The following is a 144,179-nucleotide window of genomic DNA, read 5'->3' on the forward strand; positions in this document are numbered from 1 at the left end:
CCAGAGACCGGTCTCATTTATTACAACTTCAATACACATTAGAATCGTGACACAAACCTTCAATAGGCCTACATAAATTGAACCTAAGCGTGCCAGACTTTTGTGTTGGTACGTACACGTGCTAGGCCCTGTTTACTAACACCAATAACAATCACTGAAGCTTTCATTTTTGGTCATTTAGGACCATCAATAAGTGACAGACTTAAATCATTTAATGGTTATGAAATGAAACAAAAGCAGTAGCAAAAAATTAATTGAGTTTGGGAGAAAAAAAAAAAACAGAGATGGTCATAGATATATGTTTTAATTATAAAGACATATAAACAATAGGCTATACAGTATGAAACTCATGTCGCAACGAGACCAGATGCTTTGTAGGCTTGATCAAGTAGTTCTTCACAGTTGTACAATACAATCAAGTGAATTGTGCAAAAACAAAAACAAAATGTTTTTAGGCCAAACATCTGAGAATGTTACACCGTTTTAATACACTGATGGAGGCGAGACTTCATCTTCCGTTTATTAATTTCTGACAAGCAGGTTAAGAAATTATCGTAGTGTGGGAAATTGCAGTAAATTGCATAGTTCACCAACAACGGAAGAGAAAAGGTTTGAATTAAGAAATAAATCCTCCGCAAGCTGTGAGCAAGTAACATAGAATTTCTTTATGTTTGTTTGTTTTTCACACAAATAATCATTTTTAATCCTTGGGGGGAAAAGCAGAAAGGCTTTAGAAACTGAGGGGTTTAAAAGCTTATTTCAGTAATACTGTGTGCCTCAGTTAGTTAACATTTTTTGTATTATCTAATAAATCAGGATGACACATCGTAGTTATTTAGACACGTAGGGCTTTTGAATCAGACCTAAGCTCATTCCCAACAAAACCGTTCCAATTCAGACCAACATAAGGATGAAGCAGGAAGAGTTCAGCCCGTGGAAGTCAAGGCTTGTCGTTGCAGTGTTTGAACAGACTGGACGGGGTCCCGGAGAAAGAGCTGCATTTCTCCGCGCAGGTGGCCAGTGCCGTGCTCGAAAACGGATACACGGCCGCCTGTCCGAAAGGCGCGAGCGAGGTGGGAATCGGCGAAGTTATAGTCTGTCCTTGGTTTAGATAAGCCACCAACCGGCGCATTTCCTCCAGCGCCTGCGCCTGCATTAGGATGTAGTTTTTTGCAAGAAGCAAAGTTGCGATTTTAGAGAGTTTTCTCACGGACGGACTGTGCGCGTAGGGAATCACAGACCTCAGGCCGTCCAGCGCGTCATTGAGGTCGTGCATGCGTCTGCGCTCGCGCGCGTTGATGCTCAGCCGGAGAGATCTCTGCTCCTTCGGCTTCTTGGCGAGAGCGCCCGGGTGCTTATCGTCGTCGAAGCCCGCGCCTCTCTTTCGAGACTCGAGGTGGTCGAAGCCGTCGTCTTCGTCGCTGGTCTGCTCTCCGCCACTTTCGTTTGACTTTCCCGTTTGACCGGAGAGGAAATCCGCGGCAGGTGTGAGGGAGAAGCGGGCAGGACTCCCAGCACCGTGGCCAGCGCCGAAGCCGAAGGCGGACTGTCCGTAGCGCTGCGTCAGGTCCAGCAGGGTGTCGTTGCTGATCGATTTCAGCAAGTTTTCTTCGCCGGCATTCATTTTGGAGAAAAGAAATAAAACGAAAACAAAAAACGGACCGGATGGAAAACTTTCGAGCGCGCTCTTGAAAGCTTCCTCGCGCTGTCTTCTTTCTTTTCTTTCGTTGGTGTCCTCCAAAGGGCTGTTGCTGAAAATGAAGTCACTTTTTGATAGAGATCTTTCTTCTCCTATCACGTCGAGCACTCGCGTTACGCTCTTCCGCGCAGACAGTGATGTTGTGTGCACTTTAGACGCCTCGTCTGAACTTGCGCGCGTTCTTGCAGTGCGTCTTGCCCTCGCCCTGGGCAGATTGAGACTGGCTCGCAGTTCTACACGCCAGTGAGTAAAAGCGCGAGGCCCCGCGGGATTATCACTCTGTCCAATCAGGAGGGCGTTTTAATTAAGAAGATTAGAAACTGCCATGCTCCTAAATTCAACTATAGCAATGATAACTGCTGAACAAATGATGGCATAATGTAATACAGGGCAGGCGCATTGTAGTGAACAGCCATTGTATTGTTCTGTAATCTATCAGTTATACACCAAATTAACGCAGTATTGCCACAACATATCTTAACTAATGATCAAAACAACTTGTTTTATAGTGTAATTTTTTTTCTTCTGCCACGTTAAACCTTTTTGGTGACCCTAATTGGGTGACAAATTTAGGCTATCTTTTAAGGAATAGGCCTATTGTATCACTGAATATATATATATATATATATATATATTTATTGTACCATGGCTACAAAAAGTTTTCCAATACAAATTTTAGAGAGGTTCAGTTAGAAATCCTACAACTGGATCAATATTAGCATATTTCTGATTTAAAAAAAAAAAGTTTTGGTCTTCATAGTAAAAATAAAATATCTGTGGTTAACATTAGCTACTATAAGAGACACACATTTACGCACACAGTCAAACTGAGAATTCAATATTTACTGTAGTATTTATCTGTACTATTGAATAGATCTTTAAGTAATTTTAACCACAGACCTTATTTTACTCATATAGGCCTACAGCTAAAACCCATACCAAATACCTGAGGGAACCAATAGAAGTTCCGGATTAGCCAAAAATGGACGCGATGTTAATTTGAATATAGACAACAAATTTTAAGCAATGCAAATGGCAACGTTTTCTCTAGCTCAAAAATCATCACACTAATATTTTTCTTTTTACCGTGCAGGCAAAATTATGTTAATTGCATCTGACCTGACGTGCGTCTCTTGTTGAACACGGAGGAAGTGAATGAGAGAGAACACGTGCTGTGAGGGATTAATCTCATCGCCAAAATTCAGCTTCAGCACCTATAGCCAAAATCCAAGGATAGGTTACTTACAACAAATGTGAAGATGGCAAAAAATCTTTGCAGGTTGGTAAAATCTCAACTTTGATTCTTTAACGATGAGGTGGCCTTGGGAATCTGTGTTACAGAAACAAAAATATAGCCTAATTTTAAACCTATTAATCAAACTGCAACTATCATTTAACAGTTGTTTTAATTTAAACTCTTCCTAGAAAAAAATAAAACATTCAAAGAGCCAATCAAAGGAAGAAATTGATCCCTTTATTAAACAATTAATGCAAAGATGATGCACCGCCATCTTGTGTTCATTTTAGAGAAGTACAATTCCAAAACAAAGAAAACATAAAGTATTAGAGTTATTAATACACAATTAAAATCAATAAAACACCATTTAATGTTGATAATCCATTCAAATGTTGTATTTCTATGTGGTGTTTTTAATATGCTTAAAGACAAACCATGTGCAAATTCATCAGTCAACACTATATTCTCCTTAAAACTGCAGTTTACTAAAGACTCTCAAAAACGCGGTTTGAAATCGCCCCTGTTCTCCAAGTCACAAACATGTTGTATACAATCCTGCCAACTTGCGGGCGGGCTTTAACATATCATTATACTATTATACACTGCCCGGTTACTAGGTTACCAATACCACCACCATCCGCTGAGCAACTTGAAGAAAACGCACCTAATTCGCATTTGTTTTTTTGCGAACTTTGAAAAGATTCGCTTCATGTTTGGATGGAAACTCAGCCATTGTCATTCTGGAATATGGCCATGCTATGTCTTCCTATATGGTTGTTTAAGAAATGAAAACTACACATCTATCAATTAGGGTTAGAAGAACTGTTGTCAATCATACAGTATAACATGCTTGAAACATAATAATCACTGCAATAATGATCCAATCATAGACTTTTATTAAGCATATAATTCACCCGCTATATTGCTAAATCAAACACATTTTTTTATATCAACATAAAAATATACCTGGTAACCTGGCTTCTCTCGAGACACCCTGCATGCAGTTAATGTTATACACCGCCCGGCCAAAAAAAGTCGCTGTTTGGATTTAAATGGACAATATTACGATGTTATGATGAACAATACTGCCGTGCAAAGGCAAAAGACCGTAACTTCGTTTTTGGTCGAAAATGAGTTATTTATATTTTTGGCACATTCAAGACCTTCTTTATCATGTGGATAAGTATCTTGAATCAATTCCGTTTTTTTTTCGAGAAAATAATGATTTGTCTTAACAGTAACTTCCAAAAGCCCATGAGAAACCAAGGCAGAACACCGTAACATCAGTTACCGCTCTTTGGCTTTGTTTTGGAACGCTCAAATTAGAGTTACGGTACTCTGCCTTTGTTTAGCCGCGCGTCAATATGAAGTTACTGTGCCGGTGTTCAATCAAATAATGCTACCTACCAGATTGTACGGTTATCTGCCTTTGTTTTAATGTCCATTAAAATTAAAATTACGGTGTAGCCTGTGTACTTTGTACAGCTGCCATCAGTCGCTGTAACTTCTGATGTCCTCAGAGCGGTCAGAACATTTAGTATGGTCTGAAACCGCGCTCCATCGACAAACGTGCGATATCGATCGCGAAGGATTATGCAGAGTTGACAGAAAAACGATACACATTGCCGTATCAGATGAATACAACCAATAATTAAAGCTCGGCAAACTAGCTGGCAGAGTGCCAAAACTTCGCTTCAGCCCCGCCCTAAACGCGGTCGAGTCAACACTGGACTAATAGGAGGTATTTTGTCATGTCAAATGTATTAATAATGCCATCAGAATGCAACCAAAGCACAGGATAGCAATAAGTAGATGGCTATAAATAATTTCAAATCATACAAAATAAATGCCATGATCACTAGATTTTATACAGGTGTGTACTATAATGATTTTGTTAATGGTGATCAGCAACTAAATATTGATAATGTGGAAGTTACTGCCTTTTGCCTTGGCATGACTTCTCACTTTTTGCTGACAATACAAAGGCAGAGTACAGTAACTTTAAAATAGTGGTCAAAAGTCAAGTTTGAGCTCAAGATTTTTTTATGTATATAATTTCCATTACTAAAACATCTATTTGCCAGATTTCCAGTGTCCTACCTATAATTAATTTTGCGGGACAACTAAAAATCTTTAAAGTCATTTTTCTCAGTTCCACACTCTAGCGACTTAAGGTCTTTTGCCTTTGTAGGGCAGAATATGCCTTTGAGTTGTTCTGTGTTTCTGAAGTGTTTCTGCTGATTTTTACAAGGCAGCTGTCTAACTCTGTGATGGCAAACATGATCATGGTTTGATTCGTTGAATTTAATAAAAAAAAATATGGTAAGTGGTTGCACACAATTGATTTTAGCTACATTTAAACAAATGCATTAAGTTGAACTAAAATTGCTTAAGTTCAACTTAATGCATTTGTTTAAATGTAGCTAAAATTGTGTGAAAATTAGCTCAAATGTATTGTGTGATTGTGTGAATTCACTTACCATAAATTTTTTAATTAAATTCAACCAATCATTTTTTTTCAGTGTATTAGCTATTTGATAACGTAGTCAAGAAAAAGGCTGATCATATTAATTACCGTTATGTGTCTGACGTTGTAGAGCAATGCATAAAACACATTACCATTCTGATACATGGACTTGTAGACGAGCCTGTATAATTCACTCTTCCACTTCTTTTTAATCGGTTCCAATCACTTCCATGGCCACAGTTGTATAAAATCAAGCACATAGGCATGCAGACTGCTTCTACAAACATCTGTGAAAGATTGCATCGCTCTCAGTAGCTCAGTGAATTCAAGCGTGGTACCTTGATAGTTTGCCATCTGTGCATTTTTCAATTTGTGATTGAATTTGTCAATTTGTGAAATTTCCTCACTAATAAATATTCCACGGTCAACTGTTAGTGGAATTATAACAAAGTGAAAGCAGCAACTCAGCCACGAAGTGATAGGCCACGTAAAATCCCAGAGCGGGGTCAGCGCATGCTGAGGCGCACAGTGCGCAGAAGTCGCCGACTTTCTGCAGAGTCAATAGATACAGACCTCCAAACTTCATGTGACCTTCAGATTTGCTCAAGAACAGTGCGTAGAGAGCTTCATGGAATGGGTTTCCTTGGCCAATAGCTGCACCCAAGCCAAGTGCAGTGCAATGCAAAGCGTTGGATGCAGTGGTGTAAAGCACGCCGGCACTGGACTCTAGAGCAGTGGAGACGTGTTCTCTGGAGTGCCAAGTGTAAAGTTTGCTGGAGGAGGGATTATGGTGTGGGGTTGTTTTTCAGGGATTGGGCTTGGTCCCTTAGTTCCAGTGAAAGGAACTCTTAATGCTTCAGCATACCAAGAAAAGTTGGACAATTTCATGATCCCAACTTTGTGGGAACAGTTTGGGGATGGCCCCTTCCTGTTCCAACATGACTGCGCACCAGTGCACAAAGCAAGGTCCATAAAGACATGGATGAGCGAGTTTGGTGTAGAGGAACTTGACTGGCCTGCACAGAGTCCTGACCTCAACCCGACAGAACACCTTTGGGATGAATTAGAGCGGAGACGGCAAGCCAGGCCTTCTCGTCTAACATCAGTGCCTGACCTCACAAATGCGCTTCTAGAAGAATGGTAAAAAATTCCCATCAACACACTCCTAAACCTTGTGGAAAGCCTTCCCAGAAGAGTTGAAGCTGTTATAGCTGCAAAGGGTGGGCCAACTCCATATTAAACCCTACGGATTAAGAATGGGATGTCATTAAAGTTCATGTGGATGTAAAGGCAGATGTCTCAAAACTTTTGCCAATATAGTGTATATGGCTGAATTAAACCATTATTTACACATGCCATTGTGCAGTAAAGTTGACAGAGTGGATCAGGTATTCTGAGCTGGTGTGAGTGAGTGGAGGCGGGGCTGATTTGCATTTTCATGGTTCCTTGTATACTAAATAAATCAAGGGTGTATTTGGTGTATTTTAAGGTATGAAGAAATCATTTTCACAGTAATGAACGTTTAAATATGTTATCTTGGTGATCAAAGATGAGTTTTAAAGGATAAAATTATTGACTACCGGGGGACTATAAAGCTTCAAACCTTAAATTCTGTTTACAAAAAGCGTCTTCGATATTAAAATATGTTAATTCAGCTTATAGCAATGCTGAAGATTAGATTTTAAAAGGGTTACATAATTCATCTTTTAATCCTAATCTGTGTTATTTCAATGTTATTCAATTGTTATTTTAGTTTTTTGACATTTCAAATGTTTCAGATTTTGAGATAGGCTACTGTTATAGATTTTATTATATAGATTTATATTAAATTAAATTTAGTTTTATATATATATATATATATATATAATTCACATTTTTATATAATTTTATATTATGATATAATCTTTTAAAGATTACTATATAGTTTATTATTATTTTACTATTCTATATATTAATATTTTTATTATTTTATTTTATTTCAGTTATGTTATTTTTAACATAAAAATAAATCAAATCTAAGATTTTGTCCTAGACTGAGTCTAACTGAACTGTTTGTGCATTACTCAGACTTAAACACGAGCTACCGCTGCTGTTGGAGGGAGAATATTCTCTCTGCTTATCTATTTCAGATTTGCCATTTCTGTTCAAAATTCAGTATTGATTTGAAAGCCAAACAACAATATATCCATGGAGAGGACAATCTGTGCTTTCTCATATAATACACAAGGGGGTGCTGCTGTAAAACAATTCTGAACTGTGTTGTGAAAACACTAGCTATTCAAAATGCATCCTCACACTACAAAGAGAACTATCATTAAAATATAATAATACTAATTGCAACAAAACCCCTATACACAGACTGTCTACATGTGCGCACTGCACTGGGGATGCGGAATATCCAAAAATACAAAACTATACCTACCTGGGGGGTAAAATGTGTAAATACGTGTGATTTTATATAAAAAACAAGATTGTTTGATGTTTCTTCATAGCACACACAGCAGTTGTGCTTAGTGCTTTGAAAAGACAGATAAACAGATGGATGGATGTGTGGACAAAGAGACTGACCTCTTTTATCTCTCTTGTTCCAGGCTATTCCCTTTGCCGAGGCGGCAGCAGCGTGTGATCAGCAGGAGATTTTTTTTTTTTTTTTTTTTTGGAGCAGAGGCGAGCATTTCTCTGAGAGTTATCATTCGGCGTGTGATATCAGGCTCCGGGGCCCTCCAGCCAAACACCCGCCAGAGACGTCTCCTGCCTCTGCCCTAACACGCCGTGAAATTATAGGGCTCCCTGGCTATTGTGAAAGAGGTGGCACATTTCAGAGCGTTCCCATTTTTGTCTGTGTCTTCAAACCATTTTTCACATCAAAAAGTAGTCATGTGTAGTCATTTCGGGTATGATGTTATATCTAAGTGTGTGCATGATTCCAACGGAGCGAAAGAGATAGGCTAACAAAAGCTGCACAAACCCTCCGGCTTTGAACATCACAACCACAGAGCATGGGAAAAATAGGCCTGAGAGTAAAAAGCAAATGGAATATAATCTCTCGGCCATATAATAGCCGCTGACCTTCCGTCCACATTTCCATAATGATGGCAAACACAGGTTTATGAGCGTGAGGGGATGTCTCGGCTCAGTAATGCAAGAAACCACGTACGGCACAAGCAACAGAATGCTCGCGCTTTTATTTGGTGGTTGCTAGGTGACTACTGGTGCACGGACCAAGAAGTCTGACAAAAGGATCTTATAAGCATTAATTCATCATTCATACATGACAAATGCCAGCATAAACAACAAAAGCAATAAAGCAAAAACGCTCGGTTGAGAAGTAGTATTAGGATGATTTAGAAGACAACATAATTCATCTAAATGGACATTCTCAAAGTATAGGTCACATGATCACAGTTAGTGGAGAATGGTAAACACAACATTTTCTGCTCTTCCACCACGAACACAGAGATAAATAAGACAGTTGGTCTTGAAAATGAGTTGTTGAAGCTAAAGTACACTTTAAAAAAAGGTTCTTTACACGTAGTAAGAGTTCTATTTAGAACCATATTGTCCTGAAGAACCTTTAATATGCTGAAATGGTTCTTTGTGTTGGAATTTAGGGTTCTTTACTGCTGCTTTTTTGTTTTTCAAATCTGAAACTGTTAAAGCCTCCTCATTACTGATTTTCTGGAGCTCAGCTATACAACTACACAATGTCAACACACTCTCAACAGGTAAATGATTTCTTTCTTAAAAATGACCGTAACTGGTTTTACTGTAACTGGTTTCATGACTTTTTCTTTTTTTAGTTTGAAAAAAGAGGCAACGAGATACAAAATCAGGCAGATAGAGGACTAAAAAAACAATATTAATAAATAATATATAAAAATAATATTAATAATATTAAGTTGCTAATATACTAATATTAATGAAAAGAAATATTTTTGAAAAGGTCATTACACTTTCATTATGAAACCTTATAAAAAGGGTTCTATTTAGCACCAAAAAGGGTTCTGCTATTGTTACAAGCCGAAGAAACATAATTTGGTCAAATTAAAATGAAAAGCGATTTTCATGGAGCTTGTAAAGACAACGTTAACACTACGACCTCCGTAGAGGAAAATATATTTAGCAGTACAAAACAATACATGACTCGGTTATGTACTGGCACGCTCGCGGTGCAATTGATCCGCTGCTCCCTGTTGCCACAGCAACCGCAGGCTAGACGACTCCAAGGTGACATGCCACTTGAGGAGGACTGTGAATCCCACTGAAGATCCCTCAGTGCGGTCCAGGGACCTCAAGGGGGCAGCAGCTGCCAAGAGCTGCATTAACTCCCAGAAAATGAGTGTCAAATGATCTCTGTGACACTGACACTGAGACTGTTCAATCGGTTTCGGTGTGAATTATCAAGTTTTTAAATATATGTGTTTAGGCAGGTGTAGGCTGAAGGAAGCGAGAGATGCGTAAGATGTGGGAATGCTTCATCAAATTCACTTGAGGTTGTTGCTCATCACTCTTTGAACCTCTTGGATCATTGTAAGGCTTCCATTAGCAGCACAATCTCCCTCATGTGAATTCTCATTGGAATTTTAATTTTGGTCATTAGAGCGAAGCTTCTAACTGCAGTTTGCTATTTCGCAAACACGAAAATACAATAAGCTGCATAAATGTGATTATTTCTCTAATGTGGGACTGCGAGGATTGGAAATGAACCCGGGCTCAGAGACAAAAACACCCTAAATGTTAAAAAGAGAGGGTGCGAATATACCATCGTAGTGAATTCCTTGGTTGTTTTTATGGTAACTAACATGTAACACACACTTTTTCATGATACTCTATTCTATTCAGTGACCTGTAGATGTCAAATATCTGTCTCAGAGGCAAGCAGAGTGTTTCTGAATGTGTTGCTTATATGAAGTGAATCCCTGCAACATCAGAATCTGACATGGTCGGTAGATCGTACATGGATATCAACCATTTATTCGAAATATATTCTAAAAAAGCATCTGTCTTGTGCATTACATACAGCTTTTCTTTTTCATAACAGTCCTCATTTTTAGATTTCAGATTCAGATATTTTTCAGATGATTGAATATTTTGTGTTTATTTTTGTTTTATTTTACTGTCCTGTGCATTAATGAAAAATTCATCAGTTACATAAAAAAAATGCTGCATTCAAAATATTAAATACATTTTATGTAGAAAAAAAGGATGACATACAATTATTATACTAATATAATCAATATTATTAATATATCAATTATTTTTTCTTAAACCCTATTGTTTTATTGAAGAACATTAGGTTAAACTATTTGAATGTGTTACAGTTAAAGTGTAATTATACATTTAAGTACTGTTCTTGACACTTCTGGAACAACAAAATGAATGTGATTTATTCATATATTTATAAATGTGGTTAACCTATATCAACATTCCCAGTTTCTCTTAATAATATATACTGTCCAACGCAACCTTCAAAGGCCCACTATATAATATAATATTAAAAGAGCTATATCTTTTGCTTTCTATTTTTGCTCTTTAAAAGCATGCCTATAAATATATTTCTTTACATTTATACATTTAGCTGAATTACAAGTGAGAATAATACAAGTACCACACTGTATTTAGGGCAGATAGTAGTTGACAAGTTTCTCTTTACAGGAGGTACAAAATAATTAAATGGCTGAAATCATAACAAAAAGAAACCAAGTAATTAATGAATTCCAGAGAATAAAATCTGTGCAAGAATGAACATGAACACACACACACACACATACACGTGATCAAAAAGAAACTCTCTCACCTCTCAGAAACACACTCATGAGATTTCACTCATTTCCATACCAGCACACCATCCCATCTCATCCCTTCTCTCTGGCTCTCTTTCCCTCTCACGTACTCACACATACACACAGGAGAGGGAGGAGGAAGTTCAAAGCCTTCCTCTCGATGAGGATGGCGAGGGCTGCTTTGATCTCTCTCTGACTAATTTGAAGATGTTCAGTTTAAACCTACAGGGAGCAGAGAGACAGACTCACATATGCTGCAGTGCTGTACCATTCACTCCGGCACTAATCACATGCTTAGCCGCTCTTGAACGCACAGCCCCGCGCCGACTGAGCATGCTCGACGCCGTCCACCTGAACGTGGCAGAAACATGGTACACAATTGGCCGAGGGGCACGTCATTTGGGTCATATCTCAAAGCTGTGCCCAATGTGGACAGAACACACTATTACAGTCTCAGCATCAAAACAGTGGATGGTAAAAACAACAACTGCTCGCACAGAAGGCGGGATGTGGGCAAGATGGCAATCGCAGGATGAGTGCAGACATTTACTGCAAAAGAAACAGTTTGTTTCACCAATATTTCATCAGATCCGCCTGTGACAAAACAAAAGAGTCATCTCTCCAGCTTCTCAACTCCGGCACTGCAGCACCATGCAGATTTTAAAGAGGAGTCGAGGAGGTATAGAAAAAGAGGGAGGGCTGCATGAATAATTGTTGAAGATATTTTTACTGTGACCCACTTTAAAGTCAAATTCAAACCTCTTAAAGGAGCAGCGCCCCGCTCCTCTCCCAACCGGAGACTGCGGAAAACCGCATCAGGTCAGGATCAGCCGGGAGATTCCTGGTGAAATTCACAATTTGTTCGAAAACAAAACAATAATTCAGTGGTGTGACGTGTGACCTTCTCTTGAATCGCTCCCTTTTTATTTCGTTTTTTTTTTAAGATAATAAACAAAGCAGAAGTCAAATGGTTTTGTGACTGATGTCAGAGCTGTAATTTATTTGTTTAGGCTGCTGTGCAATTTCTGCCCATTTAAATTGTAGGTGTACAGTACTACTGCTAAACCATAATCAGAGAACCTCCATGGCAGTTGTGATTGAAATACACAAATAATCTGAATATGGAAAAACTAAAACCATTATAATTTGTCTTGCATTGAGCCCTTGAACACTATTACGACCGTGTCAACTCCTATTCCTGAACGTACGTACCATTGATCGGAGGAGCCATTTCTCCTGACGCACAAACATCTGGCTGGAGGCCCTGGTGAGTGCGCTGCCGGGGACAGATGAGCTGTCACTGCGTCTGATTGATGAGGCGCTCGCTACAGGACGGTCACCATGGTGACAACAGGTCAAAGAGGCCAGAGAGGTCACACTGAATTCATCCCAAAATCTACTGGAGCAAAAAAACAAACATATTCGGGGAGTGAACAAGCACTCCAGGTAATGGAAATGGTAAACAGACATTTTTTACTATTGTGTATGCAAGCATTTTTTTCATTGCATATCTGAGATATAAAATATTATGGATGATATTAAAATAAATATAATATAGGTTTTATAAAATAAACACTGATAAGACACGGTAGAGCCAAACAGGTTTTAAACTATAGCAACATTTGATCAGATTATCATTTCAATGTGCTTAACCAACGCTATCTCACGACCAATTCGTACGAGTGATCAAAAAGTGGCTAATTCGTACGAATTCGTACGACTTCACTCGTACGAATTTGTACGATTTGTCTAAACCCACGTGATGGGTAGGTTTAGGGGCGGGGTCAGGGGTAGGTCATTCGTACGAATTAGCCACCTCGTAGAATTCGTACAAATTGCCGTGAGATCAGGCTGGCTTAACATGGATGTATCTTTTCATTCATTTTTTTCTTTGTTTTACCAAAACCTCAATATCTTTAAAGAAATATTACTTCAATGTCAGGATATTCCTTAATATTCCTTCCTGTGTCCTGATGTTTTGCTAACACCATCTCATATTTATAAAAACATGCAGAATTAAAGTCTTCATCCTGAACTACTTTCCAAATTTCCTCTATGTAACCTATCCAAAATATGGTAGTTGTGACAAGATTTGTCAGGAATTGTGGTGGCAACTCAATAAAATAAAAATATTAAATAAAATAGTTTGAAACCATCCTGTAGTCATGTACTTTACAAAGATAGTAAAGATATCATTAAAATAGTCCATGGGACGTAATAGTGGTTCAACCTTAATGTTATGAAGTGACGAGAATACATTTTGTGCGCAAAAACACATAAATAACTACTTTATCAACAATTTATTCTCTGTGTTATTCTCCGACGCTGTTCACATTGTAAATTGTGATGCTCCCGCGCCAGCATCACACACATGCGTTGTGGTGCACACGTGAACAAAAAGTATTCTCGTCACTTCATAAAATTAAGGTTGCACCACTGTCAGAAAGCTTTCCACACACCAGCTTATTGGTGGAGAGGAGATCAATATATCAATATCAGTATATATGGGGATGAGGCCATGATGATGCATAGAGGCCAATGGCCAAAATTTGCCCATGGGCAAATAACAATAACAATAATAATAATAAAAGTCTTAATATTGTATTATTATTATTGTAGCAGTAATAATAATAATAGTAAATAGCTTTAGTAAAAAGTAAATATCTGCCGTACAGACACCTGCACTACCCCACATGTGCCTCATACACACATACGAAGATTATGACTGACTGTGAGTGTGTCTTTATACGATGACTGACTTTCATCCTGGCTACCATCCGTCTGTTTGTAACTCTGGTTCTCTCTTTACTTTATTTTACTTTCCTCATCTCTTTTTCTCTCTGTCCTCTAGTCATAGTGAGGCATCACAGTGTTCCTGCAGAGAGTTTTTAGACAGGAGGTCAATATTTAATGAAGTGACACTCTTGTTAAAAAGCTTAAAGTGCTCCTGTTCAGCACTAGAGGTTGGTTATGGCTTTTATTTATTCATTTAGGACCCCCACTCTCTTTCTCTCACTCTTTTCATACTCTCTAGCCCGTTCTCTCAGGTTTGAAAGAAGAGCCTTGTTGTTTCCCCCAAGGAACGCCGCTGCATCATTCCATCAAACACACTCTCTCTCCCTTGGAAACACACACATCAAAAGACACCTGAACACACACTTCTTACACCTTGCTTTATATGATTTGGTGTATTATTAAATAGCTTCACTATTGTGAACATGCCAGCACACACTAATCGACATCTCAACCTGGAAAACAGTGGGATGACTTTGCAAATGTTGTGTGTTGGAAGTTGCCATGATTATTATTCTACAACAGACGGGTTGTGTATGTGCGCACACGAGTCTGTGCGGGAGATCGGACAGCATATTTAAAGAAGTCATGCTCATCAGCTCAAAGTCTCTATAACACCCAGCACATCAATATTATCAGAAACTAAAAAGCTAAGGGCCAACTCTAGGAGATGTTCAAAAAGCTCTGTTTTGCCAATAACTATTAATTAAACATCATCACTTACATCTAAAGGGTTTTCATCAAATATTTATGCTGGGAATGTTGAAACATGCAGAAAAGTATGTGTTAAATATGCCATAAACCCATGAGAAACCGGTTTGTGAGCACACACTCACATATATGCGAGTTAACATAAGAGTGTAATTTGAAAGGACAGTTTCTCTCCTGTGTGTGCATGTGTGTATATGCCTGTGTGTGTATCTGATCTGAATATGTAGGTCAAACAACCATATATGGAAAGCCTGAAAATTGCCAACTTGCGTACGCTTGAGTAGACACACTCACACACAGCAGCGCTAAACCCATTCAACTAACAGATCAGATCTTTAAGTGTGGAAGTGTGTACCATTTTTGTCCTGCATTAAAACTTTGGCTGTTAGACTCCACAATGTTTTGCACTTGAAGAAAGCTTTGAAACAATCTTCAAATCTTCAAGACAGTAAGAAGCAGGGCTGATGTTGTCAACTGCTTCTTCACTTTAAAAAAAATCTTCCCCCGTATTTCTCTCTCTCAGTTATCACTGAAATATTTAAATGAAATTCCTTTTTTTCCTGCTGGTTTTTGGAACATCAAATGAAGTTTTAATTGGATTTTTTTTCTGTCATGGTTCGTGTTTAGAGATTTTATTCATCAGTTTTTTCATTTGTTAAATCTCAACCTCTGCTGATGAACCGCACACATTTGTCCTCACAAGTCAGCCTTATCAGACAGAGGAAGAGAGGGAGGGATATGGAGACAGAGAAAAAGGAACAGATTGAGCCAAAACAGAACATGTCAAATAGAACATCTTGGAACAGTGTATCGAAGACTAAATTGTTTGAGCTGTTTGACACACACATAAACACTTGAGACGAGTCCTGCATGCTTAAATCTAACTGTAAATTGTTGGGGGGGGTGCTCATTAGCATAGAGACAGGTTTAATCAAATCAGCTGTGGGTACAAATTAGTCAGTGAGAGCATAATGAGTTAGGAATTAATTAGAAACATAATGAGAATACGAAAATATGGGAATCCTGGCATCTGCACATTATCTTCTGGTCACTAGATTCCCAAAAGACCCTCTGCCTCAACCCTTTCTTTCTTTTCTTTCTTTTTTTCTTTCCTTTATTTCCTTCGCCAGTGAGAACAGGAGTTGGATCAGAGTATTGGACCAGAATGAAGTTAAACATGGTTGGAACGTGAATATGACTTACAACATTTTAGAAAAAGACCCTCAAATGTTCCTTTTAATCCCTCACCAATGTTACAATTACATCTCAATAAAAAAAAAGTAATTAACATGACATAATACCCATTATATAGTGTAAGGTCATGACACAGCTATTTGCGTTTTACACTGTGACAGAACATTCTTGCCAGAAACTTCTGTGCATCAGCAGAAACTTCTGCATGTGTCACGACACCTCTTTCTCTCACCCATTACAACACGACTCATTTGAGGTGTAATCATGCAGGCTCTTACTTCTACTGAATTCTAGCAAGGCTCTGCAAATTATGAGTAAAAGGGAGCGAAAATAATGTAGCTATAGTCTTATGTCTCATCACAGTGCTCATCATCACAATCACATTAATCCTGACATTTTTTCACATCACTACTTACATTTTATCACAGTGCTCATCACATCATATTACTCACATTTTATCACAGTACTCATCACATAATCACATTACTCCTCACATTTTATCACAGTACTAATCACATCATCACAGTACTCCTCACACCATCACAGTACTCCTCACACCATCACATTACTCCTCACATTTTATCACAGTACTCATCACATCATCACATTACTCCTCACATCACGTTACTCACAATTTATCACAGTACTCATCACATCACATTACTCCTCACATTTTATCACAGTACTCATCACATCATCACAGTACTCCTCACACCATCACATTACTTCTCACATTTTATCACAGTACTAATCACATCATCACATTACTCCTCACATCACGTTACTCACAATTTATCACAGTACTCCTCACATTTTATCACAGTACTCCTCACACCATCACATTACTCCTCACATTTTATCACAGTACTCCTCACACCATCACATTACTCCTCACATTTTATCACAGTACTCATTACACCATCACATTACTCCACACATTTTATCACAGTACTCCTCACACCATCACATTACTCCTCACATTTTATCACAGTACTCATCACACCATCACATTACTCCTCACATTTTATCACAGTACTCATCATATCATCACAGTACTCCTCACATCACATTACTCCTCACATTTTATCACAGTACTCCTCACACCATCACATTACTCCTCACATTTTATCACATTACTAATCACATCATCACAGTACTCCTCACATCACGTTACTCACAATTTATCACAGTACTCATCACATCACATTACTCCTCACATTTTATCACATTACTCCTCACATTTTATCACAGTACTCCTCACATCACATTACTCCTCACATTTTATCACAGTACTCATTACACCATCACATTACTCCACACATTTTATCACAGTACTCATCACATCATCACAGTACTCATCACATTACTTCTTAAATTTACATTTTATAACAATACTCATCACATCACCACAGTAAGTTTATTTATATAGCACATATCATACACAATGGTAATTCAAAGTGCTTTTCATAGAAGCAATTAAAATAATCAAAAGAAATAATAATAATTAAAACAGTTTAAAATAAAAAGGAAATAAAATACAGTGCAAACAGTCGGACAAACAATGGCACAGTGCTTATTCAGTACAATACACATTTTATTATAGTAAGGAAGCCGTCACTAGATGGAGTCAGGCTAGTACTGGACGGATTGTGTTTGTGAGTGAGATAAACTAGGTTAGCATTAGTGATGCCGTATAGCAGTAAAACATCTGCCTCTGATGTTATGGAGGGGAGGTGGTACTGTTATAGTATCTGCACAGTGCTAGTTTTAGACTTTTTTTAATAACCTTGTTTTTAATCATGCTCTTAAAACACTTCTTTATTTGCTTATCCTGTTTTTGTATAAACATTATTTGCAATGACCCTTTAGCTGCTTTCTGGTGTGATTATACTAGTGACTATCACAATACTCATACTCACTCTACTCACATAATTCCTCACATTTTTCACAATACTCGTCCCATCATTTTATGCACACAGTGCACATCACTGCATTACTTGCATTTGATCACAGTACTCATCACATTCATTTTCACATTTTATCAATACTCATCACATCTTGACATTAAAATGTGATAAGTAATCACAAAACATTTGATCACAGTACTCATCACATCATTACATTACTCCTCACATCTTATCAAAAACTTTACATCGTATCACAACTTTCCTTACAACACCTTACAATTACTCCTCCCATCTTTTCATAATACTCATCACATCAATATTTTACTCCTCAGATCTTATCGCAGTACTCATCACATTCCTTCACACATATCTCAGTTCTGATGTACTGGAAGTACTGACTCATCACCTCATCACAATACACGTCATATCACAATGCTCTTTACATCTCATCACTCTTTTCTTTTTGTTACGATACTCTTCTGATCACTGTATTTCATATAATCACAATGTTCTTTATATTCGTATCAAAATACTCTTGACAGTTCATCTTTCTCCTCGCATCACATTACTTCTTACATCTCCTAATATAGTAGGGATAAAACCAGACACCAAACGAGATCAATTAATTAAACCTCAATTGTAAATGCAAAATGAGCCGTGCTGAATAATAGGCCGTGATTGTTACCGAGCTGGTCCCTCAAACAGGAGCGGGTGATCAGGCAGGTGGCTCAGCTGTGGCACTAACGAGCCACTAACGCCTTAACGAGGCTGCTGCCCTCATTTGTTTATGCTAATGAGTTAAAATAATATTTGTTCTTTTCTCAGCAATAGTGAACCAATGTGCCAGTTTCCCTCCTTCCCCTTGTGTTTGGAATCATGGCACAACAAAAGAACCAGGGGTTCAGAGGGGAGGCTTTTGTTTTCTAATTGAGCTAATTAGTTTAATAAGGTCAACTGGTTTGATATCAAGTTGTAGAGGAATCTGTAGCCTTTTGATATATTTAGATTAGCAGTGATTGTTCTTGGATTGGTGCAGTGTTTTAAAAGAAAACCTCTGGCTGTGTAAATTGGCCAACTAAGATGAGGCACCTTCACAATAAGAAGAGTGTTTTAGAAATCCTTTAAATTGGAATTCCTACCCGTTATAAGAAATAATCACCCTTCTGTGTTTAAGGCAGCACGTGTGTGTGTGTGTGTGTGTGTGTGTGTGTGTGTGTGTGTGTGTGTGTGTGTGAGAGAGAGAGAGACTTCACCCTCATACAGGAGGTTATTTCTTTATTCAGACAGAGTGGTCCTGGCTATGGTGTATGTTCACCATTGAGTGAGCATTCAGCGATGTGAAACCAGCTTGCGCCTGCTCCGCGCTGATAACTTCACAGCAAAGAGATGGCAGCCGACTCAGACTTCTTCTTTTCACCACTGCTATTATTAATAAAGAAGGGGGGTGCTCTTTAATTGGACGCACTGTCCCTCAAAGAAAAATCCGTAAGAATAATTTCCTGCAATATTCCACAGCAGGCAGAATTAATAATAATACAATTATACAGAGAGACACAAGCCAGATTCGCATACACACAAACACACTCAGCACTCAGTGATGTGCTACACTGGACACTAAACACTGAGTAAAGCAGCTTAATATGCCTCCTTTTTGAAATAGAGAGAATGCGTCTCATAGGCTTTGGAGAGAGTTGAGTCCCTCAGGAGAAGGGGAGTTTAGGTGGACTGAGTAAAAACTACTTATCTAAAAGGAACAAAATGAAGACCAGCAGATTCTGCACTGTAAAATAAATGAAACTGAAAAAAAATTAAACTCAAATGTAATTTATTAAAATCACACAAGTCAAAGTGGTGCCAGAGTAGCAACTTGTACTCATAACATCTAGCAGAAAAATTACAGAAATTATTGACATGTGCAGTGGATGAAAATAATGGGAATTGATGAAACTTTTTACAGGGTGTATTCTTACTTACCCCTGTAATGCAACATTACCTCATAGTTATGCAATTTGTTAACAATATTTTCTTTTCTACAAAACTAGAAAGGTCCATGACTGTGCCATGAAGTTTTCTAAATAAAAAACCTTGCATATAAAAATAAATTAATCACAATACGAGGAGGAAGATAATACATCACTGTGATTGGCTGATCATCTATTTATCATGTTCACAATATGTCACAAACATACCATCAAACCCACAAATATGATTCAAACTACTGGAAATGTACAGACTAATTACAAACTTGGGTAACACATTTTCTTTTTAAATATATCCCTGTTACTGTGTAATTATACATTTGGGTAATATTAAAAAAACTACATGTACTTACTACAGGGTTAGGGTAGGATTAGGGTTTGGTTTAGGTTTTGTTGCATGTAATTATGCATAATTTATAGTTATTACTATAGTAAATTCATGTAACGTGTAATAAGGACACATTAATTTAAAGTGTTACCCAAACTTGTTTTTCATTCTTAGTTTCATCTAAATCATAAAAAAAAAAAAAAAACTTGACTTAAATGAGTGAGTATGATTTTAGTGACCATTCAGCTTTTTTATTAAAGGCATACCTCCGTTCCTGCCACCATATTTACCTTTACTGTGTATACTGCTCTCTAAAAAAAGAAATCAGTAAAAACAGGATCCATTGTACTGTTAATATGCTGGAATTTTCCATTTTGATTTTTCACAGGTGTTTTCCCCATATTTTGAATTTATGTATAGTGTTGTATTTTAGGATGAAACGAAAATGTCCAGGCAGAAAATCACCAGTTCCCTTTTTTGTTTTTCTACAGATTTTCTTTTCTTATAGCAGTGTGAGCATTTGATATTTTGTTTTAAAAAAAAGGTGACAATTAAAAAGCAGTTGAACAGTAGATACACCATTATTGCAGTTAAATTAAAGCAATGTTAAAAAATGAGAGATTCTGATGCAACTTGGTTTTAATAATGATGATATAAAATAATATATAATATATACATACATGCACACGTTCATTTTTAGCCTTCTCTTTTAACTGTCATGCAGAGCCTGAAGAGACAAAGCACATTTCCAGCACAGAGCACATCACCTACATGCATGATAGTTCTGTCTCTTACAGTCATCAGTGCTGACGAGCTGTATTTGACAGCAGTCCCACCTCTCTCTTCTGGGCCGTGTAGATTTAATGTGTGCCTGAGCTAGTGTGTGATGTTTGGGTGAGAATGTTAATATATGTATGTGTGTGAGTGGTGGGTAATCTGCAGGGTGGGGTGGCGGGGGGTTGTTGTCACACTTGTCCTGCGTGAAGAGGCGCTGTAGCGTGCAGTACTGCAGCGATAGGCCGAGCTCATTAAAATACAGACAGAAACAAAAGCATGGATACACTCACTGTGGCGTGTTCCTGTGTGATAAACGGCATAGTTTCTCATCTGAATTAGCCAGCCTTTGTAGTCACACACACACACACACACACACACACACAAACGTATACATGCAAACACTTAAACAAAAGTACACACTCTCGCACATGCACTTTAAGACACATTATGGAGAGTAATATATTTAAACAAGCAAAATGATATAAAATGCTACCACCCTTTTTTACAGGGCAAAATATGTTATAGAAATAAAAAAACATAGGCTGAGCATTCAATGTGTTCAATAACATCACTCACTAAGAATATATATTAAAAAAAAAACTTTTATAATTTATTAAAAATAATCCGCTTTATCCAATAAACATCTTTAAAAATATATTTATTTGAGAAGCTATTACAAACTAATGATCTTGAATTTAATATCGTTGGCAAAAAATGAAATAAATTTAAATATTATTTTAAGCCTAAACCTCACCTGTATATTGTTTGGTATATTAAAAACTAATTACAGTCTTAAATTCTAATAAAATTCATCTTCTTCAATAATATATATATATATATATTAAATAAATTAATAATAAATACTGAAAATAGTTCATATGAATAGTAAATATACAATATAAATACATAAGTGTAAATGTATAAAATAAATATTTTTACTGTAAAAAGTATATTTTTTAGTTCTGGCCATCCCAATCATGTAAAACCTTTCACTAGCTTTCTAGTGTGTTTTTTATACTGTAATGAAGCTTAAATGGGTGTCGAGACCAACTAAGCAGACAAATATTTGGAATATAAGGTAATATTATTTGAGGAAAAAATAACGTCAGCTAAATAAATCAATGATATGAACATATAAAGCTTCTGGACCTTGCAACTGACTCAAGCTTTCTCACTTGCACCCACATATGGCAAACTCAAGCTCCACCACAGTCTGTATGTGCCGTGTATTATTAGACAACAGAATAAAGCAAGCACCTTTGCCTCTTCTCATTAATGTGCCAGCAAAATATGGTCAGGGTACATTTCTTCCAGTCTTTTACTAGCAGGTTAACAGAGAAACCAATACAATCCTTAATGAATGCACAACTGCTTTACAGCACAGTAACAAAAAGCCTTTCCTGTCCTCTGTTCATACTGTGTGGCCAGTATATCTTATATGACCACTGAAAGAGCGAGAGAGAGAGAAGGCTTGTCTTCGGCACAATAAATATAGGAGGGTGAGGGGGTGGGGGGAACCTGACCCCCCTCACCACCACCAGCCCCCTACCCAAGGCTGGCCCCCAAGGACAAGCTGTGTGATTGGCCACCATTGGGACAGGAAATCGAAGAAGAGCGGAGAGAAAGAAAAGGTGTGATTTCACTAGCTAAATTACCCACGGGACTGATGAGAGAAACAAATCAGCGAGTGAGAGTCCAGCATCAAGAAGCCAATATCACAGCACATCTCTTAGACTGAAATATGAGGCGATCCTGGAACAAAATACAGCGTTTCTGTACATTGTCATAACTTACACGGCCAAAAAATAAAGCATCATTGAGCAGGCATAAAATAACTATCTGGAAGGGGTTTTTTCCACCCTGTCGCTTTGAGCAAATCACGAGTGCTCAGGCTATCAGAGATAAACACTGGTGCGCCCTGAAACATGCCCCAATGTCAAACAACCAACCGGGATTTGAAGCAAGGTCACTCCAGCTCTCCTTTCAGCTCCCTCTCTCTCTCTCTTTCACACCCTCCTTCACTCTGTCACTTAAATGCTTTGCAGTAATTTCACTGTATCAGAGCATCTTTCTGTAAACAGATAAATGATAACCTATCTGGCTCTGTTCAGAGAGATAAGACTTTCATCTGTCTCCTCTCTCTCTTCAACTCTAACCTATCTTGCCACAAAACATTGGTGGTGGTTGAGGAGATTCCCCCCTTCCATATGTGAAGCGCTTTGAGTACCCAGAAAAGTGCTATATAAATGTAACGAATTATTATTATTACTAAAACTGACATTTCTGTCATCTCGTTGTCTAGTCTACTAACAATGTCCACATCCAGTCTTGAAAATTCCCACTGCAGATTCATTTCCACCACATCTCAAATTATGATATTTTGTGGTGGAAATGTCAGTGATTTTTACATTTTTGGAAAGAAATGGCATACTTTGTGAGGCTACTTTCATGGTATTGTTGTACCTTAAATATTCACAATTAAATAATATTTGCACACTTATCAGCTCGACTGAAAAAGATTAACAAAAACATTGTTCAAATGGTATCACTTGATATTTCTTTATTATATTCACACTTCACAACTCATTTAATCTCAAACTCTGATTTACATGGTTGTTTCACTGGTAAACAAATTTTGAAGAATAATAAATAAATAAATAAATAAATATGTTTTTAATATGTGGTTAAAATGATGGCATAACTGACACCCATAATAATAAAAGAATTATAGAAATTATTTGAACACAATAAATATTAAAGTCTTTATTTCACTATTTGTTTAGATCAGTTAATGCAAAATATCTACTTGATTTAAGACATTTGCATATTTTTTTTATTGGTCACATGACATGCAGATGAACAATCAAAATATTTCAGCTTTTTTAGTATAGGCTAAGCGTTTTGATTTAATTTAATTTGTTTTAATATTAATTTATTTTTTTATGGTTTAATTATTCGCTTTTTACAACCCCTTTGATGTTCCCGCACAAATCCTAGTTTGGAAAACCCTGGTTTAGATAATTATAGTTTATTTCATATTTTAAAATTCAAAGCCTGGGATAAGAGGAAAACAATACAATGTATTCATAAATGGAATGAGCAAATATAAATAATGAAGGCATGATAGTAAAAATCAACCACTGGGACATAAAAGTCTCCAAGAGATTAAGTAGCACCCTTAGAGGGGTCTGAAACGACACAAGTGTGAGAGAATCATCCCAGAATTTCTATTTGGGAGTACTATCCCTTTAAGGGTGGCTTTTCAAAAAAAATATTAAAGGCAATCGCGCTCTCCACAAAGCTCCTTTTCTTAGAAAAGCAGCTTTGCAGGGTTGTCAAAGCAGTGCGCATCTGCAGTGCAACCCAGTTAAAATCTGATGCTTCAAACCAGCAAAGGTCTCAAAATAGTTTGCAACGATGAGACAATACAGCAAGATTTTCACTCAACCTCCCACTGTTCTTCCCTATTGTTCTTAAAGCTGCAGTCTGTAACTTTTTTGGGGTAAAAAATTACCAAAATAAATTTTTGAGCAAGTACATAACCAGCCAGTGTTCAAAACTATCTGCTTGCCTTAGTTCGATTCAAAACGGTAAGCTTGTAATAATGCTTTTAATTCCAGTGGTACTGGTGGATTTCCGCGGGAAATTTGAGCATGTCTTTGTGTCATTACGTCACATCTGTACACATAAAGAATGAGTCTCGGCTAGTAGGCTATATTGCCTGTGAGGATGTTAGAGGTGGAGATTTATAGCCTTTTCTCACAGCACTTGATATAATTAAACTTATCAATTTGATGGCGGATCCAGAAAGGTTCAAACGACAATCATCAGTGACAACTGGAGATTCACCCGCTGAAAAAAAATGCAAAAGACTTCATTCGGACTTTGGAGTGGCTAGAGAAAAAAAGAGACTGCAACCGGGCCCATGCGAAAACAAGGTTAAATATAGGAAGGGCTTTTGAAAGGTGGCGCGAACTCTGTGTTTTGAAGGGGTTCAAAACGGACGCAGAGACGGCTTTTTTTTCTGCTGGACAGGTAAGACATTTCAATGGTTCAATTATGTAACAGTAGCGCACTTGTTCGCTTAATTCATACAGTTACGGAGTACTGAACTACAGGTAGTCCTAATACACATTAAATGTAGTCACGCAATGCTGATGTTGTTAACAATAACAATTTGAGAACAAAGTATAATTTTGCACGGTTTGGCGTGATATGATAAGCGATCGTTAGATTTAATCAGCGCGATTTACTGCAATGCTTTTTTCCCTTAGTTGTCAGAACAAAAGTGGATGTTACTTACTTGTTCAGATGACATTTTCCGGTGAAAATTCTTATGTTGGTCATACTTCCAAAAAGTAGAATCTGTGATTCCGAATGACAGGATCCACACCGGCGCCGCGACTGACAGCCGCACATTCTCCTCAAAACATTGGATTCATAACTGCAATTGCAGATTTTGAACAGAGATGGCGACAAAGAGGAAAAACTACGGACTGCAGCTTTAACAAATGCTCTCCAACTTGATCTCGGTTTCTCTATGTTCACCCCACTCTCTTTTCCCCTCTCCCTATCACAGACACACACAATCACACACATGCTTTTCATATGTAAATCTCCTCGTGAAGCATCCAGTCTGAGCGCTGGTGCTAGCGTGCTAAATCATTAGCTCCACAGTGACAGAGAGTGCCTCGTATCATTACATCTAATTAGAGCCTTTCTGTTTCCTATCAATTAACAGAGCAATTAAAACCACTGTGGCATGATTACCAACTAACTGCTGACTCAGGGGCAGACATGGTAAACAATAGAATCTGTGGATACACGTGCAAAACAAACAAACAAACACACACAGTGTTGATGTTAGCATGATAAACAACTTAGCGTACCTACTCAAATGCAGCAGCACATTAAGGAAGCCATTTGTATTATTAATAAACTCTGATTCCACAGTGTGAGTGGATAATGTGCAGGGTGACCATTTGCATTAGAGCTCAGTCTGAAATAAAGATGGAAACGTGGAGTTAACACATTTAGAGAGAATCATTTTCGCTCGTTCACATCAATAACAAGCACGAGAACAAATTTACGTGTGCAGGGCTGCCAACTCTCATGCAGTTGCGCAATTGACACTCTTCTCACGCATTATTACTACTAGTTACAGCACAAGACATGCATGAACATCAGGGTATGTTGAAAGAACCAGTACGACTTACTGAAATGTATCATGTCTCTTGCAATCACACAATCGGTTTCAGCCGCAGATAAAACATCTTGTAAACAATGTCACCTAACATTATTTACATCAGAAAAATGAGCATAAACAGTTAGCGAGAGAAAAATACTCTAGTAGACTTTTGCACAAAAAAGCACATTATTACTAATTCAATATATTTTTACTCTAATACCATTATAAATTCATTATTATAAAAACGGCCTTATAAACAATTGTGTACAAATCAGTTGTTAATACTGAGCGGCCTGGCCTCTCTCATAGTTTACAAATATCCAAGTATATATATCAAAGTGAATCGATATTGAATCAAAATGATGATTGTTATTTTACAATTGATGATTATAAAATATAAGTACAATATTGTCAAATGAAATATGTAAAAACAATGTAATATTTTTTTTAGGCCAGTATTGTCAAAAAAACCAATTCTTATATCGATATGAATTAACATTACATTTGAATTATGAAAAATATAGTTAATTTATATAAATGCATATAAATATAATTAAAAATGTGCTTTATAATTTAAATTATATATATATTTGTGAGTGTGTGATTAATATTGACAAAAATATTAATTATAAATAAAAATGTCCTGTATATAATTAAAATTGTGTTAATGTGTGTATTGTAATATTATATAGATGTGTAATTATATACTATTGTATTTAATTGTGTATTTTAATATGAATAATATTATACAATATCATCTATTTCAAACACCAATATTGTGTAATAAGAATGTCAATATTTATGATTGACAGGGATATATTGTTACATGTCTGTTTGTTTTTGGACTCTATTCTTTGTTTCTTTTGTTCAGTTTCCCGCCATTCATTTGTTCCCATGGTAACCCTCCTCATTAGTTCTTTTGGTTCAGCTGTGTGTCAATTATCTTGTCAATCAGTTCCTCCCTGTCACCTGTGTATATAAGTCTTAGTCTTGTATTGTCTAGTAGTCTGTCGTCGTCTTTGTTGGATGGTTGTTTTTGAGTTTCTCTTCCTGTTCCTTGAGGGTTTTGATTAAAAGACTATTTCCTGGAATCATCCTTCGCCGTGTGCTTCAATTGACACAGTCATTCTGTAACATATGTAATATTAGCAAGTATTAAATAGACATTTTCCATGAGGAACCAAACCTACATATATTTTCTAGTTTCCATGACTACTGGCTATACTGCTTGTGGACCATGATGCTGTGCAACACCATATTGACAGGAGTGTGCTGATTTTTTTCCCTTATTTATTTATTATCAAAGAGAGTTTCTGTAAATCCAGGCCATATTTATACAATTCAAACACAATTCAAAACCTCCTAATATGAACTGCACTGAACTGTCTACATTGGACACTACAACATACAAACTTGACAGAGTTGTTAAAAAACACTGTTAAATGTACAGAGCTGTGAATGTGTGAGTGTCTTAGTGTTAATAACTGGGTATGCTGTGAAACTATACTGAGTGTGTGTGCTCATACGAGTGTGTTTGTGTGTCAGTGTTGTGTGCAAATTCGATGTGGCCTCGGGGTAGGGGGGGTATGATTCAGCACCAGACACTTGGCACGTGCCTTTCCCCCTCACACACACGCACACACTAGTGCGTGCACAATAAATCCTCTTCCCCCTGAGGAGTCGTCCGAGGGAGTGATGTGGAGGAGGGTTGAGTCAGGTGGGGATGAACATCCCTCCCCCACCTCTCCCCTCACCACATGACCCACAAAATGAGACAAATAGAGCCGCTTCCCTCACTCACTCTCTCTAATTATGTTGGGGAGGTCAGAGATCACGTGTGGGGGGTTGAATCTGAATTTTCGGGTGTCTGGGGTGAGATTTGGGGTGGTATTACATTTGGTATGCAGATCAACATAAGCGTGGCAGTTCTGTGTGCATCTGCGTGTGCTTTCTGCAGGGGTCACCGGCTGTAACGTCTACGTGCGCCAGCAGGCCTGGGGAGGGACTAAAGGTTAAAAAGGTCAAGCTCCTCATGGGACTAAGACTGCACCTCATCATGCAAACATGAATATATATATACAAACTAATACAGACAAATGCGTCTCTGCTATTGACCTTCGCCCTTAACCAACCTTGAACCCAACAGAAGGAAGGCAATCATCCGAGTTTTCGGGGTGGACGGTTTGGACTCCATTTGGTCCGTTCAGATCTGTGAATGAATGTTAGGAAGTGGTTTCGATCTCTTCATGGATGCCGTGCTCTACGCTGGAGTACACTGTCACCAGCAATAACACTCTCAGTGGTGCTGCGGTAGAGCTTCACAGGTTCATCTGCTCGTGACACACTTCCACAGAAGCACCGCAGAGAGGAGGCACTGCCGAGCCTCTTTCAGGACAGATCCAGAATCAGATCGTCTCAAATCTGCAGTATGGGAGGAATATATAGATGTTAGGACTTCCTACTGTTAATCACCTGAACCTGATCGGGATGTGAACACGTTTTTGTGTCGGTCCATAAAGAATTCTTTATCCATTAGAATAATCTTATGGATGTGGCACATCAGTTCATGCACATCTCAAATCAAAATTATTATTTTTCATTGTAACATAATCTGGTTAGAGTGCTGCCACAATGCTAGGGTATTTAAGGGGGCTGCCAGGGTGTCACTAAGTGGTTTTTATTGGGTTGCTATGTGGTTGTTTAATGCAAAAGTCAAGAGATCACCTCCAAGTACTAGATATTGCTTCAATTGCTGCATCAATGTAACCGTATGGGATTTTTTCCACTTGTTTCGTTGTCCACCAGGCAAAAAACATGAATCAGATTAATTAGTAATATTAAGAAATTAAGTAATATTGCACCATGTGTTATTATACTTTATATAAAACACACACAATGTTCTGTACTTCAGTACCAAATTGGCATCAGATTTTGAAACACTTATGAGAGATATCACAACCTTGTCTTCACCTCACAGCAATAGGCTGCCGCTTTGCATTTTTCACCTCTCATTTCCATAAACTTCAGCATTTTCTTCAACTTTCACCACATACTCCGCACTGTTGTCAATCCCCCAATCCATTGCACAAGCTAGTCACCCAGATCCCACAGACCATGTAAAGAAAATGTCCAACTCCACTCACCCCACGCCAATGGACACATACGGTTGGGTTAGGGGTTTGATCAAATCCTTAATTTAGAGTATGAGTAATAGTACTGATGCTTAACATATTAAGGAATACTAATTAAAGTAAAACCAATCAGTGGAGAACTAAATTAAACTCAGGTCAGTGAATTGGCATGCCTGTGCTAATTTAAAGTAATCAAGAGATTTGTGCTGCTCAAGCTGGAACGAGTCCAGGGAGTCAGCAAGAATATTACTGATGACATACATCTCTCTACAGCAAGCTGAGAATATCCTTGATTTGGTGTTTAAGGGAGTGTAGTATACACACAGTGAGAGAAGATGAGTGTGTGACAGATGGTCAGAGCTTTTGGCAGCACAGCGAAGCGAGTGCGCGAGTACGTACCAGCACAGCAACCACCAAAAGTATTCTTTAGGCTGAAATTCCCCTTATCTGCTCATAATCATATTATACGCATCAATGATTGCTCCTCTTTATTTACTGTAAAATGCATTATAGCCTACAGTTAGTTCCATTCCTCAGATTTGATTGGTGGCGAATTACACAGTATAACAGCACTGGGATGTTTAACTGTTTTTAATACACAGTTTCGTTTTAATATACATCTAAATACCTGTTTCGCCCCATACTGTTGTGATGGGGGGCGGGGGGTGTTTGTCACCACCTATACGAAACTGCTTGCTTGCACTCACACTTTGCACTTTGACTCTGAGTGGAAAAGTTCCGGTCTGCACTACACCAGCAACGCTAAAAATTTAAATGCGAACCGGCCCACTTTGAACATTGATAACATATATATTACCTTTGTCTGTCTCTAAATCTGCACTAGATTATATTAAGAGAAAGAAACATTGTAAATACACAAACCATTTGGAATTCATGAGCTTTCTCTTAAAAACCACACAGATAATTTACATCATAAAAAGAGAAAAAAAGAGAAATCCATCCCACTCCCAGTCTTCTGGATTGACACATTGACATATACAATTGTAGAATACACTGGCACAATTACAACAGAGCTAAAAACCAAAGAAACCCCCAAAGACTGGTGCATAGCACAGCTGCTAGATAACAGCCAGAGAATGCATTTCCAACTATAGTTGCAATTCCTCAGCAGCATTTTTGGGATATTTCTCAAAACCTGCATGGAGTCTCTTTAGTGAACCTATAATAGTATTTTGAAGGGTCACAGGTTCCTCCATTTAGTAACATTAGTGATTTATAGACACAAAATTGCTACATCAGTCACTTGAAGCAGTGCCCCTAAAATCAGCAGTAGCTTATAAAACAGCCTTGAACTGTGCTGACAGAAAGAAGGGCAGAAGAAGACTTTCACATCACCCGCGAGTTAAATTATTAGTACTGCCAGAAATACAGGTTGATCTCTCATCTTGCCCTGCTCCTCTGTTTATTCACTTTCAAACCATCCACCATTTTTTCCTCTCACTCTTCCTCTCACTGTATTAATGAGTGTGTTGTGGGTGCATGTGAGATGCAGATATAGTCTACCAGACAGGCTAGTTGTCATCTAAGAGTAAGAGACACTGGGGGACATTGACAATTTCTTTCACTATTGGGAAATACACGTCTTTTTCCTTTTTCCTGAAAATAAAATCAGCAAGGATGCATTCATTTGGTTAAAGTGACAGTAAAGACATTTAAAATGTTATTAAAGATTTCTATTTCAAACTTCATACGTCACACGGTTTTTGACACAAATGTTAAGCAGCACAACAGTTTTCAACATTGATAATAATAAGAAATGTTTCTCGAGAAGAATGATTTCTGAAGGATCATGTGACACTGAAGATTGGAGTAATGATGCTGAAATTGTAGCTTTGCATCACAGAATTAAAGTACGTTTTAAAATAGATTCAAATAGAAAATGTTGTTTTAAATTGTAATAATATTTCACAATATTACTGTTTATACTGTATTTTTAATCAAATAAATGCATGTCAGCTCCCGTTGACTGTTAGAATAGGGAAAATAGTTTCAATTTAAAGTCACTTTCGACAGCAGAAGAAAAGTAGTGAATAAGCGCAAAAAACTAAATAAATAAAAAGAAAATAAATGAAAGAAAACAGTCAATTTTAAAATATAAATAAAAAATAGATCAGCAGATTGACTGTGTCCTCACACCTCTACTCTCGCCTTAAAGAGGCCAGCTCACTCACATCTATCAATGAACATTAACATATGCACACGTTATGATTCTCTGCTTCTGTCCATCAGGTAAACCTGAACAAATCAGCAGTAACTGAGAAAATGCCCTTCTGCATGTGATCTATTAGGGAGGTATACTGTAGATCTCCAAGCGAACGTTAAAGCAAATTGGAAGCGTTTCAGGTCTCTCTGGCAGTCGTATATTAAGGGGGGAACAGGGGGCGGGGTGTGCGGCCCTGGGTTCTCCCTAACAACATTACAATGAAAAGAACAGGCGGCGAGGAACGACATTGTCATTAACCTCTGCCGCGAATGTAAATCAACGCCCGTTCACGCAAATTACCCCAATTCCACACAACCCTTCTCCAAAGACCCAGCCAGAAATCTCCCGGATAAATGACGAGGGGCCGTGGAGGGAGTGTACGTGCTGGCCTGTAAATGTCTCCATTGCTAATACGTGTTTATTATTCTCTTGTTTCTTTTTAGATTTGTCCTCCAGCACTGTTTTACGCTTGAATTTACGATTGAAATGCATCACTATGCAGTACGCCTTATCAAAATCGAGGCTGAAACAATCGCATAAGGCAATTTTATATCATTACCCTCATCATCATCACCCAGAACACAAACATTATATCATCAGATTCATTATGCTCAGAGTGTCTCAAGCCACATTAGCGGCGAGAGAAGCGTTTATTCCGCATTGACAGTCGTGATGGATGGACAGCTGCTGTCTCTGCGCGCGCTCGGTCGGGACGTCGACATATTGCACGTCATACGGAAAGGTAACAAATTCGCCAGGACGGCTTGAACCATCTGTCTGTGTGTCCTCGCCTGAACAAAGGGGGTCACCATGAGTCAGGACGCTCTGCACCCTCCTATTGTCCTAAATAACTACAGCTGAAAACAATATTAAAGCTACATTTTTACAACAGTTGTACATTAGTTCTGACAATACGCAAATTCAAAGCAGAAAGTTTGCAAACGCTGTATGAAAAATTGGTCATTTGGGGATGTAGACAGAACACAAGCATACTTTGAAACACTGTGAGCTTTATAATTGGACAACACGCGTAGAAAATGGAGGCAGTTGTGTGGGCCCGTGCGCACAAAAGCAAATCAAAATTTTCCAGCGAGCACGATAATCCCTGCACTGTCCTGAGGGAGAATGTCTCTCTCTCTCTCTCTCCTTCTCTGTCTTTTGAATTCATGTGAGACTCATAACCATCTGGCTGCCGAACAGATTAATTTTTGTTTGAATTAAATATGATCGTTTTTGAATCATTTTGTAGCTCGAAGAAGGCTACCTCCTGAGAACGAAAGCGTACAGAGCCAAAATGATGACAGGATTTAATTCTTTATTCTCTTTTAGTGGATAAATGTCACTGAATTGGAGCACTGGACATTTACAGTAAGTCCTCAGTGGCGAGGACATACATTGAACCGGTTTATTTAAATATAGGACAAAAAATAGCCAATGCATTTAAAAATGTTAGTCCAATAATTTGAATATGAAGCTTGATAAAGGAACACACACACAAATATAGGCCTAGTGTAAAATAAATGAAAAACCATCTTTGTTATTGGCAATATTTTGGAAGCACGCCTCCAAATCTCAAATACTGGAGCCATGGGTCGATATTCAATTATGGTTTCCGATAATAAAGATAAACCAGCAGTCAAAGCTCGGCTTAAAGCAGCCAAACTCGCTCTCACACCACCCCACTGTTCCCAAAATATAGCTCTCCTGTAGTTCTTTCTATCTCTCTATTCATTTCTTTTGCAGTGAAAACCAAAGAAAAGAAGAGGAAGGTCAAATACCTGAGAGAGAGAGAGAGAGAGAGAGAGAGAGAGAGAGAGAGAGAGTTGATCAATAGTGAATTTGGTGATGTTTTTTTTCCTGTGATAGCAGCAAACGGTCGGCTGCAAGAACGCTGTTATTCTTATACTATACAGTACGAGTACGTTGTGTGAGGGTTAATTTGTGTAGGATAAATCACAGGTGTGTGTGTGCGTATGTGTGCTGATACTTAGATTGTGGGACATGAGTGTTTGGAATGGATGTATGTGTACTCACTTCTTTTTTCTCTCTCGGTCTCTTGGTTCTTCCACCATTTTAGAGTTGAGCGCTGCTCTCTGCATACAGTATCACTGCTTCCTTATTCAGGACCAATCAGAGTGTGTGTCAGATTAGGATGTTTAATCCTGGTGTAATCCCTCGTCTGGTCCACCGGGTGCAGATAGCAGTGACTGTACAGACACACAGATGATCACAGAATGTGAAGAAAGAAATTACTAAATCATTCAGTCCAGTCAAATAAATGTTAGTGCATTTTAACTTGCACTTAAAAAAATGCACAACATACAACTGTGTCATGCCACATTGTGAGATGGATTTAATCAACTTTTTTTTTTTGGTTACATTTTTTGTGAATTAAAATAGGTAAAGCTCCATATATTGGCAATGTTGCACTGTTGAGACTGCTAGAGACTTCTAATTGGTTCCCTAAAATGGACTCATTAAATTGATAAAAAAAAAGACAGTAAAGAATTAAATGTTACAAAAGATTTCTTAAAATAAATGCTGTACTTGAACCATCTGATGAACTTTCTATTCATTAAAAAATCCTTAAAATGAATGACATTTTCCACAAAAATATTAAGCAGCACAAATGTTTCAACATTGATAATAAGAAATGTTTCTTGAGCAGCAAATCAGCATATTAGAATGATTTCTGAAGGATCATGTGACACTAAAGACTGTATGAAATTAAAACATTTAAAAAAAATCTTACCAACAGTGCATATATATACAGCAAATAAATAAGAAATATACAGCATACATAAAAAAATACAGATACAATATAATAATATTTATAAATAAATATATAAACATAAACAAAGTTGCAGTGAGCATGGCATATCAAATTACAAAAGTGCAAAATATGGTTGGGAAAAATGAGAGAAATAGAAAAAAACTAAAAAGTGCCTTAGCTGGCATTGTGGAACTCATCTTCTCTCTTATAAAAATAAACACCTATAAAAAGTGTTGAAAATGCTAAAAGAAAAAAACCTTCCAGTCCTTTCCATAGCATAATATTATGTTTTTTTTTCTTTTCTTTTTTTGGAGAAAATGTTATTGCTTTAATTCCCTGCTCTTTTAAAGACTCAGGGTCACAAATATATGGCTTTTTACAAATGTATCATTACAAACAAAGAGACTTAATGACCGCCTGCACCACAGAATAGACCCTCTGCAGGGGGGGCAGGTGTCTCTTCGCTGGGGTGAAATGTGACATTTGGAAACTTAAGGGGGGAGGCGAGAACAGGGAAACGCAGATGGCAGTTGTGCCCTGACCTCTGACCTCTATGTCCAGCCGAGGCTTCGACAAACGCATGTGCGTGTGTGTGTGTGAGTGGATAATTAAGTCTGAGTTTTCCGATCAGCAAGATTACGTCTCGCTCTGAGGAGGCAGTGAGGGACACTGGAGATCATGTCACCTCAGCATTTATATGGTGAAGGACGTCACTAGCGTTTATACTGAGTGACACACACGTATGCTACTTCTATAAAACAGGAAGAGTCTTTTGTTCATAAAGAAATTACCTTCTTTCTGTCTTTGGGTGTGTTTCAATGTGTTTTATTCACAGCTCATATGCTACTGTATAAATACACATGAACCAATCAATGAGTAACTGTTCTGTGACCTGCTTACTCACACAGACATCATGAGTGGAGTTTGGAGACCAGAAAAAAAAAACATGAATTGAGAGAGACAGACATACCAATAAGATTACAAGCGTGTGAGGGCATAGAGATGAACAGCAGAGTAAAGATGAGATAAAATGAGCAGGCGAACACAATCACCTCATACAGCAACAGCATATCCTGTATTTATAACTCACTTATTTTTACATTTAACTGTTCACTAAACTAAATTTGAACCAGTAAATGTCTGGAGATCTGCTTAGTGGCGTTTGGCAAAGCAAGGAACACTTTAGCTATTGCCTATACTTAGGATTAGGGATTTTAACCAATAAGTGATGACCTAGCGACACCCTAGTAACCATCCAGTGCATCCTAGCAGTCTGTTTGAACACAGCATCCACATAAGGACATAAGCCTACTTTCAACTACTCAGAACACATTAGCTAGCACAAAACAACCCGCTAACCACCCAGAATACATTACCATCCTCTCAGAACACCTTAGCAATGCCATGGCAAGCACCCAAAACAGTAGCGAGTATTAGACAGGCCAGCAGCACTTGTAAAAAATGTAAAAGAGTTGACTATTTTGGGCAGCCATGTTCTGGACTCTGGAGGGACATCTGACTCACTCACTCCCCCACAGGTGGATGTATTTATAACACAACGGTGCAAAGAGCACAATAAAGCAAACAGACAGAACTGACGCCCCGCTTTGAACTGCTGAGACCAAACCCTGTACTCTAATCTTCCCAAGACGGCTTGAAACCAGTGTTTTACCTGACTTTAATATGGCGGATGGGGCGAGAGGGGGAAAGAGATTGAGCCGGTGGAAGGAGAAACAGACACACCTCTCTTCAGCGCTCTCAGAACAGATCCTATTATAGAAGGCCAGGAGGATTTCCCCCCTTCTGCAGAGAGAAGTGAGGATGAGCTCAAGAGATTACCCCAACATTGACCTAAACACACACACACACACACACACACACACACACACACCTGGACACTATCAAACACGCACACACACATTTACTAGAGCAGCAGGTTTCAAACTTTTTTGTATGTCGTTACAGTGACTTTGGCAGAATCATTTCATCACAACCTCTCCACACAATTCAGAGAGAAAGTGAAGTGAGAGAGAGGAGCCATCTATTATGTCAGCCTGGCAATAAAATAAGCACAGAGTTTTCCAGTGAGACTGACCTCTACGCTTAAAGAGAGACACATACTGAGCAGGTAAGTAGGCAGTCATTTCCATATGAATGTGTTTCTAAAGTAAAGAAGGAAAAAACACAGGGAAACTGGCCCGTTCAGCTAAATCAAACAGGAGTGCTCTTAAAGACATGAATAAACATGAGCTCTTCAGCCCAACAGAGAGAGCCGAAAGCACATCGCACCTTAAAGTGAAAAGCTGCCTGTTATTAGGACTTAATGTGGCAAAGTGAGTGGCCATTTCAGACACTGCATTGAAACACACTAACACACACACACACACACACACCGACACAGATTCACACAATCTGAAACTAATAAGAAAAGTAATAACTGCTGCTCGGCTATTATAATAATAATAAAAATAAAAACAACAACAAATGAAATTCTAAATGTAATTATGTAACTATTGTAAAAATAATGTAAAAATGCAACTATTAATGCTTTAATTAATAAAGTCATAACAATATAATTTTTATTTTATTTTATTTTATATATATATATATATATAGAGAGAGAGAGAGTTTTTTTATTATATTTTGTTAACCGAAATGAAATAAAATAAAATATGAAAAAAAGGAAAATTAGAAGTTGAAGCACTAAAATGATTAACTGGAAATATATATATATAAAAAAAAAAAAAAAAAAATTAATTAAACCTAAAAAGCAATATTTTAAAAAAAGAAAAGAATAAAATGACAAAAGCACAAAGAAATTACAACTATTTTTACTAACAACAACCAAATATAAATTTGTTCAAAATATTATTAAAACTACAGTAAAAGTAAAATAAAAACTAAAATAGCATGCACACACACACACACACACACACACACACACACACACACACACACACACACACACACACACACACACACACACACACACACACACACACATATACAGTTGTAATAATTAAATAATTTTGAGACTGCAGAAGTCATTCAGTCATTTTCAGTTGATTTTGGGGGAAATGAATCATTTTTTGTGTTGAGCTACTTCAATTACTTTTGTTTGATTTGTTCATTGCAAACATCTTAAAGTCTGTAAATTTAGCCAATAAACCTGATTTGCAATGGGCATTGAATAACTTAGATTACAACTGTATATGCAGACTTACTTGTGAGTTTTGTCAGTTTCTTTTGTCAGATATATCCTGCATTTTCCTTACTACTTCATAATGACTAGGCCATGTATCTAAACACCAAACAGGCATTGCTTCATATAAATGTGATGATGTATTCATCTGTCTTGTGTTTTTGCAGCTTTTGCTCCTTATACAGTATATTCTCTACTTGTACTGGGGAAGGAATTATGAAAGTTAGAGTAAGTGTGGATGAGTTTCTTCTAATTACAACTGTATATATACACACACAGACACATTCTTAGTGTTTATTATTATTAATATTATTATTAATAAATGCTAATAACAATATTATTAATAATTAATTAATTAACTATTAACTATAATTGCTGAGCAACAGTATGCAACAATACAAGCAGAATGCAATATTGGATTGTTTCTTTCAGTCTGGTGATTTCATAGTATCATTATTGATGATGATAATGATGATGATGATAAAAAATTGTATTATCTTAGTTTATTAAAGATGTAAAATAAGTGTCTGATGTCCACAAGTTTTAGCTCAAAATACCCCACAGATATTTTTATATAGCATGTTCAAGTTGTCACTTTTTGGGGTCGAGCAAAAACACACCGTTTTTGTGTCTGTCCCTTTAAATGCAAAAGGGCTGCTACTCCCAGGACAGAAGGCGGAGCTTCGTGTCCTTTTACCTCACGCAGACATGCACTGAAAATGTCAAAAAATGTTAGCCTTTTATGTTCAAACCGGAGTCAGACAATGATGGAGACTCAAGAAGAAATGACAACATGTAGACAACATGTAACCATTTCTGAGTTGATGAATTTATACAGCTTATGTGTAGTTATCTTCTAGTCATTGATTAGCATATTCTGTCTTGATAATCTATAAATTGCTTTCCGGGGGCGGGGTTCATGTAAATTTTAGGGTTAGTGATGTCACTAACTCGGGAGGAATGTCGTGTAGTCCCAACCAGCCGTTTGTTGTAGCAATTTCTTTAAAAGCAAATATCTCCCTTTGCTTTGAACTTTGAGCGTCGTAACTTTGCAGATGTTGTTTATCCTCAAACAGCAACATTACACACTAACTAAAGTTAGAAAAGTGAAATCATAATCAACCACCCCTTTAAGTATTGAGTGGCACTTGGCAGCTCCTGGAAAGAGTATCCTCAGATTATACTAACTTTCAGCACCTCGGAGAATGTTCTTATGCACCTGTCAGGAATGGGCTGGGATCAGGTGAGCGAGGTGAGACTCAGGTGGGATCTGAGGGAAAGACCATTAGCACTAAGCAGCGCGTAAGCTGCTCCACTTTAACATGTTAGATAATACACAGCTCAAGAGGATCCTTAGCTCAGAATAGCACTGAAAGAGAGAGAGATCTACAGTGTAACACAAGCACTACATGCCACTGGAAAGTTGTCACTATGCCACAATATTTGTGTGGTACATTTTCTTTGCAGTTATTACATGATATACTCTGATTGCAGCAAGAATGGAATTTTAGATTTGTTTTTCTTTCAGATCGGTGGTTTAATTGCATCATCTTGCCCATGAAGACGCACAGTAGTGAATTGACTGGTGCAAAATAAGTAAGGAATCGGTGTTGAATTAATCCAAATAAAATAAAAAAACAGGTGAATACAGGTAAAGTGGGACTCTTTCTGATTTGTCATTGTTGCTAAATGATGCCAAATCATATTATCCACTTACAAAGTTCAACTTTAAATAGCTTAAGATCTCCATAAAAAAGAAAATATAGAATACAAAATACATCCACAAAAACCCAAGATGTCCCACTTTACCTATTGTCCTTTTTTTTTTTTTTTTGACATTGAAACATTATGATCCTGATACAACATTATGATCCTCTCCATGAATACTGTTAAAACAATATATATATATATATGTACGCAAATATATCAAAATAAATCCAAAGGAATTTTCACATCCCCCTCCCTCCCCTCTTTCTCTCTCTCACTCTCTCTTCCTGTGGAGAGCTCGGAGAGATGGGTATGGTTGCTAGGTGACCGGTTGTGGTTGCCATGGCAACTTTAAGTGGAACAGCTGGTCCAATCAGCATAAATTGCGGGCAAGCAAAGGCAGAGAGAGAGAGAGAGAGAGAGAGAGAGAGAGAGAGAGAGAGGCTGCTGAAGCATGCAGGATAGAGCGAAAGAGAGAAGAGAAATAAGGATGAGTGAGAGGGATGAGAGAGGAGAGGAGTAGAAAAGGAGAGGCGGGAAGAGGATGTGAGATAGAGAAAAGAAGCTGAAGATGAATAAAAAGCCAGCTTGGAGAAATGGATAAGCGAGAGAAGAGGAAAGGATATGAGGAGACCAGCGTGAAATTCAGGAAAGGATAGAGAAGGAAGTCAAACTTCAGGCCACCATCTTCACACCAAAGAATATTCATCTAAAAAACACATCCGAGTTTCAAATAACCTCGTAACATAGCATTTTACTTGCCATTCTTAAAGAGACAGTCCACTCCAAAATGAACTCGCCTTCATGTGGTTCCAGACCTGTACGAGTTTTCTTCTGAAAAATATTTAAACTGTTTTCATCTGTACATTGAAAGTCAGTGGGGTCTAAAACAACATCAGACTCCATTGACTTTTTCAGAAAAGACCTGTCTCTTTAAGATTATGAAGAGATCTCAAATACTAAATCATACTATAACAAGAGTTTTATCAAACAAGCTCCATACAAAATCATTCCAAGTCAACTTCACACTATTCACACACGACACACCTATTTTTGCGGTGTGTGTGTTCATACACCATGAAGAGTCACCGGAGTGTGTCCTCTCCCTCTCTCGGCCAACTCGTGATTCTGAGGATTGACATATGATTCATATTTTACAAAACAAGAATATATAAACATACCTTCATGACAGCAGATGATGTTTTCAGATTTTTAATGCAATCGTGAACCATATTTACCCATATAACTGTGTTAAAAACACTTTTATAGAAAATGGTATTAAAACCATTTTTTTAAATGTTCGATTCTAGTCATTAGATTTGAGCAAGTCAGACTGAAAGATATTACTCCTGATCTGACCGTATCAGTACATCTTGGGCAATCAAGGTTTCCACGGAGACAAACGAGCAGCTCTCCATGACAACAGAGTTGGGTAATGGGTTCAGCCATTAGAATGACAGGGAACTGGAGGCTATATGAACTGTTTTAAGTTTACATTACTCTCTAGCCAGGGCTTTAATAGGCCTGAAGTGGAAGAATGAACCATATTAAACACTACAACTAGGATCCAAAACTAACAAAGCTGACAGGTTCGTAGAGACCCCGGTGCCAGAAGGCCACAGCCAAAGCCAGCCCCTAACATCTTCCACTAATTCTTTTCCTCTTCGCACCCCCCGCCGACCCTCTGACCGGGTTCCTGCCAGTAAGACCGCCTGTATTGGAGCTCATTGTGTTTGGTTACTCAAGCACACGCGGTAGCAGTTTATAGCACAATAAAACGGCACAACAGCACTCACAAGCTTTAATTGGATATAATAGCCGTAAATAATTCTGATCATTTCACACCTTCTCCCAGATACAGTGGAAATTATCTATCAGCCTGTTTTGCCAACTATCACTATTCCCGTCCACACGCTCGTGAACACGTGCACATTATATCTCGCTGTCGACGGAGCTCTTGTCTTATTCTGTTCCTTGCGCGAGTAGTGAGCGAGCGAGAGTGAGAATAGAGGTGACTCTGAGAGCGGTGTTTTACAGAAGCACGCGTGGCCCGCTGTCACCACAACAACATTTCATGCGGTGCGGACCAAAGAGCTCCATCAAACACAGAATTTAATGCCAGGTCAGCTGACACAAGACTGATTTATTTTCTGAGAGGCATGTAAGACAAGCGACTCGCCTCTTCATATTTTATTCATTGTAAAACAAAAAAACAGGACATACTCTTCGAGATGGGAGAAAAACTACTATTCAAAAGTTTGGAGTTGGTAAGATTTTATTGAATGTTTTTAAAAGTAGTCTATTATGCTCACCAGCATGCATTTGATCAAAAATACAGTAAAAACAGTAACATTGTGAAATATTATTACAATTTACTGTTACAATAACATTTTTCTATTGAAACTACTTTAAAATGTCATTTATTCCTTTGATGGCAAAGCTGAATTTAGTTCTAATATGCTGATCTGTTGCTCAAGAAACATTTCTTATTGTTATTAATGTTGAAAACAGGTGTACTGCTTAATATTTTTGTTTTTTCAGGATTCTTTTCAGGGATAGAACGTTAAATAAAAGGTAATCTTTTGTAACATTATCCCCTTTGATCATTTTAATGCATTTAATGCTAAAAAAGAATCTAATTTAAGTACAGTTACATCAATGACACATTTTGACATTTAAGAGGAAATGTCAGGTTTTTGTACATATGTTCAACAATAGACCAAATGAATATACTAAATGTTCTAGAGCAGATCAGCGCCATGGCAGGTATGAAAGCGAGGCTGAGGGATAGACTTGCAGTGTTTCCAATGGAATCCGCTGTAAAAAGCTGCATAAAGCTCCTAGATCACTTATCATTTTCCACAGCTCATGTTGTCTGGAGTTTTTTGTCTACTGAAATTTCTTAAAACTATATTTTTGTAGTGTTTCATCAGCAGAACAATCCAAAAACACCTTAAATAACAGTACAACCCACTGAAGAGATGCATGTCTCTCCCTCATAGCCTCGCTTTTATTCCCGTTAAAAATCAAAGATGGCGCTGCTGTAAATAAGGTCTACAAGCCCCTATATTCTCGCAGCAAAGTTCTTTTTCATTCTTCGTATACTGTTAGCGAACATCTCAACGTTTAGATGAATATGTAAATGTGTGCTGCATGCTTTCCTCGCAAAAAATACAGCGGTGAGAAAACAGCAGTTAAGAAAGCATCTGATCATAGTGACCTGGATATGTTTGCACCAGCTCTGCAATTCAGCACTCCAGTCAAGTCACATCACTTTATTTAAATAGCACTTTATACAACAGATTGCTAAAAACCAATCAAGCAGTTTTACGGTATTAAACATGAAAAAGCAATGTCTCTTTCAAGTAGAATTACAACCTCTATTTCTACTATAAAGCAGCTCTCCAGTGTGTTCATGTTTTTACTAGCGTACGTCTGATCTTGACGGACTGAACAAAATAAATAAACCAGAGATGATTTCTACGTCAAAGAAAGAAGGCGGAGCCTCAGAGCCACACCTAACTAGTACGTAATCGCCATAGACCAAAGGTAGCAGGGAACTTTTATAGAAAAAATGCTTTGTCAAGCCATTTAGAGCTCCCAAAATGAACGTTTTGGTCTGATTTAGTTTGAAATAATTCGATTTCTCTTGAATTATATCAGGATGTAATATTTGGATCTCGCCGGGTGCATGAGGTGACTTTTTAGTTTAACATATGTCTGGGGCCAATCAGGTTGAGATTACCTACTGATTAAGTTCTTTCTGATAAGACCATGTTGGAATTAAAGGGATAGTTCAACCAAAAATTTAAATTGTCGTAAATTACTCACCCTCATGTTGTCCCAAACTTGTACGACTTTTTCTTCTGTGAATGAAACATTCTGTGGAAAAAAAATCCCATCCATACAATGGAAGTCAATGGTAATTAAAACGGTTTGGTTATTAAAGTCATACAGGTTTGGAATGACATGAGTGTGAGTGAACAACAACTGATTTTTTTTCATTATTTAGTGAACTATTCCTTTAAGAGTGAAAAGATAAACGTCGTATTGAATGACATGCCTTTGCAAATGTAAAACGATAGATTACAAAAGACTTAAGTCTTAATCCCTCTGTAAATAACAGCAGCAGGGGGATGTTGAAGCAGGTTATACATCGTGTTGTCAGGTGACCTGTTAAAGAGACATTCAGAAGTCATTCATATACATCACAAAGAGGATGCTGTATTTACATACATATATGTTCATTGTCTGATGGGAGCGCCATGTTTAACAATAACTGTGCTCTGAATGGGAAGAAGAAAATCATTCTCTTTATCTCATCCTTCCTTCTTCCTCTCCCAGGTGAAAGGAAGCAGATATTCTACTCGCTGTACATAATTGCCCTTTTATTGTCACATCAGATTCATATCGGCCCTCCGTTACACCGACTAGAGTGCATGGAGAGGGCCCATAAATACTGGAGAGACAGTCAATGAAACCAATAAAATCACTAAGACCAATCACATCCAATAAAGACAGCCACTCTTAATGTGCTCAGAGTGTCCAACTGGGCCCGCAGACCCCCTCCCCAGGCCTGTGCTATAATAGTGGCCAACAGGCCAGTAACGTGGGGTGATGTCCAAGGCACTGCTGAGCTAGACTTTGACGTGTTAAAAACCAAAACCAAATCATATGATCCTGTTCTTTTACTTTACGAATCATTAAACTAATGATTATATACTTTTGATTTAAATTCGAGTAAATATTTTTTTGTGGTCAGAAATGAGAAAATAATTCAGTTGTTTTTTTGTGGTTTAATTTGCCTTTGTGATGATTTAGGCTCTCAGTTCCCGGTCTTATTTAATCTACACATTTATTTGAGCTTGGAAATCAAGGCATTAATTAAATCACACAATTAAAGCAAAATTCTACATTACATTAAATATTTGGATATCTCTTACCACTGCAAAATAACAAATAAATTAAAATATATATATATTTCTATATCAGTGTCACAAGATCCTTCAGAAATCATTTTAATATGCTGATTTGGTGCTCAAGAAACATTTCTTAGGATTACCAATGATGAGAGCAGTTGTGGTGCATTATTATATATATATATATATATATATATATATATATATATATATATATATATATATATATATATATATAAATAATGTCTTATATGGAATATATATTTCCAGGATTGTTTAATGAATAGAAAGTTCAAAAGAACAGCATTTATTTGAAATATAAATCTGTCCCTGCATCCTTTAACGCGTCCTTGCTGAATAAAATTATTTCTTTCTTTCAAAAAAAAATATACAGGGTGTATATCGCATAATTAAGGCAATGATACAAAGTAATGTAAACAAAACAGCACAAAAATAAGAAATAAGACATTTTTCTTTTTTTAAATAATGTAGCCTATATGTGGCCCATGGAAGGGTACATTCTTTAACAGTGATTTTATTGTTATTTTTTGGATAAACTTGCTTGTTGCACATATATGGGTAGTAGATGCTAATGCAAATACATCAAAGGTCAATTCACATCAACATTTTTAAGAATTGCATTGTATTGCTGTGACAGCAGAGACACAGAGATGCAATGACATGCATTTAATTTATTATGATGTACATCAGCAATTTTACTGTAAATGTAAAAGGCAGATGACAGATATTTTTTTCCGATATCAGTCATTTCTGTGATGGGTATCTGCTTGAATATGTCTGCGCAGGGCAGGACTAAAGGAGCTGACCTGGAAAAAAGATCACGGCAAAACCTGACCTTTCAGAAGATGTCTGTTTTCATCACTTCACCGCCTCCCCCCCACCCTCACCCTGAGACCTTGGGAATAAAACAGACAGAGAGAGAGATGACAACACTGCTATTTGAAAGCCTGCAACATTTTAGCTTCAGATGGATGGGGAGCTTACGCTGGGATTTCTACCAGTCAGATAATGAGTGTGAGGAGAAAGGTTAGGAATTTAAAAAGTGAAATAATCCTTCGGATCTTTGATTTCCTTATGTGGGACAACCGGGAAAGATTAAGACAGTGAGCATGATATGAAATAATTGGGTGAGTGAGATGGCAAAATGTATGTTTGTAATAGACATGGTCCATGAACACTCCTCCTCTCCCTGCCTTACTTTATCATATTCATAATTCATCGCTCCTCAAACAGAAAGGCGACCTTTCTTAACCCATTCACAGAAGTGTAACACTCTTCAATGTTTGGAACCGCACATGATAAAACTATAACAAGCACTACACGTCTGAAATGCAGGTGACCGGCCGGCAAACAACGCGTCCTTAATGAGCCCGTAGGGTGGATGTGGGATGGATGCCGGGCAGCGTGATTCAAGACGACAGACCTTAAAGCAGAGAGGAGAGGAGAGGCGAAGCTCAAACAGCTGTATGCTAAACCCTCTCTCACACACACGGCAAAGACAAGCAGCGATGGGGGTCGCGGAAAATGTATCTGTTTTGTGAGCATCTGCTGGCTCATTTCTCTTCATATGAGTTATGAATTAAGAAAACTGCTAATAAAACAGCACATAATTGTCACATTTAATAATAACCATTGCAACAAATACAGATTTCTTAAAATGTTATAATTTAGCAAAAATATTTTCCCCTTAACCTTAATAAATCCATTACAGTTTTTAAAGAGGCTGTTTTTGAACAAATTAATAATGGGTATAAAGCAAATAAAATGTAAAAAAAAAAAAAAATAGTAATAAATGTTTCAAAATATAGACTACACAATATTTTAAAATGCTTGTTATTTCGCTGTTTTTTATTATTTCCTTAGACTCTTCTCTTTAAAGGCTGTATCTCTTTGTCTATATACACGCATAGTATATATATATATATATATATATATATATATATATATATATATATATATATATATCATCTCTTTCATTTTACCATTACATTTATATAGAAGATATGTTGAAGATATATTATATAATAGACATATATATTATATACATATATTTTACACACATAAACGTATATTTCTTATACTAAATATTATTAATATAATATTATTCATCACTCCACTGATGAAAAGCAAGCAAAATACAAATGCTTTCACATACATAACACAAACTAACACACACACACGCAAATACATATAGCTTGCTTTTAACTTTTACAGAAAAAAACAAACAGTTATTTCAGTCTGTACCACAACATGGTTTCCAAATCCAGGCCTGCGGTAGTGTTGACTTTCCCTCTACTGCTGGCTTCTGTGGATGGACTCAATGAGAACATGAAAGAAGAGTCAAGAGCGCTGGTGAATTATTCCAGTCATCTCTGGACACTAGACCGAATGGCTGTAGTTGGGAATGGATCAGTAAATCTAGAATTATCGTGCATCTTCATCTTGTTGAAGATGCACAAAGACTTGAATACGGGACCTGACATTATTTAGACTGATTTGCCCAATAAATCGCATACAGCTTCCTGATGGGAGGGCTTTTAAAATGTGTGTAGTTGGTATCAATTCATTGTGGCCTGGCAGGGTTACATGTGCAGAAATTATGATAAATAAACAGTGGGCAGTGGCAACATTATTAGAATATAATTGTCCATGTGAACATTAGAATGATCAGACTATTTGATTATAGCACAGCATCCTCAGCCTCAACACCAACACATGCTATTAAAATATCCTGCAAGACAGTATAGGTGCCATGAATACCAGATTAGACCGCAAAGACTTCCATACCATCCCAACTGTGGTGCAAACGGATCAATGCTGCTGATGTTGACATTTATTAGACTGTACTGAAGTTCCTGCATTGATATCGACACTCAGATGCATCACCCAAGTACCTCAAGAGGCAAGGTGTCAATAATTCTGAAGAGCATCATGACTGAATGCAGCACACTGGATCACATGTCTCATGTCTGTGTTTTTTTTTCTGTTTTTTTTTTTTTCTTTGCACACTTACTAACTCACTGGGATTCTGTTTCATCACGAAACACATGCAGAGTTCAAATCATCCAGCTTTTGATTCCAGACGCTATCGTTTGTTATAAAAGGTCTTTAACACTTTCCTTTGAGACATGGTTATGGCCCCTTTCTCGTGTCATATTCTATGTCATGGAGTCGGCTCTGGTCAGAGGCATGTTTTAACAAAAGAGCCAGAGGGGAAGCAGGGAAGAGAAGTGCATGGAATATGTTTTGTGTTTTTATGGAGATGATAAAACAGCTGTGGAACAATGTTTAGGCTAAAAGGTCAGCCAAATATGTGTATTGTACTAAACTGCTTATGCTCAAACTGAGGAAGTTTATTTGGATTGTCCAGTTCTGAATTAATACAGATGTTTGTGCACATAACACTCCTCTGTAAAGGCTGTTTAATACAATAAGCAACAATGTCTGGTTATGCATTAAAGAAAATAGGACAACATTACATTTTACATAAAATCTAATAAACAATGCATTAACGTCCCCAGCGAGGTTTCCTAGCGTTATAGAAAAGTAGCGTTTGACGCTACTACAGCGTCAAAAATAAATTCCCTGTTTTAAAAAGTTAATCTGAATGGACTTTAAATTCTTTATAGCATTTAAAACAATTTAAAAAAAATGTATAACTGTTGAGACTCTTTCTACCAATATTCGTATTTGGAATATTATTGCAATGTTTTTGCTGTTTTATTTATTCGCTGTTGTGACGTTACCTGACCTAATTCTTGGCAAAACTCTTTAACAGGGATAAATTTGTGCAAACGATTTTTTTCTTTTTTTCACATTTATCTCACAAAATCCGTTTTGTTTTTGATGGTTGTGTGTTTGCGGCAATAAATCGCTGCTAGACATCGCACTCTCTTTCTCCTCCTTTACCTATGAATTTACCTAATTTGCCACTCAGGACAGTTTTAAGGTGAGTAAATATAGCCTATGCTCCAGAAGCAATACATTTCCCTTTTGACTTTTTAAACTCGACTTTTTCGAGTTCCATATACTGACATTATCTGAAATTGCCAACAACGCAGTGGACACTTCGCGCGTGAGCGTTTGACAGGACGGTTATCCTCTCGGCGAATACCATTCGGTAGATACGAAAGTGCAGGCCCCTCTCGCATTCAAATCATTGCCCACCATCTTGATTGTGGAGGACAGCTTATGAGGCCCCGCAGATTGTTCGGGCTTGACAATGGATTCTTTTGTGAGGGTGTTTCTCTTTATTTCTTCAGACAATGCTTGAGGGTCCTTCTGGTTCTGCTCTCAGGAACTGTTTGCAAAGTTACACCTTACTATACCTCTCTAAACAAGTAGGCAGTATTAAACTTCTTTCCACTCGCAAGTGGCCACTAAATGGGAGCATTTTTAAATGACGTTACCGTAATGGTAGAAGCGCACTAGATATTTAGTCGTAGACAATGTCTTCATAGCTATATGGCATTCTATATGTCTATACCCATCACTGAGAAAACGCGCTCAAAATGACACCAGATGTGCATATGGGTATTTCTCTTTAAATCTATAAGCGTGTGCATCAGGACAGGGCAAATGAGTGTGTGTGTGTGTGTGTGTGTGTGTGTGTTTAGGTTAGAATTGAGCGGCCATACAGGCGCCATGTTTAGCGGGTTCCCAGGCGCACCGGGCCGTAGAGATGACCTTTCCGTCCTCTGCTTGAATGGCCGCATAAGTAAAGCGCCCAGCTGGGCCTGTCTAAGCCTTCAACGTCATTTCGAAAATCGGTATGATTTCCCTGGGAAAAATCAAAAAAAAAATCTTGAAATGTTCCGTTTTTGTGCTATAGGTCTACAAAAGAAGGGCACTAATAATGCAACGGAGTATGCAATAATTAGAATAATTATAATAACTACATTTATTATTATTATTATTATTATTTTGACAATAGTATTAATAAAAATATATATACCTTAATTTTATTATTGCATTATATAAATAAGTAGGCGAGTCCTAACATTTTATTATTTTACTACGAGAGAGAAAATACAGTCATTTTTTTAGATAAAACATTGCATCACCCATCAGTTCAGCGTCAATAATTTTGGTTTCTCAAATTTGTGCTGTCTTTTATGACTCGTTGCCTTAAAAGATAGCAAACACAAACAAAAAAATATATAAACTGCAACAATGAATAATACACTATAACAAGGGTGGTAATTACAAAAATAGAAAATTAATTCTATTTATAGTTGTCAACCATGCCAACGTGGTTAAGTCATAAAGAGAAGATATAAGATATAGTACTTTTTATAAGTGTGGTACTTTGGCGGAAACCAAATCATATTTCTATCATCATTTATTTAAAGGCGTCTTTATGAGTTATTATTAAATTAGATGGACGCTGAGCTGCATTCGGTTTCAGGGAAAGGGAAGTGCATTCAGCTCGAACCTGGCCTTGACCCCTCAAGAGTCTTATGAATTTGTGGTGACACGTCTATTCGCGCGCGTTATTATGCTCCAAGGCACAAGCGCCATCACCACAATACCATCACGAACAACGAGTCAGACTTGGCCATATCCCCTATGTCTCCACTGTAAACTGGTGGATGCTTTAATCCCGTCCATACAGTCAGTATGTCACATTCAAACATGTGTAGAAACACAACGTGCAACTATAACCAAAGGCTGCCCGTGCAATAGCTGTATTCACCTTTAATGCCCTTTATAAAATTAACGCGTGAGACGTCTCTTTTTTACTCCAAACCGTTTGAGAACGGACCCTTCTAAATAACAAAACACTTTAACACGTTGCTTGCAACACCGACACTGAAGAGCATTTTTCTCACTGGAGCGCAGAGTTCAGCGCCCGGGCCGCGCAGCGCTGAGGCCCACTCCCCTGGCTCTTTGTTGGGTCTATTGTAGTGAGTCTGTGTTGGGATTGGGGGCGTAATGAGAGGGCTGCGACCCCCCGATGGGGTGGATTTGCTATCCAAAGACCGTTAGACAGCGCCTGAATGAATTGGGACTGAATGTCATTGTAATGCAACTGAACAGCTCCTCCTTCACGCAGTTTAAGACGAGGAGGCCGCTCAACTGAGTCGGGAGGAATTGCCAACTGACGGCGTTCAGGGCACTATTTCTGTCCTTTTCTCCGCCGTCCGGTTCTCATCTTCTCCAGCTATGGACAAGTGGCCGTCGTTATCCTTCGGATTCAGGAAGGTGTTTCCCCCACTGATAAAATCCTCTAAGGGCCTTCCCTTCAGTCAGAGCCGGGATTTGCGTGGCAAGAGATCTAAACCCACTGAACAAAAAACGAGGCGAATATGTGTTCAAAAATGACCCCAAATACTTCGACTGAAGAAAACGGGTCTTGCTTTTTGAAGCGGAGATCATTCTGACCGGACCACATTTCTGTTCTGGAATCTCAGTTTTCGTTTCGATTAGCCTATAGGCCTATGCATAGGCGCGTTAGCTTACAAAAAATAATTTAGCTGTAAGATAGCATTACTCAAACGTGGGCGACAACAACAGAAAACGAGGTAGGGTAATATATATATATATATATATATATATATATATATATATATAAAGCATATTGTCTTAAAGTAAAACGTATCTTTGAAAAAAAAAAAAAAAAAAAAAAATCGGATATACCTGGAAAATTTGGGACTGTTACCGATACCCTTTGTTCCATCCACAGGGGAGGTGTGGGGAAAATCCAGTCATGCCAACAATGCTCATGATACATCACAACCGTGATATAGGCTATCAACAAATATTTAAGAGAAATATAATTTATGCAATCTGAAAAATGACATTAATAATAATTTAGCGTCAATGTCACCGAGGTCAAAGAGAGCATCATTAAAGGAGTCATTAATCGTGTGTTGTTTAGGAAACATTAGAATTACGGGGGAAATGCACATTTTAGTAATTCATCACATACATCTCGATACGAAAATCATTCATTAAGGCTACAAAATTGTGCTAATATTTAACCCATGCACCACATAACATGGACGAAACAAAGTTACGCGTCATCGGTTAATGCAGTGTTCAATGCATTGATGAGAAAATAATAGAAAATGAATAGAATTGTAATAAAAAGCCACACACACGTGACAATAATAAACACGAGCGGTGTGTCTATGCAGTAATGCAATATATAGAATAAGTTTCTAACACCGTGTAATTAAATTTGACCACCTTCATTTTGGAACTGTAACCTTTCTACTATAATGAGCTTAAAGACGAAAATATACAACCATTAAAAAATTAAAATTAAAATAAAATGAAAATGAATTATGAATAGTAGTACAAAATGAATGAAAAAAAAAGAAAGAAAGAAAGAAAGAAAGAAAGAAAGAAAGAACGAATAGTTGTTTCCTACTTATAAACTCATGACAAATGTAAAATAGAAATGTTAATTATTACTTTTTTTTTAAATGTATAAACAAAAAATATCTGCATCAGTGAATTTGGCGGAGCAGTGATGTCCATGGTGCAGTCTAAAACAGGATTTCTCAGGGGACATTGGTTCAAATAAACTCTAAAATCCCCAATTCTGTTGGTCAAAAACCTTTTCGAAAGCAATGCAAGCATTGAACACCTTCTTGACAAATTGAAACAAACGAATACATTCGCATCCAACCTGGTATTCTCAGAATAATGTATATCCAAAAGAAAAAAAAAAAAAAAAAGCTCCCCTGAGAGATTAGTATGATTTGTTCTGTTTCCCATTGCATAACAGTTAGACTTTGCATGCATGCTAAAATTTGGAGGATTTGATTCTCTGATGATAATTACGATTTCTACCGCTTTTAAAACAAAGAAAACAAATCATTGACATATAAATATGATTTCGCCTTTTTCATGCCATTTCAAAGCAATAAAACTATTTCTGTCCATAATGCAAATCGGGATGGCCGCTTCTCTTTGCAGAATGTCAGGCGCGCGCTATTTCAAGGGCATCTCGCTGATGAGGCTTTGGCTAATGGGGGAGAACTTGGGCCCGGGCCATGACGTCATTATGTCCCAATGTAATCCGCTTGCGTTGAGCCCAATCAGCAGAAGGCTGCGCGTGTCTGGGACGGGAAGAGAGGACCTCTAATCCGCGAGACTGGATCAGAGAGGCTGAAAAAACACTCAGGGCAGGACCAAAAAACCGCTGCCCGAGGACAATCGAGATTTAAAGGGATAGATCGGGAAGGACTGGCCCCAGTGCCTGCTCGTTTTAGGATGAATTTACAGACGGATGCTGCGGAGATTGTTTCAAATGGAGGGAAAAAGCAAGTCATCCTCAAGAACGGACTTCGAGCGCCATAGCTTCCGCAAAGTCATTGGACAGAAACGAAAACGAGAAGAGCGCTCGATAATAGGGATATCGTTGAATTATACGTTTCGTTCCGATGCCTTCCCTCGCTGTGTTAACGTGTCTTCGCGATCCAGAAGAGGAACGCTATTGTGCATCGGTGTTAAGCCGCGAAGGAGGGCGTATTTGCATAGACAAGAGGAGTCGCAGCATCTGAGCTGTGGAAACATTCCTGTTCTCACACCAGGATAGTCCATTTTTTAAGTACAGGCGTACTGCGAGGGTTTTGTCCTTTTTTCGATATGTGACCAGTAGCATTTCTCAGGTGGTGCTTCCATTGCTCATTTCTTCAAATACATCAAGGACAAAGGAATCAGAGCGCCGGTTTAAAGATTGAATGAAGAAACCAGGGGACGCAAAGCAAGATATTTTGCTGCTTTTATTTAATTTTTACCCCGAAGGAAAACGGTATTGAGCGCAAGAGTAAACGCGCTGTATATCGATTGACTTATTTTTCCATTGTGTAAGCTTAGACATGGTGCATGTTTTTAAACTTCAATAACAACCATGTCATATGTAGTTAGATATGTGTACCACTGAAGACTAAAGTGCTGGATGGAAATGTGTTATGTAGGTCGCCTCGTAGCGCAGATTTGTTTAGCTCGCGTGCACAAGTCACGGATTCATTTGCTAAAACAGCATTGTAGTTAAAGTGTTCAATGTTATAGCCTACCACTCTCTCAGAAGCTCATGGTTAGTGTTACATGTGCAAGTCAAGGCGCGAAATTTGAGTGTGAAATGAGGCTGGAGGGGCTGCTGTGCGTTCTTCTCAGAGTTCTCGCTCTGCGTGTTCACAGCGGACCTTGATTTAATGTCCATACAATTAAGGCACGCGGTGAATGCCAAGAGAAGAATCTCTCCAGCATCGAGCTTTCGTAAGTAGCCTACAGTTAGCCAACTGTTTTCAGCGCATAAATCAAGGCATTGAAGAGGGAAATGTGCAGTATAGGCTACCACAAGCGTTCACGTTCAAGCAATGTAGCCTATTACGTTTCATAGTGGATTCAGAATAAGCACCTTTAACGTTTAGAAAAGTGGCTGTTTGGTTAGCCAGCATTTTTGTTTTTCTGAAATGTCAATGGAATTTCCGACTAAATGAAGTAATAAACATTCAAGGCCTCGTTGCGACTGCGTAGATTAATTGGAAAATTGATCCTACTGCTGAGGTTTTAAAAGGGGCGGAAAAAGCTCTAAAAGAAATGTTCGATCGTTCTGGCTTTACTTTCAGAGCAGTTTATTTGACTAACTCTTTCTGCGTAATCACTGTCACTTTGTGTGGACAGTTTAACCCTGCAGACGATAATGTTGGAGGTTGAAAGAAAACGCACATGGTTTCACAGCCGTAGATAATCTGAACCATTTATGCTCTAATCCAAACGGACCTGCGAATTTAGCTAGATGTTACTGGACGAGGGCGCCATCTACTGTTCACATTATCGATGTCTTGCCAATCGCACAAGTGAGGAATAATATGCTGTACTGATAAATTACATAAAATCACAGTTTCCACACTGTATTTTGTTTCTTTACTTAAAAGAATAGATTTTACCGTTCTTATTCAATAGAAGAATAAACCGGTGAAACTAAACTGTAGAACTAGGCTGTATAAATGTTAGGCTATACGGTATTGTATAAAATATATATTTGGATGCTTTGTAGATGGTTTCTTTGCTTCAACACAATTTTACCTCAATTTTCAATTGATACTCCACAGCTCAAAAACTATTGTCTAACGTATAAGGTGGTAAAAATATATGAACAAAAATGGCGCTGCATTCACCTTCAACAAAATCTGTGCGTGAAACGTGCACCTGTCAACGCAACATCTGGAATGATCAGCTACAAAACACTTAAATGCAAATCTGAAGATAGCCTGTATAAGTCTATCTAAGTAAAATGTCAAAAATAGATTAGGCTATCTGTTGTTTTACAGTATCTTACAATATGTAACGATCAAACGTCATCACCAAATTCTCCTATATTTAGGGGTTAGTAGGTATAAACGATGAAATGCAGAACCATTTATTATTCTTATTATCTATGCATCACCACCGAATAATTTCACATCAATACTTCACAAAATAATTTTCGAAATTACATTCATTTTACGACTCGACTAATAATGGCTAAAATGCAAAACACTCTAAATGTCAATATTGTACATTTTGGCGAATTAGAATAAATTCATACGATCTTGTTAGGTTTTCGCCATTGAGAGTTCGGTTTAGGAGTAGACCATGTTTACGTTTTTTTCTTCTCCTAAAAATCGTAGGAATTCATACGAAACCACCATCTCGTAAAATAGTCACTTTTTCTCATGAGATCTGGGTAAAATGTGTTCGAATGATTAATTAACACAATTTCCAATGATTTCACACAGCCGCAGGGTTAGGCCTACCAAGTATTTGAGGACAATTAAAATGACATAATTTTGTCTTGTAGATATGCAACTACCTAACCTGACATTTTGCACAGATCTCTACATCGTCAGAAATATGACTATTGCACATGTACAGAAGATACCTGCATTTCTACACACGTAAGTAACAGCTTTCAGATAAACAAGATCCTCTGTTGATGTTCTTGGCTCATTAATTGTGTTGCAACTTCTATAAATAAATATGCATAATCACGTTTTGTTCGTTTGTCTGTTTCTTATCTTCTCAAACTGTCAGATAAATTTCTGCATTCTTGTTGTGGTTACGGCAGGTCTAGGGCATAAATGCCCAAATAAACAGATCCATTAATACAAAGTGATTTAATCATTATTATTATTAGTAGTTTTGAAGTAAATATCTCATTAAATCTGATGCTTAAAAACTGAGGGAAAACACGGCAACAAAAAGGCTATAAAACACAAACTCCGACACAGGAAGACCTTAACGACCTGATAAAAGAAGTTATGACCATGCAGCATTAAGTAAAGGTAGCCTATTTTATGGTCATTTGTTATGTCCTTTTTTTCCTTGGTCTAATCTTTCTGATGTGATTCTTACAATCTGAAGTGTGTAAAAGGTGAAGTGCGCCACTAACTTCACAAAACGGAATTGCAAAAATATTGACCGTTTCAAACAGGTGTCTTCAACACATCAGTATGACATCAGTAGCCCCGCCCAAAACTCATACCATTAGTTGAGATTTGTCTGACATGGGCCGTGTTTCAATGTACAAACTATATCGAAGCATCTTATGGGCCGAGTATTTGACTAAAGTGTGTATAGGCCTATAAAGTGTAATGGTATAGGCTACTCACTGTAAAAAAAAAAAGTTGCTGCCTTACATTTTTAAGTACAGTCAACTTGGATGTTTAAGTCATTTCAACTTAAATTGCTTAACTTATTTTGAGGAGTTAAAGCAATGTAAAAACATATGTTGTCAAAATAACATTGATCGTATTACTTTTACAATGCTGTTATTTAAATTGTATTTCATTTCATTCAATAATATAAAAATGTAAAAATCATAAAATAAATTATACACATGATTCAAGAAAGAAATAAACGAAACATTTCTCAATGTTCTTTCTCTATACTCAATTTTCTTTTTATTGGCAAAATAAGTTAAAAGGCCTCGGTGGCCTTAGGTCTTAAGTACTGAGTTAAAATTTGAGTACGAAATCAGGCTGAATTAAGAAAATACATAAAACAATCCCCAAAGTATTGTAATAATAAAAAAAAGTATGTACAACGTTAGGCAAAGAGATAATGTTAAAGATAAGTTACAGAGCAAAGAGATAATGCTAAAGATAAGTTACAGAGACGCTCAACAAAATCGTTATCGCCACATGGTTTTAAAAAAAAAAAGACTTGGGGAAACCAGTTAAGCTTTTATAGGAGAAACTATTTTAATACAAAAATACACGCATCACCTTAAGAAAATGTGACAAGCTGCCAAATATATGCGGCGATATTTGGGGCATAAAATCAGGACCATGGAGAGCTCCGGGTGTGCGCGCTCGCTCGCGCTCGAACAACCCCTTCAAATTACAGCCAATGACATGTTCATGTTGACGTTTTATTATAGTAACATACTGTCACAAATTCATGCCATGGAGAAAGAAACAAAGACACATTTTAGTGCAAAATAAGCTTAGGCTACATGTAACATTGCCGCCTAGCGGGGTATAGAGCTATAGGCTGTTATTGGGGCGAAATACGATCCTGATGCTCAAAGGAGACACTCCACCGATTGACCACAGAGGTGTGAAATCCTCTCAAACACCAGTTACAAGTTAACAGCCCGTGAGCTTTACAGCTGACACGTATAAACTAAACACTTTCTAAATAGCTTACATATCAGTTCAACTAATCGCCTTTGGATAAAAACGCGACTGCTTAAGAACACGTTGACAAGTGTTTGACGCAATTTGAGGATGTTCTCTTTCTGAAACTGCACTGTGCATCTCGCTGCACACAAACACTTACATTTTCATGTCTCGTTTCCTGTTAAATGACATTTACAATTTGTCTATCCTCAAACCTATTTGTGAAACTATATTATTTACATGTAGCCTAATATATAAAAACGTGCATTTTCTTTTTGGGCAGGCTTCATTTTTAAAATCATAAGGTTCTGACAAGTAAAATAATTGTGGAAAATTATTTCATATTTTTTAGGGATGTTTTTTTCTTCCTGAATAAAAATAATAGTAACATACCGGCAAAAAAGCCGTAAAACGTCCACACAAAAAACTGAAAAGGTTTGTAAAGGGAAAACGCTCTGGTGCGCAAGCTCAAAAAAGATTGACCTGAATAAAAATATAAATTAGTGTTTTAACTATATTAGTTAAACATGCCTAATGTTATTTATGAAAATGTATTGAGATGTGTGCAATTTACAGTGTCCCTCACATTTGGTATTTATTTCTTTATTGTTTGTTTGTGTGCGGTCCTGGTAAACCCAAGTTGTGCGGACAAAATGTCCTTACAAGGATGGTAAATAAATATTTGACCTTGTGGGGACTTTTTTTTATTGTTTGTTTTTTTGGTCCCCATGAGGAAAACAGCGCATGAATCATACAGAATGATGTTTTTTGAAAATATAAAAATGCAGAAAGTTTTCTGTGATGGGTAGGTTTAGGGGTATGGTTAGGGGATATATGTTCATACTGTATAAAAATAATTATGCCTATGGAAAGTCCCAATACAACATGGAAACCCAACGTGTGTGTGTGTGTGTGTGTGTGTGTGTGTGATGTCCCATGCTGTTTTTTTAAATTGTTACCAGCATCAGCCACCTGAGGTCAGCATTACCCTGAAAACGCATGCTCTATTAATCCAATCTCCAGTGCGACATGATAACAAATATTTAACCCTCCTAATGCATTAAAACTGTATAGGCCTACAGCTTTTGCATTCCACGGTCTGTTTGGACCTGGGGAACACAAGCTTATAAAACAGTCATAACTTAATATTATAAGTCATAACTAAAACCATATCAGTAATTTCTCATTAATGAGTGAATGCACAAAAGTTTTAAAGTTTTGAATGTCGCCAATGTTTTTACCATGACATTTACAATGTTTCAAACAAAAATGAAGCAACTTCAATATTACTCTGAAATGTTTTCAAACTAAATATATTAAATATATCTATTCATAAACTTTTACTTTCATATGAAAAAATGATATTTGAATCTCCTTTTCATGCTGCAATGTTTCTTCAATAGGTGGCAGCATAGTGAAATGTGGACTTTTTCTTTTGCAAACCCTCTTTCCTTTTTCAAATTGAGACTTTTTGGTCTATGAACTTTTGCTCTAAAAATATATCCGTTTGTTTTTGTCATTTTATTTTGGGAAGGAAAAAATATGCGCATGAATGTAGGAAAGAGGCTAAATGTATTTTAGAGAAGTAATTTGAAACAAATCTAACTAACAGATAAAAAAGAATAATAAAAAAATAGCACAATTTTATGTGTAAATAATGAAGCATAATATGTAAAGTAATATGTAAAATGTAAAGCCACAGTTCACTTTCGGTTCAAAACGGATCAGACCACATAAGGTATAACAATTTAGTTTAAATCGTTATATCTCTTAATTTTTTTTTTTTTTTTTTAAATCCAGAAAAAAATAAAATAAAATAAACTATGTGTATTTTGACAGTATTTACAAAGTTTCATCTTTGTACTAAAAACTATGGATAAAAAAAAAAATTAAAAAAGATTTACCTTTTCTGGGTCAAAATGGACCCGAATGAATAGGAGGGTTCACTCCAAATATTAGGCTACCGTTTTCACCAGCACAGTTGGGGTTGAAATAATTCATAAATGTCTATTTTTATATCTGTGGTCTTATTTACATTTGCTTTATGAATAATAAAAGGTGTTTTCAACTTTTTAATACAGATACTGTGACAATGGCAATTAGAACTTTAATGAAAATATAGCTATTCTAAAAATATGGTTGAAAAAAAATTATGGTAGGGCTAATGAAATTGGTGGTGGGACAGGAAAAAAAATCTAAACTGGCCCACCTTTGCCAGCAGAAGAAAAAAAAAACCTAATTGTCGAGACCTGAAATGCACAAGTAAAAAAAAATGTATACAGTGGGGGAAATAATTATTTGATCCTCTGTTGATTTTTGTAAGTTTGCACACTTACAAAGAAATGAGGGGTCTATAATTTTTATGCTAGGTTTAATTTAACAGATAGAATCTGTTAATCTAGATAAAATCCAGAAAAACACATTATATAATGGTTGTAAATTGATTAGCATTTGATCGAGTGAAATAAGTATTTGATCCCCAACCAACCAGCAAGAATTCTGCCTCCCACAGATTGGTTATGTGCCCATATGGAACACAGATTAGTCCTGTCACTTTAAGAAAGTACTCCTAATGTCAGCTCGTAATGTGTATAAAAGAAACCTGTCCAGAGAATCTGTATCTTCCATTCCCTCCTCTCCACCATCATGGGCAAGACCAAAGAGCTTTTAAAGGATATCAGGGACCAGATTGTAAACCTGCACAAGGCTGGAATGGGCTACAAGACCATCAGCAAGAAGCTTGGTGAGGAGGAGAGGAGACAACTGTTGGTGCCATTATTCAGAAATGGAAGAAATACAAAATAACCATCAATCGCCCTCGGTCTGGAGCTCCATGCAAGATCTCACCTCATGGGGTAAGGATGATCATGAGAAAGGTGAGGGATCACCCCAGAACTACACGGGAGGAGCTTGTTAATGATCTCAAGGCAGTTGGGACCACAGTCACCAAGTAAACCATTGGTAACACACAACACCGCAATGGATTGAAATCCTGCTGCACCCGCAAGGTCCCCCTGCTCAAGAAGGCACATGTTCAAGCCCATCTGAAGTTTGCCAATGAACATTTAATGAGTCAGAGTAGGCTTGGGAGAAAGTGCTGTGGTCAGATGAGACCAAAATTAAGCTCTTTGGCATCAACTCAACTCGCCGTGTTTGGAGGAAGAGAAATGCTGACTATGACCCCAAGAACACCATCCCTGCAGTCAAGCACGAAGGTGGAAACATGCTTTTGGGCTGTTTCTCTGCTAAGGGTACAGGACGACTTCACCGTATTGAGGGGCTGATGGACGGGGCCATGTACCGTAAAATCTTGGACGAGAACCTCCTTCCCTCAGCCAGAACACTGAAGATGGGTCTTGGATGGGTCTTCCAGCATGACAATGACCCAAAACATACCGCCCAGGCAACAAAGGAGTGGCTCAAGAAGAAGCACATTAAGGTCTCCAGTCCTTAATCCTATAGAAAATCTGTGGAGGGAGCTGAAACTTCGAGTTGCAAAGCGACAGCCAAGAAACCTTAAGGATTTTGAGAGTATCTGTAAAGAGGAGTGGGCCAATATCCCTCCTGAGATGTGTGCAAACCTGGTGACCAACTACAAGTAAAGTCTTACCTCTGTGCTTGCCAACAAGGGTTTCTCCAGCAAATACTAAATTATGTTTTGCTTGGAGATCAGACACTTCTTTCACTCACTGAAGTGCAAATCAATTTATAACCTATATATAATGTGTTTTTTCTGGATTTTTTGGTTGATATTCTGTCTCTATCCGTTAAAATAAACCTACCATAAAAATGATATACCTCTCATTTCTTTGTAAGTGGGCGAACTTACAAAATCAGCAGAGGATCAAATAATTATTTCCCCCATTATAAGAGTAAAAGTTATCATTTGGATTTAGTAATAATTTCTGGATTCAGAATATTGCATAGTTACAGATCTCTATTTTTAATATCACTTTAATACGACAATATTAATAACTACAATTATTCTTGAAATATTCAACATTAAAAATGTATTCACCGTACGGCATCTTGTTTGTCCCTTCACAGCTCTTTCAGAGATGTATACACATCATAGTATGAGTACATACAGTATACTTTACTCCTACACGGTACTCCACACATACTAACTACAAATGCAGTGCATCAGGAGCAGTGCAGTGGGTCAGTGAAGCAGGCGATGATGATATCATGGCCTCTGACCTGTTATCTAACCAGAATGCAGCAACACAAACACAGACACCACTGCATATATTACATTATAAATGAGTATCCTTTTACTAGACTGATGCTGCTACAAAATTTCAATAATCAATCTGAGCACAAAACTCTTGTATCACACGCTTGTCAAAAAACTTGTTCTACTTTCTCTCCTCTCCCAATGTTTTTCTTCATAGCCCTGGTGGTTCGGTGAGCTACAAATACAATTTTCAGTATGAAATGACAGCATTTTCTTCCGTGACAATGTACCTCTCCCGGGGCGAAAGAATTTGCCCACATTCAAGGACCTGGGAATATTATGCAACACATTACAATTCAACCTGATTGCCAAAGAGAGTAAGAGATGGGGAGAGAAACAGAGAGAAAAAGAAAATCGCACAGGTATTACGTGACAATAAAGTGAAACCGGAACTTGAAATTACTGACCACGGCCTTTTAATGACCTTATTTACAGACTCGTCTGTAAATTTGAGTGTGTAATAACAGTCATTTTCCTCCAGCTTACAGGAAATGCTCGATGCTTCTCCCCAGCTGAGATGTCATTGCTGTGTTTCCTGTCTCAGTTTGGGGAAGACCAGACCATCTGTCTCTGTCTGGCCCGGGCCACCACACTCTCCTGTAAACATATACACGCTGCCATACTGTGCTTTTGCAGAGTGGAACACATTCAGAAATCACATTAATAGAAAAATCATGATGGGAAGATAAAGTGCAAGTCTGTACTTTTAAACTAGAACACTATGCTACTTCTAAAAGGGTCCACGTCAACACATAACTCCCCTAGGCCAAGGTTCGTTTCCTGTATTAGCTTTTATGACTGTCTGTACCCTTGTCTGTTAGTCTAAATATATGATTTGTTTTATAAGCAGAGGCAGACCAAGAGAGCGAGAGAGTTTAGCTAACAAAGGAACCACAGATAGTTACATAATCATTTCACTCCTAGGGGTTTTTAGCACAAAGGGTATCAAAATAAATGGAACAATCTGTTTGAACATATTCTCTGAAACGCTGCCCTGAGTGAACTAAATATAGCATTATAGCGGGTTAGGATCTTCGCATCATGTAATTAGCATCTATGTGCAGGGGGCAGGCTTAAATTACAGTCAGACGCATCCACAACACACATACAATGCGATCGGTTTATAGATTTATTGCGTGAGCGGACTTGCACTCGTCTGATTACGCTCTCATTTGTCAGAGCCAAACAAATAGATCAGGGAATACCAGGAAAGAGTCAAATGGTTACTCAACACAGTCAATAACGCCACAGAGGTTATCAGACATTTACACAACTCGGGGTCAATATAAAGTTGACAGAAGAGTGGTCGTTTATCCACCTGTTTCTGTCATTGAGTCGGAGGAGGTGAATATGGGCCCTTCACAGTTCACACTAAGGGGTCAGTTGTAACATTGCCAGGTGATCCAATCAGCAACAAGCTACAGTGATGTCACTCACTTCGAAGTCTTTCTCTGCGAAACAGCTGTGGATTTTGAAGCCTTAACGTGCTATTGGAATTATCGCAAATACGAGTTTCCTAGTAGGAAATTGGACATGAACGCCCTCTCAAGTCGTATTTACTGGGAATCTCTGAGAATGGCGGAGAAGAGAACAATTGCTGCTGTGACTGCTATTCTTTATTATCTTTATTTAACATCGCCTTGATGTTAAAGTTGTGCACATGTACATATATGAATAACCACTTGAAGCATATTGCATGTTTTATAGACAGAGAGAGATGAGATTTACAACAAAATGTGAAACAAGTTACAACTGACCCAAAAATGCAACATCAAAAGGCCAAAATGTGCTTGTGTTGAAAATGTTTCACCAACCTGAAAAGTGTACAGAAGATATTTTTCATAATATTGCTGACTCAGTTTAATTAACCTAATATTACATAATATTACTATTAATGAGCTACATGCATAATTATTTTGAGGAGCACTTTGTATTTATAATAGTTATTACATTAAGATTAGCCTATGCTGCTTGTATAACACGTAAAGAGTTCGAGATTATTTTTACCACTCTCTTTTAGAGATATTTTAGAGAATTTCTCAACTTTTATTTGATCTCACGTCTGTTATGTCGTTTTCGCGGCTTCCCCGTAAACTTTCTTAAAACCCTCGCTTTACATATTTAGTTACCTTACCGTTGCTAGAAGTAAGTATCTCGGCTAAATCAATGTGCGGACTCCAGCTGGGTGGGCGCCTTTCGGGGGCAGTGGAACTCGAGCGCGAGCAGGAGAGCGCGTCGCTGATTGGATAACAGAGCTGTATAAATTGCCGCAGTGCCGTATTTCTCTATTTCGTGGTGATTTAGTCCAAACCCCAATGCGGTCTGAACAAACTGCCCAGGGCCGTCATACGAGAGAGCCAACGCGGACAGAACCGTCTTATTTACAATGAAGGAGAGAAGAATCAGTCAGCCTTTGGTAATGCGTTGTAAACTGGTTTTAGTAGGAGACGTGCAGTGCGGGAAAACTGCAATGTTGCAAGTCTTGGCCAAAGACTGTTATCCTGAGGTATGTCCTACTCTCTCTCATGTATTCCTTAAGCGTATTTATGTGTAGGCTATTTTCTATAGTAATGCACTTGGATACTTGCCTATGACATTATGTAACAATATATTGCGAAATATATTACGCTTCTCCTGGATGTTCATTCATCAAGGTGATACTCCATGTATCTTTCTCATGTGAGTTGTGTGCTGTGCACGTGTTGACGCTGGAAGAAAAAAATCGACACATTTGCAACAAACCATAACCTAGGATAAAGGCGTTTTATGCGACATGAACGAATTGGTTTTTATACAAATGTTAAGCGATTAAGCCATTATGTAACGTTTTATTTCGTTCCCAACCACACAGACTTACGTCCCAACAGTGTTTGAGAACTACACAGCTGGACTGGATTTAGAGGAGCAGCGCGTGGAGCTCAGTTTATGGGACACGTCAGGTGAGAGAGAGAGAGACAGCGGTGATGCTGGTGTGCTTAACAGCGCATTTAAACTGATGAACACATTTGCACTCAATCATTTTTGCTAAATAATAAAGTTTTACACATGAGACAGCACTTTTGAGAAATATCGTTAAATGGACCCTAAATTGAAAACTATGTAATCATTTACTCGTTCCAAACCTTCTGTGGAACACAAGATATGATATTCTGAAAAAAAATAACACAAATATCAGTGTTGTTTTGGACCCCATTTACATTCACTGTCTGGACAAGATTAAAATGAATAAAACAATCATAAACCCATGTGAAATGGAAGAAAATAGTGTAACCCGAGTCCCTGATTGACTATAAATTGAACTTGTTTTGTTCAGTGATATTTTAATTCAAGGCATCATATGTTGCATTATTAACTCCTTTATCCTTAATGACTTTCAGTTAGAAAAAATGTTAATTTATATTTTAAAGTATAGATTTGGATTTGATTTGACTATGTTTTGCTGGATAGCATTACAATAACAAACTTTCACTTTACAAAATGACTTTCTGTAAATCATCCACATGCATTTGTTTGTGTGCATTCTCGGCTGTTGTGTTGACTGTTATTGGGCTAGTAGGTCAGTCAGACGTTACAGGAAAGACACACCATCAGCACCTGAGCCCTGAGCTAGGGAATACAAGCAGACATGTGAAGCTGCAGTAAGTGCGCGAGAGGATCTGGCATCTGCTACACCTGAGACCTGTCCTCAGGCGTCAGACGCTGCAGTGTGATGTCTTCACCTTCTGTCTGCCTCTGGATCAGACAAGATCTCTGATTTGGTTATTAAAATAACCAGGGCTGTGTATAGGACTGCACAAGGCTTTGCCATGTTTTGGAATGTCTCACTGTGACATGCAAAGCCTTTTTGATGACGCTTTTTAGAGTTACAGTCTCTCTGAAGTGGATTACAGAGATCAGCTCCTGTTTCAGTGCCTGTGATTCAATATAGTATCAAGGTATTTGGTCAGGGAATGTTTAGTCTGTGTGTTTGCCTGTGTATCTGATTAAGTGTAATCTGTGCCTGTGTATCTTATTAAGATTAAGCTAGTAGTAGAAAGCTGTGGTTCAGTGACTGATAGCTATAGCTCTTATCTAGTAAAAAGACATGGAATGTTCTTCTGATAGTCTAATTTCTTTAATCTATGTTTGGATTCACAGAGCTTTACGTGAAAAAATACACATCTTAAAGAGATAGTTCCCCTCAAAAAGAAATCTGTCATCATTTACTCACCGTAAAAAAAAAAAAAAACCTATAGACAAAAACAGTTGAAACAATGAAAGTCAGTGGGGTCCAAAACAACATTATGGGCGTGAATTATTATTATTATTATTATTATTTTTTTTTTTTTTTGAATATTCTTCAAATCTTCTTATACAGCAATTACTTCCAGTCAGAAACAATATCTTGTACAAGGGTTCATAGCATTCACACACTCTTATGTATATGGTCAAGTCCACAGGAGAATATGTCCAGAAGTACAAAGAAGAGAAGAAATAAAAATTAAATCAACAACATTTAAAATAAACAATGTGAACAGAACAAACATCAACTTAAAACCAAACATGGGTTATATACAAGTTCTCCTGGCAGATATAATCAGAGTTAGTTCTAACGGTCCTCCATCACCGGCATTAATGGTGCCCATCTTTCAATAAAAAGGTCCCTCTGTAATCTCAACAAATATGTAATTTTTTCCATAGTGTAAATATTTCTTAAAATTGTTAGCCATTCAGCTTGGTTTGGCGACTCCTTTTTAAGCCATTTTATTGTAATTGTTTTCTTTGCTGCTACCAGTAATATCTGTAATAAATACATCTTTTTCCTACTTTGTATCACAACTGGCTTCATCCCTAGAATTGCTATCAGAGGGTCTCTTATCAGTTCAACATTCAATACTTTATTAATATATGTAAAAATGGATTTCCAAAAGTTATCTAACAATGGGCAATGCCAAAAAGAATGTGTTTTTTTTTTTTGGGGGGGGGGGGTACTATCTCTTTAAATAGGATTTAGGTTAATATTACTGCTATCATACCAATTATGTACCCAACAATCTATCTGGCTCTAAAGTTCTCTTTTAGTCCCATCTTTGCTTCATATATCATTATCTTTCTATTCTACTATCTGCTCGAGTATCACTGGATCTTGTTTTGGATGGATGTGTCATGCCCTCCCCAAATGTCCCTTTTTTATAACTGATATTTCAACTGAGATTAATCTTTGCAAGTGTATAGGTTTAATATTTTTATATCCCATGCTGTCATATTGCATGCTGAGTGAAAAGCGGAGTTCTTTAGGGTCATGTTGCGTGGCACGTTGTGTAACGTATCAGTCAGTGATGCCTGATGGATCTGAATCTGTTAATTGTCATGCCTGACTGCTTGACTGAGTGCCTACTTTTAGGATGAGTGGATGGGATATTGCTTTTCTATAATAGGTGCCTGATTAGGGAGATTATTCGTTTTTCTCTAATTTTGTTGTTTGCAATACAGAACCTCGCAATGTGAGACAACGAAGTCATTGTTTTTCATTGGTACGAAATTTTTAATTTGTACACATTAGAAATAGACGGACTTAGCAGCTGATAAAATACAAATTATTTTTATATACAGAACTAATTAATAATTATTGTTTAAATTTTGCTTTTTAAAATAAAACAATAATAAAACAATTTTCATTATTAAAATGCAAATAGTTTATTATTAGTAGTAGTAGTGGCACTTTGATAATAAACATATTTATATAATTATATATCTTAATCATTTAATTGTTGTTGTCATTAATACTACTATAATTATATACACACACACATATATATATATATATATACATATACATATACAGAAAGAGAGAGAGAGAGAGAGAGAGAGAGAGAGAGAGAGAGAGAGAGAGAGAGCGAAAGAAAGAGAGAGAACGTGGTTGTGCAAGGCAAGGAGGACTTCCTGTCTCAAGGTATTTCCTGCTATACATTTCATCTTATTATGGAATGTTAAAAACACTCAGATGGAATTTCCCAGTCATATTGACCTGGAACAGTGAAACAATACTTGAAAAACTGTCAAAACTACACTGAAAAAAAAAAAAAAATATATTTTTGCTGCTTGTTTAAATTACTTCATTAAAATGAGCTAAAGCAACACAGTAGCTATACATTTTGTCTTAATTTCATTGTGGTCAATCTACTTAAATATATTTATAAAATAATTTCTTTTCTGATTTTTTGTTGGGAGTACATGAATGATTTTTGTTGAAAATGAGCAGAGGATTTTTAGTTCCCAGCATGCTTTGCATATGGCTGGATCAGGAGAGTAAATGTTGAAATGAAGTGTTATTTTATGTGTTTTTGAGTGAAGGGAAAGACCTGTGAGTGAGTGTTTAATGTTTAGTCATGTTTCAGATTTAAAAGAGGTTTTATGGTTACCATTGTGCTGAAGAGTAGAGCCTCTGGTTAGGTTGTGGATGGCTGCATGTACAAAGACTATGATGCATGATGCTTTGACCATGAGCAATAGCTTTACTAATGCCAGTGCAGTAACAAGTATCTTTCTACTTGTGCTGCGCTAGTTACAGACAGTCTTTCAATTGTACAATATAACTGAATGTCAAATACAAACAAGTCTTTTCCATTTACTCAATCGCAGACTGAATATATTGGAAACTACTCAAAATGTTATATATATAACTGAAATAACTAAAAAACATTGATTTAAGTTCAACTAAAAATGTTTAAAATGAAGATAAATTAATTTAGTGTAACCACTTGCCTTAATTATTTTTAGTAAAATCAAAAAGCCATTTTTTTTTGTGTAACCCCAGACACTGAATCCAGATCAGAAGAGAAAAGAGTAACTGTGGAGGAACATAAATTTGATCATGCACAACAACTGACTCAGAATCTTGCATACAGTATAAGATCAGAGCTTGAGAAGACAATCAAACGGCCCCCATCTATTCCCTCATTACGGCAGTTAGGCTTTGTTAATTGTGCACAGCCTCGTTAGGTGGCGACGCACAGGAGGAACGTTGGCAGAGCGGTAGATGCTCGTGCACCCACACGCAAACACTCATCAGCATACATGCACAAACACACTCTAATCACGACTAATTACAGAAGCTTTAATTGAATTTGCTCATCTGGCTCTCGCTGCTTCAGGCATCTCTTCACACACTCTCCAGATCAAAGAGGTGACGGGCATGAGAGGCTGCTCTCTGGTCTGGTGTGGGCCACTTCTATAGCTCTTATCATTGGAAATTTGATTCAAGAGGAATAAACAGTGTTTTAATTTGTTTTTCAAACCGTCAGCTGTAAAGAGCAATTGCCTCCTAGAACGGATACAGGAAGATGTCCTACCATTGAGGTTTATGTCTGAATAGATCCATGACCCCTCATAGAGAAGATCTGCGACCAAAATATACTGTATATTTTTGTCAGAATAAAATATATTTCTATATTTCATTAAAAAAAAATATTTACAAAAAATGTATATATTTAAAACCAATAAGTTATAGTGTTATAAGTTAATTAGCTATTTCAAAGTATAATTAAACTATAATACAATTCATAGTGATAGTCGTAAATTCATAATTTTTCAACTTATAAAAAAATAAGATATTAAAAAAATAATATGCAATTGGTTTTAAATATATAAATCATTTAATTAAAATTAAAAGCATAATATATTATTCACAATGACAGCTGTAAATGAAACAATTTTTCATTAAACAACTTTTCTTTACAGAAATGTATATTCATTGATTTTAAATATATAAATATCAATTAATAATATTATTAACAGTGAAAAATTCATCAATAGTCTTTTACTGGAAAAAGATGGTACATGGTAACCGGTTTATGATTGTCAACCTATTTTTACTGATACTTCAGTTGAAACAAACCTCATCTCTGTTTGCAAACTAATTAATTTGACCATGGGTGACATTTAAAGCAGTTAAACTGGAATTCATTCGCTACAACGACCTTACTGTTGAGAGCTGTATAGTCTAGTTGAGTGCATAGATCGTGATATCAGGATTGCATGTAGATTCATTGTTTTGTCTAGTCATATCTCTCTTATCTTTCTGCTGGTAAGCCATATACTCTGTCTAAACCTAGTAGGCTGAGTCACTGTCTACATAATACAGCAGTAGTACGTGACCCAGAGAGGCTCACACAACACCCAACATCTGAGCTGAGTCCATACTCTAAAAAGCACAAATACATCAATATTGGGTGAAATGTGTCTTTAATGGACTTGCTTTATTTGCTATCGAATAGAGCTATAGTGTGGCAGTGTTTTTGTGTGCATCCTTCAATTCCGTTGCCGTAGTTACGAAATGAGATGAGGTTTGCTGTGTGTGGGGGACAGGACCTCCTCGGCAACTCATTCTGTCAATAAAGGAATCTCCGAGATTCGCCCACACACACCTATTACAAGACCTCCCATATGATTGCTATTTACATTATTTCGACCGCCAGATCCCCTCCATAACATTTGATATTCCATATTTAGTCGCATTTGCTTCTTTCTCACCAGTATAATGTTATTTGATGTTAAGTTTCCATTACTGACCTTTGTTATGTGGTTGCTCCTGCAGGTTCACCATATTATGATAATGTCAGGCCTCTCTGCTACAGTGATGCAGATGCGGTTCTGCTCTGCTTCGACATAAGTCGCCCTGACACTGTCGAAAGCTCTCTGAAAAAGGTGAAGTACATTTTATCACTTCATAAATTTGAAATATTCTATTTTGTTACTTAAAATGTCTAAAAATCCTTCAAATAAGATTCATTTATTTAAGAAGAAACAATGCATAGAATATTAAGACCTTTCAGAAAATTTGTGTATTTTGTCTCATTGCACTGGCAGATTTTTTTTTTTCATAAAATTTAAAGTATAAACATGTTTAACATAAAACAAAATGCACTTATTTTAAAGATTAAATCTATCAAAACACAACTTAAAGGGATAGTTCACCCCAAAAAATTACAAAACCATTTTTCATATTTGGGTGAACTACGTACATAGTATTGCTTTTCAAGAAAAAAAAAATACTCATTAAGAATATGATTTTGCAGTATATTAACAGTTCTCTCCCTGTAGTGGAAAGCCGAAATCATGGATTTCTGCCCAAGTACTCGAATAATCCTAGTCGGCTGCAAGACAGACCTGCGTACAGATGTTTGCACACTGATGGAGCTGTCCAATCAGAGACTGACACCCATCTCCCATGAGCAGGTCAGTCAATTGAACCCTCCCTGTGTAAACTAGACTCCTCGTCTATCTATTTCCATCTCTGACTGCATTCTGTCTGTATGTAGGGCACCCTGTTGGCGAAGCAGGTAGGAGCGGAGGTGTACCTGGAGTGCTCTGCGTTCACATCGGAGAAGAGCATCCACAGCGTGTTCCGCTCAGCGGCGCTTACGTGCCTCAACAAACTGCAGCCCCCCATAAAGCAAAGCCCCACCCGCCGGCTCTCCAAACGCCTCCTTCACCTGCCCAGCAAGGCAGAGCTCCTGACCTCCTCCTTCAGCAAGGAGAGAACCAAGAGCTGTTCCATCATGTGAGCCCCACGCGCACCACCCCAGCTCCAGAAAAAGAAACGCATTTCTGCTCTTCGCGAGGGTTGGTTGGGGGGGTTTGAGAGAAGGGGAGGTCATGACCTTTGATGACCCCTCCCTCTCTCTACACTTGTGTTGTTCTTCTTCCATTCTGACACCCCACCTGCAAACACACTCATCCCTACGACAAAGAGCTGCTGCCGTTGTTTAAGGTTTTTGCCTGTTACACATCCTAATGCTAAAGTATCGATTGATTTCCCTTTACATGAACTGCATTTTGTATTAATGATCAATCAATCAGACGAAGAAGGAAATGCAGAGTATATTGCACACTGTTGAATATATTTGTGGGTAGTCTTATTTGTTGGTGTGCATACATGTATGGGAATGCAGGTTGAGCTGTGAACGTAATTTAATGGAAGAGGATGAGTTTCTGTTACACAGTACGCACTTTAGTGAATATGGATGTGATTGTTGATTGGAAAGTGAGAGGATGATTTAATACAGGTTGGTATTAGTTGCTGTTTCAAAACAGAATTATGCATTGCTTGTACTTGCTGAAGTCTCTGGCACTGATCTACGAAGAATCAAAATATCACTTGATCCTGTTAGAAGTCACGCAAACGTGGGAGGAGCCAAACAAGATTTTATGTCCTCCTGAAAAAGGAGGACAGTGTTATAAATCTGCTAGATGAAGCATCCAATCACATTTGTACAATCCAGATGTATTGGAATACACTCTTTCACTCTCTCTCTCTCTCTCATCCCTACTGTAGTCATTCATGCTCTTTCTGCCCCTAGAGAATGGGTCATAAATCTCAGTCAATGAGGAGAAACCCAGCATTGCCCAGGCCATTTCTATGTATAGAGCAGGAGTTATTGCCACAAAGATCCCTTCCAGATGTTCCAGGCATTCTTTTCTAGAAAACAAAATCTTTCGCTGAAGTAATTTTAGAGATGGACTGGGAAGGTCATGGGGGATTACTAAGGGACTTTGCTGTCCATCAAAACTGATCAATGTTGCATAATCAAGAAGACAATTTGAACGCGCCAGTTAACTTTTCTTCTAAAGTAATCTTACAATTGCCCCAACACCTAATTCTCAATAACAGGCCTGTAAAGAGTTATGTGGTGAAGCTACTGGTTATTCTCTGGGTTGGGCAGATTGCAATATAATTTCAGCGATTCTGATGTATTCGGTTGGATCACTGTCACAGAGGACTCTCCTCTCATCGTAAACCTCATTCTAGTAATCTCTGACTTAAATCCCACAACCCCTGGTTGTGTAATGCTTAATCGTAAAACAACTAAATCCTCACTTTGGGCTTATAAATGGCCAAATAGTAATGAACTGAGAAGTCAGACTAGACAGCATTACGAAAAATCTGACCTCAGAATCAGTGGTCCTACTCAAGTAGTTCATCAAATTTAAAATGATCAAAGAAACGGTTTAAGGGAATAACATACACTACCGTTTAAAGATTTGGGGTCACGTCAGTAAGGCCAAGTATGTCACTTCTCAGACATTCCAATACCAAACAAACACAGATTAAACCCGTTCAATTGGCGAAAGCCAGAGCAGACCAACGCCGACAGACGGCAACAAGGGTAACACACTTATCGACAAAACCCGACCGTCAGCATCAGTGTGAATTGACCTTAAGAGTGAATAAAATATTTTTATTCAGCAAGGATGCATTCAATTGATAAAAAAAGGACAGTGAAGACAGTTAAGTTAATAAATGCCGTTCTTTTGAACTTTAGAATCATCAAAGAATCCTGGAAAACCATATCACAGTTTCCACAAAAATAGTCTTCAGCATTGATAATAACAATAAATGTTTCTTAAGCATCAAATCAGCATATTATGATCATGTGACACTGAAGACTGGATTTGTAATTGTAATAATAATATTTTTGATCAAATAAATGCAGCCTTGGTGCGCATAAGAGACCAAAAGTTTACAGAACCCAAACTTGTGAACGGTTGTGTATGTTTGATGAGTTTTCCTCATTCATTGAACTTAGCTGATTTTCTTGGCGGTTTGTCTAGTTATTATCAGTTGACATTGCCTGAAACATTTCGTGATTTTGATGAAAGCTCTCGCTGGCCTTGAAAATCGAAACATTGCATCAAAATTACACGTCATATTTTTGAGCGTTTTGTTTTGCGGGTCTAATAGGTCATTAAGCAGAAATTTGGTAAGTTTTTAAATTACTTTTTTATTTTATTTTTTATTAATGTCAACCCAAAATGTCGTGAAAACTCACTATCTGAAGAATGAGTGAAAATACTGTACATAAAAAATGGTCTTGCCTTAACTGCATCTCAGAACTACATTAATATATCATTCTCATCTGAAAGGAACTTTAGGAGTCAAACATTGACCTGCATCACTTCATGCTACATACCGATCGCTGTTGCTTAGGAACAGACAAGTCAGATAAGCTGGACTACATGTCGGAAAAACCACTCAAGAGAAGTTGAGAGAGAGAAAGCGGGTGTAAACAAAGTGAAAATAAGTTTTCTCACTGTAGCATAACAAATGGCGTTTTCATGACTGTAATTTATGAGTCATTCAACATACAGACCATCATCTTGATATGAATTTGTTACTGTTGTCTGGTTTAGTAGCACTCTTATATGTTATACGTTTGAAGTGGTGAAACTCCACAATCTTCCTTTTGTTACTTAAGTCTCTGGACGTACATATGTTGTGCATAATCAGTTTTGTACAGCCCTTTAAATGATGTCTGTGAAACAAACAATTTCAAAACAGACATGATTGTTTGTGCTAATGTAATGTGTAACTTATTAATGGTTGATTATTGCTGGTTCTGTTTTATTCTTTAGTTTCAGACAATCTATTTTATATTGAATATGTTTATTGGTTATTTTCCCTTGTCTTTGGTGTCATGTGTCACTCTTAAATTAATTAAAACCTGGATTTGGTCAGTAAGTTGCACGCATGTTCCCTTCTTTTCAACATTCATTAAGGCAAAACCCTTCATCTAAAGATATTTAGCATCTTCCTGACCTTTTTACATAGGTTAAGACTTGCAGATCCAGTGGCATTACAAAATATGAGAAGTTTAATATGTCCAAATAACATGTATTTAGCATGCAAATAAAAATGTTTGGCAGCAGCAGTCTCTATCAAATGAATTTAGCAATCATTAAAAAAAAACTGGAAGTCATGGCAATTCATTCAAAAAAGGAGAGATTTCAAAACAGACAACCATGACAGACTCTTAAATTAGCCATTTATTCAAAACTAGGCAAACAGGTCTAAGAAAAACCAGGAGCAAGTCATGTGGTTCTGCAGGAATAGCAAAGAAACAGTCTAACACTAAATAATGAAGAGGCAGAAACAATAAAAAGATTTCCTGTGTGCATCTTCACATCTAACAGAACATCAGTGAGAGCTGCACACTCACAATCAACAAGCAGACAAGGCTCTGTCTGGAACATATGCTGATATAGTTAGGTAAAAATAGCTTTAGCTAAGTAAACCATATTCCTCAGTCAGTGACATACACTACCTTTTAATGTTTTTGAAAGTCTTATGCTCACCAAGGCTGAATTTATTTGATCAAAAAATTCAGTAAAAACAGCAATAGTGTGAAATAATGTTAAGGAAACGGTTTTCATATATTTTAAACGGTAACATGCAGTGGTGTTCTGACACATTTTCCAGCTTAAATAATAAATAAACAAACATTACTTACACTGTCAAAAAATAAAAAACATACCCCATCAAACCCACAGCACGAATTAGGGGGTCTAACATCATATTTCTTAATATTGGCATTGTTTTATTTTTGTGCTATAGATTTTTTTCTCATCAAATTTTCTGAGGAGACACGACCTCCTGAAAGGAAGCATTTTAAAATGTAATTTATTCGATGACAAAGCTTAACTACTGATGGACAAACAGAGTGTTAGTATAACACACCAGCTCTTTCATTTAATACATTAGATCCAGAGAACCTTGACCAGCCACAGCTTAAAGGCATGACTTTCAAAGGCTGTTTCATTCATCATATAGAATATAACCTGAATAAAACAGCAGAGTCTGTTAAGCGTGATTTTAGGAAGAAAGCTTTAAAGGAAAAATACAGCATCATGAAGGGAATGCTTATGGAAAGAGCTGCCGCTTCCTGCTGCTTGAAGTCTTCTACACCCCAGAGCTTTAGAGAGAAGAGAGAGACTGGGGCTGTTTGGGTGGAAAGTAAAGGAATGACAGAATGCCGGCTCATTACAATGACTCACATCAGGCAGAGACCTAGCGAGAGAAACTGGGGAGAAATCAGTAAAGGAGGGAATGAAATGATGGGGGAGACTTATTTTCTCCAATTACCATGAGCTGCAGTCTGCCATATAGAGACATGCACACAAACACACACACACACACACACGTGCGCAGCCATCAAACCAGCCACCGTGACTCCAGTGCTAACAATGCCATATATCGTCTAGAACCGCTGCAACAATGTGGGATCATAATGACAGGAGAATGTGTTCGGTATGTGCATTCAGACCTTCAAATGTGCCGTCGTTGTGTTATTTGCCTTCTCACAGTCATATTATCAGAGGAACATTGTTTTAAGGTTCATAAGGGACTTTTAGAGCTGTTTAAAAGCAACAAGCTCAGTCAACCCTTGTTGAATCAGTCAGGGTGACTGTCTGTTCACTGGAGCAGAAAGCACGTCTCAGACACACACACACACACACACACACAACTGCAGGCCTTGTGGTCTCAGGAGAAATGAATGTACATAATCAGCATATTAAATTTATTCAGATATTAGCATAAACAATGTGAATCCCCTCAACTCACATCATCATAAATTTCTGATTTATATTACTAGCATGCCCTTTCAGAGATGCATGATATATGGGCAGCATATTGGTCATTGGACAATATTGGATATCTATCTATCTATCTATCTATCTATCTATCTATCTATCTATCTATCTATCTATCTATCTATCTATCTATCTATCTATCTATCTATCTATCTATCCATCTATCCATCTATCCATCCATCTATATTGAATAATGAATGGTACATTTTTACATTTGGATTACCACTACCATCACCTAATGCTCAAAGCAGCGGTTCATACTTTTTTGTTAGTCAAACTCATTTGATGTAAAATACTTACAATATAAGAACTCTGACAAAAATAATAATACTAATACTAATCACAATGTTTCCATGTCAATGGCTAATGGTCACATCATATGCAGGTAAACATAAAGAACTTCATCTTTTTAGGCTGTTTTTTATTTTAATTTTAAAATTATTTATTTTATTTAACGTTTCATCAACTCAAAAAAACCCTACAAAGCCCTTACAAACCCCAGTTTGGAAAACCCTGCTTAAAATGATAAAAAAAAAAAGTTTTATCTTATCTTTATATTACCTGTTTTGAAGACCTGTTTTTGTCCAAACAATTAAAGTAAATGGGGGTCCAAAACAAACACTGAACAGATACCACTGACTATTACACATTTTTCAATATATCTTTCTGTTCAACCAAAGGAAATAGGTCATACAGATTTGCAACAACATGACTGTGAGTAAAGGAGAGATTTTAATACTGTAGTGTTGCAAGTCTCTTGCACAGCTGATTTCTGCTGTGTTGGCAACAGAACAAAATAACCGCACACACGTTCCTTCATACAAGTATCCCTCTCGCACTGCCATAGGCCTTTTCTTCCCAAGGGAGTCCCCAAGGCTGCCCTAAAACCCATGAGGTATGCCCAACCCCCACTATCACTCACTCTTACACATATGTACAGTTTTTCCACGGTGAACCCCTAAGGTATGTTGATAATGGATGAGCATATTTGGCTGTTTAATTAGCCAACCGTGCTTTTACGGCATCTGGGTCTCGGGTCCATAGAGAAGGAAGAAGGTGTGGGTTGTGTTTGGACAGGCCAGGATGGCCATGCGTGTCTGGAGTTTAAAACAGCACAGGTTTTTAGCTGGTTACAGCTAAAAATATAGGCAGAAATACATGTTTTAGTGTAAAAAAAATCTGACCTATTTAAAGGGCTACAAACTGCCCATATGTCCTATGCTCAGGCTCAGGTGCTTGATTTCCATTGACCTGTGCCTCTGTAAACAAACAATATAAATGTACAAGTTAAATGGTGTGCTAAAGCTGTTTTATGAACATAAAGTTGCATGTACTGTACGTTTTAGTCTGGATATGGAACTAAAAAAGAGATTTATGATTATTAAGGACAAATTTGAACATACGGAGTCCAGTTATGCGTGAAACTGTAAATAACTAATTAGGTCAGGGTGCATTACACATGCAGTAGTGCCCACAATCACAGCAGGGTGGGGCAACTTCCCGAAATGCTGCAATATCATGAAAATATTGGTAACTTACATAAAGAAAAAAGAAAAAGTGTCTTTTTTTGTACTTCCATGATACAATATTTTTCTTGTAATAACAGGAAGCAAACAATCATTTACAACAATGAAGCCTGATTGCTACTCCATGTGTATAATACGTTATCAATCAAGATCACAGCAACACACAATATGCCAGACAATGAACCGATGATTGAAGATACAGTATATTTTAAGAAATATCATTATCAGCATGAACACTAAAGATTTCAAAATTATAGATTATAGAGAACTTGGAGTTGCTTCAGACTAAAGCAGGGGGTACAACAGGGGGTCTGAGGTGGTACTGCAGGGGGTCTGCAATTACTGTTTGCAAAAATATAAAATCTCCAATCTCTAGGTATGGTGAAGGCTATGTGATGATATGGGGCTATTTTAATTCCAAAGGCCAAGGGAACTTTATCAGGATGCATAGTATCCTGGATCCATGAAGTAACTGGCCTTTAAAAATAAAAATCTGCCTGCCTCTACGGGAATTTAACATAGGGGTGTCCAAACTTATGCACGCTGTATTTTAAGGAAGAACATTTATTTATTTACGATACATTATTCATTCACAAAGAAAATTGGTGTCCTTAAAGGTTGGATTTTTCCTAATTTTTTTAATTAAAGCATTAAGTTCAATTTCCAAAAGATGATTTTTTATTCCTCTTTTTAGTCAACTTTAGTATGGGTGTCTAAACTTATGCATAGCACTGTATATATATATATTTCAAAGCCAAGTTAATTATCTCTCCCATATTTAAATGTATTTAGTAAAAAAATAAAATAAAAAAGAACATTATCAATTATAAGACTGTAAACTAACAATTTTTAATAGCTTTGCAACCTTAGCATCATAAAGTATGTAAATACATTAACATGGTACTATAAATATTTCTATCCATCAAGGTATCCAAAAGGTTGAAGACCCATGGACTAAAGTAAAATTCATAAATATATTCACAATTCATAAAGATATTCAAAGCATTACTGCTAGTTATGTGTAGACTGTTCACAACACACACACACATCCAGAAAGATTGGTATTGTAGGGCGCTCTTTAAGAGTCTCAAGGTCACACAAAGCCGTAACCAAAATTACCCACAACCTTGAGAGGAGCAAGTATGTGAGAGAGAAAGAAAAGACAGGAGTAGATATGAAAACATGAGTATTCTCTTTGACTTTACAGTGTCAGACAACACATTTACCGCAGAAAGAATGTAGTCATAGCAACAGCAGCGAAGTCTTAGTGCATGAGTGTCTGTGTGTAGGTGTGTATGTGTGCACACACAGATTTACTTTCCAATGGCCTGAAAGAGAAAAATCGCACAAAATGAAAAATTTAACAGATTCAGGTCTCTTTTGAGCACGCGTATATTCTCTGTGTGAAGATGAAAGCGGCAAACAGGTGCTTATCAGGCCAACTAAAACGGTACATTTTAATTAACACCTGTGCCCTGCGTTATCAGTAATCGAAACCGTATCCACGCAACCCTTTCCGTGCGATGACCACGTTTGTAATTCATTTGAATTGAATAAAGACAAGTGATGATGAAGACTGTGTATTATAATACTCCTAGATAGCTTTTGCTGCGTGATGTACCATTAGTAATTGATGTTACCTGTAACTAAAAACTCAAACGGCAGGCATCCTCCTTAGATCATATGTGTGTCAGAGCAGCATCAACAGTCTGCACCTGTTTTGAAGGAAGTTCTCTTTCTTCCTCAGAAGGAAGGGCTCATAAAGGGAAGCCCAGCTTTGAGATTTTCCACTGAGGGAAAAGTCACTTCCACCCACACACGGAGAACACCACTGCAGGAGGAGGAGGATGTGAACTGAACAATAGAGACTCGCATGTCGGTGGCGTTCCGTAGTTGAAGCCCTGACATGCTTCACCCTGTCGCCCAGATAACCCTCTCTCTCCCCTCATGCTTCTCCACCAGCCCCTCATCCTGCCCCGCTACAACAGCTATTGTTGTAGGACAAACATTACAGTCTATTTCTGTCAAAGCTGATCAAGTGAACCAAGGTGGTGCCAACCTCATTCTCTTTATCTCTGTGCCAAACAAACACTGAAAAGAGGTTTGCAAGCTACAATTTCAGTAATATAGGGGAGGACGGGGCTAGTTGTCACAAGGACTGTGTGTCAGTATTAGTAAGGTTGAGTCAAAATCCAAATGCACAAATGTGTGTTTTCTCTAGTAGAATATTTGATGTGGTTGTGTTTCAAGCACTGTGCTCCATACTTTCTTAAATTACAATCATTTTGTGAATTATATGCTCAAACTTCTAAAAATCATTATATCTTTGCTATAGCTAAACCTGTGAGCATTATAAAACCATATTAGCGTATACTGAGGTGAGAGTCAACCATAAAATGAAGGGAGATTTTAACTGAAATCATGAACTCTCGGGACAAGCATATTTTTTTATATACCGGTAAATTTAATTTTTTAAAATTATTATACAAGTTATTAATTACATGGTTACTTTTTACACTACTGTTCAAAAATGTGGGTCGATATAATTTTCTTATTTTTTGAAAGTCTCTTATGCTCACCAAAGCTGCATTTATTTTATTTAAAAAAACTGTAATATTGTAAAATATTATAACAATTTAAAATGACTGTTTTCTATTGTAATATATTTTAAAATGTTATTTATTCCTGTGATGCAAAGCTGAATACTCCAGTCTTCAGTGTCACATGATCCTCCAGGAATCATTCTAATATGCTGATTTGATGCTTAAGAAGCATTTATTATTATAATCAATGTTGAAAACTGTTGTGCTGCTTAATATTGATATATTTTTTTCAGGATTCTCTTATGAATGGAATGTTAAAAAGAACCGCATTCATTTGAAATAAAAATCTTTTGTAACATTGTTAAAGTCTTTAGTCACTTTTTGATACATTTAATGTGTCCTTGCTTAAAAGTATTAATTTCTTTCAAATAATAATAATCTTACTGACCAAAACTTTTGAACAGTAGTGTATATATTTTGTTATTTATTATGTTTCATAATTGCTTTACTGTTTTAATTGTGTGACGGCTTAACCCATTCAGTATGACAACATGCTCTGCTATTACGAGATTCTTCAAGAACAGGAAGACATTTATTCAAAGTGCTGAAAATGGATCTGCGAAGGATTACAGGAAAGCCATTTGTTCAGAGAAGAGTATTATGCCTAAAATAGCTTTGACCAGTTGCTACAGCAGGATGTCTCTGTTGAGCCACTCGGGAAGCTGGTAGTAATTAATATAGAGACTTGCTGACGGAAGTCAAATCCTCTAACATGTATAAGGAACACATAAGCCTTGCTTAACGTGAATGTACTCAATTCAACACTGAATAAAAAGACAGACAGTGAGAGGTGGAAATGAGACTAGTACACTCAGACACAAGTGCTCTCAGTCACACTCTCCCTGTGAGAGCTCTTGTACAAGAGTTCCTGTGAGGCGCACTCCATTAGGATTTACCTTCAGTTACTCACATAAAACACAACATTTCTTTAGAGGTTCTTGAGAGATTAAGAGAAACAAGACATGAGGCCTGAGACCGTGTTTTTTTCTTTCCGTCACAGAATTGCCTTCAATTACTGGCACCAGAAAAAGGCCTGGGATAATATTCCTGGTGACGGCACAGTGAAAAATCATACCCACATATGTACACATTTATATTTACACTTCACCTGTTTACTGCGGCGACTGTGGACTCAGCAGATCGGATCAAGCTCTAGCTGCAGAATTATCAATATGTATGCAGTCACATGACTGTGTGTCGCAGTCTGTGGGAAATTCTGTCCTTGTAAGATAGAGATTCTGAAAGGAAAAGTTGGGGAAAAAGCATTTTAGTGTTTCATGGTTTTATGCCGAATCGAGATGTAAAAAAAGTAGACTGATTTTTTGTTTTCAAAAGTGAGCCATTGTATTACAATACATATTAAAAAATATATTAATAGCCGTTTCTTTTTACATTTATTTAAACACAATTCATACTCTCACAATTGTATGTATTTTGTCTGCTAACAATGTCCAGCAGTACAAATGGTTTACGTGAAAATTCTGCCATATATACATATATATATATATATATTAAATAATATATATATATATATATATATATATATATATATATATATATATATATACATAATAATTATATATTATTAATTTTGACCACATTTAACAGCATTCTGTGGCGAAAATGACACTTTAAATATTTGTGTGTGTGTGTGGGGGGGGGGGGATAATCAACTCCACTGTTTAGCTAAGGCTAATTTCACAGGTAGCATTTCATTACCCTTAATACACACAATTAAATAATATATTCACCCTTCTTCCATAATTTGTCAACAATAAGGACTTAAAATGAATGTCTGGAAATGTAGAACAACAAAAAGCCTATCTATATTCTGTTAACCCCTGATATTTACCTTGATTTTTCTCCACAAATAACATGTCTCATTTTTCTCAAGCTCTTCGTTGTCACAGTTTGCTCCCTGATAACTAGTTAACTAACTTTTTTCCACAAAAAAAAACTTTACTCTCAAAATTGTTAAGCTCGAGTCTTCGCTTGATTTGAATCACACATATACATTCATCCACACGTTTATCCTGCTGGAGTTCATCCCAGCCTAACGGCAGGACACCGTAGGCTACAGGTGACCTCTGCCTGCCAGTGCCAGTCCATCAGATTTGAATAATGATTGAACAACATATAACCAGAGCCCGTCTATAGACCTTATGTAGCTCCGCCCCTTTTCAGCGCTGCGCTCATTGTCTTTTGACTTCCGGTCTGTATTTTCACAGCGTTTTGCGTGTTTATTAATGAACGGCTCGTTTTAAAATCTTCCCGGTCGATTTACATTTGTTTAGTCATCTGCTTTAAACATTACAGTCCTCATGATAACTTTCGTTAACTTTACATTAAGTAAATCCACTTAAAAAGCTAATTACTCCTGGACAGAAATGCCATATAAATATACAGAGCGACCGCAAAACGGAAGTTAAAAGACAATTTTCCAAAGATGGCGGCGCCCTTGTTTCTCTGGCGCATAAGGTCTATATAACCATAATAAAACACTGTTATCCGAGCCTTGAGGTGGCAGCAAAGCGAGTAGAAAACAGTAGCTGTGCGCGAGACCAACGAATAAGGACACCGTGCGTCATTTCCTACTTACGTTAATTTTCCCGCGCTGGTTGGTTGTAGGATCAACTCAGCTGTCATTGAGAATCAACAACACTGACAAACTTAAACATGTCAAACGCAGATTATAATCCAGCTTGTTTGCCCGACTTGTTACCGCTGTATTATCGCAGACTCTTCCCGTTTCCGCAGTACTATCGCTGGTTAAGTTATGGCGGTGGTAAGTAAATATCCGAGGCATTAACTCAATCTCTTATCACACAACGAGCCATTCACTTTTGTGTGTGTGTGTGTGTGTGTGTACAAAATCGATCGATAGATATTTAATTTTAATCAATATGGCATTTATATTCAATAATAGCATATCTCTTCGTGCTTTATATTAATATTCTTCTTAATTTTGCCTATTGCAGTGTCTAAAAACTACTTCCAGAACCGTGAATTTTCCTTCACGCTAAAAGATGACATTTATGTCAGATATCAGTCCTTCAGCACTCAGAATGAGCTGGAGAAAGAGATGCAGAAAATGGTTCCCTACAAGATTGATATTGGAGCAGTCTACAGCCACAGGGTAATATATAACTCATCATGTTTCTATATTATATTATTTATATATTGTATTGTATTGTATGGAAAGTTGGCATGTCACAGCATTTTGCTAATTGTTTTATACTTTTATTATTATGCAAAGTTTTTATGACTAGGATATTATTTGAAAGACATAATGTAATATTCATACTTCTAAATATATAATAGTACTATAGCTATATAGAGAATATTATTGTGCTATTATATAGTGATATAATATAGTCATTACATTTGTATTAATAATTTCATTTTAATTAATAGATTGAATGAATATTGAGTCTTGGATTATTTGCTGTGTTATTACATTTTTGACTCTTTAAACTACTTCATATTTCTTTTGGAAAATGAAATCCCTTATCAAAGAGATCCTAATTCTCTGTTTCTGTGATTGACAGCCCAGCCAACACAACGCTGTGAAGTCTGGATCCTTCCAGGCCCTGGAGAAGGAACTGGTGTTTGACATTGACATGACAGACTATGATGATGTCAGGCGTTGCTGCAGGTATACAGATCCCTTCTCACCTTTCATCCTAATATACGCCTGATGATGCTTATGGAGTATTTTTGGAGTTATTTTGTGCATTTTCTGTTAATATATTCATATTTTTGTTCTTCAGCGCTGCTGAAATCTGCTCCAAGTGCTGGACTCTAATGACAATCGCTATTCTTATTCTGGACCGGGCACTTCGGGGTAAAGGGGGACCTCTCATCAACAGAACATTTACAATTTAAGTAACATCATAACAGATATACAGATAGTACAAAGTTAACCTGCATTGTGCTGTATGTGTGGTTCAGAGGACTTTGGATTCCATCATCTCCTGTGGGTGTATTCGGGCAGGAGAGGAGTGCATTGCTGGGTTTGTGATGATGCTGCTAGGAAGCTCTCAGTGGCGGCGCGGGCTGCCGTGGCAGAGTATCTCAGTTTAATTAAGGTATTCAAATATCAGATAGTTCATCATTCTATAAGTTGTATCCTTTGTTTACCATATACACGTATCTAGTCCAAAAGCTTGACTTTTTACGCTGGGTTTTAATTAATTGTGTGTCCTGCGCATGTTTCTTTAGGGTGGTGAGGACAACGTGAGAAAAGTTGTGCTGTCAGATCCAATCCATCCTTTCATCAAGTAAGGGGAAAAAATGTCCGACCTTCATAAGTATATATTGTGTCAACATAATTGGTGTGACTGTAGTCTCTCTCGCTTTCTTTGAGGTGTTCTCTGTCTGTGGTGGAGCGCTATTTCCCACAGTACGCCATTGTGGAACAGGACATTTTAGGCAGTAAGGAGAGTGTAGACAAAGTGCTCGCTCTGCTACCTGAAGATATCCTTTCATCCCCAGTAGTGTTGTCATCAGTAGTCTGTACCAATACCAGTACTGTTTATTTCTTTAAGTCTGACTGCACATATCAAAAAGGAGCTGACAAGCTTTTGTCAGAAGCAGAAAAACCCAATGGAGCGATGGGAAGAACTCTGCACTCTGGTTGAACACAAAAAGGTAAATGCAAATTGGTTGGAAAAGCAACACTGAGAGCACCTAATCTCAGGCAAATAAATCTTTCAGCATAAAATGTAGTTCAGTTTCCCATTAATGTTATTTGTTTGTGTTAAGTCGAGTAGTAAGAAGGGTGGTCAGTACTTCGATAAGGAGATCATGTTGCAGTACTGTTACCCTCGTCTGGATGTCAATGTCAGTAAAGGAGTCAACCACTTACTGAAGAGCCCCTTCAGCGTACACCCCAAGACAGGTGAGATCAAACTTCATTTATAGAGTACCATTCAAAAGTTCTGGGGTCAGTAGTTATTATCCAGCAAGAATGCCTTAAATTGATCAAAAGTCACAGTAAAGACATTTATGTTGCAATAAAATTCATATTAGAATGATTTCTGATGGATCATGTGACACTGAAGACTGGAGGAATGATGCTGAAAATTCAGCTTTGCCATCACAGGAATAAATTACATTTAAATATAAATAAAACATATTAAATATATATTTAAACAGAAAAGTTTTAAATTGTATTAATATTTCATAATTACTGTTTTTTGCAAATAACAGATTGCATATATTTGATCAAATGTATGGTGAGCATAAGAAGCTTCTTTCAAAAACATTTAAAAAATCTCACCGACCCAAAACTTTAGAAAGGTAGTGTATATTTCCAGTCTTATTTTGCATGAATCATTTTTGTATGTTTTACATTCAAAGCAAAATGGGTTGCAAATGTTGTTACGTGTTGATTTTAAACATCTTAATTCTTTTTGTCTTCAATTTTTTCTTTAGGTCGAATCTCAGTGCCAATAGATTTGAAAGAACTGGACACGTTTGATCCCTTTGAGGTTCCTACGATCAGGTAAATGCTGAATATATCAGTGTCCATCTTTGCAGGGCAGATCCACATAATTGTGGGACGTGACAACTGCTTTCATATCTCCACTCATCTGTCTCTGTAGTCTGATCTGTGAGGAGCTGGAGAAACCCAGAACAGATGAGGTGGAGGACGAGGACGTGAAGGACAAGGAGAATGAACAAGATGCTGGAGAACGACGCAGAATCAGAGGTGAGCAAACATGTATGACTCCGCAGTTCAACTGTTCAAGATTCATCCTCAGTTCTGTGGGCTAAACATGTTTTTGGTTATGTGTAGACTATAAGCGCACCAGCCTGGCCAAGTATGTAAAGGTCTTTGATAATTTTTTGGAGGCAATGACTCGATCTCGGAAAGGAGAGATGTTGAAGAAGAGTGGTGAGTTACAAACAAGCTCCTATTACACATACACTTGATTAGATCCCCTAATCCATTTGTAATGTAAAGGCTGCATGACACATCGGTTATCAGTCAATTGGATATGCAATTCTGCATGCTCATTTCCTGTTGTTTTTTTTTTCATTTCAATTTACTTTTGAGCATTAAATGACAAGTTTATCTTAAATGCAATCTTCAGCAAATATCAAAATGATTATTCCGTTTTCATTCTGTTGATTATAATGCAAGTTAATTTGTAGCATTCAGAATGATTGATTTTAGGATTTGGTGTTAGTGACTACAGATTACTTCAATTACTTAAATGTGATTTATTTTTCAGATCTTCAGAAAGACTTCTAAGACCGATGAGCTGGGACATAACAGCTAATCAGCAGTTTTTCATAACGCATTTACATGTTTGTCTGCCAACCATCTGTTTGTGAAGATACAGACACTTTGACTTACAAAGAACAAGAAGTCAAGTTATGTATGAATTAATATCAGTTATTTCCATGTAATACTGTTCCATTACTTTTCTAATAAAATGTTTTCACTTGTTTTGTACTTTTCTCAGGATGGTTTAATCTTTCTACAATTTTATTAAAATAACTTTTACAAATCTATTATGTTGCTGTCTGGTTTGGGGAAAAATCAATTACAAGTGAAAGTGGTTGTTCTTCTGACATTTGAATTTAGAGAAAATAATAAGAGCTGAGTACAACACAATCAAGTATGATGTTAATTTAAGCACAAATTTATTCAAAAGCATTTCTTCTATGTTATAAAACAACATTGATAGACAAGATACAGTTTTAAAAGCTGTGTGGAAGCAGACTAGGCAGCAAAATGTAAATGGCTTGTCTTTGACCAACCATCAGTCTCATTTGGCCATGTCAATTAGACTCTGTAGTGATGTTGGAACCCAGGTTTTCTCGCCTTGGACGAAGACCACTCCACGCTCAATGTAGATGACTATTCTGCCAAATGTGAACAACTGTTTTCCCATATGCCGTTTGGCTACCAGTGGCATGAAGACGATGCCGTTCTCCTCAGCCTTGGCCTGGACTAGATCTTTAAAGTTGGTAGGTACAGCTGTTGGTACCGCTGCGGTGCCTGGTGGGCGTGTGGCAGAATTCTCCACTTCACGGCGCTCAGGCAGAGGCTCGCACTGGAAATCTTTCCTTCTCTCCGTCTGAATCAGATATGCAATGTTCTCTCTTGCACCAGGTTGCATATACCCACCTGCAACAAAAGACATAGGTGAAGTTGAAGGTAGAATGAGACACCTGTACAAAGCTATAAATATGTTTAGTGGACTTCTAGAGCGTGACTGACCTAGTCCAGAGGCAACGGCACGATTCATAATATCAAGGGCCTCGTTGAGTTTTTCTTTGACCAATGGGTGACTGAGTAGATTCTCTGAGAATAAGCTCTTCCAGCCAAGATACCATTTAGTGATCTCCTCATAGTTCGGGTTGTTGCTGAGCCAGGAACACAACACCTGCAACAGGAAACAAAAGAAACTTTTAGTACTTCATTCAGATGTAGGAGTGCCACTTAAATGTAAAATGAAGAAATAATTTTAATTAATAAATAAAAAGTACATAAATAAACTTGTAATTTGTAATACATAAAATATATAACAAAATAATTAATGTGTATGAATTAATGTAGTTCAATGTAACAGTAAAATAATAAATAAAAAGATCACATTTTAAAATTTAAATATTTAAAATATAAAATATTTAATTCATGTTTAAAATAGACAGAGACCCTAAAGGGACATACTGATGAAAAAAACAGATTTCAATGCTTTTGTGTTCTATTGCAAAAGATTTGCATTTCCACGAGAAACTTTGCGTACACTCACAAAACCTTGATGTTCCCCCGAGAAACTTGTGTTCTTTGCGAGTGAACGCAAAGTTTTTAAGGGGAACGCAAAAGCATATTTGACAATTTTTCCTCCAATCTCATTTTTTTTCCTTTACCATGTCCCTTTTGTGATGTTAGTTATTTTTTAAATACAATTTCCTTTAATTTAGATTTTTTTAAAGCACTTGCCAATTGCTTTTCTTAAAATAAGTTGATAAAAAGAAAGCAAAAGATGCACCGCAATTTGAGTACTTATGCACTATTGTATGCCATTTTGTAGTATAAATAGTGAGTAGTCTGTTCACACTTAAAATTCCAAAAAGCAAAAGTGTACTTTTTGTTTTTTTATTGCCCAGATGACACACTTCTGTATTCTTTTGACTGATTCTAAAAGACTGTTGGACTGACCTGTAGCCATTTGGGGAAGAAATTCTTATCCAGCAATCCAACCATGGAGGAGACAGAGAGCATCCCCTCCCAGTCCATCACCCAGTTGAACGGCTCCAGCAGTTGCTGATGAGGATTCACCACCAGCTCTCCTAAACATAGAGCTGCAACACAGTAGCAAAACCTTCAGAGACTCCCTCAGACTCCAAAAGTCTGACACTGAAAATCTAGCAGATAAGTGCATACCCAGTTTGGGGACGATATTTTTGACCATGAAGGCCTCCCAGGCCCCAGGTGTGAAGACCTCTCTCCAGGGTTGCAGAATGAGTCTGGCAGAGGAGTCGCTGGGGTGCCAGCGCTGCAAAGCATGAGCTAGTTTGCTGCGGATGGGGGCGTACAGCGGCTCAAGACGGGTTTGCATCAGGGGTAGCCAGGGATGAATCCATGAATGGATTGGCACTGTGTCGGTCAGTGGGTTCCAGTTGTCCACCTATCCCAAAACAGACAGAGAAGTTACATCTTGCATGGACACCCATACTTGCATTTACCAAAAAAGAATTACAGTACACATTGGTCAATATTTTCAGCACAAACCTCTCTCTGTAGACGTGGGAAAATAAGCTGCTCCAAAACATTGTCCAGAATCCACAGCGGTAATACAGGAGCCCAGCATTCCACACAGTCCACCATGGGCCCCACATTTCTGGGCTGCCACTGCGACACACAGGTCCTCATGACTGGAACCCACACTTCCCATATCAACCTGCACAAAAAACTCCAGCTCAAGTCATCTGCTTCCAGAGACACACCACATATACACTCTCGGAAATAGTTTACCTGTGATAGGCGTCCATGTTAGAAGTGTCTGGTCCACCGTGAAGAGACTGTGAGCTTTCAAGAATGGCCCTCCATTGACCGACTTCCTCTAAACCATCTGAACAGTCCTATAGATAAACAGAGAATGGGCCTTATTTATCAATCTGACGTAGAAACAAGCACAGAATTCATCTTATGACAGGGTTCACGTGTGATTTATGAAACATTCGTTTGCTGCCAATACCATCGTACGAATGATAGTACGTTGATAAATGTGGCAGCTGAAAACAATTGTCATTTGAATAGCCCATAAAAATTCATGATTTAGAAGCCTTAAATATCGGTAAGTAAAACAAAACATTTACAAACATAAAAACTATAAACTAGGCTATTTTCCCCTCACTCAACAACAAAATCTTAAAATTGAACAGTATTCAGGACAGAACAAGAATGAAAAAAATATATATTAAACAATAAAATAAAACAAATTAAGCTATAGTGGCATTCATTATAAACAACATAGGCTAATGGTCTCACCTGTTGCCATATTTGCCATGTAACATTTGGTTTCTAAACTATATATTAATGATTTGATCGTAGCCACCGCTTATGTCCATATTGATAAATGCCAAGTTTTAAGTGGAAATGGCCATACGCCCAGTTTTCTGTCGTACGTTTGTTTCACAAATGAGGCCCAGAGAGTGTAAATAAGTTCAGAGCTTACGCACAAGGTGAACACAATAATAAGATCATGAATAAAGAAATATCTAAGCAGGCATTCCCTGTATACACTTCATATACACTACAGTTCAAAGGTTTGGGGTCGGTACGATTATTTATTTTAGAAGAAGTCCCTTATGCTCACCAAGGCTGCATCTATTTGATCAAAAATACAGTTAAAACAGCAATATTGTGAAATATTATTACAATTTAAAATAACTGTTTTCTATTTGAATCTATTTTAAAATGTAATTTATTCCTGTGATGGCAAAGGCGAATTTTCAGCTTCATTACTCCAATCTTAAAGGGTAACTAAACCCTAAACCAACTTTTTTTAGTTAATGATCTGTGAGATTGGGTCTTTATTAGTGCTGTTCATTGATTCGAGTAACTTTTTTGACATTTGGGTATAAAGTGTTTTAATTCTACAATATATGGTGTAAAAACGTCTGAGTGCTTCCCTCTTCAGGTTGAACGGTGGCTACTGCAGTTGAATTTTCCTATTGGATGTTTGTGGTACAGCGTGACGTAAGCGGTACACCGCTACGTAAGCAGGTTCCAGTTCACCACGCCCTCCCTTGGTACGAGCTAGAGCTACCCAGAGCCATAGAGAGAGAGAGTTGCGACAACGGAAGTTCAAAATGCTTCGTTGTCACGTGATTCGCGTAGACCTCAGATAGTTCCAGGAAGTGCTTCGGAATCAACTAGCATGCTTTAAAACACAAGTTTATTTGATTCAGATGTACTGATAATATACAATCTTATTCTTTAAACGTCTTACCTTTTAAAAGTGCATCACAAACGGTCTGTTCTACCGCGCTGTTGTTACTTCCGGGAACTATTGAGAGGCTCTACGAGCCGCCATTGCTGTAAAAAAAGCGTTCCATTGTTGTCAATGGAGTTGTCGCAACTCTCTCTCTATATGGCTCTGGAGCTACCACGCATAGTATTGCATCAGTTAGGATAGCTTCAAGTTAGCGCAGATTTATCTGTATTTAGTACAGTGGTCAGGAGGGTACGTAGGTGTAGGTTTGCTGGTTGTAACAGCACTGCTGGACTGCATAGCTTTCCAGCAAACTTGGAAATTAGGAGCCAGTGGAGCTCAAGTGTGCAACCAATATTGTCTGTAACGCAATAGAGGTGGAAATGGGCTTCTCCACACAGCTCGTGCTGAAAAGCAACGGTCAAACGCTGCTCCTCCTGCATGGACTCCACCACCGTAGCGGCGTCTTGATGTGAGTGATCATATATATAATCACAATTTTTTATGGTTAGGCTAAAGTTAATCCTCTGGGGTCGACAAACGCGTCGGTGCATTTTGCTGGATTTTTTCACATTGCGGCAAAATATGAATATGCCTACAGAGAGCACGCGCTATTGACATCAACTCGATAAAACTCATCAGATGCATGTACTTTACGTCGTCTTGCGACCCTGCTGTGAGTCACTCTCCATTTTAGAGTCTGACAGCAGCTGTCAATTAATCCGTCACTGCGGGTCTCAGGTGCACGCCCCACCGCTCAGCCCCGCCCTCGGTGCGTCCCGTCTATCTCCGCTGGGGTCTGCCCACTTTTACAGCATTTTTCAAATATTGCCAGTGGGTGGAGTTAGGCTCTGACCAGGGGTTTAGTTACCCTTTAAGTGTCACGTGATCTTTCAGAAATATTATAATATGCTGATATGCTGCTTAATAAAAAAAAATGTTTACCTTCAGTGGATCCCAGCTGCGAAGCTTCTCTTTCAATAGAGGATGCACAACAGACACAGCTAGATCTCCCAAACCCAAAGTCTTATACTCCTGATAGAACTCTGTCTGCAGCTGCTGGAAGACCTTCGCACACTCCTGAAGGCTGAGCGCAGAGCTTCCCTCCGTATCGTCTGCTTCAAAGCTCTCCACCAGGTTCATCACCTGCTCTAGCCGACCAAGAGACTCTTCCTCCTCTGCCAGCCGGATCTGCAGGGCGTCGCTCTCATGGGTCAGGGTCACCACAGTGTCCTTCTCATGCTGCAGACGTCGTGCACTCTACACACACAACACAAACCCACAGACCAGTCAGGTGAAATAAGCAGACAGGAATTTTTTCAATAAAAAACTGGCTCTATGTATCCGTCATTGACCAAAACAAGAATTTATTATTAAAGGTGCAGTAAACGATTTTTCTGAGAAAAGCTGTTGAAAGTGGATCGGACCGAGCAGCACATCACATCTGTAGCCAATTAGCAGTATGGGATGTTTACACTCATGATGGGGGAGGAGGGAGAGTGAGCAAGAGGGAGATTTGAAGTCTGTAGAAGGAGAGATGGCTGAGAGACATTACAAAAGAGAAAAGGTCAGAGGAATATCACTGGAAAAAAGGTTATGATCAGACAAGAGATTTAAGACCTGCGTTAATTTGAGAAAATCTTTCCAGCGCTGGAGAGACCTAAGAAGAAAGGCCTGAAAACGGATGCAGAGGTAGTGTTGTTTCTAAGAACTAAGAGATGCTGTTGTTGTAATGTTAGTAACAGGACAGTTGTGAGTGTCATTGTTTGTCTGGAGCTGGTGTGCCGCTGGCGACTTACAACCAACCCTTGCTTGTACATACACTTGTGTACTGGTCAATGTACATTTTTTGTTCTTCCTTGTCATTTGTTCATCATCTTCGCTTTATTTTTCTCTAAGCATTATTTTACTTCACTTCATTGCTCACGCTTGCATTGCGTGTTTCGTGAATTTTGGGGAGGGATGTGTTTGTTTGGGTTGATTTCAAATATCAACAGTGTTTCTTAGAAATGGCTTACTGCACCTTTAAGTGAATTACGTGATTAAACATAAGTAAAGTATGAAGGGTTAGACTGAATGTCCTACTATGAGAAAAAAATATAGAAAATTATTAATCTTTTTTCTCCTACACTACAGCTCTCAAATTCTGGCAGAAAGGAGCACCCAAGTGGTACACCACATGAAATGGACATTTACAAATACTAAAAACGTTTAAAATATTAATTATTTATATTGCATACAATTTTATGATTAACATTATATCATTTACCTAAATTTTACTTTTTGCTAATTTACTGTTGGTTTAGTGCAGGTGTATGAGTGCTTTACCTGTAGGATGTCTTGCTCTGTGAGCTCAATGAGCAGTTTGAGGTTGTGTTCCAGCTCCGGGAGAGCGAAGCCAGTGCTCTTCTGCTCTCGCGCGCTTACGCTCAAAGGGGCCTCCTCAGGAACACTGTGCTTCTGACTCATATGACTGTAGCTATGATACACCTTCTGCTCTCTGCCCGTCATATCGATCACCTGGAACACATGAGGGATGCGTTCATTGTTTACTCTGGGATATATTTAAATGGTTATTATGCATTATTCTAATTGCTTTGGGCTCTCACCTTGACCTGAGCAAGTTCTCCAGCAGGTCTGCTCATGCTCTTGTTGGCCAGTTTGCCATGAGCTTTCAGCTCTTCCACAGACTTGTAAGAATATCTGGGCTTTTTCTTTGTCGTTCCCGGGTCTTTACGCCATTGCCCCAACTCTCTCTGAAAATCCTGCAAAGATGGAATGAAGAATAAAAGGAAAATTGAAGCAGTGCTAGTAAAACAGTTTGAGGTTTGTGGACCTACCGTTGAACTGTTTAGCCCAAAGCTTTTGTTTACTGACCAAAAGAGAAAACTATGGAGTTTTCTCCATGCTGTGTTTACAAGTATTGCTTTAGGTCATTGAAATTGCTTATCTGGATATGTGGATCTTTTAAACAACAGTAATGGAGAATTTGAATACTGAGATCAAGAATTTGATAGCAATCAAAACATAGCCATGTCATAAAGCCAATAAATTATACTTTTAACATTTTTTTGTAGTTTTGTTTAAATAGTGCAGTTTATGATTTTTAATAAAGTTATACAAATAATAGTATGTTTAATTGTTGTATTTAAAGAATAAAATGCCTGATCCAGGGTGGTGCAGTCACTATCATTAAAATTAAGAGCATTTTTCTAAAATAATATGGCATCTCAAACTTTTGTATTCCACTCACTGTCAGGTTAGGCACAGTTACTTCATTATTGCTTATGATTGCCCGTGTGGCTGTGAGCATTTTACGTTCGCTTTCGAATTATCAGCAATTCAGGGGCGGCAATTGCTTGAATGGTGGTTTCATTATTATTCTTAATGAAAAACAACAACAAAACAGTACAATGACAAAATATTGCCAAATAGGTAGGTGCTTTTACATATCGCTTTGAAACCAAATCTTCTGCCATCGTCTTGTCAGTCAGCTCGCCTAACACTCGTCATGTGATAAATGAAATTTGCCTCTTGCTGCTGATTTACGCTGCGACTCTCATTCGGCTCAAGCTGAATTGAGCAGACACGTTCAGTTTTTAATTGTAGTGTCTTTTCTCAAAGTGAACTAAATTACTTTTATTACGATGAAAAAATCTAAATGACAGTGGGGGGTTGTGCCTCTATGGGCAAGTGATGTAATCGTAGTCCGGCTGAACACCGTGTAACGCCGGTAACACGGACTTATCACAGCAAGCCTAGTATATATTGGCCAGACAGCACCAAAACCCACTCGTTTTGTAGTGTAGACTTACTTGCTCCTCCTCTTCCTCAGAGTCTATAACAGGGAAATCCTGCAGGGACTGCTGGGTCCTCTCATTACCATATGCACCAACTGCCCCCTTCCCCTTCCGCAGCTTAGCTTCAATAGGATTCACAATACCTGCAGACAAAGATATTCACATTATGTAAGCACACAATGCATAACATAATCACAATAAGCTACATACACTAAAAACAGAATACTGTGGTATGAAATTAAGGACTGAAATGTTTTACCCTGAGCATTTTTGCCCAATCCTTTTCCTGGAACGTAACCCATCTTCTGCAGCAGTTTTTGACCAATGCCTCGTGTGTGTTTCTCCCAGGATCCCAGGTCCTGCCCTGTTCTAATACCGCCTGCAAACCTCTGGGATGTCTTAAAGCTCCCACCCTAAAAAGAATTCAAAGACATTTACCATACAGTTCAAAGGTTTGGGGTCAGTAAGACTTTTTTGAAAGATATAAATACTTCAGCAAGGACATATTAAATTGATCAAAAGTGACAGTAAAGACATTTATAATGTTACAAAAAATATATACATATAAATGCTGAATAAGAAATGTTTCTTGAGAACCAAATCAGACTTCTGTAGGATCATGTGACTGAAGACTGGAGTAAAGGTTGATGAAAATTCAGCTGTGCATCACAGAAATAAATCATATTTTAAAATATATCAAAATAGAATAATATTTAACAATATTACTGTATTTTACTGTATTTTTGAACAAATAAATGCAGGCTTGATGAGCATAAAAGACTTCTTTCAAAAACTTTTGAATGGTACTGTATGAAAACATATTTGGACCCAATATTCAAGACAAAGATGCTGTTGTTGTGTAACATTTGTAGGCATCTCAACATACCGTTTGGAGCTTTTTGGGAACTGCAGTGCGAGGTGGAGGAGGAGGTGCATCTCCACTGTCATTGGAGTCATCTGAACCCTCCTTCTCCACTTTCTCCTCAGCTGCAGTCTTTCGTATGCCACCGCTCACAAAGTTCACAGGTGCTGTATAGTCTTTCGCTCTGTGTGGATACAAATATCAATACTGAATGCTGAATTTATTAAATGACAAATAAAATGATATTCATTCACTACTTAGTAAACAAGGTCTCTAGCAATTTGACAGCTGAAACATTATCAACAGCAACATACCTTTTCCCCCCAAAGCTGGGCCGCTCATCATCAGAGTCATGCTCTGCCCAAATCCCATAAGTCGCTTCTTCTTTAGTCTGTCTGTGTCTGCGTCTGTCTGGGTTGAACTCATTGGCCAAGTCCCACTCAGTCACCTCAAACTTTTCAATTTCCACACCATCCTCCTCCTCCTCACCTCTACGCCCATACAAATGGGACATAGACATATCTCTGTTGGGATGAAATATTAATGTTTAAGGCCAGTGTGTTAACAAACTGAGGAGGAGGAATAACATTAATTAGAGAGAACTAGGAGGGTCATGGAGAAGTTTAGAAAAAAAAACAGTGTAACAAATGTAAAGATTAATTTAAATAAATACATAACACAACTACCAGTATTATAGAGAGTAGAAACATTTTATATAGTAACTATATACTCACATACTTATAATGTAATATTTAGCCGTATTGAATCATTAACTTAAGTTATACATATATGAAAATGTCGAGCTGCCTCTTAAAATTTTAGGATGTGTGTCCCTCGCAAGAGGAAGATAATATTTGGGGGTTCGTGGAGTCTAAACGATTGAAGGCAAAACAGTAGTTTACATAAAGGTGAATCCAAATAATATTTTGACCCTAATATTAGAACGCCACGCAATCGTTATCAAAAAAAACATTCAGGTTAGTTAGCTTAGCAATGCTATTTATAATGTAAACAAAAACACCTGCCTTCCTTCAAAGCATTTTTGTGACTTTTGTCAAATAAAAAATAAACACATTTGTATTGAAATAACAGACATAACACTTTAAAATATATATTTTACCCGAAAATGCGGTTCCTCACTGCCAGCAAGAGTGCATCCAAAAGCAACTTCCTGTTGAAGCCGGAAGCAGAGCTGTGACATCAGAGCGACGCAGAGGTCAGAAACCCTCTCTTACAGCCATCTTGGAACCTGTGCCCTGATCTAGTGAGTACTTCTGTGTTACATCTACTGTCATCCAACGTTGCATTCGTGCTTTTGGCCTCTCATTTACTACTTGTATTAATGCTTTAGTGTTGCTCTGTACTAAACGGTAAAGATTTCTTTGTTTGACTTCTTTATTGAGGAAATATCTTGAAAACAACCGGCAGACTGTTCAAAATGGGGGAGCGAGACGCACCGCAGCTCGCTTTATGCGAGGACTTCAACCGAGTGCTTTGTATCAAACGTAACGGTTAAATCGTGTGATATGTATTATTATAAACAAATACAGCAATGTTTGGGAGCCGTCTGTAATAGCTAAAATAATTTCCATTGTGTGGGACAGTAATCACTGATTTGAAGGTTGATCTCACGTTTTAAATCGTTTAAAAACAGATACACGTGCTATGATAACATTACTTTATGAATGCTCAACTCGTTTTGTCCACGTTGTTTTGTTTTCGTCTGGGTTTAAGTTACTCATACACAACAGCAGTGTGACAGTGCTGCTCTGTTACACACGTGAAATGTGCATCATCACTACACATGCACCTATGAACAAGTTGTAGGTGTAAAACGCCTTGTAAAACAAAGTTTTTATGTCGTTATGATTCTAAATGGGCCATACTGTGTATGTGTGTTGATGTAACGGTGAAGCTCGCCGTTTCTGTACAGTGGACTTGTGAAATGTGTTATCATGCAAGTAAGCTCGATGCTTGTGAAATGTGAACACAGCTTAATTCAGCTGATAGCAGAGGCCTACAGGAAGAGGCCTGGTGCGCTGCTCTTTTTGAATAGTTAAAGCCACATGAACACAAAGACCCAGACTAAAACTTCTTATTGGCTTTCCTTTTGCAAAGATTATAATGTGCGATATTATCTCTCATTTCTGTTGCAGTCCAGAATGCCAGGCGAAGCCACAGAAACTGTCCCTGTTACAGAGCAGGAGATGCAGCAGCCCCAGGCTGAGACTGGTTAGTAACTATCTTTAAATGTGCATGTCTGACACTAAAAAAAAGTTGTGTGAGGGGTCCTGGAGCTATATTGTTTTTCACTTTTTAAAATGTAAGGCAGATGCTGGAAGGTTGATCAGTCTGTTTAGGGTATTTTTGCACCTGTTTCAGATTTCCTTCATGTTTCTTTTCTGGTACTCTACCAGCTGTTGTAGAGACTTCACAAAGCCAGTTTCTCTAGTTGGAGGGGTGTCATGTTGTTTTATTGGGTGGGGATGTAGTTTGAGTCAGCTTTTCTCCACCTAGAGGTTTTTAAGTTAATTTGCTTGAGCCCCTCCCTGTATTGCAAATATACACTAGTTTTATGAAAGGGAGAGTTCAGACAATTTTCATGTTGGTCCAAACCTGTATTCTGTGGAATGCAAAAGAAGATATTTGTCCCTACAATTAGAGTTAATGCAACTTAAAACAACACTGGAACCATTGGCTTCCATTGTACAAGACAAATAAAAAAAAAACTTTTTTCAAATAAGCCCTTTAAATACCTGCTGTGTATGATTTAAGTATATAGGCTTGTGATTGGTTATGCAGTATTGACACACAACAATTGTTTTTGAAAAATAAGAGTGATCCAGGACTGCCTTGCCCAACAGTACAGTTTAATATGGTACTTTTTGTTTTGTTTGACATTGAAAGCACATGCATCCTTAAATGTTTTAATGGAATGTGGGCAACGCAACACTGCATGAACGTTTTCCTAACACTTCATTGAATTTGAGTGATCTCAACCTGAATATTTATACAAAATTTTTAACTGATTTTTTTTGTGTGTTAGAATAGAAAGTATTTTGTTCTTTTTCTGGAGAGATTTATTGTGTTCAGGAATGTATTTGCCAGATCTTCCTGAGGAGAACCATGAATACAATGTTTACAATGTAAGAAGTTTTATAATGATCCTGATCTTGAGGAACACTGTCTTTTCTGTTCATATCTTGAGTACAAGGTTTTTTAATTTAACAATGGAAATGTTAATTCTTGAATTTATGTAGCAAAATTAAGTTTTGTAAAGTACACTTGATTAAGCACATGCATCTCGGTCAAATATTTGACAAGTTTAGCCAGTTCAATCACGGGTATGGAACACTATCTCTTGGATGGTACACTGATGGTAAACTGCAGTTATGACAACACGGGGAAGAAATATTATTGCTTGCATCTGTTACAAGGAATAACAGAAGCATCTTTGTCAAGGGGGAGACAAGATAGGTTGAACTAAATATCTTTCTATGTATTTCACAAGGCAGAATGTGTAGTTTTCATGTTATTTCTCCTCAGATTACTAATTCAGGAGCCAAGTATTTAATACATTCTTTGACTAAAGTTCACATATTTCCAGATATCCTGACTGGGGTTGTGCCGATAGACAATATGTTAATGATGTTATCCGACTAGTATTATCAAATTAAAATTAGGACCTACAGTTAATTTGCCTTCCCTAATTTCATAACATCACCATAACTACACTTGCGACACCAACATATGAGGATTGAGGATTCAATGATAATGTTTGAATTTTGACTACAAAATTGAATTGGAAGGTGATCTATTTACAAATTGTCAAGAGTGCTTCTTATAAAAGACACTTCATTATTATACAGTTGTTGTTTAAGGCAAGGCGAAAATGACAGTTGTCCATTTCGTTTCCATAGCACATTAACAGGCCACTAAAAATACAACTACAAATTATTTTTTATAATAATACTCTAATATATGCAAATCAAGGCAGCTTAGAACACAGACTTAAAAGAACACTTGTTTAACAAGAAATATTGATTCTTCTCATTGTTTCCCTATCATTAATGTATAATCCACAAGAGAAAGTCAGATGCCAAAAGCTTGGTCAGTTTTTTGCTTTCACTTTCATGGAATAATTAACTGGTTTTAGACACTTTCACCAGCATAATTCTTGTGCAAAGTTTGCAAATTGTATGCATGATATGCGACATGGCATTTTTCTTCATCACCAACTTGATCTTTGCTTGTGAAATTATTCTAATTTCCCATGATGATAAAACAAAGTAAACAATTAAATGAACAAATAAAATGGTTTATTTACTATAGTGTATTTATGTAATAGTGTATCGGCTTTCTTACAGGCTGACGATAGGACTATATGACTTGGAGTAGGCAATATTATAGTTGCTTTTAACTGGGTGATTGTCCTTTAAGATTTTTTATATTTGTCTATGTAAGACACTTCATGGTAAATAAATGTGCCTGAGAACAATGTTAATTTAATAAAAATGTTTTTAGATGTTGTTCATTGCCAGTGCCTGATGGTTCAAGCATGTGCAGTTGAGTGGTTTTTACACCTTAAGTCTTAACAAATCTTAACCAGATTTCATGGCGTGTTTGATTTTGCTTTAATAGCCATTGTTTTTGTGGAACAGTTTAACACTTGAACAATTGAAAGCATCCCTTATAACCAGCATGGATGTGACGGTTTTACATCATGCAAATTTTTAATTGCCAAAAAAGTCACTCTAGCATTTTATTTCCATTAGCCACACCTGCTGCTGCGGCCCCTACTCCCTCTAAGGCAAAACCTAAAGAGGGCAAAACTAACCCCAAGCTGTCCTCCTCTCATGCCACCACTCCTAAGCCAGTTCCTGCTGGACGCAGGAAGCGCTCCTCTCTATCTGCCTCCTCAAGCTCCCCTACCTCTCCTAAATCTGCCTCTGGCCCACATGCTACCCCTCCATGTTCCCCTTTGGCCTTCCCTCCAGCTGACTCTCCTGTAGCTTTGAAAGCTGAGCAATCTGCTCCCAAGGTGGTAAAGGCTGGCAAACAAGGGAAGCAACAGAAAATGAAGAATTTTAAACCTGCTGAACATGAGCAGGCGCCTCCCTCTGCCTCCAAGCCTGCTCAAGAGCCTGCACCAGTGGCAGCTCTGCCATCTCTTGCTGTACCAATTCCAGAGGTAGCAAAACCAGCAGCTGATGCTGATGCTTCCCCTGTCTCTCCCAAAGTTGCTGTGGCTCCTGTGGCCTTTAAAGTGACTTCCAAATCTGCTGTCCCAGCACCCAAGTCATTTTCAGAAGCCGTGGCCAACTGTCCAGCCAAAGTGGCTGAAACCCCCAAGTTTGCCTCTGAAGCTCCAAAAGTAGCAACCCCTGCTGCTTCAGAAGCCAAGACTACTTCACCTTCAAAAGCAGCCGCAAAGACTGGCCCTGCCCAAGTGCCAAATGTGAACCCGGCCACTGATGCTCCATCAAAACCTGCTCCTCGGGTTGTGCCTGCAGAATTTGAGGATGATGATCTCCCACCTCTCTTACCACCTGAGAATCCTTTTGCAATGCCTGCTTTCCCCCCCATGCCACCTAGTGCAATTTCTGTAGTTACCCCAACAGCTCCTAAAGCTGAACCTGTCACCTCCAGTAAAGTTGAATCTGGCGCTGCCCCTAAAGCAAAGGTTGCTCCTAAAGCTAAGCCAGTTCCTAAAGTTGAACCTATCCTCACCCCTAAAGGAGTGACTACCCCTGTACAGAAAGCAGCTCCTGCACCTAAAGCTGAGGCTGCCCCTAAGATAGAGGCTGCTCCTGCACCTAAAGCTAAGTCTACCCCTAGCCCTAATGCTGAGCCTGCTCCTGCCGCTAAAGTTAAACCTGTTGCCTCTCCTAAAGCTGAGGGGGTGGCCCCTAAAGTTGAGCCTGCTCCTGCTGCTAAAGTTAAACCCGTTGCTGCTCCTAAAGCTGAGGTGGTGGCCCCTAAAGCAGAGTCTGCTCCTACCTCTCAGGTGGAGCCTGCTGCTAAAGTTGAGGCTGCTGCCCCTGCCGTTAAAGTTAAGCCTGCCCCTAAAACTAAGTCTGATCCTAACTCAAAGGTTGAGCCAGCTGCTTCCCCTAAAGTTGAACCTGCACCTGCCCCTAAAGTTGAGGCTGCTGCCCCTTCCCCTAAAGTCAAACCTGCTGCGCCTGCACCTAAAGTAGAGGCTGCTGCCCCTAAAGTTAAACCTGTGCCTGCCCCCAAAGTTGAGGCAGCTGCGCCTGCCCCTAAAGTAGAGGCTGCTGCCACCAAAGGTAAATCTGTGCCTGCCCCCAAAGTTGAGGCTGCTGCCCCTGCCCCTAAAGTTAAACCTGCGCCTGCCCCTAAAGTTGTGGCTACTGCGCCTGCCCCTAAAGTTGAGACTGCTACCACCAAAGTTAAACCTGTGCCTGCCCCCAAAGTTGAGGCTGCTGCGCCTGCCCCTAAAGTAGAGGCTGCTGCCACCAAAGTTAAACCTGTGCCTGCCCCCAAAGTTGAGGCTGGTGCCCCTCTCCCTAAAGTAGAGGCTGCTGCCACCAAAGTTAAACCTGTGCCTGCCCCCAAAGTTGAGGCTGGTGCCCCTCTCCCTAAAGTAGAGGCTGCTGCCACCAAAGTTAAACCTGTGCCTGCCCCCAAAGTTGAGGCTGCTGCCACCAAAGTTAAACCTGTGCCTGCCCCCAAAGTTGAGGCTACTGCCCCTTCCCCTAAAGTCAAACCTGCCCCTTCTCCTAAAGTTGAGGCTACTGCGCCTGCCCCTAAAGTTGAGCCATTCCTTGCCCCTAAAGTTGAGCCAGCACCTGTTCCCAAACCACTTAAAGCCCCATCCATACTGGAACCAGTCATCAAGAACGACAAGGGTATCTCTTTCTGTCTGTCTTTGCTTTCTGCGTTTGTTGTTGTTTCCAAATAATGTTGTCCCCCCATAATGCTTTAGGGTCACATTATCAGTGAAAGTAAGCCTGATAACTCCAGGATCTGAAAATCATCTGTCCTTAGTCTTTGAGTGAAGTTGAATTTTCAGAAAATAGGAGCATGGGCCAGTAGCTGAATGTTTTTTGAGTTTATCAATATGGATATTGTTCAGCGTTTCCATGTATAATTGGAATTTATTTAATACTTTAAAACACACTGCAAGATAGAATGTAAAGTAAAAGTATTTATTTTGATAATTTCAACAGTATTCTGGTGAAAATGGGTTCTGTGTGTCTAATGGCAAATCAATGTACTGTATGTTTTAGGGTCTGGCACTGAATCTGACAGTGACGAATCTGTTCCTGATCTTGAGGAGCAGGACTCTGCACAGACACAGACACAGCAGGCACAGGTAATATTATTTTAAATAGCATTCATCTGTAGGGCTGGTCTGAATACCATTTTTTGAGATTCGAGGCTTCAGTAGTAATCAACACCGAATATTCTAAGCTTTGGTAGTAATCAACGGGTGGGGTGGGGTGGGGTGGTCTGGTCTGGTCTGGGCTGGGCTGAACATATTCTTCTCTCTAATATAGGCAGGAATCTCTGTGTGTCTGTTTGCATTTTGATTGTCAAGAACCATTCATCCAATTGCTGCAGACCCAAGGGAGTGCAATATGGACACTCGACACATTCAGAATTAATAAACTACAGAACAGCGCGAGCCAGAAGCAGTGCGCCTCACGCGGGCAGGGCTTATATGCTCCGAGAATGGACACTGCGCTAGTGATACAAAACACACCGGTCTGTTAAGAGCAATACTTTTAATAAGGTAACTCAACATTTTTCTGACAAACAAATCACTCTCAAATCAGAAATTAGCAGCACAGTAATTACTGACACAGTAAGGTAGGCTATTTAAATAAAAGAACAAAAAATAAATGAACGAACTGTAATAAATAAAGAACACAGTAGCATACTTTCAATAACAGCATCACACATTTCAATTAACAAACAGTTTAAATAAAATTAAATGAATTTCCTTATATAGAATAAAAAAACTGCAATAGGCTAAATAGAACAAAGTAACATTAAGCTGGCTAACGTTCACTCGTGGGCGATTTTGCTGGGGCATATGACGTTGAGTTTTAACAAGCTCCTATATTTCGCAGTAGATTCATTTAGATTGATGATAACGGGTAAAAAGGCTAATACATTTTGTTTCAATTATTCTATTTCGCATCTGTATTTTGCCAGATTTTTGTGTAAACATATATAAGTGCAAATGAGAACAGTTTTGAGGAGGTGCTGGAAAAAAAAACCTAATATTTGAATCCCAAAATTTAAAATCGAATACCAACCCACCAAACGAATATTCAGGTCCAGCCCTATCTACCAGTAGCATTATTTGCCCTCAGCTTTTTCTCACACCAGTTCTTTTTAAATTTTACATTGATATGAACTGAAATTGCATTACCTTTCTGTAGCTTGCAGCTGCAGCTGAAATCGATGAGGAACCTGTCAGCAAAGCAAAGCAAAGCAGAAGTGAGAAGAAAGCCAGGAAGGTAGGTCATCCTCAAACCAAATTAATCTGATTATAACACCAAATTCAATAAGAACGCATGCACAGTTATTTAACTGTACCTTTGCTTCACTTTGCCAGGCCATGTCCAAATTGGGGTTGAGACAAGTTGCTGGTGTTACCAGGGTAACCATTCGCAAGTCCAAGAACATTCTCTTTGTCATCACCAAACCAGATGTCTACAAAAGTCCAGCTTCAGATACTTACATTGTCTTTGGTGAGGCCAAGGTAAAGATTAGAAAAAAATTGGTTTCTTGTTTAAGTTTGGTGTGCACTCCTTGCTATATCAGCCCTGTTTTGGTTGAAAACTAATTCTACAGGGGAACCTTTCCTGGTTATCTCGGCCTAAGTGACCTCTCAATGATGATTTAAACAGTTTGACTTTCGTTCTTCTGAGTCTGATGAAGCCAAACTTTCTGTCCTGAAAGGGGAAACTTTCACAATGGTGTGAGGAACACAATGAAGCTTACAAAACAAACTCAAATCTGGATTGTTTCTGCTGTTTTCAGATTGAAGACCTGTCACAGCAAGCTCAGTTAGCAGCTGCAGAGAAGTTCAAGGTTCAAGGAGAAGCCGTTTCAAACATCCAGGAAAACACACAGACGCCCACAGTACAGGAGGAGAGCGAAGAGGAAGAGGTGTGCATCAACACTGTTGTGATTCTAACACAGAATAATACTGCTTTCTTGAAAGGTCTTGTGCTGATGTATTCAACAAATGTGAAAAGTAGTTATGTCCTCATTCATTGAGTGATTTGATTTACCATTTACAGGTTGATGAGACCGGAGTGGAGGTCAAGGACATTGAGCTGGTCATGTCACAGGCCAATGTATCGAGGGCGAAGGCTGTGCGTGCACTAAAGAATAACAATAACGACATTGTCAATGCCATTATGGTGAGTTAAACTGATAACGTCTCACTTTATGCAGTTACATGCATTTTACAATTATGTATTACTATTTCAAAACTCTTCTGTGATGAATTAACATATGACTTTCGTTCTTCTGAATTTATCCTGAAGCCAGTTCATTTGTCCTGAGAAGAGCTCAGGCTTTAAATGCCGTGTCATAATATGAAGCAGTCTTACTCGATTTATCTTTTTGCCTCTCTTCACAGGAATTGACGATGTAGATGGAGATCAGGGACTGGGTCACAATAAGATGTTGCTGATTTGATCTACACTATTGTTTGTACAATTTATACCCAAGAGAAATAAAGGAGTGGATTGAAGAAATTATTTATGTTGTTGTATTTTGTTTATTTTATACTATTGATGGAAATTCTCATTGTGCGGTGAATTTGTCCAGAGAAGCACAAATCATTATTTGCATTGAGTAAAGGTATGAACTAGCTCCTATCTCTGTCTGAGAATGGATCTTTGCTGTGATTAAAGAAAAAGTTCTGGAGTAGCTCTTGTTTTTCTCCTGGAAATAAGCTTATTAAACTGTGATTAAAGAAGACACATGGATTTCTTGGACTATGTCAGTGAAGATATATATAATATTTTTATATATACATATACATAGTGTGTGTTAATCTGAAGTTAAACCTGCTTCCTGGTTGATTTAATTTAAGTCTCAGTTTAGCCCTGGAGTAGCTCTAAGTCTTCCTTCAGGAGATCATGGTCATCTGATATGTTCTTCGAAGGTTGCTGGCTCTCAATTATACATCTGAGTAATTCATCCAATTGGCCAGTACCTTTATTTGCAGGACTGCCAGTCTTAAACCTCTCTTCTTGTGTCAGCAGCATTTTTATTTTTTAAGGTTTATTTTTATATTCTTCCACAACACTGTATTGAATAACTATTGTAATGTCCACCACAGATTTCTCAAAACAGCTAGATAATAAAGCTGATGATTCAGTCTTGCCTGAAGTTGTTGTATTATTCTTGCATTGAGTTAATTACAAAAAGATTTCCAGGCATTCTTTTTCATTCATCATCTGATGTGTGCAGTTTTCTTTGTTTTTTTTATTTAATTATTTTTTCTGCTGCCATTGTTTTCCTTAGATTATCTTCTCAATTCCAAACAATTTTAAGATTTTATTAATCTGTTCTTAATCTTTTAGAAATCCATTAAGACATAAACAACTATTCTAAATTAATGCCTGCTCCTGTCTTTATTTAAACCCTGGGAAATCCTAAATGTTTAAAATATTTTATTAATTGTGAGATAAGGTCATAGGTTTATTTTAGTCTTGGTGTATAAATGTCTGAAATTTAGTTTTAGATTTGTACACTGTGATGTGTGAGGGACTTTTATTTTGGAAAAGCAGCAAGGAGCAGACGTTGTTTGTGATGATCTCACGTGTGCACTGGCGTTTGTTGGATATGGAAGATGAAATATCCACAATTACCTTTACGCCCCTATGAATGTTAAATTATCTCCAGCAACACATGCTTAAAAATACTCGGTAAAAAAATTAATAATCGTAATATCGTAATTAAAATCGTAATATCGCGTTACATGTATGTGTTGTGTAAGTTAAGTTCTTAGCGAATCAGCTAACAGCCATCGGATCCGGACAGGAAATCATAAAGTGCATGAAGGGATCTTACATGTTGCGTTCTGTTACTTAAATCCATTTATAAGTCTGAAATGGCTGTCAGGATAGCCTTGGTTGGAGCTTTACGTTATGTGGGCTCCAGGACGAGTGTCGTTAGTTCACAGCGACTGCTCTGCTCTCTCGAGAGAGGACGAGGATCATCTAGCAGTGTAAGGGTGAGAAGACTCACTTACTATAGTTTAGCAATGACCTTAGTTTACTGCAGGTCATGCTCACATATTTCTTGTCACTGCGTGTTCTAGTCGTGAATGAATGAATATACCAACACCTAGAGATCTGCCCTTCCAGACATCACTAAGCAAGCATGTGTATTAGGCTAATCATGTTAATTTTGTGTCATAGGTACTATATGATGGAGAATGCCCAATATGTGTCAAAGAAATTAGCTTTCTTCAGTTTCTTCAGAGAAACAGAGCAGAAAAAGTAGATTTTGTGGACATTTCACTGCCAGAATATGACGGGACAAAATATGGAGTCAGTTATGAGATTGCAATGGAGGAAATGACAGTGATTGATACGAATAACAAGGTGAGTGATCAGGTTTCCACTTTTATCATGTGAAAAATCTCAATAGCATTGTGTTTCAAAAGTTTTTTTATGCAAGTATTTTGAAGTATTTCGATATTTGTATGGTGTTTAATTTCAATACATTTCACAATACCTGATCAAATATGTGATTATTATCCCTCAATGCTACTGTTTCTCCAGATTCATCGTGGTGTGCCAGCATTTACAGTCATGTACAGTGCGGTGGGTTTGGGTTGGCTTGGACGGTTCATCTCTCTCCCAGTGATCAGGCCTGTAATGGATCGCGCCTATGTGATTTTTGCAAGAAACAGACTGAAGTGGACCGGCAGAGAGGGCTGCATCACTGGACGCTGTGTTAAAAAAGAGACATAAGGGTCAGAGCACTTTAAAATGGACTCCATGCTATAATATCATGCCAATGGATGTATCATTAACAGTTTTTGTTACTGTAAAGCTTACTGTTTTGCATCTAATATTTAAAAGAGTCTGAATGTAACTGTAATATCTACATGTACTCAGAACAAATGATCTTTTATTAAGATCTTTAAAAAACAATGTGATATCTGTATATACAATAAATTAGTCAGAGTGTTGACACTCGGAACAACTTTAATGGTACGTTTTCTAAATTTAGACGCCTCCTGACTAGTCATCAACTGTTGGGATGCAGGAGGACAGATTGTGCTTTAATGAGGAATGGCCAGGGGTTTGGTCAGCACTCCTTTAAACCGACCAATAGGGTTTGAGTAGGGCGGGATTAAAAACCACAACAGAAACAAGTGTAAACACCACAGGAAATAATCCAAGCAATATATGTTTTGGAAGGAAAGTGAGCATTTATTCTCCTTGAAGTCAAGTTCAGCAAAAGAGGAGAAAGCGAAAGGTAAGACAAAAGACAAAATATATTTAGTTTGTTTAGGGCTTCAAGACCTACAAGTCACCCTCAAGGTTAAGTCTGGTTTGTTGAATTGGAATTAACTTGACCTTCTGTCTAGGTGAATATAAAATGCTTTTTTATGATGACTAGTTATAATCATTGCTTAAGTTGAACATTTTAAACATTGAAGCCTGTTTAATTTACAGAATAGTCATAATAATAACCATTTCAGTTCATGTTGGTGTAATACATCTTAAATGTATTATTAAATGTTAAAACATTAACTAAAATTAAATTAAATGCTGTAAAAGTATTGTTCATTGTTTGTGTAGTTAAGTAATGTTAACAAATTAAACCTTTTAAAGTGTTACCCATTCAAATATGTATTGCTTCTTAATATTATTTATTATGAAAATGTTCCTCATTTCACTGTTAGTGCAGTTCTAATTTATGAATGTAGATCTGGGAATAGATGCAAAATTTTGTGTAGCATTTAAATTCTCAGTTATTTATAGTAAATTTATAGTACATAAAGGTCAGCCTTATCACAAAACATTATCAAACTCTTAATGTTTTACGCGATGAAACAAATTACAAAAGAGAATGCAGTCGTTTGGTCTATTGGTGACTGTCTTTCATTTTAAATAGAGGACTTGTTGATTCCGTGTGACCAAGTCTAAGCACGTGGAAATTGACATGTGGAACTGAATGTACACATCGTGACGCAAAGGCCTGTGCTAGTCCTCAGATCACAACAAAGACAAGTGGCAGTTCTCTTCTGTCTGTCACGTGACAGATAAATATGTACTGGAGGTTCATGGAAGTACTAAACGGGCTGCTGCTCTCACCTATACAGCTGACACTTTGGTGTCCTATTTCACAGTTCTGATTATAGTTAGCTTGTTCTTATTCACAGAATTGCTTGTATATAACATTCACTCTGCAAAAACCCCTTAAGAGGTTGTTGAATTAAAGGCTTAAAGGGATAGTTCACCCAAAAAGGAAAATTAGCCCATGATTTACTCACCCTCAAGTCATCTTGTATATGACATTCTTCTTTCACTCGAATACAGGCGGAGTTATATAAAAAAAAAATGTCCTGGCTCTTCCAAGCTTTATAATGGCAGTGAATGGCCATTTCTGTTTTGAAGTCCATAAAAGTGCATCCATCCATCATAAAAGTGCTCCACACAGCTCTGGGGGGTTAATAAAGGCCTTCTCAAGTGAAGCGATGCGTTTGTGTAAGAAAAATATCCATATTTAAAACTTTATAAAGTAAAATAACTAGCTTCCGGCCAAACAAACATACGGATTCCACTTAATGTAAAGCGCAACTTATGCGAGTAATGCGACGTACTGCTGATATTTACACCATGACGCACTACGCTACTTCTGCCGTCACAAGTTGCGTAAGTTGCGCTTTAGGCGTAAATGGAATCCGTATGTTCGTTTGGCCGGAAGCGCTTATTTTACTTTATAAAGTTTTAAATATAGATATTTTTCTTACACAAACACATCGCTTCGCTTCAGATGGCCTTTATTAACCCTAGTCTTCCTAAAGAGGCATTCAAGTTGTCTGCCTCTTGTTTTCATAGCATGCAGCTCAGCATTAAACCATGGCGAGGAGTGGGACGGGGAACAGATCTAGTCCTAATTGGAACATGCTCATCTAAAACGTCAGTGATAGCAGAATGGTACAAATCAAATATCTTAGATGGACATGGTGAAATTAAAAACATCAGAAATAGCAGCAAACGTATTAGCATTAATAACATTGATTACGATAAGAGATGGTTATATTGTCAATACATTTAGTTGGAGAAATGAATTTAAAATCAAGTGTAATAAGCTTATGATCAGAGATAGGGGTAACCAGACCATTGATGGAGATATCATTCAAACCAGATGTACCCTTTATAACCTTAGAAGATCGTACTGACGACATTGTGAGTTGGTCATTTTAATTGCTACATTATCAATTAGTAAGTCATTACATGCTGTTTGTTTGCTTGGATGGCCATCTAAGAAAATGATTAACATGAGTCATATTTAAAATGGTAAGTATTAATATTTAAAATAATTTAAATAAATTACCTCAATTATTTCAGTGTTTGCACTCAATTCAATGTGCTTGTGTTTTTACTATACATATTTTTTAGCAGTTTTTGTGTTACATGCACACCTTCTTGTCATATCTGACATACCAGAGTACATTCAAGGTGAGAAATTTATGACTTGAGTCTTTGAAGTAACTTCGCCCTCAGTGATAATGTGAAACAAAAACACACTTTAACACATACTTATGAAATATGCATATGCAGTTTTGGTAGCACTTTATTTTACACTCCTGTCCCCCGTGTACATACCATACATATTATAGTTATTACAATAACTGGGTAATAACTAGGTACTAATAGCAATCTGTACATAATTTTGTGCATCACTTTTTTCTTTTTATATATATATTTGACCTCCATAATTGACCAGGAGGGGGCGTCCAAACATAAATCAACACTATAGATTCAATTATTAAACATTATTTTGATTTTTATAGATTTAGACTGACTTTGTTCTTAAATATAAACCACAAGAACAGATCATATGATTAAATATTGTTATTATATGTTTTTGTTTCCTTGATTATATTTCATTCCAGACATTCCATGATTCTGATTCTGCTGCCAAAGCTCATCTGGTCCTCATTCAGATCATCTGCTTGGACACTGTAGGCACTTCATTGATGGGTTGGTATCTTGACAAAACACAGGTCACTTACCTGGGGTCAAGGCAGCTCTGGTAACTGTGCAAGATGAAGTATCTCCTCACAAACATCAGTAATGTGTCTCACCTTGTCAGGAGTATCGGCTCCTCACCTCAGTCAGCAAGGAGAATTCCTCTCAAATCACATAGATCAATAAAAACGAAGAGACTTTTTGGAGCAGTTAGCCGTAATATGAAATATGAGAATGGATTGGGCCTTCAGATGTACCATTTATACTCAACCTCCAGTAGAGAGACATTCAAAGCAGAAGCACCCATTGGAGTTTATCAGAACAGCCGGGCTACTTTTCGGCTGCACTTACTTGGACTGAGATTAGGAGAGTCTTTTAATCGTCTCTCCCAACACATTAACTTGTACTTTAAGCAGAAGCGGGTCTCTGTGATAGATTATGGGCAGATTGAGTTGATATCTTCAGTGCAGGAACCATTTACCAGAACTCAGAGACGAGTTCAGAGAGAGAGACGCTCTGGAGAGTCCAGAACATTTATGGGGACGCCTTCTATTGAGCAGGTCCATCAAACATCCTCAAATCAACCCTTGTCCGCGGCCTATCCTGGACTACAGCTGTTCCACATCAGCTCCTTGGCAAACAGATTTGGGGAGACTTACAACTATGTGGCCAATCACATTAACTCTGTATTCTCTCGAAATCCAGCTGAGCAAATCCATGTGGAGGTATCACCAGATATTGGCCTCAGAAGGTCTAGGAGCAGAAAGCGAAGAGTTATGGGTAACAAAAGCATTCTTTGTTGGGAAAATGAGCAAACACAGCAAAACATTAGTTTGGGTACAAGACCAGAGATTGATAAGAATGGATCTAGTTCCTGGGAAGAAGGATACCTTCATTTTGCCAGTCACATCAATCGATACTTTGGGGCAAAAGTAGCAGATACTGTTGAGGAATCACCACGTGTTGATCATCAGATGTCAAAGACTTCAGTCTCACTGGACCCTCTAAACAAAACTAAAGACCCTACTTCACTTCTTCAGCCTAAATCCCCGGGCTTGTTCCACATGAGCAGCCTCGCCACACGCTTTGGGGAAAATTACACTTACATGGCCAACCACATTAATCGGTACTTCAACGGATCTGCAGCTTCAGAGAATGAGGAGGTGGGTAGAGAGCTACACACAGAAGAACGTTACAGAGGTTCATCTGAGGACATGGAGAGCCAGGAAAAACCAGTGCCCTTCTTTGAGTGCCTGTTGAAACCCTCAACTTTACCTGGATTTGTGGGCAGCTACCTGGGAATGGGCTCTAGCAGGCGTAGTGACCATACAACTGTAACAAGGAGCCCAGAGGAAATGCTGGATAAAATGGTGAGTCTTGCATGACCAGAAATCATAATTTAATCAAACACCTGAACTCAAGCATTTGGGACTCATATGAGTTTCATATGTTCTTTGTCTTTGTGTGAAGATATATAGGACTACTGTTGTAGTTTTTTCAGTCGTCTATATGCCATGGATGCAGGATACATGCCATATCGGTTATCTGCTGATATTAGAGATTTTTTTTTGTCAAGTAAGTTTTATTGGAAGACAATTTAAAACAATTTTTTTACAATCTTACAGATGTCTCTTTACCAATAATAAAAATTTTTTAAAAATAATAATAATAATTAATAAAGAAAAGAAGAAGAAAAAATAATAATAAAAAAAAGATATTAGAAATTTTTAAACTATTGGTCAATATTAGAAATTAAATTGTTCATGCTGATTTCTTCTATTTAAAAAAAAAAAGAAAGTTACTAACCTACTCTCATTTAAAGTTAATCTTTAAAAACATTAATAATTTAATAACACTGTTAAATATAATTGTAGCTAATCTCTAAATTATGAAAAATGCCATGTATCGTTTTATTATTGGGTATCAGCGATGACATGAAATAATTTGCAGCCTATCAAATCATATAAAAATATCGGTGCATCCCTTTGCATTTGTCAAAATGTTTTTTTCAAAGTTGTAAATAAAAAAGACATAATAAAAGTACGTTTTACAAAAAAATACTATTTCAGTCTTAAAAATGTCATGTTTACTTCAATGTGTTACTTGCTGTTTCTTTGTAATAATTTCAGAAATGTATTTGCAATTTCTTAGTGAAAATTGTTTTAAAGTAAATATACTTCACGTTTATTTAGTGTATCCTGTGTGAAAGCTTTTGTTTTATACATTGTATCTAGTCAATGAAATGGATTGAATATAGCAGGAAAGCTGTTTTCTAGGTTTTTAGGAGGAGGAAGGCAGATGAGATGACAAGAGTTCTACTGAACAGACTGGAAGAGGCTAGTTTACCGTCATCCATCACTTCTTGTGTGGAGGAACTGAACACTCACCTCATTCAGCACCCAGCATGCAAGGCAGTGGTGTGGCAGGTATACAATACAAGACTCAAATCCATTAAAACCAAAGATAGAACACTGTATGTAACTGTAGAAATTTCGATTTTTCAATTCATTTCTTTGATGAAATCCAGGAAAAAGCAGCACTGCATCTCCTTAGACGACGCCGGATCTTTTGGATGGATGAAAAACTTCAAGAAGCCATTAGGGAGACTCTTGCTCTGATTGGCTATGTGGATCCAGTCAAAGGTTGTGGGGTCAGAGTGCTTTCCATTGATGGAGGAGGAACCAAGTAGGAAACACCACATTTAGTCAGCATGCTCTACAGTTTTTGCCTGTAAAACTGGATAAATATGATCCAATGTGTCTTCCAAAAAAGCTTTTTAGAGATAATAAGATCCGTTTGCAATTTTATGGAATATAACAATTATTAATGGCAATTATTTTTGTCACTTGTATAGAGAAATGTGTTTATGCCAAGATGGCTTTTACTTACAACTGTTTCTTGCATTACAGAGGGTTAGTTCCACTACAAGTGCTAAAACAGCTGGAGGCTCAAACAGGAAAGCGAGTGTATCAACTTTTTGACTATATATGTGGAGTCAGCACAGGTATAAATGCACGACAAGCCTTTATTCTCAAAGTAACACAGAACATATTTACACCACCAATCAAAATGTTTTTTTTTTTCTTTTATTCAGCAAGTACAAGGACTTTTATTCAACATTAAACTGATCAAAAGTGACAGTAAATACATTTATAATGTTACAAAAGATTTATATTTCAAATTAATGCTTGTTTTTTAAACTTCCTCAAAGAGTCTTGAAAAAAAATGTATCACGGTTTCCATTAAAATATTAAGCAGCACAACTTTTTTTAAACATTGATAAAAATCAGAAATGTTTCTTGAGCATCAAATCATCATATTGGAATGATTTCAGTTTCAGTTTTGACATCACAGGAATAAATTACATTATAAACTATATTCAAATAAAAAATGGTTATTTTAAATACTAATATTGTGACATTTTTGTTTTTGATTAAATAAATGCAGCCTTGATGAGCACAAGAGGCTTACTGACCTCAAACCTTTGACCAGCAGAGTACATATAAAGTAAATATTGACTATACTCTATAATTATGTGTGGCAATATTATCATATCTTTTTTTTTATCTCTGTGTTTGATCTACAGGAGCAGTTTTGGCTTTCATGTTGGGTCTAGCTCATATCTCTTTAGATGAATGTGAAGAGATGTATCATCGTTTTGGGACAGACGTTTTTCGACAAAACCCCCTGGTTGGTACAGTGAAGATGGGCTGGACACACTCCTACTACAACACAGAAACATGGGAGATGATTTTAAGGTTGGATTTAAACACTCAGTGGAAGTAGAAAACTATACTATATCAATGCCTGCAATGCTTTCTTAACTATTCCCATATGTTCATCATAGGGAGAAGATGGGAGAGGAGATGTTAATTAAAACAGCAAGAGATGAGCTGAGCCCAAAGGTGAATCCAAAATACCATCTGTCTTTTTCAAACTTACTTTTAAAATCCAGATTTTCATGATCTCCTGACTGCTGATCTCTTCTTACACAGGTGTCTGCTGTAAGTGCCGTAGTGAACTGGGGGAAAAGTCCGAAAGCATTTATCTTCCGCAACTATAACCATGCTCCAGGAAGACTGAGCCGCTATTCCGGAGGATCAGGGTACCGGCTGTGGCAGGCTGTCCGCGCCTCATCTGCTGCTCCGGGATATTTCCAGGAGTTCCCTCTCCACGGTGACATACACCAGGTCAGAACAGTCAATTTTAGTCAATTTCAGGACCAATATATACTTGTATCCAGACCTTTTCCCATTTGTTTTCTCCAGGATGGTGGTCTTATCCTCAATAACCCCTGTGCTCTGGCCGTCCATGAAAGCCGATTGCTGTGGCCCAATCAGCACTTCCAGTGTGTGCTGTCACTGGGAACGGGACGCTATGACAACGCTAGAAGAGGGCCTGCAACCTCCACTAGTCTGAGAGCCAAAATCAGCAACCTGATCTGCAGTGCCACCGATACTGAGGGTTAGTCTGGTACCACTATCATTGAATAATTGTACAGTTATTAATATTACATACAATCATTTTACACTTATTATTTGTGCTAAATACACAATTTACAATTATTTAATCATTTAAAAAGTTCTCTTTTGTGTGGAGTACCACTATGAGGATATTTTTCACAGTTATTAATACTACAGAGAATTAATGTTCAATCATTAATTGTGCATAATACACAATTTACAATTATTTAGTTAATTTGGATAAAAGCATCTGTTAAATGAATAAATGTACATTTAAATCCTGGAATAATTATTTGTAATTATACAAAATAAAGCAAAGAAATATATATTTTCCAGACTACTTACATTTAGCCAGTCAACATGGTGCTCTTTCGTACACACTTGCAAATGCCCTTCACTTTTAAAAAAATCATTTGGATATATTGAGGTGCTGATCTTGTTCATATTGCCATGTTTAGGTGTTCACACTCTGTTGGATGACCTCTTATCACCGAACGTGTATTTTCGCTTTAACCCGATGCTGAGATCAAACGTGACACTGGATGAAAGCAGGCCTGAAGTGCTTCAACAGCTGCAGAAAGACACACAGCTGTACTTGGACCGGAACCGACCCAAACTGGAACGTCTGTGTGATGTGCTGATGGCAGAGCGCACAGCAATATGGAAAACACGGGACTGGATCGGTGGGAAAGCGTGGGAGCTGCAGCAGCGCTGGGCTTGAGTGGACTTTACTCTGTGCTGACCAGTAATTTAAAACTAATTACATGTGCATCACAAATTTTATTTTGAAGGGCCATGTTTTATTTTGACAAGTTACAAATCATTGTTAGAGAAGCTACAAATCAAATCAGTATTTCATGTCCAAATATGCAGCCGTATACACAGCCATGTTAGAATGAATGTACTGAGCACTTCTGCCATGAAAGCAGATTACATATGTAAATGTAAATTCTGTATGAATGTCAATATTTATAGACTGATGTATTTATTTCTTTATTTCTGCTTTTAATTTTTCAGAGGTTTATGTAATTAATAAAAAAAATGCACTTTTCTTTGATCAAACTAAAGGGCACACTACTTCTATTCATTAGTTTATTTTATATTTCAATAAGATGACAGCACATAACATATAATGTAAAGTATAATTAATCATTCAGGTGCTGTTAATGCTTTACCCATAAAGTTAAGACTATAGAAATAATGGGACATTTTAAATATGGATTTACTACTTTGGATATTCTCCACTAGTCCCATTATAAAGGGAATAGAAACAACGGCCATTACCAAACACAGAGACAGCTTATTTGAGTGTGGCCATTTAGAAGGTAAAGTCACTAATCATCCTGATTTTAGTGATGTGTTTAATGCTTAAATGACCTGAAGAAGCCACATAGTCATCAGTCATGTGACCAGTGGTGACTGGGACATCAGTCAAGAGCGCCGTTTGTTATTTTGGACAGTTGTGTAAAATCTTCCCTCAGAGAAGTTATTTTACTTCAGCCTCTGCTTTGAACAAACTAGTGGACTCCTTTTCTATCATAATAAGGTTTTTACTGTCATGGCTTAGGAGACGAAACATGGACAGAGAGCATATGCTTTTGTAAATTAAAAATAGACTGCAAAGGATCCTCCATTTGTACTGAACACTGAAATATCAATTCAGGTAAGAAAAGACAATTCTATTATTTAGAAATAGACATTAAACATTTTTGAAAATATAATATTTTTATTATGTTTTGTATGATATTAGCATACTCTCTTACCAAACCACAATAAAATACACATTAAGTTTTATATAAAAAATATTTACAATTTTATATAATCTGGCTTTGCTATTTGGGATTGCATTCCACCGTGACTGGTTGTAATGTCACTGTCAGATAAACAATGTATGTTTCATTATAATGTCATCACTTGAGCTGGCAGTTGTGAGTCAGCTGCTTCATCTGAATTACTCTGTCATCCTAGACAGTGTCAACAACGCAGACAGATATAAACTGAATTATGAGTCTTATTGAAGAGACTGTTGGTAGTTATGAACATAAACATCAAGAATTGTGCATGGTAAAAAAACAAGCCAAACTGTTAAATGAATTACCCTTTTTTTTTTTTTTTTTTTTTTTTGCTTTGTGGTAGCAATTAGCATGTACTAAAACATCTGGCTCTTTCATTAATTAAAAATGGGCATTCTTTTACATTTGAAATTTATTTTTGCAGTTATACAATTATGTTAAAGTTTCAGTTTCTCAAAGCAAGTTAACCAGCAGCATCTGTTCTTCCAAACAAGCTGTAGTGCCACTTTAAGGCTGAACTGATAAAAACCCTCAGAGATATTCTGTATGAATAGAGCCAGCTTACTGCGTCCATTGGGACAGAGGTTTCATTGTCCCGTCCATGGAGGAAGCGGTTCATTCAGGCTCAGGTTGTGTGCTGTACAGTTTGGTGCTTGGCACTGCAGCGCTGCTGATGTCATTTGCACCGCTCAGGATACTGAAACACTGGGGAACATGACCACAATTAGATCATACTTGAGTCTCTGTTCACTTACTGAGCTGACTCAAGAACTTTTTTGTTCTTTCGTGACCCTCAATATCGTATTAGCTCATCTGTGGAGTGTACAGTAAGACCGTGCTGGCGTATCAGGCGTCCCTGGATGCCTGAGCTGATGTGGGATGGGAATGTATATCTTAGTGGCTGAGATGCTGTTTCCACCTACATCATCTCTTCTGAGTCAAGATTTGCCTTCTGGGATTTTGCGAGTTCATTCACATTCTGTTTCTGTATTTGACCATGCAACTCACGTTAGCAAAGCTTTACACAGTTAAAGTAAAAACATAAAAGAGAATCAAAAAAAGCAGTTTTTCACAAGCAGATTTAAATCTCTTGTGCAGTCACGAGTCGCGTGACCGCATTTTAATTTTCACTCAGAAACAAACATTTCATTCATTGAGTTAGCTTAGTTTTTCAGGACCAAACAATGAGGCCCACACATTGATGTCATAATCAAAAAGAATGCTAAATATCTTTCAGCTGAGTTTGGCTATTTATGGACTATGGGCTTTTGCTAATGTAAATATGACAAGATAACAATTATAAGAACAGTTAATAAAATAAAGACTTGTATATTTTATATGTATTTATCACTATTACTACAATAAAGCCTTTGCCACTGTAACGAGCACATATGTTTGCAGCTATACTGAGAGAGAAAGATAGAGAGAGAGAGAGAGAGGGAGGGAGGGAGAGAGGGGGAGAGAGGGGGGGGAGAGAGGGGGAGAGAGGGGGGGGAGAGAGGGGGGAGAGAGGGGGGAGAGAGGGGGGGGGGGGTTGGACGTCATTCATGGTTCATGGGTAGAGTGGGCAAATGGATGAAGACAATGAAGAGGGATGTTAGTTGGAGAGGTATACATTTCAGAAAACATCTGCTTGGTTTGACATTGTTTTGGACCTATTTGAATGCAACAACAATAACAAAACATTTAAGATTGGAATTACATGTTTGGAATATGGGCAATGATGACAGATTAACATTACCATAGTGTGGAAACATGATATAAAAGGTAACAGTCTCCAGATGTATCTACTAGCCTACTACTTGACAAATGTGAACATTTGTGTAATAGCATGTAATTGTTAAACCTTGTTTTTATTTTAGGATTGTGAAATGACCTGCTGAAACAGAAAAAGAAGATTTTGTGAATTCTGGATACTCCACTTCTGTTGGTAGGTTACTTTGCATAATTTTGTTGCTAGATAAAGATTACGGCGACATTTACAAATTAACTGTAGCTTGGATCACAAAATATAGCTTTACAACTTAACTTAAAGCCTAAAGTAGAATACAGTCAGTAAACAATTCTATTTTACAGGCAGACCCTATGCATTTTTTGCATATATATCGTACTGAATTATTCACGCAAAGAAGTAGAACATTTTCTTGTTTGGGGTCTTTTTGTCTAAGCTATTTATAGCTATAATATATTAAATATATAATAGCCTACTATACTAACATAAAATTCGATATAGCCTAATGAAAACAATCACTGCGTTATACGATAAAAATACGACAATAAATGTGTTTGTTGTACCCTTGATGTAACACGAACTTTGACGCAGTAGAATTAGCCTACGCACAGGATATGCAGGTGCGTGAATGCCAACGAATCACAGTTGCGGAAAGCGGAAGGGGGCGGAGATAATAATACCAGTGGTCATTTGCATATGAAATAGTTTGGTTTGCCTGCTTCATTTCATTATAAATGCTACAACAGTCAGCGACGGGTGCTTTCAGGGTTTAGCATTAACCCCTGCACACAACACATACAAAATTATACAAAAGCAGTAGTTATGAAATTACTTAAAACAAGATGTTTCAAGACAAGCATATGTTGGGCAATATTTGAGTATTTTGGTGTTCGTATTTTCCCTGTTGTATTATCACAAGGCGGATGCTGTACACAGCAGAGATGAGAGCTCTGAAGTGTTGGAGGATTCCTGCCATATTTACCATCCTACAGCAAACATGGATTTTAGCAATGGAAATTCCTCCCGAGGGTGAGAAACTGCAATTTTACATTTTTTTTAAAAGGTCAGGATGCAAGGCATTATTTACTACTACATTGTCCTTTTAATTTGTTAAAACATAATATTTTTTATATGTATATCCCCACAGTCAGACAACCTCCAATGATCATTAAAGAGAGTGTTCAAGACCACATAGTAGATCCAGTTGACCCCATTATAGTGGAGTGTGAGGCAACCGGGAATCCACCTCCAGTGTAAGTACCAAACTTCAACGTGTCCACACTTCATAATACACGTCATTCATTAGACTGACTTGATTACTTACCTTATAATGATTAGCAGCATTTGTTTGTTTGTGTAAAAGGTGCTAAAATATTGACTGAGTGATTCCAATGTAAAATGTATGCAGTTTTAATGCAAATTCAAATGATTTTGGACAGCTGTGTTAGAGGATGTGTGATTGACAGATAACATGTACTGTACATAGCTTCACATGGACACGTGATGGGGTTTACCTGAATGTAGCACGGGATCCTCAGGTCAGCATGAGGAGGCGTTCTGGCACATTAGAGATTTTCTTCTGGGGTCGCCCTAATGACTATGAGGGAGTCTATCAGTGCACAGCGACTAATGAGTTTGGCTCTGCTCTGTCCAGTCACATCCATCTGCGTGTCTCCAGTAAGCCTTTAAATACCATGCAATTTTTTTATATAAAACAATTAGTCTATAGATTTTTAAACGTGAATGCTTTGTTTAGAGGCCCGTACGTGGTTGAAGGAGTATCTGGAGCCAGTATCAGTGGTGGTTGGACTTCCTCTCATCCTTCCCTGCAATCCCCCAGTAGGCCCTCCAAATCCTGACACCTACTGGCTGAACAGCAGTAAGTATCTGCTTCAGATGTTTTTGATTTGAAAGATATAGGCCGGTTTCACAGACAGGGCTTAGATTAAGCCAGAATTAGGCCTTAGTTTAATAGTGAATTTAAGTAGCTTTTATAACCGTGCCTTAGAAAATAAAATTACTGGTGTGCATCTTGAGACAAAGCAATGGCACTGATGTAGTTCAAGATCTGCCAGTCCAAGTTACTTTCAGTTAAAATGGCTCAAACATGCATTTTAGTCTGGGACAGGCTTAAGCCTTGTCTGTGAAACTGGGGGTAAATGATCTAGAGTTAATTCAGTAGCATCAAAATCACACTAGGATGTGCATTTCAAAAGTTGCATTTCAAAGGTTTTGGGTCAGTAAGATTAAAAAAAAAGATTAAGAAATTAATACTTTTTTCAGTAAGGACCCATTAAATTGATCAAAAGTTACAGTAAAGACATTTATAATGTTGCAAAAGATTCCTGTCTCAAATAAATACTATTCTTTTAAACTTTCTATTCATCAAAGATTCCTGAAAGAAATTATCATAAATTCCACAAAAATATTAAGTGACACAGTTGTTTTCAACATTGAAAATAAAAGAAACATTTCTTGAGCATCAAATCAGCATATTAGAATGATTTCTGTAGGATCATTTGACACTGAAGACTGGAGTAATGATGCTGAAAATTCAGCTTTCATCACAGGAATAAATTACATTTTAAAATAGATTCAAATAGAAAAAGTTATTATAAATTGTAATGATTTTTTTTTTTAAATAAAAAATGTTATCACTGTATTTTTGATCAAATAAATGCAGCCTTTGTCAGCACAAGAATGCCCCCAATATTTTGAACGGTAGTGTGTTTGTATCACCAGTCTTCATTGTAATTATGTTATTAATGTTTGTCTAGCCTTAAATAAGCCTTTAAATACAACCAATATTTGGTATCCAAGTTCATCTTTATTCCATAGCTATGACACCAATCCGACAGGATCGTCGAGTATCAAAGGCAGAGAATGGAGATCTGTACTTCTCCAGTATCGTAGCAGAAGACGCTCTTACGAACTATGTCTGTGTCGCCCGCTTCCCCTTCACGAACACCATCCAGCAGAAACCGCCCCTCATCCTGCAGGTGCTCACAGGTCTGTGTGAGAAACTATTTTTATTCTGCTGCAGAATTAAACTTTGAGCAAATTTGTTTTAATATTTCTACCTGTGCCTTTTTCTGTGTGTTCAGTTGAGGAAGAACCATGATTAAAACCATCTAACAGTCTAACACATGGTGAGTTAGGACTCTTTCTTATGTTTCTCTTTAGTGTAAACATGCAACAGGACTTTACTGATCCACTAACTAGTCAACAATGCTCTGGCCAGATTTGTAAAGTGTGAAGATTTCTGTCAAATGTTTGTGTAGCTCGCATGGCAGCCCACACGCCACCCAAGTTTCTGAAGCCCAAAGGAACTGCCAGCACAAGAATTGCGATGCTAGGGGAAGAACTTATTTTGGAGTGTTTTGCTGCAGGAGTGTGAGTTTTTAAAGTATTTTGATGATATCTCCGTTTTCTGAGAGCAATTGAATGCAGTTGATTTTTGGATTGCCTTTTGAAATCTGTGCATTTCTGATTCTCTCTTAATGTTGTAGTCCGACTCCCTCCATAAAATGGACTAAAGATTGGGAGGAGATGCCTATGACAGGAAAGAAGTTGGAGAATTTCAATAAGACGCTTCGAATAAAGAAGATCGCCATGGATGATGGAGGAGAATACATCTGCACCGCTTCAAACAGGATGGGCAGCCTGGACCACGTCATCACTGTCTGGGTCAAATGTAGAATACTTCATTATTTCATGTCTGTCAACTATGTGGGTTCACCCAAATATGTAAATTCTGTCATTATCTAATCTGTTTTATGATGTTTCAAATCCATATGCTGCCATTGAAGAATGTTCATGCATTGACAGTTCATAGTGACCACACCTGTCATTGAACAAAAATACATTATTAAAACACCACAATAATAGTCCAAACAACTTGTGCTATATATTTTACATTTTCATGAAGAGATTTGTTATTGCTGTGTGAGGTACAGAGCAAAATTTAAGTCATTATTCACTGAAAATGTACTTAGTAAAATCACTGCTGAGCTGACCCCATCAAATATGACACCTTTTCCATGCATCACATCTTATTGGACATTTAAAACATCATCAAACATAAATTATGTTTCACCTCATGCTATATTCACAGTACCACTTAAATGTTTGGAGTCGGTAAGATATGTTAATGTTTTTGAAAGAAGTCTCTTATGCTCAGCAAGGCTGCATTTATTTGATCATAAACGGTTTGAAGTATGAAAAAATAATGACTACATTTTTATTTTCAGTATTCCTTTAAGAATGACAAAATTGAGATGCACATTCTCAACTCTTTTGCAGCGGTTCCGTTCTGGGTGGAGAAGCCTGAGAGTCTGGTTCTGTCTCGTGATGACAGCGGTAGTATAGTGTGTAGAGCTGATGGTATTCCTCGACCCCAGATACAGTGGCTGGTCAATGGAGAGCCCATCAGTGGTGAGAAAACAACAGCTTCATTAAGCAAACAGGTGCACTGCAAAGCATTTTAATGCTCACTCTTTCTGTCTGGTCTTCAGATGCTCCTAAGAGTCCAGGCAGGCAGGTTTCAGGAGACACTTTGATTTTCAACGCCGTGGTTCCAGACAGCGCTGCTGTGTTCCAGTGCAATGCTTCAAACCAGTATGGCTATATCATGGCAAACGCTTTCTTGGCCGTAATGGGTAAGAGCTAGAGGTTGGATTGAAAAACACTTCATTTCTATGCACCATTAGCTTTCAGCTTGCAACTGTGCACTGTTGTCTGCAGATATGAAGCCTCGTCTGCTTAGTCACAGAGATGAACTGGTTAAAACAACAGAAGGCAATAATACTCATTTAGACTGCCCGTATTTCGGCTCTCCTAAACCTGACCTGCGGTGGTAAATAAATTGTCTCATCAAATATCTTCATTATTTCCTAAAACTTGTCTGTTTTTACCTTTGAATTATCACGAATACAAGGATAAAAACACAACACATATCTATTGTGATGGTGTGAATGTACAAAATGAGGAGTAACTGCATAAATTATTTCAAAAGAAGTGCACATAAAAAGTATCCAATTAATGTGTATATACTGTAGGTCAAAAGGGGGACTAGGCGCCTTAGAGGGAAATCGTCACAGGATTCTTCCAAATGGTACATTGGAAATCAGTGACACAAAGCTACAAGATCAGGGAACATATGTGTGTGTTGCAAGCAATGTCATTGGACGGGATGAGAAGGAGGTCCAACTAGAGGTCAAAGGTCAGTCTCTGGAACAGGTGCTGCATTGAAATTTCTGATAAAAATACTTACATTTAATGGACATCAGTGCATTTAAAATATATGTTTAAGACAATAAGCAGATGATTTATAGATGTTTGATTCCACATTTTACTTGTATGTATTTTATATGTCATGTGTATTTATATATATATATATCAAGATGATCTGCTTGTTAAAAGATTACATTTATTTTAATTTTATAGAGCCCATTAAAATTGTTCGTGCCCCACGCAATACTATGGTCACAAGAGGGAGTCTGGCTCGCTTTGATTGTAAGATTAAATTAGACCCGACTCTAGACGTTACCGTTACTTGGCTTAAGGACAAGAAGTTCTTGATCTTAGGAAGAAGGTAAACACAATTGAATCTGACCACAAGCATGTAGGAAGTGTTATTAATTGTTCTATTGGTTTGATGTATCTGACTGATTTGTGTTCTGTAGGATGACAAAGGATGAGGATTCTCTGAGTATTGCTGATGTGTACAGAAGAGATGAAGGCATCTACACCTGCAGGGTTAAAAGTGAACTGGAGGAGGTCACTGCCTCGGCCAAACTTATTGTGACAGGTACCAGCACATATACTCTCTCTATACATGCGACCAGTATAAACATGAGCATATTATTCATGTATACTTTTGCTTTTAGACCGGCCAGACCCACCCACTGATTTAGAGATATCAGACCCATCAGAGAGGAGCGTTAGACTCACCTGGATTCCAGGACTGAGCAACCACAATCCTATTAAAGGTACATCCACACAAACATAGATGCAAGCAAAAATTCAGAACAATCTAGCCTTACAATGTCATGATTTTTATTGAATTTTCTTTCAGAGTACCAGGTTCAATATACTGAAGATCTCCTTGCAGACTATTGGCTGCTGCCGAGCGGCTGGAAGAACCTGACTAGTTACCCAGGCAACTTGAACTCTGTCGTTTTACAGCTAACTCCATTCGTAGAGTACAGATTCCGGGTCATTGCTGTAAATGGCATAGGACCCAGTAAACCCAGCTGGGCATCTGCATACTACCAGACTGTAGGAGCTGGTAGGTCCTCATTTTTCCATTATATTATATTATATTATATTATATTATATTATATTATATTATATTATAACTTATTATGCATTTTATTTGATTCACACCAAACTTTTTCAACATGATGCCAAGACACTGAAGATGCTAAATTGTGAATGGATATTGGATATCTCGAACAGTGTTGCCATGGCAAGGGATTAAAGTAATGTCAAAAAAGGGAAACATGAAGATTCTCATATCTTCTCAACAATTCATTATAAGCCATTTATTTCTTTATAAAATAATACAAATAACTTTCAATTCAAGAAGTATGTATAAGTTAAAATAGGCAGATTAGTGCTATCTGTTTGAATAAAAACAAAAAATCATGAAAAAGTCATACACAGTATAACCACTAGATGGCAGCATTTAAAACCTATTTTTAAACCGGGTTGAGAAAACTCTTATTGTGGAAATCATAATGTTCAGACATAATCCTTTTATCAGGTATTGCATTTGGATATGTATTTAGACATGATCAAAAACAACTTTCTGTCACAAATTAGATTTTATTTTATTTTTTGTTTAAAATGTTGTTGAATCTTCTGGCTCAACTACCTGGTAAACAGTCTGAGCATTTCATCTCATCTCACTTTCTCTCGCTCTCTCGGTGTCTCTTGCGTATGTGTGTATGTGTGTGTGTGCATGTGCAGGTGTCAGTTACACTTTTGATGGTTTAGACAGAGTTTAACCCTTTCATTGCTGTGTGCTTTGGCCTGCATTAAAGGATAATACGTTTTTTAAATTAGTTTGATTAACAAAATAAAGGCATAGAACCAGTTTGTAGGGCACTGACAACATAGTTTTGTATAATTATTTTAATAATTAGATTAATAAAAATTAGGGCTGTCAAACGATCAATCGCATCCAAAATAAAAGTTTGTTTTTACATAATATGTGTGTGTGCGGTGTATAATTATTTTCTATATATAAATACATACACATGCATGTATATATTTAAGAAATATTTGTATGTATATACTGTGTATATATATTTATATTATATATCATTTATATTATATATAAATATTTTATATATAAATAACACATCTTTCTTAAATATATATGCATGTGTGTGTATTTATATATAGAAAATAATTATACTCCATACACACACATATATTATGTGTAAACAAACTTTTATTTTGGATGCGATTAATCGCGATTAATCGTTTGACAGCCCTAATAAAAATATAAAAAGACCTTGAGATAAATACTGTACTTATTGCCTTTTTGAGAAAATAATTTTTGAGCTGCAAAAGATAACTTTGCACTCATTTGAAAGTGGTCTTTTTTATCTCGTCATCGCTGCTTGCAGCTATATTTTATTCCTGTGATGCAAAGCTGAATTTTCAGCATCATTACTCTAGTCTTCAGTGTCTAATGATTTGCTGCTCAAGAAACATTTCTTATTATTATCAATGTTGAAAACAGTTGTGCTGCTTGATATTTTTGTGGAAACTGTGATGCATTTTTTCAGGATTCTTTGAAATTAGAAAACTTTTGTAAATGTCTTCAGTCACTTTTGATCAATTTAATGCATCCTTGTTGAGCTGAAGTTTGAACTTTTTAATGTATATTATTATATTATATTAATGTTATGTGTTGTGCTGTCAAATCGATTAAACACGATTAATCACACCTAACATAAAAGTTTGTATTTACATAATGTGTGTGTATATATATATATATATATATATATATATATATATATATATATATATATATATATATATATATATATATATATATATATATATATATATATATTCATAATTTTATATATAAACATCTGTGTGTGTGCATGCATGTATGTGTGTGTATATGTATGTATGTGTGTGTATATGTATATATATATCATGTAAACACAAACTTTTATGTTAGAGGCGATTAATTGTGATTAATCGTGATTCGTGATTAATCGATTTGACAGCACTAGTTTTGTGTCTTTAGTGCCTGATGCCATCCCAAGAAACATCCAAGGACTGGGAAGTGGAGTGTTCAGAAATAACATGGAAATCAGCTGGGAGGTGATGCACTGATGATTGATGGATGTCGATCATTTTAATCAAAGTTGTTAACTGTGATGTAATCACATGCACATGATTTATATTAACTGTGATGTTTTTGTTGTGTCTGAAGCCACTGGAGTACAGAGAATGGAATGGGCCGAAACTGGGCTACATGGTTTGGTGGAGACGGAGGGATTCGAGGGAGGAGTGGAAGAACTACACAACATACTGGTGGTCTAGCTGCATCATCTATGACACTGACACCTTCACGCCCTATGAAATTAAAGTTCAGGCCATCAACTTCTTCGGCTATGGCCCAGAATCCCCTGTTGTGATTGGTTACTCTGGGGAGGACCGTAAGTTCACATGTACCACAAGTAATGGTTTGGTTTAGCATGCATTAAAAAGAGATTTTGGTCAGTGTTTTACTCATATTGGGTTTCTCTAACAGGTCCTGTTGCCGCTCCATCTGATCTGAGGGTGTCAGACATAGAAAGCACGACGCTGACAGTCCATTGGGAACCAGTGGCACGAGCCGATATCATGGGTGAAATAAAGGAGTACAAAGTATGGCTTCTTCATTGCACAGGTCCATACAGTAAATGAAATGGGCCTCTGATGGAGCTGTGTTTGGTTTCTCAGGTTTATTACTGGCGAGAGAGCAGTCGACTGCCCTGGCACACTGTGAGCAGGAGGATTAAGACCAAGAGTTTTAAAGCTAATGGACCGCGTCTGTCTGGGATCCTATCTGGTCTTGTCCCATATAGTAACTACAGGATCTATATTGTAGTGGCCAATAACCGCTTTGAGGGTCCGCCCAGCCACACCATTGCGTTTCAGACACCTGAAGGAGGTATGAAACTCTTCACACAGTTAACATTATGGCAAACCAAACACATACAGGCATGACTTTATACAGGCATCTCGCTTCCACTCTAGTGCCCACCATTCCCAGGTCGTTCAGGATCATGCACCGGCACTATGACACCATTTACCTGGACTGGGAGGAACCTGCAGAACCCAATGGCATTCTGACTGGGTACATTCTCAAATATCAGACGTGTAAGTCCCATGACATTTTTTAAAGCATTAGAGGCACAAATCTTATTTTTTCATGACACCCAAGTTTGAGGTGGGTGTCAACAATTTTTAAAAATGTTTTTTAAAGGAAGAATCTTATGCTCACCAAGGCTGCATTTCTGTGATGGTTACTCCAGTGTTCAGTGTCAAACGATCCTTCAGAAATCATTCAAACATGCTGATTTTCTGCTCAAGAAACATTTCTTATTATTATCGATGTTGAAGTTGAGCTGCTTAATATTTTTTAACATGAAAAAAAGAAAATTTCAAACAAAGATTTATTTGAAATGGAAATCATTTGTAGCATTATGAATGTCACTTTAGACCAATTAAATGCATCCTTGCTGAATATAAAAATATTAATTTCTTTCTTAATTTCTAAAATATTTAAAATCTTGCTGACTGATTGAAAAACTTTTAAACTGTACATTATATGTAAATTATATACACTTTTATCGTGCTATGTCATAATTAATATTCATTTCAATGTAGTAACAATCTTTATTAATTGATTTTAATGATCGAAAACATAGTAAAATTACAGTTGTGGTCAGAATTAATGGCACCCCTGGTAAATATAGTTTATTCATTTGAGCTTTCATTCAAAAAATGTGCAAAAATCTAACCTTTCATTGAAGTAAAAGAATTGAAAGTGGGGAAATTATGAAATAAATGCTTTTCTCCAAAACACGCTGGCCATAATAATTGGCTCCCTGTTATTAAATACTTTTTGCAACCTCCTTTTGCCAAGATAACAGCTCTGAGTCTTCTCCTATAATGCCTGATGAGTTTGGAGAACACCTGACATGAGATCAGAGACCATTCCTCCATACAGAATCTCTCCAGATCCTTCAGATTCACAAGTTCATGTTGGTGCTTCTTCTCTTCAGTTCACCCCACTCATTTTCTATAGGTTTCAGTTTAGGGGAACTGGGACGGTCATGGCAGAAGCTTCATTTTGTGCTCAGTTACCCATTTTGTATTGATTTTGATGTTTGTTTGGACCGTTGTCCTGATGGAAGATCCAGCCACGGCCCATTATAAGATTTCTAGCAGAGGCTGTCAGGTTTTGATTTTTTATCTGTTGGTATTTGCTAGAATCCATAATACCATGTATCTGAACAAGATGTCCAGGACCTCCAGCAAAAAAATAGTCCCACAACATATAAGATCCAGCAGTATATTTAACCGTAGGCATGGGGTACTCTTTATCCCTGTTTGCACCAAACACATCTGCTGGCTCTGCTGCCAAAAAGCCCTTTTTTGTTTCATCTGACCATAGTATCCGTCCCTTTTGAAGTTCCAGTCATGTCTGACAGCTAAATATGCTGGAGTTCATTTTTGGACGAGCGAGGAAGATTTTTCTTGAAACCCTCCCAAACAACATGTGGTGATTATAGGGGTCGTTTGATATATTTTTTTAGGCTTCCTGACCCCAAGACTCAGGTAATCTCAGTAATTCTCCATCTGTGATCCTTGTAGAGTCTTTGGCCACTCAAACTCTCTTCCTCACCCTGCATTAAGACAATATAGACACACGTCCTCTCCCTGGCAGATTCGTAACATCTTTAGTTGATTGGAACTTCTTAATTATTGCCCTGATGGTCAAAATGGGGATTTTCAATTCTTTAGATATTTTCTTACAGCCACTTTCTATTTTGTGAAGCTCGACAATCTTTTGATGCACATCAGAACTATATTCTTTGGTTTTACTCATTGTGGTGGATGATTAAGGGAATTTGGCCTTTGTGTTTCCTCATATTTAAACTCCTGTGAAACAAGAAGTCATAGCTAGAGAATTTCATGTTCCTAGTCACCCTGGTGTGCTAAAAAAAAAAAGGTAAATATTAATGGGAATATACTTCAGAGATATTTTACTCAAAATTCTAGGGGTGCCAATAATTGTGGCCAACATTTTTTAGAGAAAAACATTTGTTTCATAATGTGATTTTCCTCCAACTTTCAATTCTTTTACTTCAATGAAAGGATCGATTTTTTTAAAAAAATTTTAATGAAAGTTTAAAAGTTTAAACAATGCAGATTTATTTTTTACTGCCGTTTTTGATCATATTTACCAGGGGTGCCATTAATTCTGACCACAACTGTATGTCCCACATTTTGCACTCAAACCCTTCATGTTCCCGAATGTCTCTCCCCAAAAATGTACCATTCCTTAAAACAATTTTTTTTTTCTGCAACATTTTAGTTTAGTTTTTTTTTATTAATGTTTTGATGTTTGTATATCACTATAAAGTAACAAAAAGACACAAATAATTTATTTAGCCCTAAAAGACTGTAATATTTTTTCTGTAGTGAACATCACTCTGGGGGACAGAATCCAAGTGGAATACATTCCTCCTAACATCACCTACTTCTCTCTGCACCGTTTGGACCGATACACTCGATACAAGTTCTCACTGGCAGCACAAACTGAAGTTGGAGCCGGGGAGGCGTTCACAGAGGAATCACCCAAATTTACTACTGAGGGTAATTTTTCATCTAAATAAATAAGATCATTGTTCTGTAAACATACAAAGATTCCTAACATGTCTGCATGATTGCCTGTGTGCATGAACAGAATATACCCGGGAGCAAGTGGACATTGTGACGCAGGGTTGGTTCATTGGCTTAATGTGTGCGATTGCTCTTCTCGTTCTCATCATGCTCATAGTCTTCTTTATCAAAAGAAGCCGAGGAGGAAAGTACCCAGGTACAATAGAAATTACATGAGACAAGTTACATATATTTATTATTAAGCATTATATATGTGGCAAAACATATTCTTTTGTTTGTTTGTAAGTGCGGGACATGAAGGACTTTGCACTGGAGCCAATGGATGATAGAGAGAATGGAACGTTTGATTACAGGTGACTGCATTTGATGAGAAGCTCTATGTAAAATCCCAGGACTTTCTATCTGATTTATAAAAGTGTTAAAAGTTGTCTTAAGTTTGTTTACTACAGGCGGCACTGTTTATTTACAGTAATGCACTGACATGAAAACAGCATGTTAGATACACTAAAGAGTGAAAAATTATTAAATTACATCATAACATAATCTTATTAGCAAAGGTTGATTTGGAATATGTACTGTATACCACAATAATTGTTCCTCAGTTTATAATTCATCACTTCATCCATCAAACATTTCTCACTTTCTTCATTCCTCCTTTATTTTTTTTATGTCTTTTGCGGTTGGACCGCTGAAGGTCTCTTGAGAGGTATGATACATGTCATACAGAACAAGTGCTGACCTTTTTAAAATGGTCATATTTGTTTTACAATTAAACTACACATTCTAGTCTAACTATTAAGCTATTTTTTAAAAACTGTTTTCACACTACCATTCAAAATGTGGTAAATTGATACTTTTATTCAGCAAGGATGCTTTAAATTGATCAAAAAGTATCAGTAAAAACATTTATAAAGTTAGATTTATGTTTTGAAAATAAATTCTGTTCTTTTGAAATTTCTATTTATCAAAGAATCCTTAAAACAAATCTGAATATTAGAATGATTTCTGAAGGATCATGTGGCACCAAAGACTGCTGAAAATTCAGCTTTGCCATCACAGGAATAAATTACATTTTAAAATATATTCAAATAGTTTTTTTTTTTTGTTATGTGTGTATATATATATTACAATATTACTGTTTTTAGTTTTTAATATATTTTTGATCAAATAAATGCAGCCTTAGTGAGCATAAGAGACTTCTTTCAAAAACATGAACAAATCTTACCTGATCCCAAACTTTTGAACAGTAGTGTTTAACAATAGTATCTGTGTTTTATATGTCATGTCTTTGTTTCCATTATATGAATTGTGACTTTTTAACTTCTATATATCTACTGCAGGATAACACGAGTGTCCACCATGCCCTATAGCAGACGGTAAGCATCTTTTCAACCTTTGTTTCAAACATTGTTTGGAACAGTGGACATCTCCTTACTTTTAAAACTCTCAAATGAATCTCTTCCCGTTTAGTGAGGAGGAAAGTCGACAGGGACGCAGTCAAGGTGTGATCGAGCACATTGACAGGAGAACGAACAGTGACGACAGCCTCATGGAGTATGGCGAGGGGGAGGAGATCGAGTTTAATGAGGATGGCTCCTTCATCGGAGAGTACACTGGTGTCAGTAAGAGGAACATCGACAGGAGCCCGTACCATGACAGCTCTGAGCCCACGTCTCCTGTGGCCATCTACTCTTTTGCTTAGAGCCCATGGTGTCTGATTAAACCACCTTTTACACAGACGGACTAAGACTCATTTAATCTGTTAGACAGGCTGGAAATAATGATGTATATAGATGTGTTTTAAAAGTAAAACCGTGTTTCTGGGGATTTACAGAAAAAGTGCCAATCAGGTTTGTTTTTCAAATCCACAAATCATGTGAGAGGAAGCTAAGTAAGATGTCTTGATGTGTTTATCATGTTGATAAGAAGACAGAAAAGAAATGGCTGATGGAAGCTTGCTTCGTTAAACAAACTCATGTTCAGTTTATAAAATAACATTCAGGATCACACCTATTTACTTAGCATAGACATCTGCTGAAGAGATGTTGAGCATCAAGAACTTCCACAGTGCTTTGTTATTTAACCAGTGTTTGATATCACTGATAGTTGCCACTAATTCTTCTTATGTTTTATTTTCCATAGTACCTTTTTCTCTGTATTTATCTGTTTGCTGTACTGTAGGTCACATTAATGGACTGCAAACCATTTGTTCTCACACAAAATACAATCTAACCCTCAGCTGATTATTGGAGTATGATGTAGGCCCCTACGTGATGTTTATTGTATATTTTTTGGAGTCTGGTAAGAGTACTATCATAAGTGTTGTAGTGCTTAAGTTATTAAAATGCATGATGTGAATTAATGAGTTTGTCATAATTACAAATTTCACAACAGCAGTTTACAGGACTATCAAGCTCAAAAGGAAGGAAGGAAGGAAGGAAGGAAGGAAGGAAGGAAGGGAGGGAGGGGGCTGGGTGGGTACACAATAAACTTACCATTAAAAGTAGTCTACCTACTTCTGATCAAGTCATATGATAGATGACAAACCAAAATCTATAAACTTGCCCTCCAAAGCTCACATATATATCCCACATATGAGTTGGAAACTTCATCAGAGTGAGTAAACTGAATGAATTTTCATATTTTGGGTAGACCGCTCATTTACGCGCCCATTGGGAGGCTGTTATGCCGATATTCTCCACTAGAGGACAGATTGAACTGAGCACGAGCTCCGCTCTACCACAAACATTGATGGACACGCACGCAAACCTGTATTTAAACATTGAGAATCCACAGTCTGTAAGTTCTGTATTGTGTTTCATTATTATAACGTTGTCTAAAAATAACAGCGCAGATAATCTTGAGAATTTAACAAGTAGGCTACAAGTATTTCATCTCATTCAGTGTGGTAAACAAAGAACACTGTGTTATTTCCTTTTAAAAACTGATCAGAACACAGCAGTAGCCTAACAGAGGGAAGTTCACAGTGTGTGAAATATTACAACATACTGTGTATGACTATTTCTCATTTGTTTTATAACGGTTTTAAATAACCTTTGATTAGTTTTGTTCCCCTTTTCCCTCAAAAATAGAGAAACACTTTAAAATCTATTACACAATCCTTCATTTGACCTCTGGAGATCAATTTTAACTGAGCCAGAGGCACACAGGATAAATAATGGGTAATACATAATTTCTTGAATAAGTAGCCTGCATAATACATTCAAATTAAAGGTAACAAGTTAAACATAACATTGTCATTTGGAGGTTTCAACTCTGGTGCAAATATGATAATCCTGTCAGTTTATTGGCCCATAAAGATAAACATAGACATACCGAGAAAAATCATGATGATGATGACTTCCCTTAAAGTAGGCTAGATGTAATAAAAAATACATGATATACAGTATTTGCATGATTTATTGTACATGTAAAAAAGGGCCCGATGTCCTGTGCTAATATATGAAAGAATTTTCTTCATTGATTTCTCACCTGTATATTGCATTGCATTCCAATGCATTTGTACGCATTGAATTGTGTTGTGTTTTAAGGGTTAAAGAAAATGTCCGTAAAAATAACGGATGAGATACTGCCAGAAAATTACCAGTACCTTTTCCATTTTTTACAGATTTCTTTATTACAGTGTGCTGATGTCTATGAAAAATTTCAGTCAGGATTCAGGCCCCATTGGAAACTGTGCTCATAAAAATGACTCACTTCTAACTTCTGACCAAGGTTGCATCTCAAAACTAGTTTTATTTGATCTTAGTGCTTAGTGCTTAACACTAGATCATGACATACTCTTAGATCGATTAAAAAATTACAGGCAATTCAGGCACAGGCATTGAGGTGGTTTAGATCGTACCTATCAGACTGTTACAATTTTGTTTTTTAAACAGGAAATTATCCCAAGTTAACGTCAGTAAATTATGCAAGGGTCTGTTTTAGGCCCTCTACTATTTTCAATATACACTCACCTAAAGGATTATTAGGAACACCATACTAATACTGTGTTTGACCCCCTTTCGCCTTCAGAACTGCCTTAATTCTACGTGGCATTGATTCAACAAGGTGCTGAAAGCATTCTTTCGAAATGTTGGCCCATATTGATAGGATAGCATCTTGCAGTTGATGGAGATTTGTGGGATGCACATCCAGGGCACGAAGCTCCCGTTCCACCACATCCCAAAGATGCTCTATTGGGTTGAGATCTGGTGACTGTGGGGGCCATTTTAGTACAGTGAACTCATTGTTCAAGAAACCAATTTGAAATGATTCAAGCTTTGTGACATCCTGCTGGAAGTAGCCATCAGAGGATGGGTACATGGTGGTCATAAAGGGATGGACATGGTCAGAAACAATGCTCAGGTAGGCCGTGGCATTTAAACGATGCCCAATTGGCACTAAGGGGCCTAAAGTGTGCCAAGAAAACATCCCCCACACCATTACACCACCACCACCAGCCTGCACAGTGGTAACAAGGCATGATGGATCCATGTTCTCATTCTGTTTATGCCAAATTCTGACTCTACCATCTGAATGTCTCAACAGAAATCGAGACTCATCAGACCAGGCAACATTTTTCCAGTCTTCAACTGTCCAATTTTGGTGAGCTCGTGCAAATTGTAGCCTCTTTTTCCTATTTGTAGTGGAGATGAGTGGTACCCGGTGGGGTCTTCTGCTGTTGCAGCCCATCCGCCTCAAGGTTGTGCGTGTTGTGGCTTCACAAATGCTTTGCTGCATACCTCGGTTGTAACGAGTGGTTATTTCAGTCAAAGTTGCTCTTCTATCAGCTTGAATCAGTCGGCCCATTCTCCTCTGACCTCTAGCATCAACAAGGCATTTTCGCCCACAGGACTGCCACATACTGGATGTTTTTCCCTTTTCACACCATTCTTTGTAAACCCTAGAAATGGTTGTGCGTGAAAATCCCAGTAACTGAGCAGATTGTGAAATACTCAGACCGGCCCATCTGGCACCAACAACCATGTCACGCTCAAAATTGCTTAAATCACCTTTCTTTCCCATTCTGACATTCAGTTTGGAGTTCAGGAGATTGTCTTGACCAGGACCACACCCCTAAATGCATTGAAGCAACTGCCTTGTGATTGGTTGATTAGATAATTGCATTAATGAGAAATTGAACAGGTGTTCCTAATAATCCTTTAGGTGAGTGTACATGCTTCCCTTTGGTAATATAAAACATTAGTTTCCACTGTTATGTTGATGATACTCTGTTATATATTTCATCATGACCAGATAAAATCTCTAATTTATCCAAGTTGACAGAATGTGTTACCAATTCTGTAGGCTATCGATTACAAAGTATTACTGACTTATAAGGCCCTAAATGGTTTAGCTCCTGTGTATTTAACTGATCTTCTATCACCCTATAATTCATCACGCTTTTTAATATCACAAAACTCTGGACTTTTGGTGTTACCTAGGATATCTAAGTCCACTAAAGGAGGTAGAGTGTTTCAATATTTGGGTCCTTAACTCTGAAATAGCCTTCCTGATCATGTTTGGGGCAAAACAGGAAATTAAAATCATTAGTCTTGTTTGCACACAACTTTAAAATAAGCTTTCATAAGTAGCTGATAAAACATATAAATGATGGTAAGGTAAAAGTTTGGCATACAAGGTTACTTCCCATCCATATTGTTGTACTGTTGAGCAGGGTCACACTATTACATAGCCTAACCTCTGATATGAGAACCACAATGCTGAAGTAAATGTCAACGACAGTAAAAGGTTAGTCTTTAACTGCTGTTATCACAGCGCATGTTGATTCATTATTTATTATAAATAAATAAATACATTTCACATAAATTAATCTAATCTCAAGATATTTATAATAGAATTTACAATAGAATTTGGGCCTGGTTCACAGACATGGCTTAGATTAAGCCAGGATTTGGCCTTAGTTCAGTTAGGACATTTAAGTAGCTTTTATAAAAATGGCTTAGAAAAAAAAAAATGACTGATGTGAATCTTAAGACAAAACAATAGCACTGACATATTTTATTTACATTTATGAAAGTATATATTTAAATGTACATTTAGCAGATGCTTTTATGCAAAGTAATTTACACATTATAATGTTGTATATTTTACTATACATTATATTAAATGAATGCGCAAACAAATATTGTAGCCTATATAATAGTCTCTTCTTCCTGCAAGTTCAGTTTTTACTGTGTTACACTAATCAGGGATAGAATACAAATATAATTTAAAAACAATGTTTTTGAATCTCTACAAATGTGTAGGCTGGGTTTAAAGTGTGGTGAACTTTTATTCTTCATTGGCCATGCAAGTGATCTTATGACATACAAATGGAATGATGACAAACTTTACAGATCCTTGAAGCCTGAAGAATAGGTCATCAAACAGGACATGCACTGAATATTTTTAAAGTTATTAAAGATTTGTACCGTAATTGGAATTAATGGTGCATTACATTGCTGTCTGAAAGTTGTGTGTAGTGAAGGAAAACATCTTCCTCTTTCTTTGCGTTTCAATTGCTTATGTTGCTCTGTTGTAAGTCGCTTTGGATAGAAGTGCTAAATGCATGAATGTAAATATAAAGATATTTTACTGTATTTTTTTACTCTCTTTGCAGTGGATGTCATTTTGGATGGACTCAGTGACAGAAGACTGAACATATTCTGAAGGGGCTTGTATCTTGGAAAGGATTGTTCTAATGAGTAATGAAACAAACACTCCTACAATCAAAATGCACAAAACCTAAAGACTGGTATTGTAGAAACGGTCGATTTCTTAACCATGTGATGTTTGGCAACATCCAGGACAGATGACAGTGAGCAGCTTTATGGGGAAATTCCTTTTTTGAAATTTCTGTTTTGGTTAATCATTGTTTTCAAGCAGAAGTTCTGTATCTTGGGAGGTAAAAGGAAGTAAAATACATGATAAATTCTGCATTTCAGCAATAGCAGACACAGTTTCTTTACTGACTTCAAGTCTTCACTTTATGATGACCAAATTTATTTTTCTAGCTGGTAAGTGATTGTTGCTCTTAGAGAATGCTTTTTAAGAGTTTGAATGTTTTATATGTTAACATTTCATTTGTATCTCTTTTCAGGCTTTTCTCTGGCATTGTGCCACTTTGGTGAGTTTATTTATTTATTTGTTGTTTCATTATTAAATATGATATTCAAAAGCCATGTTTAAATAATACTAATAACAATACGAATTTATCCATTATCCAAACAGCTTGTCCTTTGTATGGTTGTGGAAATAATAATAATTAATATTATTAATATTATTATTAGTTCTGTTTTATATTACTATTATTAATATTTGTGTAATAAATATTTGTGTAGTAATTAATTATTTATTTTTTTCAGGACTGGCCTTCCAACTGCTATGCTACTTCACAAACTGGTCTCAGTACAGACCTGGCGGTGGCAAGTACCTGCCATCTAATGTGGACCCACATCTGTGCACTCATTTAATTTATGCTTTTTCCATTATTAATCAGGAAAATAAATTGACAACCTTTGAATGGAATGATGAAACTCTCTACAAATCTTTCAATGAACTAAAGAAAATGTATGTGCAATCATCTGATGTTTTGTTTATGAATAGGCTATATTTGTTTTTCAGAATATAAAGCATTATGTAATTTAGTTTTGAATAATGATTTTTTTTTTTTTTTTTTGTACAGCGAATAATGATACAAATATTTGTCTTGACAGAAACCCCAGCTTGAAAACTCTCTTGGCTGTCGGAGGATGGAACTTCGGCTCAGCTCAGTAAGAGTCCAGCTCAAACATTGAATATTGAAGGATGTGTGTGTAGAACAGAACTGTTTATTTCATCTTCATGAGATTTCCCGCTTTACTCTAGGTTCAGTATCATGGTGTCCACATCAGAAAACAGGCGGACGTTTATTCAGTCCTCCATCGCATTTCTGAGGACCCATGGCTTTGATGGTCTGGATCTGGACTGGGAATATCCCGGTGCTCGTGGAAGTCCTCCAGAAGACAAGCAGAGATTCACTCTGCTGTGTAAGGTACTTCCTTATTTACAGATTTGTATTCTCTCTCACAAATCAATGCTCTTTACAACAAGTTGATAACATGGTTGAATGTTGGAGTAAAAATCAATAAAGATAATAAATAATCAGAGAAAGAATGAGTATGCATGTACGCATGTCCAAAAGTCCACTGGTGAAAATGCTTATTTAAATGGGTAAAAAATGGGTAACGCTTTACAATAAGCTTTCATTTATTACAATTAGTTAACTACATTAGTTAACTTGAACTAAGAATGTTAATGTTAATTTCAACATTAACTACTACATCTGTTAACATTAGTTAATACTCTGTGAATTAAGAAGAACATAGACATTTTATTAACTAATATTAACAAATGCTTTAAAAATGTATTGCTCGTTTAATGTATTAACTAATGTTAACTAATAATTCCTTATTGGAAAGTGTTACCTAAAACTGTAAATAAAAAAAATTAAAAATATGAGCATAAAAACTTGAGAAGAAAATTAATTAAAACATTGTTTAGGAGATATTTAGTTTGTTCCTCTTTTGCTTTAATGACAGCAGCACTTGAGCTTCATGAACTCCACACGTATGTGTAAAACCTGATGATCATGTTCTCCAGCATGATTGAGATGATCCAGAGGAACATCTGACCTTCTGTACAAAGAGAGTCACATGATCAATGTCACAAATGCACTTATTTGATTAGTTACCAAGAAATGGTGCAGAAAAATGTATTTTTGATTAAGATCATGCATATCTATTTAATGTTTTTTTCAAAATCCTAAAGCTTTCTGCTTATTTCCAGGTTTATATTAGATTTCAATGTGTATTATAATTACATTGAGTTAAAAAAGGCATTAATCCACTGCAAATATGTGACTAACAGGAACTCCAGGAAGCTTACCAGGCAGAGAGTGCCGCCACTGGACGCCCCATACTCATGCTCAGCGCTGCAGTGGCTGCTGGGAAAGGAAACATTGATGCTGCTTATGAAATTGCAGAAATGGCCAAGTATGTCTCCTGTTCACTTTTTTGTTCACTTTGAATCATGAAATATGTTTAATATGCTTTGGAAAGAATCTCTTAAAATGCCAATCAAATGTATAAATGGGTGATAACTATGAACTCGCTATTTCCCTTTTGTAATGCAGATATTTGGACTTCATTAATGTCATGACCTATGACTTCCATGGCTCATGGGAGTCGGTAACTGGGCACAACAGTCCTCTGTACCGTGGCTCTGGAGACACTGGAGACAATATCTACTTAAATACTGTACAAAAGCCTTATATCCTACTGTAAAATTTCTGAAATACACTGCCCGGTCATAAAAAAAAGTCAAATGCCTATTGATGGAAATAACATCACAACATTTATTTCCATCAAGAGGTGCATCAATTGTTGGTCAAGATCTTGTATTGACAATGCAAGAGTCAAGCACTCTGTAAAGTCTCCTCCAGCACATCCCAAAGACTTTCAATATATTTAAGGTCTGGTGCCAATTCATGTGTGAAAATCATTCTTCATGCTCCCTCCCAACCATTCTTTCACAATTTTAGCCTGATGAATCTTGACATTGTCTTCCTGGAATATGGCCATGATTTGTATTCCTACTGGTTGTTTAAGAAATGAAAAGCTAGACACTCCATCAATTAGGGTTAGAAGAACTGTTGTCTAACATACAGTATAACATGCTTGAAACATAATAATCACTGCAATAATGATCAAATCATAGTTTTTTATTAAGCATTTGTCTATTTAAATCCCAAAACTTTTTTTTTTTTTTTTTTGGCTTGGCAGTGTATAACATCAAGTATAACATATAAATGATTTATGAATTATACTGGAGTCATTGCAAACACCAAGCAGCTGGAAACATGCAACAGAAAATAACTGATTCATCATGACAATGTAGGATTTTGCAATGAAATACTGGAGAGATCAGGGTACTCCTGTGGAGAAGCTGAGGATGGGCTTTGCAACATATGGAAGAACGTTTCGTCTGGCGTCTGCAGCCAGTGGAGTTGGAGCTCCAGCTAGTGGACCTGCCTCAGCTGGACCTTTCACCAGTGAGAACGGATTCTGGTCCTATTATGAGGTCTCATCTTCAGTCTATACTCGTGCACTTACATCATAGCACAATATTTAATTGTGAAAAATAAAATCAGAAGAGTTATGGACTGATCATCTCCCATCAGATCTGTACTTTCCTTCAAGGAACCACCGTGCAATGGATTGATGATCAGAAGGTTCCTTATGCAACCAAGGATGGGAACTGGGTGGGATTTGACACCAAGGAAAGCTTTACGACTAAGGTGAATATGTCATAAATGTTGGAAATTACATACAATTTAATGCAGTTCTCCTGCTTTCAATAATTAAATCTGGTCTGCTACAGGTGAACTACCTGAAGGAGAACAAGTTCGGTGGAGCTTTCGTCTGGGCTCTGGATCTCGATGACTTTGCAGGACAGTTCTGTGGGCAGGGCAACTACCCTCTTATTGGGCAACTCCGTACACTTCTTGATACTGGTACAGTACATCTCATATTTATAGAAGCCTATTCCGCCACATAAGAAAAAAAAACATACGTTGGTAAATCATAATTATCACGTGAAAAGTAAAAATTATGAGATAATAATTTATAATTATGAGATAAACAGTCAGAATTATGACATAAATGGGTTAAAGTAGGAAATTGATAATCCTACTTATGATTTTTGTCTCCATAATTTCAACTAGTTATAATTTCCATTTGTCATAATTTAGATTTTTTTAATCTCATTATTATAACTATCTACTTTAGATTTTTTATCTCATATTTATGTGCAAAATTTCATGTCAACTTTTTGTGATTTCAATTTGAGTTCAATTTTGACTTTTGATCTAATAATTATGTCATAATTTCAACTTTGTCAGACTTAAATTTCAACTTTGTCATACTTCAATTACTCAGTTTTAAATTTGTCATGACTTTTTTCATAATTTCTACTGTCATATTTTTGACATTTTATCTCATTATGACATAGCATCTCATCATTTTGACTTCTATAATGATTATATTATATAAAGAATAGATAATGTATATTCTGTTCTGCCTCACCCTGTCACGGTTTATTTTGCGGTAATATCCGACTAACTGTACATTATCATTTATTGCACGGCTACTCCCCAAATAAAGAAATTATAAATATGTGGCCGTGAAATATTGATTTGAGTTGAAAATGGTTCATAATATTACCCGCATGCTTAAGCGTAGCCATGGATGATGCTAAATATCAGGAAATATCAGACCACTGGATGCCGTGATTAACCAGTCAGAATCCAGTATTCCAGGGAGCCGTGTAATAAACCAGATTAATAATTGGTAAACTTAAGATAAAACATCAAATTCCAATTTCCTCCTCCAGAGTTTCCATCCCTCCCTCCAAATACAACCGATGTGCTCTCTGGGACCTCAACAACAGCATCCACCACCGCTCTATCTTCTAGACCTCATGTTGTGCCGACAGCTCCCTCAGGAACAGAGTTCTGTGTAGACAAACCGACGGGGGGAATATATGCAAACCCAGCTGACCCGATGACCTTCATTCATTGTGCTAATGGCATGACCTATGTAAAGAGATGCGCTGAAGGGACCGTCTTCAATCCCAACTGCCTGTGCTGTGACTGGCCTAAGAATTAACCTCACGTTATCACGGTTTCACTATTCAGGGCCACTAGTGCCGCAATAATTTCAAATTTTATCTTTAAGTATTGTGTTAATGTCTTCAAATTTAACATAGACAGTCAATGATATAATACTACTTTCGTAAAATATTTTGTTGGGTTTAAAAAAGGGGGCACAGTCTAACTTGTCTGATTAAAACTAACCTGATTAAAAAAACAGCACTTGTCCACTTATTTTACATTAGAGTGTGACTGCACCTCAGCAGCGTGGGTGAAGTTATTCTGCGTGCAGGTTTTTACTTGCGCTTCTAAGTTCAATTAATTTATTAGAATTTATTATTTAGTTTCAATTTGATTCTAGCTCTAGCTTTAATGTATTATAAAATTTAGATTGTTTCTAATTAGGAACTAATCATAAACATTGATTATGTAAATACGACCGAAAGGGCACTTTACTATTAGAGGTTAAAGGAGCAGGGGCTCAAGCTCTCACCCCCCTGTGCACGCCACTGTCCCGTGACCCAAGAAAAACATTCTCAATCTCACCAGAGGCCTTGTGAGAGGCACACTTTTACAGAATTCTCAATCTTTCTCATAATATAAGTGACTGCTGTGAAATTGAGACCATTTTAGCAACCACACTGAGGCATTTAAAATGAATGATACCACACATGAAAGGGAAAAAGCAATAGATGCACAGGATACATCATATGGTATATAGACATTCTTAGTGAACTTTCAGCAGGGGTAAAATCTTTCTTTTTAGTAAACTCTGTGTACACAAACAATGTTCTCAATACTCGAGTTCATGTGTAGAGCCTCCGGTGATACTTCGAGCAAAGTTTCATGTTGTATCAAGCCTCCTTAGTGTTTTAAAAATAGTAATTTTTGATGCTATAATAGAAGTGCCCCATTCACAAGGCATTTTAACCTAAATCGAAAATACGGTCAAACTTAAAAGTGGCGTTTCCATTCGAATTATGCTTTTAAACGATAGTTTGCCTCGGGTAGATTAACAAAAAGACCCTAGATTGCATTTTGGCGAGAGTTACCCTTTAAGATAACCAATATGAACTACCTGCTGACTAGCGGAGAGAAGAGTCACAAATTAGACATGATGAATCTGAGAGGCAAGCCAAACTGCAAAATAAAATAAGAGAAATGGTTTGTTGAAAAGCAAGTCCATATTTCATAAAATGTAAAACACTTTTACCTTATGTGCCAGGTGTTCAAATGTGCCAAGCTCAGGACCATAACCAAACAGTCTGGGCATCGGATTTTCCTCCAACCTGGGAAAAGATATTACGAAAATATAATTTATATAAATTCTTTAGCTCAGTTTAATACTGCTGCCATGCAGCTGTGTTGAGAATAATGTAATAGCAATAAATAAATCACTAAACAAAACATCTAATAAGAAGAAAAAGGATCAATCTTGAAGTATTTCCAACTGTTTTACAATAATGAAGCATTTTAGGGGTTTGAAGGATCCCCTTCAAGAACAAACATTGTTACAGTTAGCTTTAGGTTGGAAAAACAGATGTGCAATTGTTTGAATGAAGAGCGATGCAGCGTTGATTCACTGTACCATCACAGACTGTTTGTTGTCGATGGTTCCTCGTCCATAAATGAAGCCATTGAGCTCTTGAGCAGAGAAAGGAGGAACGTCCCACCCATCCGCCTCATCGGCCGGCACTACATCAATGTGAGCCAGCAGCATGTACGGCTCCAGATCAGGCTCTCTCCCAGGAACCGTGAATAAGTGGCTGTAGTTTCCCACCAACTCATGTTTGACCAGGCTGGATGATGAGAAGACCTTTGGGAAAACTGAGACAGAAACTTAAATCTTAAAGTCTTAAATTACACTACTTTAGTTTCACTCAATACAAAACCTAATATTACTAAAAGAAAAGTAGCTACTTTCCATAAATACAGTTAACAAATAGTGGTCCGTGAAAATGAGGTGCTTAACCTTCAGAAAATGCTTGTTTAATTTTTTTAATTGTATTTTTATTTATTTTATATGGGGTTTGGAATTTTTGTTATCCCGTTACCAAAATGTAGGACGTCTAAAGCTTAAAGGCCAAATTGTGTGATTACATTGTTTTCGAGGAATAAGCATTGAAACAAAAATTAAATGATTAATGAGTTTGTCAATTATATTTTATTATATTAATCATGTAAAGTATTTAATATATTTAAAGTATACAAAAAAATACATATTAATGAAATACTAGGTTAAAAGGTCTAATAAAATTAAAATATATTTTTGTTAAACTTACATTTCTCATAAATTTAAGGGAATTTTTTTTTATTTGATAAATTTTGTCACAACAGCTAAATAAACAGTGTTGAATGGTTGAGCTTATCAAATGCTGTCAAATCTAAAATACGTGTCAACATTTTTTGTTTTAATTAAATTAAGTTAAGAATTACACGATTTTGTCTTGACTGTCAGTTCAGTAGATTGTAAATAATGTAATTTTAAATATTTGTTTATTTTCTGCCACATAATAGTTTGTAAAGCATATATGCATATATGCATATATGGGCTCGCTTGTTTCCATGTGCTCGGGCTGCCTTTGGCTGCGGCACTTCTTCTTCCGCGGCTGAAGTAGTGCCGGAAAGGGAAGTGCAGGAATAGCGGTGTCGCCGTCTCGAAAGAGAGCTAGCCGCATCCGCAGCGTCGAGATGGGCAAGCTCTCGCAGTGAGAGCAGCTTCAGCGTGGGCGGGTCCCAGGCACGTGGTACACTCCGTGTGCCCATCTTCCTCGTGTAGACGTGATCTGCATGAGGTGCAGGAGC

At 37.3% G+C, this 144,179-nt stretch overlaps 9 protein-coding genes and 1 long non-coding RNA gene across 18 annotated transcripts; 7 read left to right on the forward strand and 3 right to left on the reverse strand.

The window, feature by feature from the left end:
• Nucleotides 1-291: 291 nt before the first annotated feature.
• bhlhe23 (basic helix-loop-helix family, member e23) lies at nt 292-1,930 on the reverse strand. Its single transcript, XM_079850088.1, has one exon. It carries the CDS (start codon nt 1,622-1,624, stop codon nt 941-943), a length of 684 nt encoding a protein of 227 aa, XP_079706214.1. The 5' UTR covers nt 1,625-1,930; the 3' UTR covers nt 292-940.
• Nucleotides 1,931-27,346: 25,416 nt separating this feature from the next.
• LOC307145871 lies at nt 27,347-69,573 on the reverse strand. The gene is made up of 3 exons (XR_013819011.1): nt 69,448-69,573; nt 33,453-33,625; nt 27,347-28,484 (listed from the first exon to the last, which is right to left on the reverse strand). It is a non-coding gene; the product is annotated as an uncharacterized lncRNA (long non-coding RNA).
• rnd1a (Rho family GTPase 1a) lies at nt 63,067-74,055 on the forward strand. Its single transcript, XM_079849488.1, has 5 exons — nt 63,067-63,403; nt 63,749-63,836; nt 69,473-69,582; nt 69,979-70,113; nt 70,197-74,055. The coding sequence occupies exons 1-5, from the start codon at nt 63,284-63,286 to the stop codon at nt 70,440-70,442; spliced, it is 699 nt and encodes a 232-aa protein (XP_079705614.1). The 5' UTR covers nt 63,067-63,283; the 3' UTR covers nt 70,443-74,055.
• Nucleotides 74,056-81,625: 7,570 nt separating this feature from the next.
• prim1 (DNA primase subunit 1) lies at nt 81,626-85,956 on the forward strand. Its single transcript, XM_079849494.1, has 13 exons — nt 81,626-82,220; nt 82,414-82,571; nt 82,984-83,090; nt 83,206-83,279; nt 83,387-83,523; nt 83,657-83,715; nt 83,802-83,911; nt 83,994-84,085; nt 84,200-84,335; nt 84,872-84,941; nt 85,042-85,148; nt 85,236-85,334; nt 85,675-85,956. The coding sequence occupies exons 1-13, from the start codon at nt 82,112-82,114 to the stop codon at nt 85,692-85,694; spliced, it is 1,278 nt and encodes a 425-aa protein (XP_079705620.1). The 5' UTR covers nt 81,626-82,111; the 3' UTR covers nt 85,695-85,956.
• A 111-nt stretch (nt 85,957-86,067) lies between these two features.
• On the reverse strand, nt 86,068-95,747 carry tfip11 (tuftelin interacting protein 11). The gene is made up of 14 exons (XM_079849493.1): nt 95,675-95,747; nt 94,869-95,078; nt 94,579-94,738; nt 93,952-94,105; nt 93,708-93,835; nt 92,502-92,657; nt 92,221-92,412; nt 90,838-91,152; nt 88,431-88,537; nt 88,188-88,356; nt 87,840-88,083; nt 87,615-87,757; nt 86,670-86,835; nt 86,068-86,576 (listed from the first exon to the last, which is right to left on the reverse strand). Exons 2-14 carry the CDS (start codon nt 95,072-95,074, stop codon nt 86,215-86,217), a joined length of 2,502 nt encoding a protein of 833 aa, XP_079705619.1. The 5' UTR covers nt 95,075-95,078; nt 95,675-95,747; the 3' UTR covers nt 86,068-86,214.
• On the forward strand, nt 95,740-104,300 carry naca (nascent polypeptide associated complex subunit alpha). Of its 4 annotated transcripts, none has more exons than XM_079849489.1 (9): nt 95,740-95,818; nt 96,711-96,786; nt 99,330-101,426; nt 101,808-101,893; nt 102,969-103,046; nt 103,145-103,291; nt 103,573-103,701; nt 103,836-103,958; nt 104,180-104,300. In XM_079849489.1, the coding sequence occupies exons 2-9, from the start codon at nt 96,717-96,719 to the stop codon at nt 104,192-104,194; spliced, it is 2,745 nt and encodes a 914-aa protein (XP_079705615.1). In that variant the 5' UTR covers nt 95,740-95,818; nt 96,711-96,716; the 3' UTR covers nt 104,195-104,300. The 4 variants fall into 4 exon arrangements, with proteins under 4 accessions (XP_079705615.1, XP_079705617.1, XP_079705616.1 ...); XM_079849490.1 differs by having other exon boundaries at nt 95,813-95,924; XM_079849491.1 differs by lacking the exon at nt 99,330-101,426.
• Nucleotides 104,301-105,336: 1,036 nt separating this feature from the next.
• Nucleotides 105,337-108,030, forward strand: LOC307145938 (uncharacterized protein). 2 transcript variants are annotated; one of them, XM_079849585.1, is made up of 3 exons: nt 105,337-105,784; nt 105,972-106,157; nt 106,338-108,030. In XM_079849585.1, exons 1-3 carry the CDS (start codon nt 105,662-105,664, stop codon nt 106,527-106,529), a joined length of 501 nt encoding a protein of 166 aa, XP_079705711.1. In that variant the 5' UTR covers nt 105,337-105,661; the 3' UTR covers nt 106,530-108,030. The 2 variants fall into 2 exon arrangements, with proteins under 2 accessions (XP_079705711.1, XP_079705712.1); XM_079849586.1 differs by having other exon boundaries at nt 105,348-105,778.
• Nucleotides 106,928-115,648, forward strand: LOC307145937 (calcium-independent phospholipase A2-gamma-like). The gene is made up of 10 exons (XM_079849584.1): nt 106,928-107,040; nt 109,691-111,136; nt 112,043-112,192; nt 112,294-112,451; nt 112,676-112,770; nt 113,353-113,524; nt 113,614-113,671; nt 113,762-113,956; nt 114,035-114,230; nt 114,688-115,648. Exons 2-10 carry the CDS (start codon nt 109,844-109,846, stop codon nt 114,948-114,950), a joined length of 2,580 nt encoding a protein of 859 aa, XP_079705710.1. The 5' UTR covers nt 106,928-107,040; nt 109,691-109,843; the 3' UTR covers nt 114,951-115,648.
• Nucleotides 115,649-115,811: 163 nt separating this feature from the next.
• Nucleotides 115,812-132,035, forward strand: nfascb (neurofascin homolog (chicken) b). 5 transcript variants are annotated; one of them, XM_079849582.1, is made up of 28 exons: nt 117,638-117,789; nt 117,885-117,952; nt 118,674-118,783; nt 118,902-119,007; nt 119,241-119,431; nt 119,511-119,633; nt 120,593-120,763; nt 121,036-121,147; nt 121,264-121,448; nt 122,057-122,188; nt 122,269-122,412; nt 122,498-122,609; nt 122,812-122,975; nt 123,200-123,347; nt 123,439-123,563; nt 123,643-123,744; nt 123,831-124,043; nt 126,027-126,103; nt 126,216-126,441; nt 126,537-126,652; nt 126,728-126,938; nt 127,025-127,147; nt 129,479-129,652; nt 129,744-129,875; nt 129,966-130,032; nt 130,374-130,385; nt 131,020-131,055; nt 131,150-132,035. In XM_079849582.1, exons 3-28 carry the CDS (start codon nt 118,678-118,680, stop codon nt 131,379-131,381), a joined length of 3,540 nt encoding a protein of 1,179 aa, XP_079705708.1. In that variant the 5' UTR covers nt 117,638-117,789; nt 117,885-117,952; nt 118,674-118,677; the 3' UTR covers nt 131,382-132,035. The 5 variants fall into 5 exon arrangements, 2 of the variants coding, with proteins under 2 accessions (XP_079705708.1, XP_079705709.1); XR_013819025.1 differs by lacking the exons at nt 117,638-117,789; nt 130,374-130,385 and adding an exon at nt 115,812-115,892 and having other exon boundaries at nt 129,966-130,052; XR_013819026.1 differs by lacking the exon at nt 130,374-130,385 and having other exon boundaries at nt 117,577-117,789; nt 129,966-130,052.
• A 4,433-nt stretch (nt 132,036-136,468) lies between these two features.
• Nucleotides 136,469-141,585, forward strand: LOC307145795 (acidic mammalian chitinase-like). Its single transcript, XM_079849362.1, has 11 exons — nt 136,469-136,701; nt 136,785-136,811; nt 137,050-137,254; nt 137,401-137,457; nt 137,552-137,717; nt 138,593-138,717; nt 138,858-138,981; nt 139,622-139,804; nt 139,905-140,021; nt 140,105-140,237; nt 141,116-141,585. Exons 1-11 carry the CDS (start codon nt 136,674-136,676, stop codon nt 141,388-141,390), a joined length of 1,440 nt encoding a protein of 479 aa, XP_079705488.1. The 5' UTR covers nt 136,469-136,673; the 3' UTR covers nt 141,391-141,585.
• Nucleotides 141,586-144,179: the final 2,594 nt, after the last annotated feature.

This window comes from Squalius cephalus (genome assembly GCF_949319135.1).
Source record: "Squalius cephalus genome assembly, chromosome: 18".
Lineage (NCBI taxonomy): Eukaryota > Metazoa > Chordata > Actinopteri > Cypriniformes > Leuciscidae > Squalius > Squalius cephalus.

What these genes read in the sequence shown, in the direction of transcription:
- rnd1a (XM_079849488.1), top strand. Translation starts at nt 63,284, where the DNA reads ATGAAGGAGAGAAGAATCAGTCAGCCTTTGGTAATGCGTTGTAAACTG. An exon ending in TCGAAAGCTCTCTGAAAAAG is followed by an intron (nt 69,583 to 69,978) that starts GTGAAGTACATT and finishes CTCTCCCTGTAG; the next exon opens with TGGAAAGCCGAAATCATGGA. An exon ending in CACCCATCTCCCATGAGCAG is followed by an intron (nt 70,114 to 70,196) that starts GTCAGTCAATTG and finishes GTCTGTATGTAG; the next exon opens with GGCACCCTGTTGGCGAAGCA.
- LOC307145938 (XM_079849585.1), top strand. Translation starts at nt 105,662, where the DNA reads ATGGCTGTCAGGATAGCCTTGGTTGGAGCTTTACGTTATGTGGGCTCC. An exon ending in GATCATCTAGCAGTGTAAGG is followed by an intron (nt 105,785 to 105,971) that starts GTGAGAAGACTC and finishes TTTGTGTCATAG; the next exon opens with GTACTATATGATGGAGAATG. An exon ending in TGATTGATACGAATAACAAG is followed by an intron (nt 106,158 to 106,337) that starts GTGAGTGATCAG and finishes CTGTTTCTCCAG; the next exon opens with ATTCATCGTGGTGTGCCAGC.
- prim1 (XM_079849494.1), top strand. Translation starts at nt 82,112, where the DNA reads ATGTCAAACGCAGATTATAATCCAGCTTGTTTGCCCGACTTGTTACCG. An exon ending in CTGGTTAAGTTATGGCGGTG is followed by an intron (nt 82,221 to 82,413) that starts GTAAGTAAATAT and finishes TGCCTATTGCAG; the next exon opens with TGTCTAAAAACTACTTCCAG. An exon ending in TCTGGACCGGGCACTTCGGG is followed by an intron (nt 83,280 to 83,386) that starts GTAAAGGGGGAC and finishes TGTGTGGTTCAG; the next exon opens with AGGACTTTGGATTCCATCAT.
- LOC307145937 (XM_079849584.1), top strand. Translation starts at nt 109,844, where the DNA reads ATGAAGTATCTCCTCACAAACATCAGTAATGTGTCTCACCTTGTCAGG. An exon ending in ATTGATGGAGGAGGAACCAA is followed by an intron (nt 112,452 to 112,675) that starts GTAGGAAACACC and finishes CTTGCATTACAG; the next exon opens with AGGGTTAGTTCCACTACAAG. An exon ending in ACATGGGAGATGATTTTAAG is followed by an intron (nt 113,525 to 113,613) that starts GTTGGATTTAAA and finishes TGTTCATCATAG; the next exon opens with GGAGAAGATGGGAGAGGAGA.
- nfascb (XM_079849582.1), top strand. Translation starts at nt 118,678, where the DNA reads ATGCTGTACACAGCAGAGATGAGAGCTCTGAAGTGTTGGAGGATTCCT. An exon ending in CACCTACTGGCTGAACAGCA is followed by an intron (nt 119,634 to 120,592) that starts GTAAGTATCTGC and finishes TTTATTCCATAG; the next exon opens with CTATGACACCAATCCGACAG. An exon ending in CATCACTGTCTGGGTCAAAT is followed by an intron (nt 121,449 to 122,056) that starts GTAGAATACTTC and finishes ACTCTTTTGCAG; the next exon opens with CGGTTCCGTTCTGGGTGGAG.
- tfip11 (XM_079849493.1), bottom strand. Translation starts at nt 95,074, where the DNA reads ATGTCTATGTCCCATTTGTATGGGCGTAGAGGTGAGGAGGAGGAGGAT. An exon ending in ATTGGGCAAAAATGCTCAGG is followed by an intron (nt 93,836 to 93,951) that starts GTAAAACATTTC and finishes CTTTGTCTGCAG; the next exon opens with GTATTGTGAATCCTATTGAA. An exon ending in CTGAGGAAGAGGAGGAGCAA is followed by an intron (nt 92,658 to 93,707) that starts GTAAGTCTACAC and finishes CCATCTTTGCAG; the next exon opens with GATTTTCAGAGAGAGTTGGG.
- naca (XM_079849489.1), top strand. Translation starts at nt 96,717, where the DNA reads ATGCCAGGCGAAGCCACAGAAACTGTCCCTGTTACAGAGCAGGAGATG. An exon ending in CACAGACACAGCAGGCACAG is followed by an intron (nt 101,894 to 102,968) that starts GTAATATTATTT and finishes ACCTTTCTGTAG; the next exon opens with CTTGCAGCTGCAGCTGAAAT. An exon ending in TTGTCTTTGGTGAGGCCAAG is followed by an intron (nt 103,292 to 103,572) that starts GTAAAGATTAGA and finishes TGCTGTTTTCAG; the next exon opens with ATTGAAGACCTGTCACAGCA.
- bhlhe23 (XM_079850088.1), bottom strand. Translation starts at nt 1,624, where the DNA reads ATGAATGCCGGCGAAGAAAACTTGCTGAAATCGATCAGCAACGACACC.
- LOC307145795 (XM_079849362.1), top strand. Translation starts at nt 136,674, where the DNA reads ATGATGACCAAATTTATTTTTCTAGCTG. An exon ending in TGGAACTTCGGCTCAGCTCA is followed by an intron (nt 137,458 to 137,551) that starts GTAAGAGTCCAG and finishes GCTTTACTCTAG; the next exon opens with GTTCAGTATCATGGTGTCCA. An exon ending in AGGAAAGCTTTACGACTAAG is followed by an intron (nt 140,022 to 140,104) that starts GTGAATATGTCA and finishes GGTCTGCTACAG; the next exon opens with GTGAACTACCTGAAGGAGAA.